This window comes from Bombina bombina, chromosome 4, assembly GCF_027579735.1.
Source record: "Bombina bombina isolate aBomBom1 chromosome 4, aBomBom1.pri, whole genome shotgun sequence".
Classification (NCBI taxonomy): domain Eukaryota; kingdom Metazoa; phylum Chordata; class Amphibia; order Anura; family Bombinatoridae; genus Bombina; species Bombina bombina.
Genome location: NC_069502.1, coordinates 1,228,204,025 through 1,228,348,203, shown reverse-complemented (window position 1 = coordinate 1,228,348,203; position 144,179 = coordinate 1,228,204,025). Strand labels below are relative to the sequence as shown.

At 41.0% G+C, this 144,179-nt stretch overlaps 1 protein-coding gene across 1 annotated transcript; it reads right to left on the bottom strand.

Moving 5' to 3' along the window:
• Window positions 1–44,566: 44,566 nt before the first annotated feature.
• Window positions 44,567–111,825, bottom strand: ZNF318 (zinc finger protein 318). Its single transcript, XM_053712770.1, has 10 exons — window positions 111,310–111,825; window positions 109,568–109,644; window positions 78,123–78,255; window positions 55,195–56,571; window positions 50,610–50,709; window positions 50,111–50,382; window positions 49,110–49,523; window positions 48,858–48,948; window positions 48,571–48,689; window positions 44,567–48,142 (listed from the first exon to the last, which is right to left on the bottom strand). Exons 1-10 carry the CDS (start codon window positions 111,751–111,753, stop codon window positions 45,935–45,937), a joined length of 5,235 nt encoding a protein of 1,744 aa, XP_053568745.1. The 5' UTR covers window positions 111,754–111,825; the 3' UTR covers window positions 44,567–45,934.
• Between the last annotated feature and the right edge of the window lie 32,354 nt (window positions 111,826–144,179).

The following is a 144,179-nucleotide window of genomic DNA, read 5'->3' as shown; positions in this document are numbered from 1 at the left end:
ATGTTTGGTGTGAGATACCAGCGAAATGCAATTTTGAGGGTATTTTCACGTAAATCTGCACTGATCAACCCTTTTCCAATGGAGCTAAATATATTCTCCCATGTATGTTTGTCATAAGTGATGTTAATGTCATCTTCCCATCTACGCATCAGGGTTGTTTTAGGGGCATTGTCTCTCTGTATGGCTATATATAGTATAGAGATTGTATGTTTAGGTCTAGATGTTTGTGAGTACATGTTTTCCAGTGCCGTAGGGGAAGAGGTCCTAGCGTTACCCAAATATTTTCGAATGGAGGAGGACATCTTTAAGTACTGAAACCACCTTATGTCCATCGGAGTCAGTTTGTCTTGGATCTGAGTGTAGGTCATAATTGTGTTGTTGAGTAAAGCGTCTGCCACTCTATACAGCCCTTTATTGGCCCATTTGTCTATAGTGGTGTGAAGCTCTTGGGGCATAATTTTCCTAAGTGGAATCATCATCGATCTGGGGGGTAGAATAGTGTGGTGATCTGTTATCCATTTTTTACTTGTCTGGTAGATGCATAGATTGGAGATCTATAAAACATAATTTATGCTTACCTGATAAATTCCTTTCTTCTGTAGTGTGATCAGTCCACGGGTCATCATTACTTCTGGGATATTACTCCTCCCCAACAGGAAGTGCAAGAGGATTCACCCAGCAGAGCTGCATATAGCTCCTCCCCTCTACGTCACTCCCAGTCATTCGACCAAGGACCAACGAGAAAGGAAAAGCCAAGGGTGAAGTGGTGACTGGAGTATAAATTAAAAAATATTTACCTGCCTTAAAAACAGGGCGGGCCGTGGACTGATCACACTACAGAAGAAAGGAATTTATCAGGTAAGCATAAATTATGTTTTCTTCTGTTAAGTGTGATCAGTCCACGGGTCATCATTACTTCTGGGATACCAATACCAAAGCAAAAGTACACGGATGACGGGAGGGATAGGCAGGCTCTTTATACAGAAGGAACCACTGCCTGAAGAACCTTTCTCCCAAAAATAGCCTCCGATGAAGCAAAAGTGTCAAATTTGTAAAATTTGGAAAAAGTATGAAGCGAAGACCAAGTTGCAGCCTTGCAAATCTGTTCAACAGAGGCCTCATTCTTGAAGGCCCAAGTGGAAGCCACAGCTCTAGTAGAATGAGCTGTAATTCTTTCAGGAGGCTGCTGTCCAGCAGTCTCATAAGCTAAACGAATTATGCTACGAAGCCAAAAAGAAAGAGAGGTAGCGGAAGCTTTTTGACCTCTCCTCTGCCCAGAGTAAATGACAAACAGAGAAGACGTTTGTCGAAATTCCTTAGTTGCCTGTAAGTAAAATTTTAGAGCACGGACTACATCCAGGTTGTGCAGTAGACGTTCCTTCTTTGAAGAAGGATTTGGGCATAAAGAAGGAACAACAATCTCTTGATTGATATTCCTGTTAGTAACTACCTTAGGTAAGAACCCAGGTTTAGTACGCAGGACTACCTTATCTGAATGAAAAATCAAATAAGGAGAATCACAATGTAAGGCTGATAATTCAGAGACTCTTCGAGCCGAGGAAATAGCCATTAAAAATAGAACTTTCCAAGATAACAACTTTATATCAATGGAATGAAGGGGTTCAAACGGAACGCCCTGTAAAACATTAAGAACAAGGTTTAAACTCCATGGTGGAGCAACAGTTTTAAACACAGGCTTAATTCTGGCCAAAGCCTGACAAAAAGCCTGGACGTCAGGAACTTCTGACAGACGTTTGTGTAACAGAATGGACAGAGCTGAGATCTGTCCCTTTAATGAACTAGCAGATAAACCCTTTTCTAAACCTTCTTGTAGAAAAGACAATATCCTAGGAATCCTAACCTTACTCCAAGAGTAACCTTTGGATTCACACCAATATAGGTATTTACGCCATATCTTATGGTAAATCTTTCTGGTAACAGGTTTCCTAGCCTGTATTAAGGTATCAATAACTGACTCAGAAAATCCACGTCTTGATAAAATCAAGCATTCAATTTCCAAGCAGTCAGCTTCAGAGAAGTTAGATTTTGATGTTTGAAGGGACCCTGTATCAGAAGGTCCTGTTTCAGAGGTAGAGACCAAGGTGGACAGGATGACATGTCCACCAGGTCTGCATACCAAGTCCTGCGTGGCCACGCAGGTGCTATTAGAATCACTGATGCTCTCTCTTGTTTGATTCTGGCAATCAATCGAGGAAGCAACGGGAAGGGTGGAAACACGTAAGCCATCCTGAAGTCCCAAGGTGCTGTCAGAGCATCTATCAGGACTGCTCCTGGATCCCTGGATCTGGACCCGTAACGAGGAAGCTTGGCGTTCTGTCGAGACGCCATGAGATCTATCTCTGGTTTGCCCCAACGTCGAAGTATTTGGGCAAAGACCTCCGGATGAAGTTCCCACTCCCCCGGATGAAAAGTCTGACGACTTAAGAAATCCGCCTCCCAGTTCTCCACTCCCGGGATGTGGATTGCTGACAGGTGGCAAGAGTGAGACTCTGCCCAGCAAATTATCTTTGATACTTCCATCATAGCTAGGGAGCTTCTTGTCCCTCCCTGATGGTTGATGTAAGCTACAGTCGTGATGTTGTCCGACTGAAACCTGATGAACCCCCGAGTTGTCAACTGGGGCCAAGCCAGGAGGGCATTGAGAACTGCTCTCAATTCCAGAATGTTTATTGGCAGGAGACTCTCCTCCTGACTCCATTGTCCCTGAGCCTTCAGAGAATTCCAGACGGCACCCCAACCTAGAAGGCTGGCGTCTGTTGTTACAATTGTCCAGTCTGGTCTGCTGAATGGCATCCCCCTGGACAGATGTGGCCGAGAAAGCCACCATAGAAGAGAATTTCTGGTCTCTTGATCCAGATTCAGAGAAGGGGATAAGTCTGAGTAATCCCCATTCCACTGACTTAGCATGCACAGTTGCAGTGGTCTGAGGTGTAAGCGTGCAAAGGGTACTATGTCCATTGCCGCTACCATTAAGCCGATTACCTCCATGCATTGAGCCACTGACGGGTGTTGAATGGAATGAAGGGTGCGGCAAGCACTTTGAAGTCTTGTTAGCCTGTCCTCTGTCAGGTAAATCTTCATTTCTACAGAATCTATAAGAGTCCCCAGGAAGGGAACTCTTGTGAGTGGAACGAGTGAACTTTTCTTTTCGTTCACCTTCCATCCATGTGACCTTAGAAATGCCAGCACTAACTCTGTATGAGACTTGGCAGTTTGAAAGCTTGAAGCTTGTATCAGAATGTCGTCTAGGTATGGAGCTACCGAGATTCCCCGCGGTCTTAGTACCGCCAGAAGAGCACCCAGAACCTTTGTGAAGATTCTTGGAGCTGTAGCCAATCCGAATGGAAGAGCCACAAACTGGTAATGCCTGTCTAGGAAGGCAAACCTTAGGTACCGATAATGATCTTTGTGAATCGGTATGTGAAGGTAAGCATCTTTTAAATCTACAGTGGTCATGTATTGACCCTCTTGGATCATAGGTAAAATTGTCCGAATAGTCTCCATCTTGAACGATGGAACTCTTAGGAATTTGTTTAGGATCTTTAAGTCCAGGATTGGTCTGAAAGTTCCCTCTTTTTTGGGAACCACAAACAGATTTGAGTAAAACCCCTGTCCCTGTTCCGATCGTGGAACTGGATGGATTACTCCCATTAACAAGAGCTCTTGTACGCAGCGTAGAAACGCCTCTTTCTTTGTCTGGATTGTTGACAATCTTGACAGATGAAATCTCTCTCTTGGAGGAGAGTATTTGAAGTCCAGAAGGTATCCCTGAGATATTATCTCTAGCGCCCAGGGATCCTGAACATCTCTTGCCCAAGCCTGGGCGAAGAGAGAAAGTCTGCCCCCCACTAGATCCGATCCCGGATCGGGGGCCCTCAATTCATGCTGTTTTAGGGGCAGCAGCAGGTTTCCTAGTCTGCTTGCCCTTGTTCCAGGACTGGTTAGGTTTCCAGCCTTGTCTGTAGCGAGCAACAGCTCCTTCCTGTTTTGGTGCAGAGGAAGTTGATGCTGCTCCTGCTTTGAAATTACGAAAGGAACGAAAATTAGACTGTCTAGTCTTGGCTTTGGCTTTGTCCTGAGGCAGGGCATGGCCTTTACCTCCTGTAATGTCAGCGATAATCTCTTTCAACCCGGGCCCGAATAAGGTCTGCCCTTTGAAAGGTATATTAAGCAATTTAGACTTAGAAGTAACATCAGCTGACCAGGATTTTAGCCACAGCGCCCTGCGTGCCTGAATGGCGAATCCTGAATTCTTCGCCGTAAGTTTAGTAAGATGTACTACGGCCTCCGAAATGAATGAATTAGCTAGTTTAAGGACTCTAAGCCTGTCCGTAATGTCGTCCAGAGTAGCTGAACCAATGTTCTCTTCCAGAGACTCAATCCAGAATGCCGCTGCAGCCGTGATCGGCGCAATGCATGCAAGGGGTTGCAATATAAAACCTTGTTGAACAAACATTTTCTTAAGGTAACCCTCTAACTTTTTATCCATTGGATCTGAAAAAGTACAGCTATCCTCCACCGGGATAGTGGTACGCTTAGCTAAGGTAGAAACTGCTCCCTCCACCTTAGGGACCGTTTGCCATAAGTCCCTTGTGGTGGCGTCTATTGGAAACATTTTTCTAAATATCGGAGGGGGTGAGAACGGCACACCGGGTCTATCCCACTCCTTAGTAACAATTTCAGTAAGTCTCTTAGGTATAGGAAAAACCTCAGTACTCGTCGGTACCGCAAAATATTTATCCAACCTACACATTTTCTCTGGTATTGCAACTGTGTTACAATCATTCAGAGCCGCTAACACCTCCCCTAGTAATACACGGAGGTTTTCCAGTTTAAATTTAAAATTTGAAATATCTGAATCCAGTCTGTTTGGATCAGAACCGTCACCCACAGAATGAAGTTCTCCGTCCTCATGTTCTGCCACCTGTGACGCAGTGTCTGACATGGCCCTAATATTATCAGCGCACTCTGTTCTCACCCCAGAGTGATCACGCTTACCTCTTAGTTCTGGTAATTTAGCCAAAACCTCAGTCATAACAGTAGCCATATCCTGTAATGTGATTTGTAATGGCCGCCCAGATGTACTCGGCGCTACAATATCACGCACCTCCCTCTGAGCGGGAGATGTAGGTACTGACACGTGAGGCGAGTTAGTCGGCATAACTCTCCCCTCGTTGTTTGGTGAAATTTGTTCAATTTGTACAGATTGACTTTTATTTAAAGTAGCATCAATACAGTTAGTACATAAATTTCTATTGGGCTCCACTTTGGCATTGCAACAAATGACACAGGTATCATCCTCTGAATCAGACATGTTTAACACACTAGCAAATAAACTTGCAACTTGGAAATACAATTCAATTAGAATAATATTAAAATGTACTGTGCCTTTAAGAAGCACAGAAGATCTATGACAGTTGAAAATTAATAAATTGAAACAGTTATAGCCTCAATCCTTGTAAACAACACAACTTTAGCAAAGGTTTAATCCCATTAGCAAAGATAACAAATTCTGAAAGCAGGAAACAAATTACAGAATAAACGTTTTTTATCTCAGTCAAACTATAATTCTCACAGCTCTGCTGAGAGAAATTACCTCCCTCAAAATAAGTTTTGAAGACCCCTGAGCTCTGTAGAGATGAACCGGATCATGCAGGGAATACAATGAGTTGCTGACTGAAATATTTGATGCATAGAAAAAGCGCCAAAAAACGGCCCCTCCCCCTCACACACAGCAGTGAGGGAGAACAGAAACTGTCAGAAAAACAGATTAAGCAACTGCCAAGTGGAAAAATAGTGCCCAAACATTTATTCACACAGTACCTCAGCAAATGAAAACGATTTTACATTCCAGCAAAAATGTTAAACATAATCTCTAGTTATTAAACAGCTTTATGTATTTCTTACAGTGTAATTCTAGTGAAGTACCATTCCCCAGAATACTGAAGTGTAAAGTATACATACATGACATTATATCGGTATGGCAGGATTTTCTCATCAATTCCATTGTCAGAAAATAAAAACTGCTACATACCTCTATGCAGATTCATCTGCCCGCTGTCCCCTGATCTGAAGTTTACCTCACTCCTCAGATGGCCGAGAACAGCAATATGATCTTAACTACTCCGGCTAAAATCATAGCAAAACTCTGGTAGATTCTTCTTCAAACTCTGCCAGAGAGGTAATAACACACTCCGGTGCTATTTTAAAATAACAAACTTTTGATTGAAGATATAAAACTAAGTATAATCACCATAGTCCTCTCACACATCCTATCTAGTCGTTGGGTGCAAGAGAATGACTGGGAGTGACGTAGAGGGGAGGAGCTATATGCAGCTCTGCTGGGTGAATCCTCTTGCACTTCCTGTTGGGGAGGAGTAATATCCCAGAAGTAATGATGACCCGTGGACTGATCACACTTAACAGAAGAAATAGGTGTATTACCTGTTTGGTCATTCCATAGCATGTCGTCTGCATGTGGTAGTCCCTCTATCCCCGCCTCTAATCTGGGCCAGACAATATCTCTCTGTCTTCTCCCCATTAGTATTGTTTGTGACATTCTGGCTGCCTTATAGTAGTCAATCAAGTTTGGGACACCCACCCCTCCCAGACTTTTATGTTGTGTCAGAACCAGTGAAGGGATTCTTGCTTTTTTGCTACCTCTAACATAAGCTATTAGTTCCTTTTGTAATGTAGACAGTTCTAGGGTTAGGATTGGTATAGGTAGTGTGCGAAATAGATAGAGCAAACGCAGGAAAACATTCATTTTGATTGCGGAAAGTCGGCCATACCAAGAAAAAGTGTATCTCCTCCAACTCTGGAGGTCCTTTCTTATAGTTTTATATAACGGTGTGTAGTTATATTTATATAGTTGGTGATACTGAGCTGTCAGCTGGATCCCCAGATATCTAAGAGAATATTTCACCCATTTAAAATCAAAGTTAAGCTCTATGGTTTTCTTCGTGGGGGGGGGGGGGGGTAAAGCTATTGGTAGCGCCTCACATTTCCCGAGATTGATTTTATATCCCGATATCTATGAAAACCAATCAAGAAGGTTGTATATATTCGGGAGAGACAGCAGGGGCTTTGTAACGGTAACCAAAATATCATCCGCAAAGAGGGTGAGTTTGTATTCATGGTTAGCTATTGTGGCGCCAGTAATGTCTGGAGACAGTCTTATTCTAGCTGCTAGGGGCTCTATGCAGATTGCAAATATAAGGGGAGAAAGAGGGCATCCTTGTCTTGTCCCATTCCTAATAGGGAATGGTTTAGACCTATAGCCTGCAGATACCACCTGTGCAGTGGGGTTAGAATAGATTGCCTGGATTGCTTTAATAAAGGCACCATCAAAACCTATGTGTCGCAGTACCATCATCATGTAACCCCAATCTACTCTATCAAACGCCTTCTCTGCATCCAGAGATAGGAGCAGAGAAGGTGTTTCCTCTCTTCCAAGATGATCTATGATATTTATCATTCTTCTTATGTTATCCGGGGCCTCCCTGTTTGCCACAAAGCCCACCTGGTCCGGGTGGATAAGTGAGGGTAGTATTGTTTTTAAGCGGTTGGCCAATATCTTGGTAAAGATCTTTAGATCTTGATTGATAAGCGATATAGGGCGATAGCTGGCGCATAGTTTAAGATTTTTCCCTGCCTTAGGAATGACCACAATTTTAGCTCCCAGTAATTCCTCCGGTATTTCCCGGCCCTCTAAGAAGTGATTACAAAATTTTGTGAGATGGGCCAATAGTGTTGTACGGAATAGTTTATAATAATCCCCCGGGAATCCATCTGGCCCTGCTGCCTTTCCCACTTTCAGCTCTTTTATAACCTGTATGACCTCTATTGGAGATATAGGGGAATTTAAGGTATTTTTGTCCTTGTCCGAGATGACTGGGAGATGTGCATCATTTAGGAAGTTATGTGTGTCTTTTTTAGTAGTTTATGAGTGTATGGTCTTATTTCCGTCATAAAGTTGGCCGTAGTACCTTGCAAATTCGTCAACTATTTCCTGAGGAGATGCTGTCACATCTCCATTGGCTTGTTGTATAATAGGAATAGCCATAGTTCTATTTCTCTCCTGTATTTTATGCGCCAGATACCTGTCCGGTTTATTGGCGAATATAAAGTATTGTACTTTTAATTTATGTAGTGTTTTAGTTGCATTAGCAGTCAGTAAGTTAGCCAATGTGGTTCTCTTTGACTGCAAGGTTCTCAAGGTAGTCTCATTGTGTGTAAGTCTTGGTAGAGTGTAGATATCTGTCTTCGAAGTTGTTTAGTATGTGCCGCTTTCCCTTGCATTAGTATTCCTCTTAGATATGCTTTATGTGCTGCCCATGTATATAAAGGATTGGAGGTAGTATCTATATTTATGTCCCAGTACTCTTTAAGATATAGTCCTGTGCAAGGGGCTGCTTAAAGTATTATCATAGGACCACGATTTTTCTCGTTTATTATCTTGTACCCCGTCTAATGATAACGACAATATGGAGTGGTTGGACCAAACGCAGGGGTGAATCTCAGATGAGAGTAAGAGTGGGTGAAAGATCTGGCTGGTATAAATGTAATCAATTCTTGTGTAAGATTTATGTGCAGCAGAGTAGTAGGTGGTGTCATTTGTAGTACCATATAAGGCCTGCTAGGTATCTATAAGAGTGTGGAATGCAAGGTGTTCCTGAATGTGTTTAATATCCCGATTGTGTTGTTGTTTCTTATGTGATAAGGTCTCCCGGTTGGATGTCAGGATCGGAGATAGGTTAATATTAAAATCTCCAGCTACTGTGATCCTATTCTGGGACCACTGAGTTAGAAGATACAATATATGGGCAAAGAATTCCGTCTGTTTTGTATTGGGTGTGTATATATTGCAGAGTACTATGTCTGTGTTGTCAATTTGGCCCTTAACTATTAAATATCTCCCTTTCTCATCTGTGGTTATGGATTCAAGTACAAAATTAAGGGCAGAGTGAATCAAGATGGAGACTCCTCTTTTTATGGTAGAGGCTGTGGCATGATAGTGTTGTTGAAAGTATCTGGACCAATATTTAGGGACCTGATTATTATGAAAATGAGTCTCCTGTAGGAAAAGAATATTGGCTTTGATATTTATGTATTGGTTCATTGCCACTCGCCTCTTTACATCCGTATTCAAACCTCTCACATTGTGAGAAACTAATTTAATTTTTGGGGCCATCTAAGTGGGTGATAGGATGAATCATAAATATACTAGGACACCATGTAGGAAAGTACGTGCACCTGATATCTCTCTGACCGGAGATAACATCTATCCATTCTGCAACGGTTTCAGTAGGGCGTGTGTGGTGTGCTACAACAATATGTGGCTCTAAAAGAAGGGCATGGTTGGTAGTGTGGGTACAATAACAGATTAGTAAATTAACCATAAAAAATAAACATGATAATTCCCTCGCAAGAGGGCAAGGCAATAAGACAAATAACAGTAACATTTTAAATTTAACTAGCTGTGCAAGTGCTATATCTATGCAATAGAGAACAAGAAGAACAAGTATGGGCTCTGTCCCTTTTACAGGCATATGGTGTCTGCAGTCCATCTTCCTTTCAGCTCTCTGCTCTACACCATTACCTGCAGATATCTTCATTAATAACCTGAAGGTCTACAAAGGGAGTCCCGTATCATAACTACTGAACTTACAGTACCTTTATAGCAGGTCTCACAGCGACCACCCACTCAGTAGAGAGTCATATAAAAGGATCCTTCATTTTAGAAAGCTATGCTCCTCCGGCTCTTGTGACCCTCTGCCTTTCATTTCTCTTTCTCCCAGAAAAATTCCCAGAAAGGAGGCTGTTTCATTTATTCTTAGGACGTCTTTTGCTGACGGTTTTCCATCTAGGAATGGTGTTTGATTTCAGAGGTGCCTGGGGTTCCAATTGTAGGGCTGAGACCGGCAACTCAGGCATTTTGGGTGTTTCTAGTCCCAGCAGGTCTGGAATGTCGGCTGCTTCCCTGATAATCACAGTCAAGTTGTCCTTCAATATATATAGAGCGAAAGGAAACCCCCACTTGTATTGAATCTGTTGTTTTCTCAATAGCTGAGTTAGAGGGCGTAGAGAGTTCCGTCTTTGAAGAGTCCTAAAGGACAGGTCTTGATAAAATTGAACAACTGACCCCTGGAATTTGAAAGTAGGAGCATTTCTAGCTGCCAAGAGTATTAGTTCTTTATCTTGGAAAAGTAGCATCTTCACTATAACATCTCGCGGCAGAGCCTCCCCCTTAGGTTTAGCCCTCAGAGCTCTGTGGGCACTTTCCATAGTAAAATCATTATCTCCTTTATTTCCCGTTATGCTTCTGAAAAGTTGCTGTAGATAAGTAGGTAGATCTTTACCCACAACTGTCTCCAGGATACCTTTTAGCCTTAGGTTACTTCTTCTACTCCTGTTCTCCAGATCTTCTATCTTGTCTTGCATCTCTATGAACAGTTGGTGATGCAAGGCTATGGTTTGTGAAAATCCATTCATATACTCTGTGAGTGCTACGGTATGTTCTTCGATTGCGTCCATTCTGCCTCCTAGTTCTGCGATGTCGGACCTGATCTCTGTTAGACTGGCAGTAACTGCCGTGTGCATGGAATCAATTTTAGTCCATAATTTATCGAAGCTGGTTGAGATGTCTTGCTTTGAAACTAAAGATTGCAGATCCGCCTTAGTCACCAGGGTCTGATCTGTGTTTGATAGTGCAGTCTCTGAATCTGAGTCCATGCCTTCTGGGATCTCAGTATCTGGTTGGTCTAACGGTTTTATTGATTTGGATGATTTGAAGTATGTGTTCAAAGATATTATCATGAACTACTGTTCCTTTAATAAGTAAATTTGTTTTGTAGCTGATTCCCTTATGTTCAGTTCATATAGCTTTAATGAGTGAAGCAGCAGGAATAGCAAAATTATATTAGTAATAGAATAAATGTGAGAGTCTCTTAAAATCCAATATAGAATTTAGAGAGAGAGACAATAAAGGAAACTCCTCTAGTTTTACAGAGTAAACACTTCTGGATATGTAAAGTACAATTTAGCAGAGCAGATAATAAATGTACTGCAGAGGTTAATATAGGGTTAAATTGGAGAATGATCACTCTTAAATTAGATTTAGGTTAGAGTTGGTAGAAAGAGAGATCCTACTCCACTGAGAGTATTAGAGAACAAAAGTAATATGCGGTTGTTAAATTGCACTTAGTAGATTGAGAGACAAATATGTATCAGTTTGATTTTATCACAGCAAGATTCCACGTTAACTGGTTGAGAAAACAGTTTGTGCAGTGAGTTAATGTAAACAACGATTAGTTGTAGCACTTACTCTGGGAGGAAGTCCGGTGTACTATATTCAGCTTTGATGTGCGCTGGGTTAGTCTGAGCTTGTCGGCAGGGAAGCGTGAGCGGTATTGAAACCGGAACAGCGTCTGGCTGTTTGGCAGAGACTCAGCTGAGAGTCGGCAGGGAAGTGTGAGCGGTGTTGAAACCGGAACGGCGTCTGGCTGTTTGGCAAAGACTCAGCTGAGAGTCGGATGAAGATGACGTCAGGAGTTCCAGCGTATGGGTAAAGCAGTGCTGACAATCCGGCAGAGTAATTCTGAAGGAGATGATTACTGGAAGTTCAGTTAAGAGTTTAGGTAATGAATAATGTATAAATTCAGATTAGACTGATTGAGGCTTGAGGAGGATAAGAACGTATAGTGAAGAAATCCCTTCTAGTACACGATTTCAATAATTAAGCAACTAACAGGTGTTGCTGATAGCTATTTATAGGGTAAGGAATTAAGGTGGATACAAGAGATTTAAGGTGGAATCGTGACAGATCCCCCTTATCAAGGTGACCCTCCCGGGTTCACATACCCCGGTTTAGAAGGGTAACGAAGATGGAACTCACGTAGCAGATCAGGAATCCTCTTCGGGACCATATCCATTCCAACAAACAAGATATTCCAACCTTTTCCAACGGATGCGGGAATCCAAGATCTCTTCAACCTCATACTCAGGTTGGTCAGCGCATAAAGATGCATCGGAGACGTCGTCCCCTGGCTGTGAATCCAATCGTCCATAGTAGGGTTTTAGGAGTGACACATGAAACGATGGATGAATCCTTAGATTCGATGGTAAATGTAGAACAACTGCGTTAGGATTGAGGATTTTTTTATCCTGAATGGACCAATAAACTGGTTAGCCAATTTTTTACAAGGAACTTTTAGTTTCAGATTCGTTTTAGACAACCATACTTGATCACCAGGTTTGTACAGAGGGGGGAGTGCATGTTTCTTGTCAAAGTAAAGTTTTTGTTTGTCCTTAGCAGTTTCTAGATGTTTTTCAATAGAGTTAGTGAATTTTTTAATTCAGTAAAGTATTCAACAGCCTAAGGTGAAGAAGAGGTGTTTAAAGTGGTTGGTATTGTTTTCGGATGATAACCATAGGAGGCATAAAATGGTGACATTTTAGTTGAGGTGTTGATTGAATTGTGTTACAGTTGCCTCCAGGCTGGCTGGAAGTTGGACCGTAGAAAAGGATGCTCCTAGCGCTCACCAAAGGAGCAGCAGCACCGTAGACACTCTAACTGCTGCGTAGCCACCATCAGTAATGCAGACTCTATGAACCACCGCTGCTGGGCTGGTATCTTGCCGTCTGCTCTGCGCCCTGGACCTACTCCTAAGGAAGTATATAGAGCATAGCAATCCCTGTAGTGATTATAGCTGAAGCTGTCCCCTACAAACATGAGTCAAAGCTGCAAGTTAGAGGGACAGAAATAGGTCTCATGCGCTGGAGCACACAGCCTGCTTTTTATTGAGGTTACATGCAAACAGGACACTCAGGGGGAGGCATAAAATCCCCCATCACACATTTGATATTAGATAGAGAGACACTCCCTTTGACAGGCCACAACATTACTTCAGCAGATAACATTTTACACACAATAAAACAATGCAGTCCACCTTATCACTACTAGAAGTCTGATTAGACAATGGGAAAGTTTATCACTAAACTTAATTAGAGCTGATCCCAGCAAACTTGTATTTAGAATGCTTCTTGAAGCTGAACAAAGTTATCTCTGTAGTTCTGACCGAAGGGTCTGTCACATAGCACTTAATGGCACACAATGAAACTGAACCAAGTGGGAGAAAGCCAGGGACAAGTCATTTCACAGGTCTGGGGACATAGTCTTAAAGGGGCATTGTTCACCAAAGTCACAATATGTCCCCAGACGGTTCTTAAAGGGCCACACACACCCAACAAAAGTCAATATGTCCTCAGGGGCACAATCTTCCAGGGGCCATAGTCATGTGGAAGGAGGCTGGCAAATAGGCTTCTCCAAAATCCAGGGAAGCAGGGCAATTTTCCATTTAAAGGGCCAGTTACAAACAGCAGTTTGTAACATATTGTTATAGGCGAATTCCGCCATCGGAAGCCAGTCAGACCAATCATCCTGGACCTGTGAAATGTAGCACCTGAGGTACTGTTCTAGTGTTTGGTTAAGACGTTCCGTTAAACCATTTGATTGTGGGTGAAAGGCTGTTGTGAATCTAGGGGAGATCTTCAATAGATGACATAATTCCCTCCAGAATCTGGAGGTGAATTGTGTTCCCCTATCTGTTACAATTGAGAGAGGAAGCCCATGTAATTTAACAATATGAGAGATGAATACGTTAGCTGTGGTTGTAGCAGTAGGTATCTTCTTCAGTGGGATGAAATGTCCCATATGTGTGAGATGATCAACAACCACTAAGATACAGGTGAAATTCTTTGATGGAGGTAACTCTACAATGAAGTCCATTGCTATCATTTGCCATGGTGTGTCAGGAATGGGTAGAGGAGCTAACAACCCGAAAGGTTTATGAGGTATTCTTTTGTTTTGAGAGCAGATATGGCAGTCTGCGATATGGTTATAGACATCTTGTTTCATCTTTGGCCACCAGTATTCTCTGTTCAACAATTCAAGGGTTTTGGTAATACCCGGGTGTCCTGATAAAGGATTATCATGGTAGTGATGGAGTAACTCTTTTCTAAGTGTTGGTGGAACATAGATTAGCTTTTTGTAGTGAAACAAACCGAACATCAATTCTTTGTTACAGATTGAGGGAATGTTAGAATCATTGTTTTGGGCAGTTAATAGATCGGAATGGAATGACGTAATGGAAGCTAGGAATTTGTGAGAGGGTATGATATTTTGTGCTTCTTCCCGTTCAGGAACGCTATGGATAGAGAATCTGCCTGAGTGTTTTTGGATCCCGGTCTACAGTGTATCAGAAAGTTAAACCGATCCAAAAAGAGCGACCAGCGGACCTGTCATGAAGATAACGTTTTGTTTTTCTTTAGATATTGCAAATTCTTGTGGTTGGTCAAAACCAGAAATGGTTTGAGTGTTCCTTCTAGTATATGCCTCCAGTGTTCCATAGCGACCTTTATAGCCAGAAGTTCAAGGTCACTGACTGAGTAATTCCTTTCTGCAGGTGTCAGAAGACGTGAGTAGAAAGCAATGGGGTGGCGATCTTGTGACCCTAAGTGTTGTTGAGATAAAATAGCACCTACACCAATATTTGAGGCGTCAACTTCAAGAGTGAAATCAGCATCTGGATCTGGAAGTTGTAAAATTGGAGCTGAAGTAAAACATTGTTTAAGGTGTTCGAAAGCTTCTTGTGCTTCGTTTGTCCAACAAAATCTGCTTTTTCCTGTTAATTTAGTTAGGGGTTGAGCAATGGATGAATAACCCTGTATGAATCTCCTGTAAAAGTTGGAGAAACCCAGAAACTTTTGAAGAGATTTTAGACTGGTAGGCGTGGGCCACTGCAAAACAGCTTTTACTTTGTCAGGATCCATTTCTATGCCATTTGGGGAGATGATATAACCCAGGAATTTGATTGTCTTTACATGGAATTGACACTTCTCTGACTTGGCATATAGTTGATGCTCTCTTAACCTCGTTAGGACCCAACGTACGTGTTTGATATGGACTTTGAATAAATTAAAATATCACCTAAATATATTACTACGCAGATGTCTAATAGATCCTTGAATATCTCATTAATAAAAAATTGAAATGTCGCTGGAGCATTTGTCAAACCAAATGGCATAACATTATACTGAAATAAGCCATATCGTGTCTTAAATGCTGTCTTCCACTCATCTCCCTTTCTCATGCGTATCAGATTGTATGCCCCCTTCAAATCTAGTTTAGTAAAGATACAGGCATCTGTCAATCTTTCTAGGAGTTCGGGGATGAGTGGAAGTGGGTATCTGTTTTTCACTGTGATAGAGTTTAGACCCCTATAGTCTATAATAGAGCGCAAAGTGCCATCCTTGTTGGTGACAAAAAACATTCCAGCGGCTGCTGGGGATGTGGATATAAAACCTTTTTCTGAGATTTTCGTCGAGGTATTCTCTAAGAGATTGCAACACTTTTTTAGACATAGGGTATATCCTCCCAAAAGGGATGGTAGTGTTAGGCTTAGTATCTATAGGGCAATCAAATGGCCTATGAGGTGGTAGATTTTCTGTCTCTTTAAGGTTAAACACATCTAAGAATTCAGTGTATTCTGTGGGTATTTGAGTTTGTATGTGGTTTAAAGAGATACAAGGGTAACAAGTGGAGGTACAGTACTCAGATGAGTACTGTATAGTGTTTGTAATCCAATCTATACTAGGGCTATGTTTCTGTTACCAGGGGAAACCCAATATAATGGAATGTATAGAGTTAGGTAGTATGTCGAAAGTAATGTATTCGGTATGCCCATTACCTGATGTGATGAGTATCGGTATGGTGTGGTGTGTTATTGGTCCTTTTAAATGAGTGGATCCATCAATAACTTTTACATGCACAGGAAATTGCTTTAACACACTAGGTATTTTATTTACAGTTACATAAGTTTGATCCATAAACATGCCGAATGCCCCTGAATAGACCATTGCCTCATTCCTGAGAAGATGTTGATCCCACTGCAAAGACAATGAAATGGTTAGGTGTGACTTCACTTTGGAATTAATTTGTGGGTTAACAATTAATATCTTACCCCTCTTTTGGCGCATCAAAATTGGACATGTGGACACCGTGAGGTCCTTGTTTCCACAATACATGCAAAGTTTTAAGTTTCTTCTACGTTGTTTTTCCTCGTATGTTAGTGGACCTATTATTGTTCCGATCTCCATGGGTACAGGACTTGAAGTGGTTTTCTCTGTTTGAGGTGTATGATACTTTTTTGGATAGATTTCAGATGGTAGTTTTTCTGCTCAACGTTCCCTGTATCTTCTATCCATTGAGATGGAGATCTTTATGAGAGACTCCAGAGTGTCAGGAAACTCAATACGGGAAAGTTCATCTTTTAAATGTTCAGACAGTCCCAGGCGGAACTGATTACGTAGAGAGACTGAATTCCACTGAGACTTCGTTGCCCATAACTGGAACTCCGCGATGTAGTCTTCGACGGGTCTTTTACCCTGCTTCAGGGTTCTCAGGTTATTTTCTGCAGTGATTTGGGTGTTGCGATCTTCATACAACAGGGCATTGCTTTAAAGAAATCCTCTAAAGATCCTAGAATGGGATCATTAACTTCAAAGAATTTATCAGCCCACAACCTGGGTTCACCACTTAGATAGGATATAACAGTACATAGTTTTACCCTGTCAGAGTAATATGTTTTAGGTTTCATGGAAAACATCAGTAAACAGGCGTTGCGAAACTCGCGAAAACGAGTGCGTACTCCTGAAAAAACACATGGAGGGTTAATTTTGGGTTCAGGGTGTTCAGCAGCCTTTTGTGTGAAAAAATCATTCATAATTTGCTTCAGCGTGTTATTTTCATTTTTCAACTCTGCTAACCCCTGGGCTAATATCTCTACCTTCTGGTTTAAACTGGTGATTTCGCCATAGCTGCAGGATCCATATCTCAGATTTGAATTTTTTGTTTTTTAGGGCTTGAGTATTCTATCATGAACTACTGTTCCTTTAATAAGTAAATTTGTTTTGTAGCTGATTCCCTTATGTTCAGTTCAGATAGCTTTAATGAGTGAAGCAGCAGGAATAGCAAAATTATATTAGTAATAGAATAAATGTGAGAGTCTCTTAAAATCCAATATAGAATTTAGAGAGACAATAAAGGAAACTCCTCTAGTTTTAAAGAGTAAACACTTCTGGATATCTAAAGTACAATTTAGCAGAGCAGATAATAAATGTACTGCAGAGGTTAATATAGGGTTGAATTGGAGAATGATCACTCTTAGATTAGATTTAGGTTAGAGTTGGTAGAAAGAGAGATCTTACTCCACTGAGAGTATTAGAGAACAAAAGTAATATGCGGTTGTTAAATTGCACTTAGGAGATTGAGAGACAAATATGTATCAGTTTGATTTTATCACAGCAAGATTCCACGTTAACTGGTTGAGAAAACAGTTTGTGCAGTGAGTTAATTTAAACAACGATTAGTTGTAGCACTTACTCTGAGATTCAGATTAGACTGATTGAGGCTTGAGGAGGATAAGAACGTATAGTGAAGAAATCCATTCTAGTACACGATTTCAATAATTAAGCAACTAACAGGTGTTGCTGATAGCTATTTATAGGGTAAGGAATTAAGGTGGATACAAGAGATTTAAGGTGGAATCGTGACACATCCCCCTTATCAAGGTGACCCTCCCGGGTTCACGTACCCCGGTTTAGAAGGGTAACGAAGATGGAACTCACGTAGCAGATCAGGAGCTCGGATATCTCGTAGAGGTATCCAGGAATCCTCTTCGGGACCATATCCATTCCAACAAACAAGATATTCCAACCTTTTCCAACGGATGCGGGAATCCAAGATCTCTTCAACCTCATACTCAGGTTGGTCAGTGCATAAAGATGCATCGGAGACGTCGTCCCCTGGCTGTGAATCCAATCGTCCATAGTAGGGTTTTAGGAGTGACACATGAAACGATGGATGAATCCTTAGATTTGATGGTACATGTAGAACAACTGCGTTAGGATTGAGGATTTTTTTTATCCTGAATGGACCATTAAACTGGTTAGCCAATTTTTTACAAGGAACTTTTAGTTTCAGATTCGTTGTAGACAACCATACTTGATCACCAGGTTTGTACAGAGGGGGGAGTGCATGTTTCTTGTCAAAGTAAAGTTTTTGTTTGTCCTTAGCAGTTTCTAGATGTTTTTCAATAGAGTTAGTGAATTTTTTAATTCAGTAAAGTATTCAACAGCCTAAGGTGAAGAAGAGGTGTTTAAAGTGGTTGGTATTGTTTTCGGATGATAACCATAGGAGGCATAAAATGGTGACATTTTAGTTGAGGTGTTGATTGAATTGTTATAGGCGAATTCCGCCATCGGAAGCCAGTCAGACCAATCATCCTGGACCTGTGAAATGTAGCACCTGAGGTACTGTTCTAGTGTTTGGTTAAGACGTTCCGTTAAACCATTTGATTGTGGGTGAAAGGCTGTTGTGAATCTAGGGGAGATCTTCAATAGACGACATAATTCCCTCCAGAATCTGGAGGTGAATTGTGTTCCCCTATCTGTTACAATTGAGAGAGGAAGCCCATGTAATTTAACAATATGAGAGATGAATACGTTAGCTGTGGTTGTAGCAGTAGGTATCTTCTTCAGTGGGATGAAATGTCCCATACGTGTGAGATGATCAACAACCACTAAGATACAGGTGAAATTCTTTGATGGAGGTAACTCTACAATGAAGTCCATTGCTATCATTTGCCATGGTGTGTCGGGAATGGATAGAGGAGCTAACAACCCGAAAGGTTTATGAGGTATTCTTTTGTTTTGAGAGCAGATATGGCAGTCTGCGATATGGTTATAGACATCTTGTTTCATCTTTGGCCACCAGTATTCTCTGTTCAACAATTCAAGGGTTTTGGTAATACCCGGGTGTCCTGATAAAGGTTTATCATGGTAGTGATGGAGTAACTCTTTTCTAAGTGTTGGTGGAACATAGATTAGCTTTTTGTAGTGAAACAAACCGGACGTCAATTCTTTGTTACAGATTGAGGGAATGTTAGAATCATTGTTTTTGGGCAGTTAATAGATCGGAATGGAATGACGTAATGGAAGCTAGGAATTTGTGAGAGGGTATGATATTTTGTGCTTCTTCCCGTTCAGGAACGCTATGAAAGGTTCTGGATAGAGAATCTGCCTGAGTGTTTTTGGATCCCGGTCTATAGTGTATCAGAAAGTTAAACCGATCCAAAAAGAGCGACCAGCGGACCTGTCATGAAGATAACGTTTTGTTTTTCTTTAGATATTGCAAATTCTTGTGGTCGGTCAAAATCAGAAATGGTTTGAGTGTTCCTTCTCGTATATGCCTCCAGTGTTCCAGAGCGACCTTTATAGCCAGAAGTTCAAGGTCGCCGACTGAGTAATTCCTTTCTGCAGGTGTCAGAAGACGTGAGTAGAAAGCAATGGGGTGGCGATCTTGTGACCCTAAGTGTTGTTGAGATAAAATAGCACCTACACCAATATTTGAGGCGTCAACTTCAAGAGTGAAATCAGCATCTGGATCTGGAAGTTGTAAAATTGGAGCTGAAGTAAAACATCGTTTAAGGTGTTCGAAAGCTTCTTGTGCTTCGTTTGTCCAACAAAATCTGCTTTTTAAAAAAATTGTCAACATAGAAGTTGGGCAAAAGTATGCATCTATATAGCACTTCAGTCTCCCTTAATTAATTGAGAAACATCAAAATCGCAGGATGTAATGAGGTGATGTGTTTAAAATTTAACCTTTATTAGCTTATGTTAAAATTGCAATACAAACACAACAAAACATATAAAATTACAATAAGATTAGACCAGTAAAGAATACTCAGCTACCCCACTAATACTAGTGGGAGGAGAAATGTACTCGTCCTGGGATAGATGGAATAGAAATTTGGGTATAATATTGGCACTAATTCCACCCTTATATATGATCTGTTATGTATCTTAGGTATAATGAACCATCTGTATCAATCTTGTAAGGTTCAACAACCAGTGATAGTGCAGGAGATATAACTGTATCTGCTCCTAGTATGAAATACTTAAACACCCATCTATAATGTGGTGTAAATGTACTTGAGAGTGGTGGAGATAAAATTTATTTATCAATATTGTAGATAGATCTAAAATATTATTTGGGTCTCACACTCTCAATTTACAGGGCAATAATTATTTGGGTCCTGTGTTTCTTGTCACAGGCTCATATTGTTGTTGCTGGATACCTATCTAGGCACTAAGAGTGATAATGGAAATAATAAGAGTTGCAAACTGGTGAAGTGTTTGTCTCAACTTCTGTATATGCAATACTTTGGGTCCTGTGTTTCTTGTCACAGGCTCATATTGTTAGATGCAGAGTGCCTGTCTAGGTACTTAGGGTGATAATACCTATGATATGAGTTGGGGAGTGTTGAAATATTTATTTAATATGATACAATATATCCCACTGGTACTTTTATAACAATTGTTATTATCTGTTCTGCCAATTTGGCAGCCACGAATGCAGAATAATCTAAGTTTCTTATTTTGGCCAAATCCTTCCATCTACTTATAGACATTATTTACTTTACCTGTGATAATATGAGCCACTGACAAAAGACGCGGTGGTCAATCAAGGTGTGAGTTGGGGAGTGTATGATATGAGTTGGGGAGTGTTGAAATATTTATTTAATATGATACAATATATCCCACTGGTACTTTTATAACAATTGTTATTATCTGTTCTGCCAATTTGGCAGCCACGAATGCAGAATAATCTAAGTTTCTTATTTTGGCCAAATCCTTCCATCTACTTATAGACATTATTTACTTTACCTGTGATAATATGAGCCACTGACAAAAGACGCGGTGGTCAATCAAGGTGTGGGACTTCACACTCCGTATTATATTAACTCTCTATAACCAATGTGCAACTCATATCATAGGTATTATCACCCTAAGTACCTAGACAGGCACTCTGCATCTAACAATATGAGCCTGTGACAAGAAACACAGGACCCAAAGTATTGCATATACAGAAGTTGAGACAAACACTTCACCAGTTTGCAACTCTTATTATTTCCATTATCACTCTTAGTGCCTAGATAGGTATCCAGCAACAACAATATGAGCCTGTGACAAGAAACACAGGACCCAAATAATTATTGCCCTGTAAATTGAGAGTGTGAGACCCAAATAATATTTTAGATCTATCTACAATATTGATAAATACATTTTATCTCCACCACTCTCAAGTACATTTACACCACATTATAGATGGGTGTTTAAGTATTTCATACTAGGAGCAGATACAGTTATATCTCCTGCACTATCACTGGTTGTTGAACCTTACAAGATTGATACAGATGGTTCATTATACCTAAGATACATAACAGATCATATATAAGGGTGGAATTAGTGCCAATATTATACCCAAATTTCTATTCCATCTATCCCAGGACGAGTACATTTCTCCTCCCACTAGTATTAGTGGGGTAGCTGAGTATTCTTTACTGGTCTAATCTTATTGTAATTTTATATGTTTTGTTGTGTTTGTTTTGCAATTTTAACATAAGCTAATAAAGGTTAAATTTTAAACACATCACCTCATTACATCCTGCGATTTTGATGTTTCTCAATTAATTAAGGGAGACTGAAGTGCTATATAGATGCATACTTTTGCCCAACTTCTATGTTGACAATTTTTTCCAAGTTAATTTATGCATAAGCACTCAAGCTTAGGACAATTTATTTCTCCTGATAATTAAGCAACTCCCTAACCCTAGTGTAGTGCTGTTGCAAGTTCTTCTTCCTTTAAAATCTGCTTTTTCCTGTTAATTTAGTTAGGGGTTGAGCAATAGATGAATAACCCTGTATGAATCTCCTGTAAAAGTTGGAGAAACCCAGAAACTTTTGAAGAGATTTTAGACTGGTAGGCGTGGGCCACTGCAAAACAGCTTTTACTTTGTCAGGATCCATTTCTATGCCATTTGGGGAGATGATATAACCCAGGAATTTGATTGTCTTTACATGGAATTGACACTTCTCTGACTTGGCATATAGTTGATGCTCTCTTAACCTCGTTAGGACCCAACGTACGTGTTTGATATGGTCAGTCATGGACTTTGAAGAAATTAAAATATCATCTAAATATATTACTACGCAGATGTCTAATAGATCCTTGAATATCTCATTAATAAAAAATTTAAATGTCGCTGGAGCATTTGTCAAACCAAATGGCATAACATTATACTGAAATAAGCCATATCGTGTCTTAAATGCTGTCTTCCACTCATCTCCCGTTCTCATGCGTATCAGATTGTATGCCCCCTTCAAATCTAGTTTAGTAAAGATACAGGCATCTGTCAATCTTTCTAGGAGTTCGGGGATGAGTGGAAGTGGGTATCTGTTTTTCACTGTGATAGAGTTTAGACCCCTATAGTCTATAATAGAGCGCAAAGTGCCATCCTTGTTGGTGACAAAAAACATTCCAGCGGCTGCTGGGGATGTGGATATAAAACCTTTTCTGAGATTTTCGTCGAGGTATTCTCTAAGAGATTGCAACACTTTTTTAGACATAGGGTATATCCTCCCAAAAGGGATGGTAGTGTTAGGCTTAGTATCTATAGGGCAATCAAATGGCCTATGAGGTGGTAGATTTTCTGCCTCTTTAAGATTAAACACATCTAAGAATTCAGTGTATTCTGTGGGTATTTGAGTTTGTATGTGGTTTAAAGAGATACAAGGGTAACAAGTGGAGGTACAGTATTCAGATGAGTACTGTATAGTGTTTGTAATCCAATCTATACTAGGGCTATGTTTCTGTTACCAGGGGAAACCCAATATAATGGAATGTATAGAGTTAGGTAGTATGTCGAAAGTAATGTATTCGGTATGCCCATTACCTGATGTGATGAGTATCGGTATGGTGTGGTGTGTTATTGGTCCTTTTAAATGAGTGGATCCATCAATAACTTTTACATGCACAGGAAATTGCTTTAACACACTAGGTATTTTATTTACAGTTACATAAGTTTGATCCATAAACATGCCGAATGCCCCTGAATAGACCATTGCCTCATTCCTGAGAAGATGTTGATCCCACTGCAAAGACAATGAAATGGTTAGGTGTGACTTCACTTTGGAATTAATTTGTGGGTTAACAATTAATATCTTACCCCTCTTTTGGCGCATCAAAATTGGACATGTGGACACCGTGTGGTCCTTGTTTCCACAATACACGCAAAGCTTTAAGTTTCTTCTACGTTGTTTTTCCTCGTATGTTAGTGGACCTTTTATTGTTCCGATCTCCATGGGTACAGGACTTGAAGTGGTTTTCTTTGTTTGAGGTGTATGATACTTCTTTGGATAGATTTCAGATGGTAGTTTTTCTGCTCAACGTTCCCTGTATCTTCTATCCATTGAGATGGAGATCTTTATGAGAGACTCCAGAGTGTCAGGAAACTCAATACGGGAAAGTTCATCTTTTAAATGTTCAGACAGTCCCAGGCGGAACTGATTACATAGAGAGACTGAATTCCACTGAGACTACGTTGCCCATAACTGGAACTCCGCGATGTAGTCTTCGACGGGTCTTTTACCCTGCTTCAGGGTTCTCAGGTTATTTTCTGCAGTGATTTGGGTGTTGCGATCTTCATACAACAGGGCATTGCTTTAAAGAAATCCTCTAAAAATCCTAGAATGGGATCATTAACTTCAAAGAATTTATCAGCCCACAACCTGGGTTCACCACTTAGATAGGATATAACAGTACATAGTTTTACCCTGTCAGAGTAATATGTTTTAGGTTTCATGGAAAACATCAGTAAACAGGCGTTGCGAAACTCGTGAAAACGAGTGCGTACTCCTGAAAAAACACATGGAGGGTTAATTTTGGGTTCAGGGTGTTCAGCAGCCTTTTGTGTGAAAAAATCATTCACAATTTGCTTCAGCGTGTTATTTTCATTTTTCAACTCTGCTAACCCCTGGGGTAATATCTCTACCTTCTAGTTTAAACTGGTGATTTCGTTAGCCATAGCTGCAGGATCCATATCTCAGATTTGAATCCTTTATTTTTTAGGGCTTGAGTATTCTATCATGAACTACTGTTCCTTTAATAAGTAAATTTGTTTTGTAGCTGATTCCCTTATGTTCAGTTCAGATAGCTTTAATGAGTGAAGTAGCAGGAATAGCAAAATTATATTAGTAATAGAATAAATGTGAGAGTCTCTTAAAATCCAATATAGAATTTAGAGAGACAATAAAGGAAACTCCTCTAGTTTTACAGAGTAAACACTTCTGGATATCTAAAGTACAATTTAGCAGAGCAGATAATAAATGTACTGCAGAGGTTAATATAGGGTTAAATTGGAGAATGATCACTCTTAGATTAGATTTAGGTTAGAGTTGGTAGAAAGAGAGATCTTACTCCACTGAGAGTATTAGAGAACAAAAGTAATATGCGGTTGTTAAATTGCACTTAGGAGATTGAGAGACAAATATGTATCAGTTTGATTTTATCACAGCAAGATTCCACGTTAACTGGTTGAGAAAACAGCTTGTGCAGTGAGTTAATGTAAACAACGATTAGTTGTAGCACTTACTCTGAGAGGAAGTCCGGTGTACTATATTCAGCTTTGATGTGCGCTGGGTTAGTCTGAGCTTGTCGGCAGGGAAGCGTGAGCGGTATTGAAACCGGAACGGCGTCTGGCTGTTTGACAGAGACTCAGCTGAGAGTCGGCAGGGAAGTGTGAGCGGTGTTGAAACCGGAACGGCGTCTGGCTGTTTGGCAGAGAGTCGGATGCAGATGACGTCAGGAGTTCCAGCGTATGGGTAAAGCAGTGCTGACAATCCGGTAGAGTAATTCTGAAGGAGATGATTACTGGAAGTTCAGTTAAGAGTTTAGGTAATGAATAATGTATAAATTCAGATTAGACTGATTGAGGCTTGAGGAGGATAAGAACGTATAGTGAAGAAATCCCTTCTAGTACACAATTTCAATAATCAAGCAACTAACAGGTGTTGCTGATAGCCATTTATAGGGTAAGGAATTAAGGTGGATACAAGAGATTTAAGGTGGAATCGTAACAGATATAGACTTACTATGTTTGTCTGCCCGGATTTCCTGGAAGACATCTCTGGAGACCTGTCAAAACCCCCAGGTCCCCTCTGTGAAGTAGTGTCATGGATCAAGAAGTAGATGTCGATGGGAATATGAACCGCTCAGTGCAGAAAAGGAAACTTTTGGAGTTCTTAAAGGTTGGAGGGGGAGACTAACACCACGCCGTCTCTATTTATATATGCATGTGTATTGTCGAGGTGGACCTGGTATAATGTTGGTGCTCTTCTGTCTGTTATGGGTAATATACTTCGGGATACAGTTCCCCAGAGACCCCCATGTGACTCATTGTAACTGCCCAGCAATATATCAGCCCGCACCTGCACAGCATAGGATCAGCAGCTAAAAGTTCAGTATATTCTTAGGTTTCAGTTACACTGCTTTTGTGGGAATTCACTGCTGCAGGCCTATCTCTACTCCCCAGGGACAGTGTCCTCACAGGACGATCACGGAAAAAGGGCTTCAGGATATGACCCACAACCTCAAAGGATGGCAGGAAAAGGGAGGGGAGAGAGTGGTACTGTAGTATTATTAAGTTGTTGCAGCTCAGAGGAAATTCCTAGGGCTCTGGATGCTTTATATTAGATTCAATGGGTAAAACAGTGCTGGGGATCAGCAATCCTTATATCATACAGCACTATGATTCAATAACTGCAGGGTATTTGGGGGGAAAAAACAGTGTAGGCTCTCAGTTCACTGTAGTGTATTTGTGGGCCAATGGAGCTGTCTTGTATCAGAAGCTGCAAGGAAAGATGGCCACTTTTCCCGCCACTGGCAGTCCTGTGTAAGTATAATGTTGATCCTGCAATTTATATTTTAAGCCCCAAAAGGGTGATAATTCAGCTGCAAAGTGTCCCAAAGTATAGAGTCAGCTATCTTAATGTGTGCAGCTAATCTTCTTCTGCTACATTTTGGGGGATAACTCCTGGGGTGTTTATAACTGATTGCAGTCAGTAAATGCATCAAATCTCACCCTTAGTAGTCTCATGGGGTCTCTCTCTGCTGTGCATCTGTTGTCGGGTGGGTCACTGGCTTTTGTTCCCTTTTCTAGGGCCGGGGGTTCCGGAGTAGGCCGCAGCTGCGGTCTTTCCTAGAAATCTGCTGGTTCTCGTTTTCGGGTATACCGGAAATTAGCAGGAAGCCACTCCAAAACAACACCGGATGATCACTGCTTGTATATCCAACACCCAGAGGGTTTTTTGAGATAAAATTCCCCTGCTGAGTGTATAAAATAAATGTTATTTGTCATTTTCTATGTGGAGCTAGATAAAAGTGCTGCTACTCCATTTGCCGGCAACGCCATTTTAAAGGGACAATTAACACTAAAACTGTTATTGTTAAAAAGATAGATAATGCCTTTACTACACATTCCCCAGCTTTGCACAACTAACATTATTATATTAATATACTTTTACATTTCTGCCTGTTCCTAAGCCACTACAGACAGCCTCTTATCACATGCTTTTTATTAGCTTTTCACAAGAGACTGCTAATCCATGTGAGCCATATAGATAACATTGTTCCCATGCTCGTGGAATTATTTAAGGGTCAGCACAATACAGCACTAATTGGCTAAAATGCAAGTCAATAAATAAAGTCATGTGTCAGAAAAGGCTTAGATACAAGGTAATCACAGAGGTAAAAAGAATATTAATATAACTGAGATGGTTATGCAAAACTGGGGAAATAGTAATAAAGGGATTATCTATCTTTTTAAACAATAACAATTCTATTGTAGACTGTCCCTTTAAAGGGGCACTAAAGTCAAAAATATCTTTCATGATTCCAACAGAGCACACATTTTAAAACAACTTCTCAATTCACTTCCATTATCTAAATATGTACAATCTTTTTATATACACAGGTTCTGACTTCTGAGGCACCGGTTCCAACTGAGCATGTGCAAGATTCACAGAATATACGTAAATTCATTTTTTGATTGGCTGATGGCTGTCACATGATTCATTAGGTAACTAGATGACATTTGTCATTTGAAATTCAATCTAAGTGCTTTGGCATTATCTCTTTCTGTGTATTCTACTGTGTTTAGTGGTTCATTAAATAATTCTGGGTGACGTCTCACTGGGATACCAGCGTTCTCCCCAGGACCTGCTGATTATAAAAAATGACTGATGCTGGGGGTCCAATCAATGGGAGAAGGCAGGTCATTCACAGGCTACGATACAGAAAGTTGCCACTTTGTTGGCTGATGTGCATGAAACTGAAAAAAAAAAAGGATACACAAACAATTGGGGATAGAACAGGCAAATGTGAAAGGCGTGGGATTTATTTGTATATTTAATTGCAGTACACAAAAGAATCACCCTTCTCTTCTTCTAAGTTTATTTTGAGAGTGCAATTACGAGGGGAGGGGGCACTATACCTCTGGGAGTGAAATCTAACCAGGAAGGTTTTCTCAGTTTAGAAATAGTGACATAATATGTTTTACTATTAATATGGTTTGTAAAAACATTTCAGCTTGAAGCTGGGTTAAAAGGAATCATATTATTACAGGTATAGAAAACCACATTTTCTTTAATGATTTGGATAGAACATACAATTTTAAACAAATTTCCAATTTACTTTTATTACCATATTTACTTTATTACCAAATTCGCTTCATTCTCGTTATCTTTTGCTGAAGAAACAGCGGTACATTCAGCTAGACAAACGCATCTATTTAGAAAATCACAAGAGACAAATGTGTGCAGGCACCAATCAGCAGCTAGCTCCCACTAGTGTAGGATATGTGCATATTCTTCTTCAACAAGGGATACTAAGAGAACAAAGCACATTTGAAACTAGCTGTGAATTTCAAAGTGTCTTAAAATGACATGCTCTATGTGAGTCGTGCAAGTTTAATTTTGACGTTCCTATCCCTTTATTGCAATGTTTATTCAACAAATGTCAGATTGTAGCACTGTGACCACTGGATGTCTGATTGATGTGTTATTGCCTCAAGTAGCTATTATAAATAGAGGGGGGAGGGAGTATATTGTAAAGTGGTCTTACTATAAACATTAACAAAACAAAACATAATTGTGTTTATTTGTCCCATTAAGTTAAAACGAACCAGTTTCTCTATTTATTCAATGCAATTACACACCCTTTTTTATTTTTTAATCTGAGTTATTTTTTACTGAGTTATATTTTGACTAAATAGCTCAAATAATAAATAATGAGTACATGCTCTAACAATTATCTGGAAAACACCTAAACACTAGGATAAAAAGGAAACAAGTGTGTGTGTGTATTATGTGATTAAACATCATTAAATTTATAAAATTGTTGCCCAACACATACATTTGTGTACAATCCTGAATTGATGCATTGGTGTCGAAATTCTGTAATTACATTAGTAATTAATGGGATCCCTCAACGATCAGTACTGGGCCCTGTTGGAGGAAGAATTTAACAGCAACATCTCTATTTTTGTAGATATAAAACTGTGTAAGGTGATTAAAGCAGTGCCGGATGTAATTGCTTTACAAGATGATTTACAAAAATTAAAGGAATGGGCTGGAAAATGGTAAATGAGATTCAGTACTGGTAAATTAAGATTCTACGTTTTGGAAGTCACAATATGCAGGCTATCAATTAATGGGACTAAAATTAGCATAACAGAGGAAGAAAGGATTTATGGTAAACTTACAGATAACAAGAACAAGTGTGCGATGCAAGGCTGCAGCTTTTAAAGGGACCTGAAACCCGTTTTGTTTCTTTCATGATTCTGATAGAGAATACAATTTTAACCCCTTAACCGATTCTGATGTATATTTACACTGTGCAGTACTTTTCTTATCTCATTGCACAACGTATATATACACGTCTTAGCTGCAGGAAGTATCAGCACTGTGAGCTGTTAAGTTACAGCAAAGAGCTGGAGTTCCTGAGCTCCAGGCATCTACCCGCATGGAACCAGAGCATAAAAGGGAAAGGAAGTGATGGGAGCTGCCAGTACCTAAGATGGAAGCACTAGTAAGAGGGGGAGGGAGGTTGAAAGATAAGGGTGGGATACTACACGGCATAACATTAAAAAAAACCCATAAAATTATGTTAACCAGATAATTTCCTTTCCATCTGTATGAGGAGAGTCCACAACTTCATTCCTTATTTGTGGGAAATACACAACCTGGCCACCAGAAGGAGGCAGACACCCCAGCCAAAGGCTTAAATACCTCCCCCACTCCCCAGTCATTCTGCCGAGGGAACAAGAAACAGTAGGAGAAATATCAGGGTATAAAAGGTGTCAGAAGAACAAACAAAATTTAGGTCCGTCCAACAGCAAAAACGGGCAGGGGCCATGGTCTCTCCGCATACAGATGGAAAGGAATTTATCTGGCAAGCATAATTTATGTTTTCCATCATAATATGGGGAGAGTCCATGGCTTCATTCCTTACTTGTGGGAAACATATTCCCAAGCTCTAGAGGACACTGAATGAAAACGGAAGGGTAAAAAGAGAGGCGGACCCTATTGTGAGGGCACCACAGCCTGCAAAACCTTTCTCCCAAAAGCTGCTTCAGCTGAAGCAAACACGTCAAACTTGTAAAATATTTTGTAAATGTATGTAAGGAGGACAAGGTAGCCTCCCTACAAATCTGCTCCATAGAGGCCTCATTCTTGAAGGCCTAAGAAGAAGCAACAGCTCTAGTTGAGCGAGTCGTAATCCTACTGAGGAGGCTTATGTCCCACTGTTTAATATGCTAAACGGATAATGCTCCTAAACCAAAAAGATAGGGGTGGTGGGGGGGGGGGGGTGCTCTCTTCTCTTCCCAGAATAGACAGCAAACAATGCCAAAGTCTGTCTAAAATCCTTCGTAGCTTGAAGATAAAATTTCAAAGCCACATCCAAATTATGAAGTAACCGTTCCTTCGAAGGAGGATTAGGACACAAGGAAGGAACCACGTTCTTCTGACTTGACGTTGCGATCAGACACAAACTTAGAGAAAAAATACAACCCAGTACGAAGAACAGCCTTAATAGCGTGAAAAACTAGGTAAGGAGGCTCACATTGCAAGGCCGCCATCTCAGAGACTGCGTGCCGAACCAATAGCCAGTAGAAATAGAACCTTCCAAGACAGTAATTTAATGTCAACCGAATGCATGAAGCTCAGATGGAGCCCTCTGCAAAACCTTAAGAACCAAATTTAAACTCCAAGGAGGAGCGGAATCTCTAAACACAGGCCTGATTCTAGACAGAGCCTGAACAAGACTGTATATCAGGAAGCTCAGCAAGCCTCTTGTGTAGCAATAGCGATAGAGCCGAAATCTGTCCCCTTAAGGAACTAGCAGCAAGTCCCTTCTCCAAACCATCTTGGAGAAAGGAAAGAATCATGGATACCCTGACCTTAGGCCAGAGAAATCCCCCGTTGTTCACAACAGAAAAAGTAGGTCCTTCACACCTTATGACCGATGCAACGGGTGACCGGCTTTCTAGATTTAATGAGAGTATCAATCACACTCTCAGAAAAACCTCTCTTGGCTAGGACTAAGCGTTCAATCTCCATGCAGTCAACCTCAGAGAATCTAGATTTTGATGAACAAAAGGACCCTGCTCCAGCAGATCCCTGCGACAAGGTAACCTCCATGGAGGAGATGATGACATCCCCACCAGGTCTGCAAACCACATCCTTCACGGCCACGATGGAGCAACTAGAATAGTCGAAGCTTGCTCCTGCTTGATGAGGGCCACTACCCGAGGTAGAAGTGGCAACGGTGAAAAGATATAAACTAGGTTGAACCCCCAGGGCACTGCTAAGGCATCTATCAGCTCTGCCTAGGGATCCCTGGACCGCGACCTGTATCTGGGTAGATTGGTATTGAGTCTGGACGCCATGAGATCTATCTCCGGCATCCCCGATCTGTTGCAAAACTCTGCAAACGCCTTGGAATGGAGAGACCATTACCCCGTATGAAACAATTGTCTGCTGAGAAAGTCCGCTTCCCAGTTGTCCACACCCAGAATGTGGATCGCTGACAGTGAGCAGTTGCGGGCCTCAGCCCATTCCAGAATCCAAGATACTTCCTTCATGGCAAGGGAGCTTCTCGTCCCCCCTGATGGTTGATGTAAGTCACCAAAGTAATGTTGTCCGATTGGAATCTGAAACTGGGACAAAACAAGAAGAGGCCAAGCCTTCAGAGTGTTGAAGATTGCTCGAAGTTCCAGAATATTGATCAGGAGAAGAGATTCCTCTCGAGTCCACCGGCACTGTGCCTCCCTGGCACCCCAAACAGCTCCCCATCCTGATAGACTTGCGACCGTAGTCACAATCTGGGACAGGCGATCTGGACAGAACCACCAAGAGAGCGATTCTCTCGTTCAGTTGTCCAGAGAAATCTGTTGGGATAGATCCGCGTGATCGCCGTTCCATTGCCTCAGCATGCACAACTGCAGAGGTCTGAGATGGAAAGTGGCATGTAAGAAATATCTTCATATTATCGTGCCTAGGAATTCCACTCTGGTACTGGGCACCAGAGAATTCTTTCCTAAGTTTAACTTCCATCAATGAGATTGAAGAAGAGCTCTCGAATGGTCTGCCAGCCGTCAGGACGGAGCTTGGACCCGAATGTTGTCCAAATAAGAAGCTACTGCAATACCTCAGGATCTCGCCACCGCGAGCAGAGCCACCAGAACCTTCGTAAAGCCTCTTGGAGCAGTAGCCAGACCAAAGGGAAGAGCTACAAACTGGAAGTGCTGATCCAGAAAAGCAAATCTTAAGAACTTGACGTGAACCTTGTGTATTGGCACATGAAGGTAAGCATCCTTCAAGTCTATCATGGTCATGAACTGTCCCTCTTGAACTAAGGGCAGAATAGATCTTATCGTCTCCATCTTGAATGATGGCACCGACAGAAACTTGTTTAAGCAATTTATGTCCAGAATTGGGTGAAACGTACCCTCCTTCTTTGGGACCACAAAAAGGTTTGAGTAGTATCCCAGACCTCTCTCTGTTAAGAGGTACTGGTACAATGACTCCTAGGGAGGAGAGATCTCTCACGCACCCAAGAAAGGCGTCTCATTTTTCTGGTCTTGAAGACAGGTTTGATAAGAGGAATCTGCCCCTGGGTGAATGAGATTTGAAACCTATCCTGTAACCCTGGGCAATTACCTCCAGAACCCAAGGGTCTTGCCCGTCTCCCAGCCAAGCCTCCACAAAGAGAAAGTCTGTCCCAAACAGGATCCAGTGATGGATCGGGGGCCTCCCCTTTATGGCAATTTTGTCATGGCGGGCTTCTTGTTCTGCTTGGATTTGGTCCAAGATTGAGATGGTTTCCAAGTTCCCTTGGACTGATCAGGTTTCACGGAAGGCTGCTGTCTTTGGGACTAATCCGAACAAAAGGGACAAATATTAGGACCCTGTCCTTTAGCTTTATTCTTATCCTGCGGTAAAAAGGCGCTCTTGCCCCCAGTGACCATGGATATGATAGAGTCCAGTCCTGTACCAAAAAGAACCTTCCCCTTAAATAGAAGGGAAAGTAATCTAGATTTAAAAGTCATGTCAGCAGACCAAGACTTTAACCATAGAGCCCTACGGGCTAGAACATAAAAGCCTGATGTCTTGGCATTCAAGCAGATAATCTGCATATTTGCATCACAAATAAACAAACCCTCAAAGCCTTAATTCTTGCCTGGATTTAATCGAAGGGAGTTTCAACATCGATCATCTCCGACAGAGAATCACACCAATAGGTAGCGGAACCAGCCACCGCAGCAACCATCGCTGCAGGCTGAAATAAAAATCCTGTGTGCTGAAACATCTTTCTTAACAGAGTTTCTAGCTGTATCCACAGGCTCCTTAAACGACAAACTATCCTCAAGCGGGATAGTGGTGCGTTTAGCAAGTGTCGAGATATCTTAAAAGCTGTGAGGTGCAAACTGCCAAACACCAATAGTTAATGTCAAATGTAGAAAATCACAGCAGCACCACTTGTAATATTAAAATTCTTCTTTTATTCCATAACACAAGGATAAAAAAGCATAGAAACAGAACGACGTTTCAGGTTATGCACCCTTATTCATGTTCATATAATGTGAGTATCTATACACAGACTTAAAGGGACACTGAACCCAAATTTTTTCTTTTGTGATTCAGATAGAGCATGCAATTTTAAGCAACTTTCTAATTTACTCCTATTAATTTTTCTTCATTCTCTTATCTTAATTTGAAAAAGGCATCTAAGCTCTTTTTTATGTTCAGGATTCTGGACAGCACTTTTATTGGTGGATGAATTTATCCACCAATCAGCAAGAACAACCCAGGTTGTTCACCAAAAATGGGCCGGCTTCTGAACTTACATTCTTGCATTTCAAATAAAGATACCAAGAGAATAAATACAATTTGATAATAGGAGTAAATTAGAAAGTTGCTTAAAATTGTATGCTCTGTCTAAATCGCGAAAGAAAAGAATTGGGTTCAGTGTCCCTTTAAGTACCTATAGCCAGGTGTGGCCCCAACTCCTTGATTAACACCTTCAGGTGTATCCTACTACTCTTTATTTCTAAACACTGACACCTAGTGGCCCACACTTGTAAAAATTACAAACATAATTTTTTTTAAAACTTTTTTTCTCAAAGAGAATTTTTTTACAATTTAAAACTCAATAATACAGAGTTGGAGAAGGCAATTCTAATATGCAGATTACATCAAAGACAATGTGTAACTGATCACTTTATTTGCTCTTACAGTTTAACCTTAAAAACAGCCTCATAAAAATACACACAAATCAATTTCCCTATTCATCCCTTTGGGAATAAGTGACTCCAATTTATTCATCCAAAGTGCTTCTCTCCTTTTAAGAAGACGTTCCCTATTACCCCCTCTTCTCAGGAAAGGTACATAGTCAACAATCTGAAATCTTAACTGTGAGACTGTGTGGCCCTTATCAACAAAATGATGTGCTACAGGGGCATTAAGATCACCATTCCCTGATAAATATCTTTCTCTTGCGATGTAGAGTCCACGGATTCATCCAATACTTGGGATATTCTCCTTCCCAAAAGGAAGTGGCAAAGAGAGCACCCACAGCAGAGCTGTCTATATAGCTCCTCCCTTAGCTCCACCCCCCAGTCATTCGACCGAAGGTTAGGAAGAAAAAGGAGAAACTATAGGGTGCAGAGGTGACTGAAGTTTTTTAATAAAATATACTACCTGTCTTAAATAGACAGGGTGGGCTGTGGACTCGATACATCGCAAGAGAAAGAAATTTATCAGGTAAGCATAAATTCTGTTTTCTCTTGCAAGATGTATCGAGTCCACGGATTCATCCAATACTTGTGGGATACCAATACCAAAGCTTTAGGACACGGATGAAGGGAGGGACAAGACAGGTACCTAAACGGAAGGCACCACTGCTTGTAGAAACTGTCTCCCAAAAATAGCCTCCGAAGAAACAAAAGTATCAAATTTGTAAAATTTGTAAAAAAGTATGAAGCGAAGACCAAGTCGCCGCCTTACAAATCTGTTCAACAGAAGCCTCATTTTTAAAAGCCCATGTGGAAGCCACTGCTCTAGTAGAGCGAGCAGTAATCCTTTCAGGAGGCTGCTGGCCAGCAGCTTCATAAGCCAAAAAGAAAGAGAGGTAGCCGTAGCCTTTTGACCTCTCTGCTTTCCAGAATAGACAACAAACAATGAAGATGTTTGACGGAAATCTTTAGTTGCTTGTAAGTAGAACTTTAAAGCACGAACCACATCAAAATTGTGCAACAGACGTTCATTCTTGGAAGAAGGATTAGGACAAAGAGAAGGAACAACAATTTCCTGATTGATATTCCTATTAGAAACAACCTTAGGAAGGAATCCAGGTTTGGTACGCAAAACCACCTTATCTGCATGGAAAACAAGGTAAGGTGAGTCACACTGTAAAGCAGATAATTCAGAAACTCTTCGAGCCAAAGAGATAGCTACTAAAAACAGAACTTTCCAAGATAGAAACTTAATATCTATGGAATGCATAGGTTCAAACCGAACCCCTTGAAGAACTTTAAGAACTAAATTTAAAGCTCCATGGCGGAGCAACAGGTTTAAACACAGGCTTGATTCTAACTAAAGCCTGACTAAACGCCTGAACGTCTGGAACATCTGCTAGACGCTTGTGTAAAAGAATAGACAAAGCAGATATCTGTCCTTTTAAGGAGCTAGCTGATAATCCCTTCTCCAATCCTTCTTGGAGAAAAGACAATATCCTAGGAATCCTAATCTTACTCCATGAGTAACCCTTGGATTCACACCAATAAAGATATTTTCGCCATATCTTATGATAGATTTTCCTGGTGACAGGCTTTCTAGCCTGAATCAGGGTATCAATGACAGACTCAGAGAAACCACACTTTAATAAAATCAGGCGTTCAATCTCCAAGCAGTCAGACGCAGAGAAATTAGATTTGGATGCTTGAATAGACCCTGGATTAAAAGGTCCTGCCTCATTGGCAGAGTCCACGGTGGAACAGATGACATGTGCACCAGATCTGCATACCAAGTCCTGCGTAGCCACACAGGCGCTATGAAAATCACCGAAGCTCTCTCCTGCTTGATTCTGGCAACCAGACGTGGAAGAAGAGGAAACGGTGGAAGCACATAGGCCAGGTTGAAGGACCAGGGCACTGCTAGAGCATCTATCAGTACTGCCTGGGGATCCCTTGACCTGGACCCGTAACAAGGAAGCTTGGCGTTCTGACGGGACGCCATCAGATCTAATTCTGGTGTGCCCGTTAGCTGAGTCAGCTGGGCAAATACTTCCAGATGGAGCTCCCACTCCCCCAGATGAAAAGTCTGACGACTTAGGAAATCTGCCTCCCAGTTCTCTACCCCTGGGATATGGATTGCTGAAAGATGGCAAGAGTGAGTCTCTGCCCATCGGATTATTTTGGTTACCTCCATCATTGCTAGAGAACTGGGTGTTCCTCCTTAATGATTGATATAAGCTTCAGTCGTGATGTTGTACGACTGAAATCTGATGAATTTGGCCGCAGCCAGTTGAGGCCACGCCTGAAGCGCATTGAATATCGCTCTCAGTTCTAGAATGTTTATCGGGAGGAGAACTTCCTCCTGAGTCCATAAACCCTGTGCTTTCAGGGAGTTCCAGAGTGCATCCCAGCCCAGTAGGCTGGCATCTGTCGTTACTATGAGCCACTCTGGCCTGCGTAAACACATTCCCTGGGACAGGTGGTCCTGTGACAACCACCAGAGAAGAGAATCTCTGGTCTCCTGATCCAGATGTATCTGAGGAGATAAATCTGCATAATCCCCATTCCACTGTTCGAGCATGCATAGTTGCAGTGGTCTGAGGTGAAGGCGGGCAAAAGGAACTATGTCCATTGCCGCTACCATAAGTCCGATTACCTCCATAGACTGAGCCACTGATGGCCGAGGAATGGAATGAAGAGCTCGGCAGGTGGCTACGAGTTTTGATTTCCTGACCTCCATCAGAAATATTTTCATTTCTACCGAGTCTATCAGAGTCCCTAGGAAGGAAACTCTTGTGAGAGAGAAGAGAGAACTCTTTGGCTAGCTGGAAAGTCGAGGCTTGAATTAAGATGTCGTCTAGATAAGGCGCCACTGCTATGCCCCGCAGTCTTAGAACCGCCAGAAGGGACCCTAGCAGCTTTGTGAAAATTCTGGGAGCCGTGGCCAACCGAAGGGAAGGGCCACAAACTGGTAATGCCTGTCAAGAAAGGCGAACCTGAGGAATTGATGATGATCTCTGTGAATAGGGATGTGCAGATACGCATCCTTTAAGTCCACGGTGGTCATATATTGACCCTCCTGGATCAGAGGCAGAATAGTCCAAATAGTCTCTATCTTGAACGATGGAACCCTGAGGAATTTGTTTTGTCACCACACTCACTTTACCCTTCCTATTGCTTAGAGCCGGCAAAGAGAATGACTGGAGGGTGGAGCTGTGGGTGCTATCTTTGCCACTTCCTGTTGGGAAGGAGAATATCCCACAAGTATTGGATGAATCCGTGGACTCGATACATCTTGCAAGAGAAACTCTGTTTAGTCTTCTTTTTACTACCTACATCTGTCCGAATTATCTTATCTCTTAGGCTAGGAAGCCTAGTATAGGCAGGCATAGGTGGCTGTCTAAAGGCTTTTATCTCAGGATTACATTCACTTAGAATATGCCAATGTTTACGAATAATCCTTTGTATTTTAGGACTAAAGGCATTATATTCTGTGATAAACACCATTCTATCAGGGTCTTTCTTCTTTCTATTATTCTCTGTATTAACCCTACCTTTTGGTGTTAGTAATACTTTTTTGATGACCTCATCTATCATTCTCTGTGGATAGCCTCGCTCTACAAATCTAACCCCCATTTCCTTAAGTCTTGCATGTGCCAGAGTGTCATCTCTCACAATCATTCTCACTCTTAACATTTGGCTAAATGGAAGTGACTTAATCAATGCAGGGGCATGGGCACTAGTATAGTGAAGAAGACTGTTTTTATCGTTTTTTTTCCTATACAAATCAGTCTTTAGTACTCCCCCATCCTTATACACTTTAGTATCCAAAAAGTTAATAGATTCCTCACTCCAGGACAATGTGAATTTCATATTTCTTGTTGCAGAATTTCATTCTAAAACAAATCTCTGAAGGGATCCAACGTCGCCCCACCAAATGCCAAAAATATCATCTATGTAACGCCACCAGGTGGCGCCACATAGCTGAAATAATTTATTCTCATATACAAATTTATCTTCAAAGGTGTTCATAAAGATATTTGCATAGGTAGGGGCGACGTTGGACCCCATAGCTGTTCCCTGTTTCTGTACATAGTATGAATCCTCGAATAAAAAATAGTTACAATACAAAATTATTTCCAATAACTCAACTATGAACTGTTGTTGTTCCAGTGAAAATCTATTACTTTTTGCAATCACAAATTTAACTGTATCTAAGCCACTACTATGGGGTATTGAAGTATAGAGGCTTACAATATCCAAACTGAAAAGTATACATTTATCCATTGCCCCAGATAAGTTGTTAATTTTGTCCAAAAAATCATTTGTGTCTTTAATAAAAGACATAGACTGTGTTACAAATGGCCTTAACAACTTATCCAGGTATATGGAGATATTGGTAAAGATGGAATCCGTGCCTGCCACAATTGGACGCCCAGGAGGTGTCTCTAAATTCTTGTGCACTTCGGGGAGTGTATAAAAGACTGGAATGATAAATTCATCTTTAATTAGAATTTTTTTTGTATCATTGTCAATGATACCATTAAGGAATGCTCTCTGTACACATTTTTGAATATCCAACAAGATTTTTTTAGAAGGGTCATAGGAAAGAGGCATATACACCTCAGTATTGAACAACTGTGATTTAATCTCATTGACATAATATTCTTTGTCTAATATTACAGTTGCTCCACCCTTGTCCGCCTGCTTATAAATAAGCTGTTTTTCATTATTTAATGCTTTTAATACTAAATTCTCCTGCTTGGGCATATTGGGAGTAAATACATAACCCTTCTTTTCACAATGTAATCTAAGGTCATCCACATCTCTTAACAAGTTTCATAAACACATCAATGCTAGAATCGTATACTGCTGGTGAAAACACACTTTTATTTCTCAAACCCAGTGTTTTAATTGCTAGCTCATTAATATGTGAAACATTTGAAGCATTCTTTGACCACCTAACAGCGGTGGCAAAACCAACAAGCAGCAAGCCGGTGCAGGAGTACCAGAGGAGGACTCGTCGAGGGACAAGACACTGATAATTAATATTTCAGGCAAGACACTAACAGGGACACAAGTGGAGGTATTGGAAAAGGGGTTATCCTTTTGTAAAATGGAAAAATGCTATTTTTTTAAATTGGAGCAAGATCTTTTCAGGTTTAATAGAAGCTTGAAATTGAAATAGTTTTTTTTTTCCAAATGTGACTGTTAGGTGGTCAAAGAATGCTTCAAATGTTTCACATATTAATGAGCTAGCAATTAAAACACTGGGTTTGAGAAATAAGTGTGTTTACACCAGCAGTATACAATTCTAGCATTGATATGTTTATGAAACTTGTTAAAAGAGATGTGGATGACCTTAGATTACATTGTGAAAAGAAGGGTTATGTATTTACTCCCAATATGTCCAAGCAGGAGAATTTAGCATTAAAAGCATTAAATAATGAAAAACATCTTATTTATAAGCAGGCGGACAAGGGTGGAGCAACTGTAATATTAGACAAAGAATATTATGTCAATGAGATTAAATCACAGTTGTTCAATACTGAGGTGTATATGCCTCTTTCCTATGACCCTTCTAAAAAAAATCTTGTTGGATATTCAAAAATGTGTACAGAGAGCATTCCTTAATGGTATCATTGACAATGATACAAAACAATTTCTAATTAAAGATGAATTATCATTCCAGTGTTTTATACACTCCCCAAAGTGCACAAGAATTTAGAGACACCTCCTGGGCGTCCAATTGTGGCAGGCACGGATTCCATCTTTACCAATATCTCCATATATCTGGATAAGTTGTTAAGGCCATTTGTAACACAGTCTATGTCTTTTATTAAAGACACAAATGATTTTCTGGACAAAATTAACAACTTATCTGGGACAATGGATAAATGTATACTTTTCAGTTTGGATATTGTAAGCCTCTATACTTCAATACCCCATAATAGTGGCTTAGATACAGTTACATTTGTGATTGCAAAAAGTAATAGATTTTCACTGGAACAACAACAGTTCATAGTTGAGTTATTAGAAATCATTTTGTAACTATTTTTTACTTGAGGATTCATACTATGTACAGAAACAGGGAACAGCTATGGGGTCCAACGTCGCCCCTACCTATGCATATATCTTTATGAACACCTTTGAAGAGAAATTTGTATATGAGAATAAATTATTTCAGCTATGTGGCGCCACCTGGTGGCGTTATAGATATTTTTGGCATTTGGTGGGCGACGTTGGATCCCTCCAGAGATTTGTGTTAGAATTAAATTCTGCAACAAGAAATTCACATTGTCCTGGAGTGAGGAATCTATTAACTTTTTGGATACTAAAGTGTATAAGGATGGGGGAGTACTAAAGACTTATCTCTATAGGAAAAAAAACGATAAAAACAGTCTACTTCACTATATTAGTGCCCATGCCCCTGCATTGATTAAGTCACTTCCATTTAGCCAAATGCTAAGAGTGAGAATGATTGTGAGAGATGACACTCTGGCACATGCAAGACTTAAGGAAATGGGGGTTAGATTTGTAGAGCGAGGCTATCCACAGAGAATGATAGATGAGGTCATCAAAAAAGTAATTACTAACACCAAAAGGTAGGGTTAATACAGAGAATAATAGAAAGAAGAAAGACCCTGATAGAATGGTGTTTATCACAGAATATAATGCCTTTAGTCCTAAAATACAAAGGATTATTTGTAAACATTGGCATATTCTAAGTGAATGTAATCCTGAGGTAAAAGCCTTTAGACAGCCACCTATGCCTGCCTATACTAGGCTTCCTAGTCTAAGAGATAAGATAATTAGGGCAGATGTAGTTAGTAAAAAGAAGACTAAACAGAGTTTTATTACTTCTAAAAATAATGGCTGTTATCCCTGCCTTAATTGTTAAAATTACAATAATTTAATAAAAGGAGATAGTTTTACTCACCCCCTAACAGGTCAGAAATTTGGAATCAAAGGGTACTATAATTGCAATGCCACCTATGTGATATATCTGATTAAATGCCCGTGTGGCATAATTTATATTGGCGAGACGACCCATAAGGTCAGGGACAGAATCCTACAACACAAATCCAATATTAGGAATGGTGATCTTAATGCCCCTGTAGCACATCATTTTGTTTATAAGGGCCACACAGTCTCACAGTTAAGATTTCAGATTGTTGACTATGTACCTTTCCTGAGAAGAGGGGGTAATAGGGAACGTCTTCTTAAAAGGAGAGAAGCACTTTGGATGAATAAATTGGAGTCACTTATTCCCAAAGGGATGAATAGGGAAATTGATTTGAGTGTATTTTTATGAGGCTGTTTTTAAGGTTAAACTGTAAGAGCAAATAAAGTGATAAGTTACACATTGTCTTTGATGTAATCTGCATATTAGAACTGCCTTCTCCAACTCTGTATTATTAAGTTTTAAATTGTAAAAAATTCTCTTTGAGAAAAAAAGTTTAAAAAAAAATTATGTTTGTAATTTTTACAAGTGTGGGCCACTAGGTGTCAGTGTTTAGAAATAAAGAGTAGTAGGATATACCTGAAGGTGTTAATCAAGGAGGTGGGGCCACACCTGGCTATAGGTACTTAAGTCTGTTTATAGATACTCACATTATATGAACATGAATAAGGGTGCAAAACCCGAAACGTCGTTCTGTTTCTATGCTTTTTTATCCTTGTGTTATGGAATAAAATAAGAATTTGAATATTACAAGTGGTGCTGCTGTGATTTTCTACATTTGACTTTATCCATCTTAGGGACAGGTCCCCATAACTAATTAGGAGTCAGGAACAATTTCTTAAAGGAAGAAGGGGAAAGAGAGGATCCAAGTCTTTCCCATTCATTCTTAATTATATTTGCCATTTTTACAGGAACCGGGAAAGTTTGTGGCACCATCCTGTCATAAACCTTATCAAGCTTAGGAATAGAAGGTTCCTCGGGTAACTTAGGTCCCGGAACCTCTAACATAGCCAACACTTCCTTTAGCAGAAAGCGAAGTGCTCTATCCTAAATCTAAAGTCTGATTCCTCCGCAGCCAGAGGCCTAGCGGCAGCCAATTCCGACCCAGAAAGAGCCTCCTCTGAAGAATCAGAGGAGTCTTCATCAGCGGATAATCTAGTATCAGATAAATCCAACAAGTTAGTAGATGACCCCTGGGAAGGATAGCAGTATTTAACCTTTCGCTTGTGCTTAGCAGGGCGAGGTAAAGCACTAAAAGCCGCAGACAATGCTGTTTGCAACTGTTCTGAAATGTTTGGCGGTAACAGGGCCCCTCCCGAGGGAGGATTAGTAGTGCAATGGGGAGCTGCATGTGCAATAGAAGGCGATTGCAGGAAACGCACCTCGCGGGACAGAGACCCCTCAGAGGTGGGCGGGTCAGTGGTACTAAACATCTTGTTCTTTTTAGATATAACTACTTTATCAAGGCATGTGGAACATAATTGAGCAGGCGGGTATACCGTAGCCTCCTCACAATAAAAACAGGTATTAGATTTGGTTTAAGAGGGAGTACCCTCTAATGCATCACAGTCCTCCATAGCTGCGCTTTTACGATGGACTACAGAAATTAAATGGCACATTTATACCCCCAAAAACCGCTTCGTCTCCTGCAAAACGCATGGTCAGCAAAGAGGAAGTCAACGATGCCAGATCCGGTAACATGGAGTGCAGGACCGCCCCTGCTGCAGGGAGAAAAGCGTGCCAAACTGACAGGCTGCGCAGTTAACCAAAATGAAAGTAAAACCTGAATGTTCTCACATCTGCCAGAGCCACATCTCACACATGTCGAAGCATTAAACATAATAAAGTCAATCATGTATAAATCCCCCCTGTTCAATAATCCCTTCCGGAGATATTAACCCTTGATTCCATACAGATAAAGGGGTCACACTGTGACCCTGTCTACTTACGTTATATAAGATAAAACGAAGCGATGTTACCAGAATCATCACCGTGGGACACACAGCCTCTCCAGTTTGACAGTCTTGTAGCATCGCACCTGACATGGACTTGAGTGAAAGAAGCAGGCAGTGAAACTCATCAACACTGATTGCTTAGGAGTTGTTAATAAGAGTCTGGATGGTTTCGCAGAAAGACTCTCCCTACATCTCCAGACCCGTCTCATGGAGAGGCTGACAAAACTACTTAAAACTCCAGTCTCATAGCAAAGAGTACTACCCTCCATAAGAGACTACAACGAATCTTCCGACACTTCTCTGACATCCTCCTGTGACGAAAGGCAAAGAATGACTGGGGGATGAGGGGAGTGGGGGAGGTATTTAAGCATTTGGCTGGGGTGTCTTTGCCTCCTCCTGGTGGCCAGGTTCTGTATTCCCACAAGTAAGGAATGAAGCCGTGGACTCTCCTCAAATTAAGATGGAAAACTGCCTTAACTCTTCATACTGGCAGACCGTCTGCAAGTACCTAAGATGGTGGTGACCAGTGGGGAATGAGGGAGAGTAAACTCTACACTAAAGCTAAAATTAACCTTACAAGCTACCTGATTGAACCCGTCACTGCTGGGATTAATAGAAGTGTGGTACGCAGCTGCAATTACCAAAAAGCAATGGCAAAGCAATGTAAGTCTGCTATCTCTGAACAAAGGGGATCCTAGAGAAGCTTTTACAACCATTTGTGTCATGATTGCACAAGTGGTATGTAAATAATTTCAGTGAAAAACCCAATTTTTTTTTATATCATCGCATTTGGCAGTGAAATGGTGGCATGAAATATACCAAAAATGGCCCTAGATCAATACCTTGGGTTGTCTACTTAAAATATATATATATGTATAGTTTTGACGGGTAAATAAAAAAAAACTAAGGCTTGATTTCTGTTTAAATGGAGTGATAGCAAAAATGCTAAAAATAAAATAAAAATCTTTGGTATTTTGGTTAAGTTCTTCTCTTAAAGTCCCAGTAGTGAAGGGGTTAATAGTTTCCCACTTCTATTATCACATTTGTGTTGTTCTCATGTTATTCTTTGTTAAAGAGATATCTAGATAGGTAGCGTGCACGTGCCTGGAGCACAACATGACAGGAAACAGTGCTGCCATCTAGAACTCTTATTAACGTGCAACACAAAACTGCTGCCATATAAGTATAGTATTTCCTGAGAGCTGATCTGTTCTCATTGTATTCGGCGCTTTTTGTTTGTAAAGTCTGACCGTTTTATATTATAGGTTGTTAACGAATAAAGAACATTACTGTAAAATTTCCCTCCCATTAAAGGGAAATGAAACTCAAAAATTGTTCTTTTGTGATTCAGACAGAACCATTAAAAAAAGTTTCCAGTTTACTTTTATTATCAAATTTGCTTTGTTCCCATCATATTCTGTGCTGAAGAGATACCCAGGTAGCATCTGGTGCACTACATGACAGGAAATAGTGCTGCCCTCTAGTGCTCCTGCAAATGGATAACACTCTTGCAAAACTACTGCCATATAGTGCTCCAGAAATGGGGCGGCTCCTTAGTATACATGCCTGCCTTTCAACAAAAGATACCAAGAGAAATAATTAGAAAAATTGGTGAAAATCGCTGCTCTGTCTGAATCATGAAAGAATTTTTTTTTGCGTTTCATATCCATCCCTTTAACGTGTTTGTAATAACATATCAGTTGATTATTAAATTAATGGAAATGTTTTCTTTAAATTTATTTTTGCATTTTAAATGTCTGATTTTGTTAGTTGAAACCACGACAGATTGTTCTTAACATACCCATTCAAATTAGCTGACCCCTCAAGACGACACCAGAATACTGTCAAATGACCAAAACACTCCAAACATATTTGGATCACCTTATTTTTATTCAAAAGTAATATCCAACTCATGCTGCACTTAGATACAATCATAAAGCCACACAAGCAACACAAGATAGACTATGAAATGTTCGCTGGTAGCTCTTCGCTGGAGCATGTGTGAACGTACAACATTGTGTAGTAGAACCAACACAATCCATTGCACCAGCAGTTGACGCTTCTTCATGATCTTGAGTGCAATAGTAGATTTATTTAACAACTAAAATAAATGCAACTGTAGGAAAAAAAACAAGCAAATAAACATCAGCACTGACCCAAAGCACATTAAGTAACCAGTACAATTATCAAGTGTGGTCACTGGTCAAGTCTTGCCATGGCGTCTTCAGGTAATAATGCTCTTCTTACCAACATTACCATCAATGTGCTCCTTGACTTGCTGTTTGGGAATGATACAATTAAAAGAAAGTGCAATAATGTAAGAGAAAGTGAGCTAAAACATAAAATCACCTAATCACAGGTTGTACAACACACAAAAAGGTGACCACACAACATATTTACATTACAAGACCATACTGTATAGTTCCAGATCATCTGGAAAGATCAACTTCTCTGGAAGCACAAGACTCAACCTTTTATTTCTAAAATTCTCCTTGGAAAATCACAGCATGACCTAAATAAACCAAGTGAAGATGCTTGATGAGCATAAAGTTCAAACAAATCTGAAATGGTATAAAACAAACAATCAAGAACTGTTTCACTTTACAGGTAAGGGTTTAAGTTAAATATTTTAAACATTTTCATTAATTATTTACAAACCATTGGAACATTTTTTAAGAAATCGGGGTCACAGTAAACAGGTATACTGTAAGAGAAGTAAATTATCATGAAAAATAAAAACTACAGAAAAGATTAGACGTGAACATTTCAAGGCTTTCTAGCCACAACTTAAACTTTGTGCATACATTTACACCTAAAATATGTATGAGGAACAAAACAACATTACATGAGGAGCATAAGCCCACCGGGTGGATATACAAGAGCAATACATCATAACATATGTTATGACAAATCTTAAATCCACTTCTATAACCCATTCATGTCAAGAACAGGGATCATTACATCCGTGGAAGGTTGCCCTACACTTGATGGGATACTGTTAAGAGTGACATCAGGTGCTTTCTACTCAGCAGCGCCCAAAACAGCAAAAAATCATTAGTTAGATTATAAGATGCATCTAACTATCCTGAAACTTGTAAAGATAAAAAAAAGATGCTAAGGGACACAGTTTGACAGTGGCATTAGAACTGTTATATTAATATCATAAATGAAAATTACAGCAAATCTCTTAAAAAGATCTAATTTTACTATACATTTGACGCTGGTCATTTTTTTTATGCTTAATCCGAGTCACATGTGGTTAAATAAGCCAAGTCCTCCATGGAATACTGTGTTTCAGTATAATGTCCTTGTTCTTTCTTAGAAAGCCCTTGTTCTGCTACACCTTCCCCAACCTTGCTATTTGAGGTTACAGACACAGGTGACTTTTGGGTCCCATAACTAAAGTTTCCAACTACTTGAGAGGAATTAACTGGAACAGAGGAACCTGCACAGGTCAAGGCACTGGAAGCTTCAGGGGCATTTTCACAAGCCACTTCAGCATCTGGTTTAGAGGAACATATATCTTTGACTGTTACAGATGAGATCTTTGGAACACCAACTTTAATGGGTACAGACACAATGGAGATATTTTCTGTGACATCCATGTCTTGGTCCTCAGAAGTGGTTAGATCCTCAGGATCATCTTCAGTGGCTATTAACTTGTAGTACGAGTCTAACTCTTGCTGCAGGTGAGTTTTCTCAGTCGTTGTATTTGATGTATTTGATGCAGCTTTATTGTCTTTTAGTTGCACTTCTTTATTGTTGTTGGAACTCTGAACCACAGCAGAAATGTTGATATCCTTACGGCCTGCATCTGACATATGTCCAAACAAAGTGGAAGGAAGTGAAAGAGGAGCCCTTTTAAACTTTTGGTTTAATTTTACAGTATTACTGTAGCTGGAATCTTGTTTTGCAGTAGATAAAGTGCCAGCCGACGAGCCTGGTGTTTCAGTGGCTTTTTTATTAGAACCACTTATCTCTTTATTTTCAAGGCCCCTGCTTTGAATTTCAGTGCCTTTTGTATTAGAACCACTTATCTGCTTGTTTTCAAGGCCCCTGCTTTGAATTTCAGTGCCTTTTGTATTAGAACCACTTATCTGCTTGTTTTCAAAACCCCTGCTTTGAATTTCAGTGCCTTTAGTATTAGAACCACTTATTTGCTTGGTTTCAAGACCCCTGCTTTGAATTTCAGTGCCTTTAGTATTAGAACCACTTATCTGCTTGTTTTCAAGACCCCTGCTTTGAATTTCAGTGACTTTTTTATTAGAACCACTTATCTGCTTGTTTTCAAGACTTTTTTGGGCATCATTTTCCTTTGCCTTTAAATCTTGTGGCTGTTTACCTGTAGCTGACTCACTAGACATGGTAACTGAAGCTGCTGTTCTGGCTGAAATCACTTGCCGATTCTGTTCAGAAGAGGGCTTAATACCCAGTTTGTCTGTTGTAGAACTGTTGGAAAACGCAGTCACTTGGTTTTTAGAAATAGGGCTAGCTTTCTGTGCTTGTGTTAGAGATGTTGCTCTAACGTCTCTCTCTGTGGGAGTTGCCGTTTTAAGTTTATCCACACCACTAGGAGTAGAAGGACCAAATTTAGTCTCTACATTGCTGCTTTTTGGACTAAACTTGCTACTACCACTGAGAGCTGCTTGATTTTTAGATGGTCCATCTGCCTGCTGGGTACCAGGCTTGTTTTTATCTTCCATCTTCAAAACTTCATTTGTCTCTCTTACAATTATTGCTTGCCCCCCAAACGCTTTAGAAATAACTTCTCGAGATAATGCTGTCTCAGACTTTACAACTGGCAAGGGTTTTGGAATAGACTTTGATGACTTTATAGACAAGAATGTATTCAGCGGGGCAGGCTTGCTTAGTGGCGCTATACTGGACTTTCTAAGAACTGAAACAGGGATTGGCAGATTGGGTCGAACCTTAGTGTGGGAAGTAAAGGAAGTTGTGGAGGTAGTAACAGTGGGCGAGGAGGAACTTGGAGATTTAGAGCTTTCTTGAGAAACAGGGGGTTTACCCATAAGTTTAATATCAATACTCTTTGGCTTAACTGCATTTCCTTTACCACTTTCTCTGTCTCTCTCAGGGGTAGTGGCTGCACTTTCATCCTTTGAGGTGCCACCACCTGCTTTGTTATTTGAACCTTTCCACGTGAACTTTCCGAAAATTTGTGTTTTAGCCGGATCCTCTCTCTCTTTTGGTGGACTATGCATGGAGTCTGGTTTGGTTGCCACATTACTACTATGCTTTTTCTGACTATCTTCCTCTTCTCTCCTGGTCTTCTTATACTTTTGATCATTATAGGCATCAGCTATTTGACTGTCCAACTTCCTTTTCTGTTCCAACTTCTGCCTCCGCTCAGCCTCTTGAATGGCCAATAAACCAGCTTTATGGTTTTCATGTCGTCTTTGTTCATAGGAACCATTTACTTCAACATATTTCTGTGAAAGTCAAAACATTGAATATCAGCTGCAAATACAGCAAATATAATTATAAACCTAAAGCTTAATGGAATTATGGAAAAAGAGAATAAGGACAAGAAATGGTGTTTATCTAAATTTTTATATAATACGTGTATATCTAATGTGGCAAGGCACCTTTAACAACACATTTTAGTTACTTTGAACAATCAACACATTCTTAAAAAAGTTGCTTAAGATGCTTAAATCATAATAAAATATCTTTCTAGCAAAGATTACTAAGATTTGTTTGCATCTCCAGTGCATTAACTAATCTAATGATTGAAATGAGTATGTTTCAATGCAACGACGACTGCCAAGTACAGAAAAATATGTCTCACATAGGTAGAGGTACGAGGGAGTTGTGTGTAACATAATAAAGCAAACAATCCTGACAAAAGTGGACAAACCTTATATTTATCATTGTGTGCAAACGCTCTCAAATGCTCTTCTGCACACATATGATCTCCAATGATCTCATCACAAAGCTGACAGTAGAATCCATTAATAGGAATTAAAAACTCTGGACCTGTAAAGCAGTAAGGGTAGAAGTCAGAAAAGTTGCTGCAAAAGAACCTATATAGACTACTTCAGTAGTTTAAAATAAAATTTTCTAAATATTTAATACCTGACTTAACAAAAACATGTAGAAATAAATGAAGCATTCCACTCAATATATTAATATATTAATACTCACCTCTGACCGGAACAGACATTTTTGTCCTCTGTTCTGTCTTGGTATCTTTCTCCGTATTCTTGGCCCAGGGACGCTTTGATTGATTCACTGTCTATTTGCACATAAGGGAATACATGTTTAAACAAAAACAAACAAAAACACAACTTTATTTATGAGAGAACAGCTCAAAAAGTTTCACTGCCATTAACATTAAAATGGTATCGTACATCAGAAAGAGGCTAAACGACAAGCACAGCTGTGATAAGCCCATACCTGGCTGTGCTTCTTTGCATGCATATGAGTAAGGAACTCAAACAACGTCTTGCAGGTGGAGTTGCAATCTTCACACCAGTGGTCACCTGGATCAAAATAGCTGAACAACTGAGATACATCAAATGATTTCTTGGCCTCCTCTGATTTAGAAGATTTCTCACTGGGCCGTGGGCTTTTGGACCTTGACTTCTGATGAGAGGAGCTGGAACTTTTTGACTCTGAGGAATGTTTGTTTTTGGAAGTGGTTTGTGGAGGGGTGGTTCTTAACTTTGATGTCTCCTCTAACTTTTCTCTGCTAGAAGAGGAGCTTGGCAAATAAGTGTTATTACTAGATTGTAACGTGTCCTTTGACTCCGCATTAGGTTTCGAGTTGTCTTTGACATCACTACTGCTTTTTGTTTCTCTGACAGAGTCCTACATGGAAAAAAAAGTAAAAGAAAAGGCTTTGAGAACAGTCAACAAGCATAACTGGTAAAGGATATTGGAAAAATGATGTCTTTGAAAATCAGATGAGCATGTGAAACTATTTTGGATAGATTTATTAGCGCAGAAAGCCAACAATTTAAAAAGAGATTAAGGAAAATGTTGATATATGCTTTTAAAACAGAACTGACATCAAATTAATCATTTCCTGTATCTGGGACCATCGAGCTTTCTAGATGTCCATTCTCAAAGAACACCTATAAATGCTACACGTCAAGGTCTACTAGGTTTACTTTCACCATGGTGAACTAGTCAACAGCAAAACCAGAAGTGTATGCAGCAAAGTAGGAACTTAGCTTATGTTTATAGCCGCACATCCAGCCAGCACAAATTCACATGCACATCTTTTTTTTTTTTTTTTTTTTTTTAAACGTTACCATACTAAGTGTCTACTGTCCATTAAGGTGCGGACATACTTTTTATACAGACACTTAAAAAAACTGCTATGAACAGAAGCCTAAATTAAATAGTTAATAAAAACATCATAGATCTGCAGCTCTTCGGCGGAATCACCATACCTTGGAAGGTTCAGTTGGCTTAGTTAGGATTTCAGTATTTTCCTGTATTAACTTAAGATCTAGTTCTGAAGAATTGTCTGTCAGGTGTGTAGTTGAAAGGCCCAATATCTCAGCCACTACAGTGAGCTGCTGCTGCTTTTTACTAGCTTCATTAAACTCCTTGCGCATATTGTTCATCTGCTTGACTGCACTTTCCATCACTTTGTTCAGCTCCTCCAAGAGAGGGTCTTTATGCCCATCCTTCTCTCTGCGTTTTTTGCGCAAAAGGATTCCTGTGGGGATTCATGTAAGTTAACTTTGCATATATGAATCGGGAATTAAGTTCAAGGTACAATATATATATTTATATAAAATGACTATTACACACGAGTATATACATTACATGCTAACCCACAAGAATTTAAAGCCTTGTGTATTGTGCTCTCCCTTCAGTTTACATACATAAAATGTAATGTAATATTAAGTGTTTACCATTAGATGCCAATGTGACTCCGCTCACCTTGCTGGACACGCAGCTGCTCGACGTTTGAGTTTAAACTGTACAGTTTCTGCTTCCTGATTTTCTGCTCGTTCACAATATTCTGGAGGTCTTCTAAAACCTTTAAAAAATACAAGTGTCTTTTTATTTTTCCCAAGACATTAAATGCTTTTATTTTTTCTTAATGAGTACCAAGCTAAGCTCCTGGTATCACTTTAAACCGTTACCTTATCGGCTGGGGATCAACAGAAGTCGATTCTGCCCTTTTATCAAAAGCCCAGTTCAGCACTGTACGTTAGAGGCAGTATTAGGAACAGGGGGAAAGTAATTCTGACAACAACCACAATATCAAATGCCTCCATTAACTCCCTCATAAAGACTTAGTAGTTCTAGTCAATAAGGGATGTATTTCAGAAGGTATTTTATTTGGTTGTTTGAATACACATTCCCACCCCACTGACAGCCACCGTTGAGCTGGGTTTGCAGCTATTTTAAACCAAGATGGTGCAGTCTGGATAGTTTATGTCTCTTGCTCTCTACAGTACACAAGATGACAGCAAAACGATGTGTATATAATATAGTCCAGCTAAGTACTACTTAATATCTAGTGTTAAACAATGATAACTAAAGTCACATACACCAGCAATATGCACAGAAACATCATACAGGTAGGGGTCCAGAAAACTAGGACTAAAAGTGATTGGACAGATAAGGGAGATCAAAGAAAATAGCCCACCCATGGTGACTCAAAAGCAAAACATTGTGTCTATATTTGTCAGCCGTAGCAAGGCCCCTTATCCTACTGCCATAGTGCTCCTTCAGCTGTAGGTTTTCCTTTACATGCTTTATTAGTTTCCCTTGGTATAAGGCACAATTTTCAGCTATTGAAAGATTCTGGTCTTATAGATCAAAGGTTCATGGATGAGTACGCTAATTAGCGGCTGTCACTCAATGCTCAGATAAGAGGCTAAAACGCAGATGATTCTTCAGGTTATAATACAATGTTTTGTTAGCATTGTTTTACATTATGTTATCATCTCCACTGAGGCTAATTAGGGGAGAATATGTAGCAGTGCTAAGATCTGCACTTCCAGTTTTCAGTCTATGAAAACCCAACAAAATTACAGCAAACGTGTACAATATAAACAATGAAAGTGTAGCACAGTTATTTTAATAATTTATTATTTTATAAGGTAATTTATGTCCCTTTATTATAGGAGAGTATATCCCTTCCAAAACAGTACGGGTCATAAGTTCCTTAGCATCTTACAAACACTAAGGGCTAATAGACACAGGCAGCGACTACAAGACCTTGCAATACGAGTTAGGGCCGATGATCTGAACCTCTGATCTGGAGAGATTATCTAAGAGGTCTCATCAGTAATGCAAGATCCCTCAAAAATGTAAAAATGCAAAATTTCATCTTGAGAGCTGTTTATCTTGCTATACTGGGTTCTGGGTGTGAAGAAGAAACACCGAAATAACAATGTATCGCTCAATAAAACTCCTTTTTTTGTAGGATCTCTCTCCATGCCAGTAAGTTTTCGCTCATCTGGCCTTTTTGGTCATTAAAGGGACATAAATTTTTGCAAATGAAAGTATTTTTATTGTGAGGTTCACACGGCTTAACGTTCACTCCTAGAACAATCACCACAAGACGGGAAAAGCTTCCTTGGAACACATCAGTAAAATATTTTTGTTGTGGACCCGTCTATAGATTAATGGCTGAACGCAAGACCAGAGAATTGCTGAGACAATTCCATGACTAACAAGACTCTCTATATGGCCAAAACCTTCTTGAAGCCTATAAGAGTAGAGTTGTGGAGCTGAAGTGGGGTCGGAATCAGTAAAGATGTACAGACTTCATCCTCGATATAAAAAATAAATTACTACATTTTAGGGGGACATGAAACTCAAAACATTTCCAAATATTGTAAAGCGCACTATTTTAACATGTTAAAATATTTTCCTTTGTACAAGCGTGGTAAGTTAAAGATCCATAAACGATAAAGTTAATTAAATTAAACATAGGCTAATAATTTAGATCAGCGATGGCCAACTTCCCAACACATGGGGCGCAGATCAATATTTTTAAAACTTTAAGAGTCGCTACTTAGCAAACAAGGAATACATTTTGGCACTGGTATAGATTTAGGTATGGTTGCAGAGTCTGCTCTGTTCTTCCATCAACAGGGATTTTTTGAGTTCTGACCAAAGCACGCAGTTTCAGTCCTGCTTTTTCCTGGGGCCGCAAAATATATATATATATTTCAGAGGGTCGCATGCGAAACTCTGGTTGCTAGTTGGCCATCCCTGATTTAGAGAAAGGGGAAAACATGTCTGATGGTACCATCTACTAGATTAGTACGTTTACTATTATTGATAATAGCTTATGAAGGAGCCAGAGCTGGAAATATAAAAACTTGTGATCTCCACATTAAAGTGATGGTAAACCGTAACTCATCAAACGCCATATATTTAACCTTTGCCATTAAAAAAAATATATATATGTGTACCTTTTTAGTTTTTAATCCATATTGAAATGGTTAATTAGTGCATATAGTAATGCTTCTATTGAAATGGTTAATTAGTGCATATAGTAATGAGTCTATTGAAATGGTTAATTAGTGCATATAGTAATGCTTCTATTGAAATGGTTAATTAGTGCATATAGTAATGCTTCTATTGAAATGGTATGCTGTGACAATTCCAGTGAAGCACCAATTAAACGTCATTTAACGATCTTGAAGTCCAGCCCCTTTAAAGCCCATAGAAAGGATATGTAGAAAGTGGGTGTGACTGCTCTATACATCACAGCCAAAAGAGGAAATGAAGGGGGCAGAGGAACAGACAATACCAATTCTAAATCTTATTATAAAATCTGTATACAAAAATAATGATGTGGTTTTACTTGCAAACTAATATATTCTTATAGTCTGAAATTTACCATCACTTTAACACTGCAGCTCCCAGGCAACAATTCTCAATATAATTTTCTCGTTATTCAGAGGGATGGCAAGGCTCAGATTATTTAACCATTTGACAGAACCATGGTTTAATCATGAAGTTTATGTCAATCTGGATTATCTGAACTTCAGACTGTCCTGGGATATATCTCTTTCTCTGAGGCACATGTGTTATAGAGGGTGCTGTTTGTGAAACTGTCAAACTAAACGGATTAACTCATTTAATGCTGTAAGGATAAAAACCGTGTGTGTGATGTTTAAGGGTTAATGAAGGAACAATATAGTAAACAAAACTAAAACGCTAGGAGTCAGTGAGCCTAACATTAACAAAACTTATATTAGGCAATATTAAAGCTAGTGCAGGCACTTGCACAGCACTTTCACCCTAAACTTGGTGCTTACATGTTGGCACTATAAAGCCCTATGACATTGACTGCAAACACTGATGACCAAGTGGCACCCGCCGCCCAGCTGAATCTGTTGCGCCTGGCAGCCATTCTCCTGAGGATGTGGAGTTTGGTAGAAATGGGAGCAGCAGTATTGCCAACAGCACTTCACTGATGAAAAAGAAAATCTTAGATACCTGCATAAGCAGTTAAAAAAATGCTATATTGCCTGCATGTCTTTAATTTGTTATATTGCCTGTTTATTTTATAAAACTGCTATATTGCCTGCGTGTCTTTAATTTGTTATATTGCCTGTTTATTTTTATTTTATAAAACCGGTATATAGACTGAGTTTGTTAACCCCCCCAAAAAAATGTTATATTGCCTATTTGCCTGTGGTGTTTAAATAAAACAAATAGGCTATATTGCATGAGTTAATAGGGGATTTGAATATAAACAAACAAGCTATACAGCCTATGTTGTTTAAAGGGACATTATACACATTTTTTCTTTGCATACATGTTTTGTAGATGATCTATTTATAAAGCCCATAAAGATTTTTTTTTTTTTTTTAAAGTATAGTTTTGCTTATTTTTAAATACCATTGCTGTGTTTCTCAGACTCCTAACCAAGCCCCAGTTTGTGTAAAGGGTCTTTTCAAATGCAAAAGAAGGGGGGGGGGGGGGGGAGTGTCTTATTTCCCACTTGCAGTGGGCTTTCCAGCTTCCTTTTCAAGAGAGCTGAACTGAGAGCTTCTAAGTACGTTTTTAACCGTTTTATACTGGATTTTTATATCAGTATCTGTGCATCTTATTCTTTATAGTAGTGTCTATTACATGCTGTTATAAGAAAATGAGTGTATACTGTCCCTTTAAGGAAAAAAGCAAGGTTTCCCGAGTTAGTTAAAAAGCAATGTGTGTGTATTACAACTGTTAGATAAAGCCATTAAAACATCTCAAATTCTGCAAAGTTTATATTTTATTTATTGTAAAATCAATTCTCCTGTACAGTTTTTTCTTTTAGGTGTGTCGCGGTCAACCCAATAGTACTAAACACTGGAAAGTGTGCATTTTCCTTACTAGTAGTTCCCTTACTATGGTGTAAAATAACATTATCTCTGTCTTCTTTGTAATTCAATGCTTTCTCTCAAATATATACATATTCCTAAATAAATATTTCGTCAAGCACTAACTAGTGCCCTTCGGGTTATGTGCCTTGTATTTCCAGTAAGTAGCAGAGAATATACACACTCACCTTCTTTCTTTTCTCACTATCTTTATTCTTGGGATCATTTTCAGGGACGGTTGATTCTTTTGATGACTGGTTCACAGCTGGGGCACTTGAAAGAGGTGCCAAACTTTTATTCTTGACTGTTGAGTTTGCTGTAGAAACACTGTCGCTGGTGTGGATAACGCGAAGATTGCTGCGGTTTTGGTAAGTAGCAGTGGAGGTTGCGGACACAACAGGGGACTGGGTTGTCACCATGTGAGTGGGAGGAGGCAGAGACATTGGAGGGGGAGGTTGATGGATCGGGTTATACATTGGCCATCTGGCAGTTTGATATGCCGCATAAGGGTTGTAGGGATTGTAGCTAGTGGCCATTGATGGAGGCATACTGTATGTGGGCATCATCTGAGTGGGGGGGTATGGGGGATATAAAGGCATCTGTGGAGGTGCCACAACCGGAGGAGGTTGTGCTGCAGGTGCTTGACCTGGATGGGTTGCTATTTGCTGAGCTGATGTTGTTGCTACTGGTATTTCAGCCTTTGGTTTAGACACAGCAGAAATCTTCTCCTCAGCAGTTACAGAAACGGGATTAGCAGGTGGCTCAGGTGTTGCTTGGGATGTAACAGGCACTTCTTTTTTCTCAGTTAAAATTGGGGATCCAGAAGGCTGAAGTCTAGAATCAGCAGAGCTGGTTTCACTTCCACTACACCGACGTTCAGCAGCCTGTTTGGACACCAGAGGAGTGGCCTTTTTTCCATGAAGCCGCTCCTGAGTTCGGATTGCTAGTTTGCCAATTTCAGCTACACCAATATCCAACCCAATAGTCTTTAAGAGGTCATGAATCTTCTCAAACTCCTGTTTGTTAGTGGAGCCTTTTGGATGCGACGGAGAGGGAGTTTGGCTCTTGTCAATTTTTCCAGGGTTAGAATGAGCTTTCTTAACATCTTCATCACCATAAAGGAATTTTTCCTCATCCTCGATTTGAATTTGACTTGGCAGCTTGTTCTCTTGACCTTTAATAGAATCTCCTGCTTTATCCTGAGTGTCAGGCACTGTGGATACATTGCTTGGTTGCTTCTGCCCAGCAGAAACATTTATCGGAGTTTCACTTTCTTGTGGACTTACTACTTTGGAATCAAAGCTTCTGGGAGAATGGTAGGGGATACCCTGGGACTCACATGCACTCTTATTAAACATGTTTAGAAAGTTACCCATTTGGGGGGAATACTTGCTGCTGGCTAAGCCGCCTTTTAAGGGCTCCTCTTTGGAGCTGCCAAGCTTATCTTGAGGCAACAAGTTAGAGGTTCTGTTTGTTTCAGGGAGTCTTGTGTTGTTCTCAGGGGTAAGGGACTTGGAAGAGCTGTTGCCTGGCATTAGCCTGCCATTGCCCGTGTAACTGTCAACCTGCCAAAGAGGGAGAGAAAAAATAAACAGAAGATACAACTGCCAAAAGCAATAAAGACAATGCACTATGACTGTGCTACATGACTATTTACCTTACTAACTATATAAAAAATACTAACTGGTCTATGCTTAAAAACAAATTTATGCCAACCTGATAAATTAATTTCTTTCATGGTGGTGAGAGTCTACAACCCCAAACCCCAGGAAAACTATTAACTCCTCCCACCTCACTGGCAACTCAGCCTGACGTATAGCCAAGTCAAAGAGGTAGGAAAAGCAAAAATTATGCTTACCTGATAAATGTATTTCTTGTTTGACACAATGAGTCCACGGATCATCTTAATTACTAATGGGATATTCACCTCCTGGTCAGCAGGAGGCAGCAAATATCACCTCCCTTCACTCCCAACCCAGTCATTCGACCAAAGTCAAGGAGAGAAAGGAAGCAATAAAGGTACAGAGGTGTCTGAAGTTTATAAACCCAACAACCTGTCTCTTACGAAAAACAGGGCGGGCCGTGGACTCATCGTTTCAAAAAAGAAATAAATTTATTAGGTAAGCATAAATGTTTTTTCTTTTTAATGACACGATGAGTCCACGGATCATCTTAATTACTAATGGGAATCAATACCCAAGCTAGAGTACACAAATGATACGGGAGGAACAAGACAGGGAACCTAAACGGAAGGCACCACTGCTTGAAGAACCTTTCTCCCAAAAACAGCCTCAGTCGAGGCAAAAGTGTCAAACTTGTAGAATTTTGAAAAAGTGTGAAGAGCGGACCAAGTTGCAGCCTTGCAAATCTGTTCCACCGAAGCCTCATTCTTGAATGTCCATGAGGGAGCAAGCGCCCTTGTAGAATGAGTCGTAACTCTCTCTGGATGCTGCTGTCCAGCAGTCTCATACGCAAAATTTATGAAACTCTTCAGCCAAAAGGAAAGAGAAGTAGCCGTAGCTTTCTGTCCCTTACGTTTTCCTGAGAAAACCACAAACAAGGCAAAGACTGACGAAAATCCTTTGTCGCCTGTAGGTAAAACTTTAACGCACAAACCACATCCAAATTGTGTAGAAGACGTTCCTTCTGAGAAGTAGGATTGGGACACAAGGAATGATCAACAATCTCCTGCTTAATGTTCCTATCAGAAACTACCTTCAGAAGAGTTCCCAATTTAGTACGTAAAACTACATTATCAGAATGAAAAATAAGGTAAGGGGACTGATACTGCAATGCCGAGAGCTCAGACACTCTGCGAGCCGAAGAAATAGCAACAAGAAATAAAACTTTCCAAGATATCATCTTAATATCTAAGGAATGCATAGGCTCAAACAGAGCACCCAGAAGAACTTTAAGAACTAAATTCAAACTCCACGGAGGAGTAACTGACTTGAACACAGGTCTAATCCTAACCAAGGCCTGACAAAAGGATTGTACATTTGGAACATCTGCCAGACGCTTGTGTAGCAAAATAGATAAGGCAGAGATTTGACCCTTTAGGGAACTTGTGGATAATCCTTTCTCCAGACCCTCTTGGAGAAAAGATAAAATTCTAGGAATCCTAACTCTTCTCCATGAGTAGCCTTTGGACTCACACCAATAGAGATATTTATGCCATATCTTATGGTAAAATTTTCTAGTGACAGGCTTACGAGCCTGAATCATGGTCTCAATGAACGATTCAGAAAAACCCTGCTTGGATAAAATTAACCGCTCAATCAGCTTCAGAGAAAGAAGATTTGGGTGAAGGAAGGGCCCTTGAATTAGAAGGTCCTTCTTCAACGGAAGTCTCCAAGGTGGTAGAGATGACACTTCCACCAGATCTGTGCACCAATCCTGCGAGGCCAAGCTGGTGCAATGAGGATCACTGATGCCTTCTCCTGCTTGATTCGAGCAATCACCCGAGAAAGAAGAGCAAACGGTGGAAAATAGGTATACTAGACTGAAGGTCCAAGGAATCGCCAGGGCATCTATCATTCCCGCCTGGGGGTCCCTGGACCTCGATCCGTATCTCGGGAGCTTGGCATTCTGTCGAGATACCATAAGATCTAATTCCGGCTGACCACACTTGAGAATCAGGCTGGAAAATATTTCCGGATGGAGTTCACACTCCCCCCGTATGAAAACAGAATTTATGCTTACCTGATAAATTACTTTCTCCAACGGTGTGTCCGGTCCACGGCCCGCCCTGGTTTTTTTAATCAGGTCTGATGAATTATTTTCTCTAACTACAGTCACCACGGTATCATATGATTTCTCCTATGCATATTCCTCCTTTACGTCGGTCGAATGACTGATCAACATCTCACAATAATACTGGCTTATATTTGAGCTGCAAAAAACAGAATTTATGCTTACCTGATAAATTACTTTCTCCAACGGTGTGTCCGGTCCACGGCGTCATCCTTACTTGTGGGATATTCTCTTCCCCAACAGGAAATGGCAAAGAGCCCAGCAAAGCTGGTCACATGATCCCTCCTAGGCTCCGCCTTCCCCAGTCATTCGACCGACGTAAAGGAGGAATATGCATAGGAGAAATCATATGATACCGTGGTGACTGTAGTTAAGAGAAAATAATTCATCAGACCTGATTAAAAAACCAGGGCGGCCCGTGGACCGGACACACCGTTGGAGAAAGTAATTTATCAGGTAAGCATAAATTCTGTTTTCTCCAACATAGGTGTGTCCGGTCCACGGCGTCATCCTTACTTGTGGGAACCAATACCAAAGCTTTAGGACACGGATGATGGGAGGGAGCAAATCAGGTCACCTAGATGGAAGGCACCACGGCTTGCAAAACCTTTCTCCCAAAAATAGCCTCAGAAGAAGCAAAAGTATCAAATTTGTAAAATTTGGTAAAAGTGTGCAGTGAAGACCAAGTCGCTGCCTTACATATCTGATCAACAGAAGCCTCGTTCTTGAAGGCCCATGTGGAAGCCACAGCCCTAGTGGAGTGAGCTGTGATTCTTTCGGGAGGCTGCCGTCCGGCAGTCTCATAAGCCAATCGGATGATGCTTTTAAGCCAAAAAGAGAGAGAGGTAGAAGTTGCTTTTTGACCTCTCCTTTTACCAGAATAAACAACAAACAAGGAAGATGTTTGTCTGAAATCCTTTGTAGCCTCTAAATAGAATTTTAGAGCACGAACTACATCCAAATTGTGCAACAAACGTTCCTTCTTTGAAACTGGATTCGGACACAAAGAAGGTACAACTATCTCCTGGTTAATATTTTTGTTAGAAACAACTTTCGGAAGGAAACCAGGTTTAGTACGCAAAACCACCTTATCTGCATGGAACACCAGATAAGGAGAACACTGCAGAGCAGATAACTCTGAAACTCTTCTAGCAGAAGAAATTGCAACCAAAAACAAAACTTTCCAAGATAATAACTTAATATCTACGGAATGTAAGGGTTCAAACGGAACCCCTTGAAGAACTAAATTGAGACTCCAAGGAGGAGTCAAAGGTTTGTAAACAGGCTTGATTCTAACCAGAGCCTGAACAAAAGCCTGAACATCTGGCACAGCCGCCAGCTTTTTGTGAATTAAAACAGATAAAGCAGAAATCTGTCCCTTCAAAGAACTTGCAGATAATCCTTTCTCCAAACCCTCTTGTAGGAAGGATAGAATCTTAGGAATTTTTATCCTGTTCCATGGGAATCCTTTCGATTCGCACCAACAGATATATTTCTTCCATACTTTATGGTAAATTTTTCTAGTTACAGGCTTTCTAGCCTGAATAAGAGTATCAATGACAGAATCTGAGAACCCACGCTTTGATAAAATCAAGCGTTCAATCTCCAAGCAGTCAGTTGGAGTGAGGCCAGATTCGGATGTTCGAACGGACCTTGAACAAGAAGGTCCCGTCTCAAAGGTAGCTTCCATGGTGGAGCCGATGACATATTCACCAGGTCTGCATACCAAGTTCTGCGTGGCCACGCAGGAGCTATCAAGATCACCGAAGCCCTCTCCTGATTGATCCTGGCTACCAGCCTGGGAATGAGAGGAAACGGTGGGAATACATAAGCTAGGTTGAAGGTCCAGGGCGCTACTAGTGCATCTACTAGAGTCGCCTTGGGATCCCTGGATCTGGACCCGTAGCAAGGAACCTTGAAGTTCTGACGAGACGCCATCAGATCCATGTCTGGAATGCCCCATAATTGAGTTATTTGGGCAAAGATTTCCGGATGGAGTTCCCACTCCCCCGGATGAAATGTCTGACGACTCAGAAAATCCGCTTCCCAATTCTCCACTCCTGGGATGTGGATTGCAGACAAGTGGCAGGAGTGAATCTCCGCCCATTGAATTACTTTGGTCACTTCTTCCATCGCCAGGGAACTCCTTGTTCCCCCCTGATGGTTGATATATGCAACAGTCGTCATGTTGTCTGATTGAAACCTTATGAATTTGGCCTTTGCTAGTTGAGGCCAAGCCTTGAGAGCATTGAATATCGCTCTCAGTTCCAGAATGTTTATCGGGAGAAGAGATTCTTCCCGAGACCATAGACCCTGAGCTTTCAGGGATTTCCAGACCGCGCCCCAGCCCACCAGACTGGCGTCGGTCGTGACAATGACCCACTCTGGTCTGCGGAAGCTCATCCCTTGAGACAGGTTGTCCAGGGTCAGCCACCAACGGAGTGAATCTCTGGTCCTCTGATCTACTTGGATCGTCGGGGACAAGTCTGTATAATCCCCATTCCACTGTCTGAGCATGCACAGTTGTAATGGTCTTAGATGAATTCGCGCAAAAGGAACTATGTCCATTGCCGCAACCATCAAACCTATTACTTCCATGCACTGCGCTATGGAAGGAAGAAGAACAGAATGAAGTACTTGACAAGAGCTTAGAAGTTTTGATTTTCTGGCCTCTGTCAGAAAAATCTTCATTTCTAAGGAGTCTATTATTGTTCCCAAGAAGGGAACTCTTGTTGACGGGAATAGAGAACTTTTTTCTACGTTCACTTTCCACCCGTGAGATCTGAGAAAGGCTAGGACAATGTCCGTATGAGCCTTTGCTTGCGGCAGAGACGACGCTTGAATTAGTATGTCGTCCAAGTAAGGAACTACTGCAATGCCCCTTGGCCTTAGCACCGCTAGAAAGGACCCTAGTACCTTTGTGAAAATTCTTGGAGCAGTGGCTAATCCGAATGGAAGTGCCACAAACTGGTAATGCTTGTCCAGAAAGGCGAATCTTAGGAACCGATGATGTTCCTTGTGGATAGGAATATGTAGATACGCATCCTTTAAATCCACCGTGGTCATGAATTGACCTTCCTGGATGGTAGGAAGAATTGTCCGAATGGTTTCCATTTTGAACGATGGAACCCTGAGAAATTTGTTTAGGATCTTGAGATCCAAAATTGGCCTGAATGTTCCCTCTTTTTTGGGAACTATGAACAGATTGGAGTAAAACCCCATCCCTTGTTCTCCTAATGGAACAGGATGAATCACTCCCATTTTTGACAGGTCTTCTACACAATGTAAGAATGCCTGTCTTTTTATTTGGTCTGAAGACAATTGAGACCTGTGGAACCTTCCCCTTGGGGGTAGTTCCTTGAATTCCAGGAGATAACCTTGAGAAACTATTTCTAGCGCCCAAGGATCCTGAACATCTCTTGCCCAAGCCTGAGCGAAGAGAGAGAGTCTGCCCCCCACCAGATCCGGTCCCGGATCGGGGGCCAGCATCTCATGCTGTCTTGGTAGCGGTAGCAGGCTTCTTGGCCTGCTTACCTTTGTTCCAGCCTTGCATCGGTCTCCAGGCTGGCTTGGTTTGAGAAGAATTACCCTCTTGCTTAGAGGATGTAGAATTTGAGGCTGGTCCGTTTCTGCGAAAGGGACGAAAATTAGTTTTATTTTTAGCCTTAAAAGACCTATCCTGAGGAAGGGCGTGGCCCTTTCCCCCCAGTGATGTCTGAAATAATCTCTTTCAAGTCAGGGCCAAACAGCGTTTTCCCCTTGAAAGGAATGTTAAGCAATTTGTTCTTGGAGGACACATCCGCTGACCAAGACTTTAGCCAAAGCGCTCTGCGCGCCACAATAGCAAAACCTGAATTTTTCGCCGCTAATCTAGCTAATTGCAAAGTGGCGTCTAAGGTAAAAGAGTTAGCCAATTTAAGTGCTTGAACTCTGTCCATAACCTCCTCATAAGATGCTTTATTGAGCGACTTTTCTAGTTCTTCGAACCAGAAACACGCTGCTGTAGTGACAGGAACAATGCATGAAATTGGTTGTAGAAGGTAACCTTGCTGAACAAACATCTTTTTAAGCAAACCCTCTAATTTTTTATCCATAGGATCTTTGAAAGCACAACTATCTTCTATAGGGATAGTGGTGCGTTTGTTTAGAGTAGAAACCGCCCCCTCGACCTTGGGTACTGTCTGCCATAAGTCCTTCCTGGGGTCGACCATAGGAAATAATTTCTTAAATATAGGGGGAGGGACAAAAGGTATGCCGGGCCTTTCCCATTCTTTATTTACAATGTCCGCCACCCGCTTGGGTATAGGAAAAGCTTCGGGGGGCACCGGGACCTCTAGGAACTTGTCCATCTTACATAATTTCTCTGGAATGACCAAATTGTCACAATCATCCAGAGTAGATAACACCTCCTTAAGCAGAGCGCGGAGATGTTCCAATTTAAATTTGAATGTAATAACGTCAGGTTCAGCTTGTTGAGAAATTTTTCCTGAATCTGAAATTTCTCCCTCAGACAAAACCTCCCTGGCCCCTTCAGACTGGTGTAAGGGCATGTCAGAACCATTATCATCAGCGTCCTCATGCTCTTCAGTATCTAAAACAGAGCAGTCGCGCTTTCGCTGATAAGTGGGCATTTTGGCTAAAATGTTTTTAATAGAATTATCCATTACAGCCGTTAATTGTTGCATAGTAAGGAGGATTGGCGCACTAGATGCACTAGGGACCTCCTGAGTGGGCAAGACTGGTGTAGACATAGAAGGAGATGATGCAGTACCATGCTTACTCCCCTCACTTAAGGAATCATTTTGGGCAACATTATTATCAGTGGCATCATTGTCCCTACTTTGTTTGTCACATTCATCACATATATTTAAATGGAGAGGAACCTTGGCTTCCGAACATACAGAACATCATCTATCTGACAAAGCACAAAAAACGTTTTAAAATAAAACCGTTACTGTCACTTTAAATTTTAAACTGAACACACTTTATTACTGAATATGCGCAAAAGTATGAAGGAATTGTTCAAAATTCACCAAAATTTCACCACAGTGTCTTAAAGCCTTAAAAGTACTGCACACCAAATTTGAAAGCTTTAACTCTTAAAATAACGGAACCGGAGCCGTTTTTACATTTAACCCCTTATACAGTCCCTGGTATCTGCTTTGCTGAGACCCAACCAAGCCCAGAGGGGAATACGATACCAAATGACGCCTTCAATAAGCTTTTTCAGTGGATCTGAGCTCCTCACACATGCATCTGCATGCCATGCTTCTCAAAAACAACTGCGCATTAGTGGCGCGAAAATGAGGCTCTGCCTATGACTAGAAAAGGCCCCCAGTGAAAAAGGTGTCCAATACAGTGCCTGCCGTTTTTTTAACAGAATTCCCAAGATTAAAATAACTCTTCAAAGTTATAAACCATTAAATATGCTTATAAAGTAATCGTTTTAGCCCAGAAAAATGTCTACCAGTCTTTAAAGCCCTTTATTCTTATATTAAAAAATGACAGCTTCCAGCATTACCAAGTCTTGTTAGAAATGTGTCATACCTCAAGCAGCAAAAGTCTGCTCACTGTTTCCCCCAACTGAAGTTAATTCATCTCAACAGTCCTGTGTGGAAACAGCCATCGATTTTAGTAACGGTTGCTAAAATCATTTTCCTCTTACAAACAGAAATCTTCATCTCCTTTCTGTTTCAGAGTAAATAGTACATACCAGCACTATTTTAAAATAACAAACTCTTGATTGAAGAATAAAAACTACATTTAAACACCAAAAAACTCTTAGCCATCTCCGTGGAGATGTTGCCTGTGCAACGGCAAAGAGAATGACTGGGGAAGGCGGAGCCTAGGAGGGATCATGTGACCAGCTTTGCTGGGCTCTTTGCCATTTCCTGTTGGGGAAGAGAATATCCCACAAGTAAGGATGACGCCGTGGACCGGACACACCTATGTTGGAGAAAAGGTCTGCTTGCTCAGAAAGTCTGCCTCCCAGTTGTCCACCCCTGAGTGGATTTCCGCCCACTGAATTATCTTGGTTACCTCTGTCATCGCTAAAGGACTCCTCGTTCCTCCCTGATGATTGATGTTAGCCACTGAAGTTATGTTGTCTGACTGGAACCTGATGAACTGGACCATGGCCAACTGTGGCCAGGCCAAAAGAGCATTGAAGATCGGTCTCAGCTCCAGAATGTTTATAGGAAGAGCAGACCGAGTCCAAACTCCCTGAGCCTTTAGGGAGCCCCAGACTGCTCCCCATCCTAGAAGGCTGGCGTCTGTTGTCACGATCACCCAGGATGGTCTGCGGAAGCAGGTTCCCTGGGAGAGATGATTCAGAGACAACCACCATTGAAGAGAATCCCTTGTCTCCTGCTCCAGTAGTATTCGAGGAGACAAATTGGTATAATCTCCGTTCCATTGTCTGAGCATGCTTAACTGCAAAGGTCTGAGATTGAACCGAGCAAACGGGATGATGTCCATTGCCGTCCCCATCAACCCGATTACTTCCATACACTGAGCCACTGATGGCCGAGGGGTGGACTGAAGTACTAGTCAAGTATCGATAATCTTTGATTTCCTGACTTCTGTCAGAAAAATCTTCATTGAAAGGGAATCTATTATGGTTCCCAAAAAAGTTACCCTTGTATTTGGAACTAGGGAACTCTTTTCCAAATTTACCTTCCAGCTGTGAGATTGCACGAAGGATAGCACCATGTCCGTGTGGGATCATGCTTGTTGTAATGATGGCATCTGGACTAGGATTTCGTCCAGATAGGGCGCAACCGCAATGCCCCGTAACCGAAGCACCGCCAACAGTGATCCCAGAGCCTTTGTAAAAATTCTGGGAGCAGTGGCAAGACCAAAAGGAAGAGCCACAAACTGGAAGTATTTGTCCAGAAAGGCAAATCTTAGGAACTTGTGATGATTCTTTTGAATGGGAACATGCAGACACGCGTCCTTTAAATCCACTGTTGTCATAAATTGACCCTCTTGGATCAAAGGAAGAAAGGAACGAATAGTTTGAAGGACGGTACTCTGAGAAATTTGTTTAGACTCTTGAGATGTAAAATTGGTCTGAAGGTTCCCTCTTTTTTGGGGACCACGAAGAGATTGGAATAAAATCCCTGACCCTGTTCCTGTATTGGAACTGGTACTATCACTCCCAGATCTGAGAGGTCTTCTACACAGTGTAAGAACGCCTCTCTTTTTGTCGGGTCTGCAGATAATCTTGAAAGCAGAAACCTGCCTCTGAGGGAAAACTTTTGAACTCCAGTTGGTATCCCTGGGACACAATTTCTACTGCCCAGGGATCCTGAACATTTTGAACCCAAGCCTGAGCGAAAAAGGAAAGTCTGCCCGGATCGGGGGCAAGACCTTCATGCCGTCTTTGATTCAATGGCAGGCTTTTTGTATTGTTTTCCCTTATTCCAAGATTGACTTGGTCTCCATGCAGGTTTGGACTGTTCCTGCTTGGAGGTAGTAGAGGAAGAATTTCCCTTGAAATTTCGAAAAGAACAAAAATTACTCTGACATCCTTTTTGTGTTTCTTTTATCCTGAGGGAGAAGATGGCCTTTACCTCCCGTGATATCAGAGATCATTTCCGTCAGACCAGGTCCAAACAAGGTCTTCCCCTTGTAAGGGAAAGCTAGAAGTTTAGACTTAGAGGACACATCCGCAGACCAAGGTTTCAACCACAGGGCTCTGCGAGCAAGAATAGAGAAACCCGAAATCTTAGCTCCCAGCTTTATCACTTGAAGGGAAACGTCCGTAATAAAGGAATTAGCTAATTTAAGAGCTTTAATCCTATCTTGGATCTCAGCCAAAGAAGTTTCTGTCCTGATAGCATCAGACAGTGCATCAAACCAATACGCCGCCGCACTAGTAACGGTAGCAATGCACACAGCTGGCTGCCATTGTAAGCCCTGGTGTACATACATTTTTTTTGAGTAGACCCTCTAATTTCTTGTCCATAAGATCTTTAAAGGCACAACTATCCTCTATGGGAATAGTAGTTCTATTAGCTAAGGTGGAAACAGCTCCTTCCACCTTGGGAACTGTTTGCCAAGCCTCCTTAACCAAGTCGGCTATGGGAAACATCTTTTTAAATATAGGAGATGGAGAAAAAGGGATACCCGGTCTCTCCCACTCCTTAGCAATGATCTCAGAAGCTCGGTCTGGGACCGGAAATACGCCTGTCAAGGAAGGAACCTCAAAATATTTGTTCAGCTTAGTGGATTTTTTAGCAATAACAACTACCGAGGAATCACTGCCATCCAATGTAGCTAAATCCTCCTTAAGTAACAGATTGAGGTGTTCTAGCTTAAACCTGAACGACAGCACTTTAGTATCAGCCAGAAGAATTACACTGTCCGAATCTGAAATTTCACCTTCAGATGCAGCTACGGTATCCTCCTCTTCAGGCTTCTGAGAGGAGATCTCAGAAATAGCAACAACTGCGTCAGAAACCTCGCTAACCTCCCTTAAAGTAACTCCAGCGGGAGTTTGAGAGGAAACACAGGGCACTGCTTGTGAGGGCGGTAAAATTTGGGACGTTTGAGGAGAAAGCTGTGGCATATATTGAACCTCAACAGAAGACTCCTGGACAACATCCACTTTAGAAGAGGTTGGCTCAGAAAAAATCTTTCCCTATAATTTAAAGGTCCTCTCAATATATGAGGTACAGAAAGGGATTGGTGGTTCCACATTGGCATCAAAACACAAGGAGCAAGTAAAATCTTGCAAGGCCCCTTGGTCCATACTGGTTCACAATTAGTCAATTATCAAATAAATACCTCAAATTTGCAATAAAAAAAAAATTAAAAGAAAAACAAAAAACGTTACTGTCTCTTAAATTTAAATAAGAAACATACTAACTTTAACTAACAGCAACTAAACTGACACCCCTACACCTCAGCAGCTCTTCTGAGGTGCCTAACTGACTGCAAGACCGGATAAACTTCCTTCTTAGTAAAAAAAAAACACAATCCGGACTCGATATGTTAACAGCATCGCTGCTTTCCGGTCCTAGAAGCGCTTGTTTGGCTTAAAACATGCGCTTCTAGGTAGAGACTGAAATTTTCTGCCTTGTTTGTCCGTTCACTGAGGCGCAATGCAAAGTGCGCACAACTCATCGTGGGCGTCGCAAACACTAACCAAGTCTCCCGGCCGTTATTGAGAAAAAAGAACGCAATATATAACACACAAGTGTAAACCACCAGAGCCATCTGCCCCCCAGTGCCTGCTAATGCTGTCCCTCCATAATAAAGTGTATTACATTAGCCACTTATATTGTGAACTATCAATAGTGAAGTGCTCCCTCTTTCTGAGTGTTTTCCTTGTTTTAGCCCCAGAAATAATAAAAGAGCACTTACCTCAAATGACTGCCTAACAGCACGGCAGTTCACCAGGCTTGAGAGGTCCTCTCCCTCACCTGGGCCTGTGAAAGAAAGAAATTCCTGAGTAAATATCCCTCAGGTGTTCTGATTTAGGGCAGCATTCATATATGGGAGGCGCAGTGAGAATTATGTCCCACAAGTTCCCATTGCTCTAAAGCCACCAATGCTCTACTGAAGAGACTAGGCTACGGCTACACCCCAGGACAAAGCAGCACAATCTTGCACTACTTTAAAAATAATAAACTCTTGAATGAAGACTCTTTTCTAACACCTCACTTTACCACTTCCTATCACTAACGTAGGCAAACAGGATGACTGGGTTGGAAGTGAAGGGAGGTGATATTTAACAGCTTTGCTGTGGTGCTCTTTGCCACCTCCTGCTGACCAGGAGGTGAATATCCCATTAGTAATTAAGATGATCCGTGCACTCATTGTGTCATTAAAAAGAAAGAATCAAGAGCAAACAAATAGGAGCAGGAAGAAAAAAAAAAAAAAAAGATGTGCATAAGACGCACAGGGTGGGGTCTTTGTGGACTCTCACCACCATGAAAGAAATTAATTTATCAGGTAAGCATACATTGTTTTCTTTCATACAGGTGGTGAGAGTCCACGATCCTCCTGGGAGCAAATACCTAAGCTGTCTAGTCCACAAGTAAAGATCCAAAGAGTGGGATTTAAAAAAAAAACCCCAACTTATTTTCTCAAAAACTAAATCCACAACTCCAATAAAAACCCAAAAGGGCAAAAACAAAATGTATGCTTACCTGATAAATTTCTTTCTTTCTTGACACTCCACGGATCATCAGTAATTACTGTTGGGAATCAATACCCAAGCTAGAGGACACAGATGATAAAGGGAGGGACAAGACAGGCAACCTAAACAGAAGGCACCACTGCTTGAAGAACCTTTCTCCCAAAAAACGTCTCAGCCGAGGCAAAAGTATCAAATTTATAAAATTTTGAAAAAGTATGTAGAGAAGACCAAGTTGCAGTCTGGCAAATCTATTCCACAGAAGCTTCATTTTTGAAGGCCCAGGAGGAAGAAACAGACCTTGTGGAATGAGCAGCGATTCTCTCAGGAGGCTGCTGTCCAGCAGATTCATAGGCCAAACGAATTATACTCTTGAGCCAGAGAGAAAGAGAAGTAGCCTCAGCTTTCTGACCCTTGCGTTTCCCAGAGAAACAGACAAAAAAGGCAGAGTACTGGCGAAAATCCTTAGTCACTTGTAAATTGAATTTCAACGCACGCACCACATCTAGATTGTGACACAAACATTCCTTATGAGAAGAAGGATTAGGACACAAAGAAGGAACAACGATTTCCGGATTAATATTCCTATCCGAAACCACTTTAGGAAGGAAACCTAACTTAGTACGTAGAATCACCTTATCAGCATAAAAGATAAGATAAAGGGAGTCACACTGCAACACAGAGTTCAGAGACTCTCAGAGCAGAAGAAATAGCAACCAGAAACAAAACTTTCCAAGATAACATCTTAATATCTAAGGAATGCATAGGCTCAAACGGAGACTGCTGAAAAACTTTAAGAAGAAGGTTAAGACTCCAGGGAGGAGTAACCGGTTTAAACACAGGCCTGATTCTTTTCAAGGCCTGACAAAGAGACTGTAGATCTGGCACATCCGCCAGATATTTAAGTAACAGAATAGACAAGGCAGATATTTGACCCTTCAAAGTACTTGCTGACAAACCCTTCTCCAGACTTTCCTGGAGAAAAGACAAAAACCTAGGAATCCTGACTCTACTCTACCAGAAACCTTTGGATTCACACCAGTACAGATATTTACAACATATTTTATAATAAATCTTTCTAGTCACAGGCTTACAAGCCTGAATCAAGGTCTCAATGACCGACTCTGAAAACCCACGCTTAGATAAAATCAAGCGTTCAATCTCCAAGCAGTCAGCTTCAGAGAAACGAGATTTGGATGAAGGAAGGGGCCTTGAAGTAGAGGGTCCTTCCTCAGAGGAAGCGCCTCCAAGGTGGAAGAGATGACATTTCCACAAGGTCTGCATACCAGATCCTGCAAGGCCATGCCGGTGCTATGAGAATCACCAACGCCCTCTCCTGCTTGATCCGAGCAATAACTCGAGGAAGGAGAGCGAATGGAGAAACAGGTATGCTAGACTGAAATTCCACAGCACCGCCAGAAGATCTATCAGGGCAGCCTGTGAATTCCTTGACCTCTAACCGTCCCTCTGGAGCGTGGCGTTTTGCAGAGACGCCATGAGATATAGCTCCGGCTGCCCCCATTTGAGGATTAAACTGGAAAACACCTCCTGATGGAGTTCACACTCCCCCAGGTGAAAAAAAAAATCAGCTTCCCAATTGTCCACTCCTGGAATGTGAATTGCAGATAGATAGCAGTTGTGGGTCTCCGCCCACTGAATAATCCTGGCCACCTTTGTCATGGCCAAGGAACTCCGAGTTCCTCCCTGGTGGTTGATGTAAGCCACCAAAGTTATGTTGTCCGACTGGAACCTGATAAACCCAAATAAAGCTCACTGAGGCCAGGCCAATAGAGCATTGAAGATCGCCCTCAGCTCTACGATGTTTATGGGAAGAACTGACTCCTCTCGAGTCCATAGACCCTGGGCCTTCAACGACCCCCATACTGCTCCCCATCCCAGGAAGCTGGCATCCGTGGTCACAATCACCCAGGTAGGTATGCGAAAACAGGTTCCCTGGGAGAGGTGTTCCTGAGACAACCACCACTGAAGAGATTTTCTTGTCACCTGATCTAGATCTATTCGCAGAGATAGATCCACATAGTCCCTGTTCCATTGCCTGAGCATGCATAACTGCAGAGGTCTGAGATGGAACCAAGCAAATGGGATGATGTCCACGGCAGCTACCATTAGACCAATTACCTCCATACATTGAACAACCGACCGTGGAGAGGACTGAAGGGCAAGGCAAGAGTCGAAGATTCTTGACTTTCTGACCTCTGTCAGAAATAGCTTCATTGATAGGGAGTTTAATATGGTCCCCAAGAACACTACCCTTGTGGCTGGAACCAAGGAACTTTTTCCCAGATTCACCTTCCAACCGTGGGAGAAAAAAAAAAAAAAACACAACAAGATCTCTGTATGAGAGTTTACTTGTTGAAAAGATGGCGCATGAACCAGAATGTCGTCCAGATATGGCGCCACTGCAATACCCCAAGACCAGATCACCGCCAACAGAGGTCCTAGAACCTTCGAAAAAATTCTGGGCGCTGTGGCAAGGCCAAACGGAGGAGCCACAAAGTACTTGTCTAGAAAAGCGAATCTCAGAAACCTGTGATGGTCCTTGTGGAAAATGAAGGTACACATCCTTTAGGTCTATGGTTATCATGAACTGACCCTCTTGAACCAAGGGAAGAATGGAACGTATAGTTTCCATCTTAAAAAGACGGTACTCTGACAAACTTGTTTAGACATTTTAGGTCTAAAATTGGTCTGAACGTTCCCTCTTTCTTGGGAACCACAAACAGACTGGAGTAGAATCCCACATCCTGTTCCTGTATTGGAACTGGAACAATCACTACCAAGGCGGAAAGGTCCTTGACACAATTTAAGGATGCCTCTCTTTTTATCTGGTCTACAGATAATCTTGAGAGGAATCTTGAACTCTAGTTTGTACCCCTGGGATACAATGTCCACCGCCCAGGGATCCGGAACATCCCGAACCCAGGCTTGAGCGAATAAAGAAAGTCTGCCCCCTACAAGATCCGCTCCCGGATCGGGGGCAGGCCCTTCATGCAGACTTTGATTCATTTTTGGGCTTCTTAGATTGCTTCCCCTTGTTCCAGGACTGATTGGGCTTCCAGGAAGACTTGAACTGTTCCTGCTTGGAAGAGGGGGAGGCTTACCTCTAAAGTATATTTCTCTTATCCTGAGGGAGGAAATGCCCTTTTCCTCCTGTAATATCTGAAATAATTTCAGCCAAACCTGGCCTAAACAAGGTCTTACCCTTGTAAGGAATCTTCAAAAGCTTGGATTTAGATTAAACCTTCAGACCAGGATTTCAAGCTAGTACATCAAAACCAGATATTTTTACACCCATCTTAATGACTTGTAAGGAAGCATCTGTGATAAAGGAATTGGCTAACTTAAGAGCCTTAATCATGTCCTGAATCTCCTCAAGAGAAGTATCTGTCTGAATAGAATCATACAAAGTATCAAACCAGTAAGCTGCAGTGCTGGTGACAGTGGCAATACATACCGCAGTCTGCCATTGGAGACCCTGGTAAACATACATTTTCTTTAGTAAAGCCTCCAACTTCTTATCCATTGGATCTTTGAAAGAACAACTATACTCTATGGGAATAGCAGTCCTCTTAGCCAAAGTGGAGATCGCTCCTTCTATCTTAGGAACTGTCTGCCTCGACTCCTTAATGGAATCAGCTATAGGAAACATCTTCTTGATAATAGGAGATTGAGAAAAAGGAATACCAGGTCTCTCCCACTCCCATGCAATAATCTCTGTCGCACAGTCTGGAACAGGGAAAACTTCCACCGCGGAGTTAACATCAAAGTATTTGTTCAGCTACTGGACTTCTTAGGATTGACTACGACCATCATGTCGGAGTAGTAGCCAAAACCTCCTTAAGAAGCATGCAAAGGTGTTCTAGCTTGAATCTGAAGGATACCACTTCAGTATCAGAAGGAGGAATTAAACTATCTTAATCTGAGATTTCACTCTCAGACGCTACCAAAGTAACTTCACCCTCAGACTTCTGAGACAAAACACTCTGGGTAGTCACAACCAGATCAGAAACCTAACTGATTCCTTAAATTTCCTTTTACGCCTTTCTGCAACATGGGAAAAGCGGATAATGCTTCAAATACCGCAGAGGATACCTGGGTAGCAATGTCCTGCAGAGAAAATCCTACGGGATTGTGAGAGGAAACGCAAGGGCACTGCATGTGGAGACTGAAAAGTTTGGGACGCCTGAGGAGAAAGCTGCGGGATATCTGCTTCAGGAGACACCTGAACAGCATCCACCTTAGCTAATGGTGGCTCATAATCAAAAATCTTCTCCCTATAACAAAGTTCTCTCTATGCAAGAGGAACAAAAAGGGACTGGGGGTTCCACCTGGGAATCATAAAGCTGGCATACAACAATTTGCAAGGCCTCTTGTTCCATTCTCAATAAAAGTGAAAAGAGAGAAAAATAAACTATTTCTTTTACACCAAGGAAAAAGTACTGCGCCTTTATATACTCTGTAAATCAAGTTAGCCTAAAAACCGTAACAAACAGGCAATCCCAAACACCTCAGCAGTTCACTGAGGTGCCTACCTGTCCTGCAGCCTGAGCTTAATATTTCCAACGATCCGATCTCGCAACGGAAACGCTAACCTCCACATAGCAGCCGATAACTGCGTCACTATTCTGCAGCCAACAGAGCCCCAGAAAGTGCGCCAACGGAACGGGCCACCAACAAGAATCCTCCCCCTTTTGCAAGGAGCTGTCCCACAGACATAACGGAACAGTATTATGGATAAAAACAATACCCAAAGTACAGCCCGGATCTTAACCGGAGCTAAAAACACTGAGCCACCAATATTGAATAAATATCTCCCCATCACAGTCTCCAGTGCCCTGATAAACTGCCAAGATATTAACCCTTTCTTAACTGAGTAAAATTAACGTCCCTGTTAAACAGCATATAGCTGCAGAAGTGCCAAATTCTCCTTTTCCCCAAGAAAAAAATGGCACTTACCTCAAGATAGTCCGTCTGGTACAGCTCACCTGGTTTGAGAGGATTCTATACCTCACATGGACCTGTGGAAGAAGAATCCGAGTAAGCTTACTCAGGCTTTCTGATATAGGGCAGCAGAGTCTTGAAAAAGCGCAGTGAGGATTGTACCTCACAAGTTCTAAAGTGCTCAAAAGCCACCACTGCCCTACTGAAAAGACTGACGTGGACTATGGCTAGGCCCCAGTACAGATCAGAGGAAACCTACTCTGCTTTAAAATAATAAAATCTTGATTGAAAAAAACTTCCTATCAGACACCTAAACTTCACCTCTTCTTTGCACTGCAGGCAAAGAGAATGACTGGGTATTGTGGGTAGGGAAGTGATACTTAAAGTGAAAGTAAATCCTAGCGTTTTACAAACGCTAGGATTTACTATTGAAACAAAGGGAACTTTCATTCATGAAGTATAAGATCTTTCATTCATGAAGTATAAGATACTTCATGTAAAAAGCTCCTTAATTTGATTCAATCGATCGCCGCTCTTAGCTCCTACAGCAGCCCACGGCTAAAAAAATGTTTTTGCTAAGAGGTGACATTTTCGACTCTTAGCCAATAGCCGTGCGGTAAATCCGGCTTGGCGCCCATGGGAGCCGGATTTCCGCACGAATATTGGCTAAGAGTCGAAAACGTCACCTCTTAGTCAAAAATATTTTTAGCCATGCGCTGCTGTAAGAGCGGCGATCGATTGAATCAAATAAAGGAGCTTTTTACATGAAGTATCTTATACTTCATGAATGAAAGTTCCCTTTGTTACAATAGTAAATCCTAGCGTTTGTAAAACGCTAGGATTTACTTTCACTTTAACAGCTTTGCTGGGGTGCTCTTTGCCTCCTCCTGCTGGAGTGATATTCCCAACAGTAATTACGGATGATCCGTGGACTCACTGTGTCATTAGAAAGAAATGCATGCAAATAAAAAATGGACAGGCAACTAATGCTGTATACATCCTGAGGCAACTACCTGAAGGACTTCCTTACCAAAGACCACCTCAGAAGAAGCAAAAACACCAAAATAGTAGAATTTAAGAAAAAATAGCTGCCTTGCAAAGCTGGACAACAGAAGCCTCATTCCTAAAAGGAAAAGAAATGGTAACTGAATAAAATTAGCAGTGATCTGTTAAGGTTGATGCTAACCTGCCTCCAAAAAAAGCTTTATGAAATAGAAGAACCAAGAAGACAAAGAAATGGCAGAAGCTTATTCCCCCTTTTATGTAACAAGAAAAAGAACACAAACTAGACTTAAAAAGTATTATATTGATGCTACTATAGTTTTTTTCTTTAAAGGGACAGTCAACACGCAAGGCGGCAAGGCAGGAGGGTTATAGTGCAGGCGGATCTTCGGTTTTTTATTTTCAATATCAAATCATGTTAACGGAAGTGTTGACTGTCCCTTTAACAACAAATTCCTGTCTGATACAGACAAGATACAACACTAGGAAAGAAAAAAAATATAGTCCTAAGAAACTGCCATATCCTAAAACAATAAGATAAGAACACATACAAGAGCAGATAACAGAAAACTCTAGCAGAAAAAAAACAGGCAAAACAAACAAAACCTAAATGCATAGCCTACAAACCCCTCAAAACCAATACAAAACGTCAAGTAGAAAAATTAGTTTAACAATGGACTTAATGCTAGCCAAAGCTATGAATATCTAAAATATAAGCAATTTTCCAAAGGGAAAGAACTGAAATCTGACTCTTAATAAAAACAAAAAAAAAAATGCAGATAAACCCTTATCCAAGCCACCCTGGCAAAAAAAACGTAGTCATTCTGGAAAAAATGCCAGAAAAAACCCATGATCCTTACATCAAGAAATAAAGCACCGCTAACCCTTATAATAAAATTTTCCTGAATTCAGGCTCAAAAACACCTGTATCATAAACTCAATAACAGAATCAGAGAACCCTCTCCGCTTAAGAAAAATTCACTCAATCTCAATGCCATCAGGTTTAGAGATTTGAAACCAAAAATGTGAAATGCAAAGGAATAGACCCAAAAGGGGCAACTGGACATCTGAACTAGATCTGCAAGACCAAATCCTAGCAAGTAGAATCACAGACGCTCCCTCTAGATTGATTAGGCAACAACCCTGGAATAAAGGAATTGGCTAGTTTGAGAGCCTAAAGCCTATCTTGCATCTCCTCCAATGGAGTCTCTACTAAAATTGATTCAGACAAGGGGGTCGCACCAATAAGATGCCACACTTGCTACTGTGGCAATGAAAACTGTAGGTTGCCATTGAAGAACATGATGAACATACATCGTCAAATAAGCTTCCAGTTTTTTGTCCATGGGATCCTTAAAGGAGCAGCTATCCTAGTCTATAGGGATCGTAGTTCTCTTAGCCAGAGTAGAAATAGCCCCTTCTACTTTAGGCACCAAGCTCCAAGAATCTTTAATGGAGTCAGCAACAGGAAACATCTTTTTAAATACAAGAGACGGGGAGAAAGGAATCCCTTGCTTCTCCCATTCCTGTGAAATAATCTCTGTCACATAATCTGAAACTGGAAAAAACTTCCACAGAGGAAGGAACATCATAGTATTTATTAAGTTTACTAGACTTCTTAGGGTTGACAACGACAGAAGTATCGGAGTTGTCCAAAGTAGCCAATACCTTCTTAAACAGTACACAAAGGTGTTCAAGCTTAAATCTGAAGTTTACTTCTTCAGTATCCGATGAAGGAATAATACCGTCCGAATCTGAGATTTAACCATCAGAGGCAATCGCTATATTCTCTTCATCAGACTTATTAGGGAGGGCAACCTGCGTAGCAGTAGGTGGAACAGAAACCTTACTATCTGAATGTCTAATTTTCGTCTTGCGTTTTCCCAGCATAGGAAAAGCAGATACCGCAGAAGACAGCTGTGCAGCTAAATTTGCAGTCAAATAAACTCCTCCAGGAGACTAAGAGGAACTGCAGGACACTGTATGTGACGCCATAGAGGCTTGGGATGTTTGAGGAGAAAGCTGTGGCATTGCCTGAACAGCATCATCCTGAGAGACATTGTGCTCAGAGGGCAAAAATGTATCTTTGAATTGAAGTGTTCTAGCTAAGCAACGTTATGCAAAAATTATTTAAAATAATAAACCAATCAGGCCCCCTACCGTGCCTTACCGTAAAACTTATACACAATTTGTCTGCCAGAAGTCTCTAAAACGATCATATAGTAGATCGACACTGAAGAGACTAAAATTCAATGACGTTACTCTGCTCCGAGAATATCCGACAGCAGAGAGAAGTCACATGACTGGCAGAGAGAGGGAACTACGCAGCAAATAAAAGGCGCACGTTTCCCTCTGCCTACAACATAAGATGCAAGTAGCTGCAGCTGGTTTCAAACTCAAGCAGTTTGTCAGTTAGCCTGTTCTAGCTAAGCAAGCAAAGAAAACCAACTGACAGATTGTAAATTTATACATAAATCCCTGTATAAAACATAAGTCACACACACATACTAAAAGTATTTCAACAAAATTAGTCCAAAGAGGAAAAACGTCCCAATAAAGGGAAGATTAACCCCTAGTTTCAACATACATAATGTGCCTGCCCACTGCCAAAGAAAATCCTATATAAAGGATTTTAAAAATGTCCCCATCTACTGCATATGACATATTCTTCTGAAGTGCAAGTCTCCAAGACCTAGAAAACAAAAGCACTTACCTGTAGTCTAGCTGTCCGGCAGGAAGGCAGCTCACAAGGCGTGAGAGGACACACACTCCTTACAGAGACCTGTAGAAAAAGATAGAACAAAGTAACCAACTCTGGCTTTCTGTACCATGGGCAGCAATGTGTTAGGAAACAAAGCAGGGACCACCTCACAACTTCTTAACTGCTTAAAAGCCACCACTACTCTACTAAAGAGATCGACGTGGACTCAACTAAACCCAAATCCTTGCTTGCAGGGAAATGTACCCAAAAGAGGAATTAATTAATTCAGACACCAAACTTCACCTACTCCATTGACAGAGGCAAAGAGAATGACTGGGGATTATGGGTAGGGGAGTGACAACAGCTTTGCTGTGTTGCTCTCTGCCTCCTCCTGCTGGCCAGGAGTGATATTCCCACTAGTAATTAAATGACGTTGTGGACTCTCCATATCTTAGGAAAGTAAACAATTTTACAGTATACTGTCCCTTTAAATCAAATCCACCCTGGAACAACACAAAAGAAACACCTTAGGCCAGAGCCGAATGCCGATATACCTGAGGGGAAAGACTGTGGTCTGCGTCAGGGCGCCTCTTCAAAATAGACTTAGGCATAGGTTCATCTGAAAACCTGGTCTGTTCGCTCAGGCACTCCTGGTAGCCAGAACTTGCCGGACGGAGATCAGCAAATCTGGTCACACAACACAAAGATGGGATGAGAGCGGCCATACTACAGAAAGTTCATAACACAGTTACATTTATTTTTTACAGATTAAAGGGACACTCAAGTCAAAAACATAAATCATGCTTACCTGATAATTTCATTTTCTTCTGAAGGGAAGAGTCCATAGCTACATTCATTACTTTTGGAATTTTCAGAACCTGGCCACCAGGAGGAGGCAATGACACCCCAGCCAAAGGCTTAAATACCTCCCCCACTTCCCTCATCCCCCAGTCATTCTGCCAAGGGAACAAGGAACAGTAGGAGAAATATCAGGATGAAAAAAGATGCCAGAAGTACAAAAAAATTACAGCCCCCTCATAGAGAAAAAACACGGGCGGGAGCTGTGGACTCTTGCCTTCAAAAGAAAATTAAATGATCAGGTAAGCATAATTTATGTTTTTCTTCTTAAAAGGTAAGAGTCCACAGCTGCATTCATTACTTTTGGGAAAACAATACCCAAACTAGAGGACACTGAATGCAAAAAACGGGTGGGTACAAAATGCAGCCCCTCGAAGGGCACCACAGCCTGAATTACTCAACACCCTAAAATTTAAAGTACAAACGACACGGGAGAAAACCCAAGCCCAGATAACTGCACTTAAGTTACATTGCCAACAAAGCCAAACTAAAAAAAACACTCAGACCTAGAGTCCTTCAAGCCCAAAACGACCTCTGAGGCGTCCGCCCCACGGGACACGACTCCCAAGAAGGTACTCGGCCAGAGATAAGGACCACATCCGTCCCCCAAAAGGGAAAACAGAGTCCAGGAAAAATCCAAAGGAACCTTTCCCACTCAACACCCATATAGCAACCCATGGCTGTCTTACAATAGCAACGCCCAGGGAGACGAACCCCCTAGAAACACAAGGACCGGAGAAAAAGATCCATACACAGGGGAACATGTCCCAAAAGGACTCAAGGAACACCCTCATATCCCTGATCCTGTACCCTACCCTAAGGTACACCAGGAAAAGCCATGAGTCCCCATTGCCCATAACATGTCTAGACCAGCAGGCTAGACAGAGACAGCAGAAACCGGATAACTATCCCAGCAGCTAAAAAGAGTTCTCCAAAAGAACTTCAAACCACCTGAACAGGAACTCTTAATGACCAGCTTCCAGAAGGAAGGCTGACTCCACATTGCTAACCTAAACCACAGAAAGGCGCTTCAAAGCTTGTTAGCATCCAGACAAGTGCAATTAGCTATAGCTGGTTACACTATTACAGTGCAAATAGCTGTAGATGGCTCCAACTGCAAACCTTCCAAGGGCTTGCTGCCCTCCGAATAGCGGCTCCAAGGAGCGCACCCTCCCGGCACTAGACATTTTAGCCCGCTGCTACAAACGGCATGCTACCGTGAGTCAGAATAGACATTGTGCTCGGGTACGAGACCACCTACACGCTGTCTTTCGGCAAAAAAGGCACACTTACCAAGGGAAGAAGTCCCCCAAAACCTCAGCATCCATATATCTGATGTAACCCGTAGAAGAAGCCCCCACAGGAGCAAACCCTCAGCCTCCCGCTGCAGGAACATAGGAACCAGACACTACATCACAGCTCCTCTTCCAGGATCCTGAAACGCAAGAAAGGGAAAAACCCCTGCAATGCAAGACCAAGGACCCCCAGGACTCCACAGATACTAAGGTGACTCCGATCCCGGAGAACCCAATCCCCACTCTAGAAGAGAAGGGAGTGAAAACGGAAAAACATCCTACCATAGAGGCGAGACCCCTTGGCCATTTTGCCAACCCAGTGGAAAGACACCTGGAGTCTACAGGAACAACGTAAATGCCCCAGAAGGCCAGTAGGGACCCGTCAGAAGGACCTAAAGCCTAAGCCACAGTCAGATAGGCATCTCTCAAAGAGCCCCAGCCCCTACGAGAGGGGCCCGCGGTACCAAAACATTTAGTGTGAAACCGAACCGTCCACATCCATCCATGGACCAAGGCCAGGGTCCTCGACAATGGTCGATTGAAAGTTCCAATTTCCGGAGGAAACCTAAACTGCCTCTTACAAGGAGAAGCACACCTCTAAAGTCCGTAGACTTGGCGATCTAGAAATAACCTCAAACCCAAGAGTCACAAAAGACTCCTGAACAGTCTAAGATTCAGCACCCAGTGCAAATGGATCACAAGAAAACTTGTAAGCAAGCAAGCAGCAATACGTGATACACACACAGGCAGGGTAGCATCAACATCCAAAGGCGAATGATAACCCAAGGCCCTGCTCGCCATCCCAGAGAGTTAACGTAAGGCACCGCGCCCAAGGAGCGGCCATCTGTACCCGACCTCAACTCTTTTACTGACAAGCCCCAAGGCTAGTGTTGCAAAGAGGATGCAAGACACCCGAACGTCTAAGACCGTGGTCAGACCAAGGGTATAAAATGGAATAGACACCAGTCAGAGATCCTAGAAGGATCTATCCTCCAAAAAAACTACTTGTAAGCAGGCAAAAGCTGGAGCCGTAGCACCACCCCCCACAGAAGGCAGGGAACCCCTGCACACCACCTCTTAGAGCAATACAACTGAATAGAGGAAGAAAAACATGCCCACGCATCCAGACCAGACGATCCACACCAGGCGGGAAGGAATGAGACTCCACCACCGCAAGAAAAATGCGTAATAGGCTAAAAAAAAAAAAAAATCAGCGTCCGGAAGAACTTCGAATGAAACTCTAATCGTTAATCACTCGGCACACCAGAACACAAAGGCCACATACATCTCCCAACTTCCAAGAATGGAAATAACGGTTCTGAGTCCCCAGGGACATGAAGAACCATAATGCTGTCTGCAAAAAACAGATCCCTATCCTAGGAGAGTAGCCCGAACCAAACTTAGATTGGCACTCACAACCCTCCGTCCGGAGGGGTTGCATATAAACAACATGCCTTGCACTTCGGTAGGATCCGAGCCCGGAGTCCATAGAATAGGTCAAGTGACATTCAGAATCCAACAGGATTCAATCAGCACCAAGAAGGTGACATGAACCCTGGTAACAGCCGAAAAGCATCCGACCAGTACCAGCTGGTCTAAGGACACTCCCGAACTGCTCAAGGCCCAAGAAAAGTCGTCTTGAAGGATCGATAAATGAACTAGAAAACATAATTCTAATATTCAACAAGTGTGCAACTTCCAAGGGAGTGCCCACGAGTCGCAAGTATCGGTTCCAGAGAAGAACGTTCATAAAACGAAAATCTAACAGACATGAGCTTAAGGAAAACAAATTAAACACATCCATCCAGATCAAAAAATAAAATGAAGGCAGAACCCATCGGGTGGAAACGGCCCAAGGTGAATGAAAACGACAACAGGACCAGCCGAATAGAAGCCCCATTCACCCAAGCTCAGAACTGGAACCGAAAACATAAGAAAAAAACAAAAACAGAGACGTTAAGGAGATTGCTTCATCCCCAAATGTCACATCTATTTTGCCATCCAGCTTCTAAGGGCCTCGGATCCCTCAGCCCACTAGGACTGGGATCCTTTAACATTGCCAAAACAGGTCTTAAAAGAACCCGAAGGCGAGCCAGCCTATAACGGAAGGCAAAACCATCCCTCGCCGGATCTACTGAAGACCCTGGCCCCGAGATTGGGGCCCCTGAAGCTTCAGGGGCCAACACTTCCTCAGAAGGCTGAACTGAATCGGGCGATCCCACGCTCGATGGGCCTTGGTTAACGGAAACAACGGACAGTATCGATGAAATAATTCACTTGGGAGAAATAAATTGAGTCAGCGCCATAGAAATGGCCATGGGAAACCGTGCCATAACCTCCGGCAGAAACAAGCCACTCTCTGGGGAAGGAGTAAAGGCCATAGGACAACTGCGTGTGTAGCAGGGAAAGGGTTTTGGGCACCTCGCCTCACGGGTCATGGAAACCTCAGAGACGGATGGCTTAACGCACTCTAAGCTCCCATATTCAGGAGAAGAGAGTACTCTAGAACAGCAATCTGAACATAACTGATGGGCATTGATTACCCGGGACATTTCATATTCATCACAAGACACATCCTCCATATCGGAAGCATCCGTGTCTCGCATATCAGAATCCTCCATAATTTTGGGATTACAAAAATGTCAAAAACTAACTGGCACCCCTTGACACCCCCAATGGCTGGGGCACTCACCACCTCCTGTGAACCAGGCAACCCACGAGCAAGACTCTCTAGGTTTCAGCATACAGTTTCAGCATACAGAAGTGAAAAACAACGTAACCGCACCCGTCACGAGTGCACCGAGCCAGTCACAAAAAGGGGGGCGCGCAATCTTGAGAGATTGCGTTCAATAAAAGGCTGTTAAGTTCCTTAAAGGCCGTGAGCCTAAGTATAGCTAAACATTGCAGATAGAACCATATAACAAACATGATAATGCCCCCCCCCTGTTCAATACCCCCCTCAGGAGATATTAACCCATGATTCCTCATTAAAGATAAAAGGAGTCCCACTGGGACCCTACTTTGTTTTGTCAACAATACATTCTCATATTGAAATGAAATGATCTTACTGGAATTTACACCGCGGAACAGGAACACGGTCCTTCAAGTGTGACAGATAGTAGCATCGCCTCCGCCATGGACTTGAAGTAGAGAAAGGGTAAGCAGCGAAACTCGTCAACGCTGATTACCAACGAGGTGTTAATATGAGTAGGGATTGGTTCGCAGGAAAACTCTCCCTGCATCTCCAGACTCTAACTTTCATCCATGCTCTCACTGAGAAGCTGACAGGATTACTTAAAACTCCAGTCCCATTGCGAAGACTACTACCCTCCCCCTGTGACGAAAGGCAAAGAATGACTGGGGGATGAGGGAAGTGGGGGAGGTATTTAAGCCTTTGGCTGGGGTGTCTTTGCCTCCTCCTGGTGGCCAGGTTCTGAATTCCCAAAAGTAATGAATGCAGCTTTGGGCTCTTCCCTTTTAAGAAGAAAATAAACTATTATGATTCAGACAGAGCAGCAGTTTTAAGACACTTCCCAATTTACTTTCATTATCACATTTTGCAGTCTTTTTATATTCAAATTTTCTGGGGAACAAGATCCTACTGAGCATGTGCACAAGCTCACAGGGTATACATATACTAGTCTGTGATTGGCTGATGTCTGTCACATGATACAGGGAGCCGGACAATGGGAGAGAAAAAACAATCTACTGCTCATTTGAAATTGAGTAGGTGCTATTGCATTGTCTTTTTGTTATGCACTTGTTAATGATACCATTCTACTGAATTGAGTTGTCTTAATACATCAATAGGGGCTTGGTTTTTTGGTAACTGAGCACCACACAGCTGATCTGCACTGGGAGGCACAGACACAGTGGTAATGCTGGACCTGTACATCAGTGTATATAAACCGCGGTCCTCTTGTACCCCCAAAAGGCCAGGTTTTCATTACAGCTCAGACATCCTCAAACTTGGCCCTCCAGAGGTTTTGGAACTACATTTCCCATGATGCTCAGCCAGCATATCAAAACCCCTGGAGTGCTAAGTTTGAGGATGCCTGACATATCTGAACCATTGCACAGGTTAAGTAATCATCTGATCAGTAACCATGGTTACTAACCTGCTCTCACCCATCAGCTGATTATTTCACCTGTGCAATGGTTCTGCTATAATGAAAACATGGCCTGTTGGGGTACTTGAAGAGCGCAGTTACGATACACTGATGTACATCACATGGTACTATACTAAATATGGCTACAGGGTTAGGTTTATATCTAAATTTTGTTGATATATATCAAAAAGTGCTTCTATGTGCTTAAAGTGCTAGATTACAGTAGTTAAAGGGACATGAAACCCACATTTTTTTTCATGATTTAGAAAGAGCATGCAATTTTAAACAACTTTCTAATTTACTTCTATTTAATTTGCTTCATTCTTTTGATATTCTTTGCTGGACAGCTTATCTAGATAGGCTCAGTAGCTGTTGATTGGTGGATGCACATAGATGCCTCGTGTGATTGGCTCACTTATGTGCATTGCTATTTATTCAACAAAGGATATCTAAAGAATGAAGTAAATTAGAAAAAGTAAATTTATGCTTACCTGATAAATTAATTTCTTCTACGATATGACGAGTCCACGGATTTCATCCTTACTTGTGGGGCCTAAAGTTGAGGCTGGTTTTGGGGTCATCTTCTATCTCAGGATAAGTCTGTTAAGATGAGGGGTAAACAAAATAATTTGCGTTCCTTTTGGAACTTTAAAGGAGTACCCTCTTCTTCCTCTTCCTCCACAAAACAGGAAGGGAATTTTGCTTAGGCCAAGTCTGTCTAGAGACCCAACCAGGCTTGGAACAAGGGTAAACAACCCAAGAAGTTCGCTGCTACTACCAAGAAAGCATGAAGGGGCGACCCCCGATCCGGGACCGGATCTAGTATGGGGCAGACTTTCTCTCTTTGCCCAGGCTTGGCCAAGAGATGTTCAGGACCCCTGACCCACGGGTATCAAATGGAATTCAAAAGTTTTCTCCCAAGAAGGAGATTTCTTCTTTCACAATTGTCTGTAGACCAGATAAAAAGAGAGGCGTACTTACGTTGTGTAAAAGACCTCTCTACTATGGGAGTAATTCGTCTCGTTCCAAGACTAGAACAGGGACAGGGGTTTTACTTCAAATCTTTCAAGATGGAGGCTATCCGAACAATTTTACCAATGATCCAGGAGGGTCAATATAGGACTACTGTGGACTTGAAGTATTCATACCTTCATATTCCTATCCACAAGGATCATCATCAGTACCCAAGGTTTGCTTTCCTGGACAAACATTTTCAGTTTGTGACTCTTCCCTTCGGGTTGGCCACAGCACCCAGGATCTTCACGAAGGTTCTAAGGTCCCTTCTGGCTGTTCTCAGGCCGTGGGGCATAGCAGAGGCGCCTTATCTGGACGATATTTTGACTCAGGGGTCGACTTATGTAACAAAGTCTCATACAGACACAGTGTTGTCCTTTCTGAGAACTCACGGATGGAAGGGGAATCTAGAAAAGAGTTCACTAATTCCACAGACAAAGGTTCCCTTCTTGGGAACTCTGTTAGAAAAATCTTCATGGCTATAGAATCTAACAGAGAAAGTCAAAGAATCTAAATACATGCCGAGCCCTTCAGTCCAATCCTCGGCCGTCAGTGGCTCAGTGTATGGAGGTAATTGGATTGATGGTGGTGGCAATGGACATCATTCCGTTTGCTCTGTTTCATCTCAGACCACTGCAACTGTGCATGCCCGGACAGTGGAATGGGGACTATGCAAATTTATCTCCTCTGATAAATCTGGACCAAGAGACCAGAAACTCTCTTCTTTGGTGATTGTCGCCGGATCATCTGTCCCAAGAGACGTGTTTCCGCAGACCCTCGTGGGTGATAGTGACAACGGATGCCAGTCTACTAGGCTGGGGTGCAGTCTGGAATTCCCTGAAGGCTCAGGGTGTATGGACTCAGGTGGAGTCTCTACTTCCAATCAATATTCTGGAATTGAGAGCAATATCCAATGCGCTTCAGACGTGGCCTCAGTTGGCTTCGGCCACATTCATCAGATTCCAGTCGGACGACTGTGGCTTACATTGATCAGGGAGGAACGAGGAGTTCCTTAGAGATGACAGAAGTATCCAAGATAATTCGATGGGCGGAGGCCCACTCTTGTTATCTGTCAGCAATCTACATCCCAGGAGTGGACTCCATCCGGAGGTATTTGCCTCACTGATTCTCCGATGGCGCAGACCGGAATTGGATCTGATGGTGTCTCGTCAGAATGCCAAGATACGGATCCAGGTCGAGGGATCCTTAGGCCGAACTGATGGATGCCTTGGCAGTGCCTTGGTAGTTCAACCTAGCTTATGTGTTTCCACCGTTTGCTCTCCTTCCCCGGGTGATTGCTCGGATCAAATAGGAGAAAGCTTCAGTAATTCTAATCGCGCCTGAGTGGCCACGCAGGACTTGGTATGCAGATCTAGTGAACATGTCCTCTCTGCCTCCGTGGAAACTTCCAGTGAGACAGGACCTTCTCATTCAAGGTCCTTTCCAACATCCAAAGCTAGTTTCTCTGCAGCCGACTGCTTGGAGATTGAACGCTTGATTTTATCTAAGCGGGGTTTCTCTGATTCGGTCATCGATACTTTGATTCAGGCACGTAAGCCTGTCACCAGAAAGATCTATCATAAGATATGGCGTAAATATCTTTTTTGGTGTGAATCCAAGGGCTACTCATGGAGTAAAGTTAGGATTCCCAGGATTCTGTCTTTTCTCCAAGAAGGATTGGAGAAAGGTTTATCAGAGAGTTCCTTAAAGGGACACATTTCTGCTTTGTTAATTTTGCTACACAAACGTTTGTCAGATGTTCCAGACGTTCAGTCTTTTTGTCAGACTCTAACCAGAATTAAGCCTGTATTTAGATCAATTGCTCCAACCTGGAGTTTGAATTTAGTTCTTAATGTTCTTCAAGAGGTTCCGTTTGAACCCATGCATTCCATAGATATTAAGTTGTTATCTTGGAAAGTTTTGTTTTGGTTGCCATTTCTTCTGCTCGTAGAGTTTCTGAGCTTTCAGCATTACAATGTGATTCGCCTTATCTTATCTTCCATTCTGATAAGGTGGTTTTACGTACCAAACCTTGTTTCCTTCCTAAGGTTGTTTCTAATAAGAATATTAATCAGGAAATCGTTGTTCCTTCATTATGTCCTAACCCTTCTTCTAAGAAGGAGTGTATGTGGCATAACCTGGACATGGTCCATGATCAGAAGTTTTACTTGCAGGTGACTAAGGATTTTCGTCAATCATCTTCATTATTTTTTCTGGAAAGCGTAGGGGTCAGAAAGCTACGGCTACCTCCCATTCTTTTTGGCTGAAGAGTATCATCCGTCTGACATATCAGACTGCTGGACAGCAGCCTCCTGAAAGAATTACGGCTCATTCTTCTAAGGCTGTGGCTTCCTCATGGGCATTTAAAAACCATGCTTCGGTTGAACTGATTTGCAAGGCTGCAACTTGGTCGTCTCTTCACACTTTTTCCAAATTTGATACTTTTGCTTCTTCTGAGGCTGGTTTTGGAAGAAAGGTTCTTCAAGCAGTGGTGCCTTCCGTTTAGGTCCCTGTCTTGTCCCTCCCTTTCATCCGTGTCCTGTAGCTTTGGTATTGTATCCCACAAGTAAGGATGAAATCCGTGGACTCGTCATATCTTGAAGGAGGAAAGTAAATTTATGTTTATCTGATAAATTAATTTCTTTTACGATATGACGAGTCCACGGCCCTCCCTGTCATTTTTAAGACAGATTTAAATTATATTATATTTTTTATAAACTTCAGTCACCTCTGCACCTTGGGCTTTTCCTTTCTCTTCCTAACTTCGGTCGAATGACTGGAGGTGGAGGGAAGGGAGGAGCTATATATACAGCTCTGCTGTGGTGCTCTTTGCCACTTCCTGTTAACAGGAGGCGATATCCCACAAGTAAGGATGAAATCTGTGGACTCATCGTATCTTGTAAAAGAAATAAGGCCCAGTTCAACTCAACTGTCCCTAATTGTCAGCATAATTCTTCATTCTATACATAAACAGTTGTTCCAATAGTACAAATTGTATATTGCAATATATACAATGTTATAGTGCTCCACATTAGTGGATTTATATGTTTTTGTTTTTTTTTATAAAATGTTGTGCATTACCTTAAATTATTTTGCTCCTATTTCCCCCCCCCCCCATTTAAAAAACTGTGGGGGCGGGGTTGGAGGCAGGGAGAAAGGGGGCCCCATTTTGTCATCCTGCCTTGGGCCCCGCAATGGCAAGGGCTGGCCCTGAATATAAAAAGACACAATTTGATCATGGAAATAAATTGGGAAAACTATGCTGTAACTGAATGATGATAAGAGAAATGTTGTTAATACCCAATGATTTTTTCCAGATCTCACAACTGGGTGTAGTTTCTCCTTTAAAGGGACACTAAAACTTTTCTTCCATGAATCAGATAGAGCAGTAATTTTAAACAAATTTCTAATGTACTTCTATTAGCAATTTGTCTTTGGTCTCTTGCTAGCTTTATTTTAAAAAGCAGGCATTTAAATCTTAAGAGCATGCCCATTTTTGGGTCAGAACACAGGATAGCGCTTGCTTACTCGTGGCTACATTTAGCCACCAATCAGCAAGCGCTGCCCAGTTTCTGAACCAAAAATGGGTAGGTTTCTTAATTTTACAATCCTGCTTTTCAAATAAAGATAGCTTTTCACCTAGAATCCATGTGGTCTGTAAGATTTAGTCTGCCTGCAGACCTGGATGTGCACCTCTGCTCTGTATTTTGTTTAATTGCCGGTGTCTGCCTGTCAGAGCACATGGAGATCGTAGGAAGTGAGCATGGCAGAATCTCAGGACCATTGCTCCCCCTCTTCTGTCTGCTGCTTATCTGCAGCTCGGCAAGCTCAGTCCAATGGAGGTACCACAGAGAAAGCTGCAATAGCAGAACCCTTTATAGGTGCAGCTTGTGACTGCATATAGCATGGGGAGGACACTTTGGGGGATCAGAATCTGGCTGCCAGGGGTTAAGTTGTCATAATGTTAGCTATGAGGGCAGTAGGTTATGTGGGAGGGGCTGTAGCTCTGTGTTTTCCTGTAAATCACTGAGTCTGGTATTTGTTGTATTCCTTATTAAAATGATCTGCTCTTTAAAACTAATCTTGTATCATTCACGTACACAATATTGCATTTTAATACAAAAATATATATTTTTCATTTTAATTAACAATGGTCTAGTTCAGCAATTTTCAACTAGTGTGCCGTATAAGATCGTCAGGTGTGCCGCAGTGAATTGGTCCCTTTTTGCTTAAGTGCACTCCTGAAGTGGAACAGAAGCCGGTAGAAAAAAAAGCTACCCTACGCACTCATCCGGACACACAGGGACTCAACTCCCACACAGTTCTCAGCTGTATTATAAAAGTTCCTATCAAGGAGACTACTGAGAGATCTAACAAAAAGATATACAACACTTCAGAGGGTCGATGCTCCACTGGTCAAGCAAACAGCTGCAGACCTTTTTTCTTCCCCCCCCCCCATATATATGTGTATGTGTGTGTGTGTGTGTATCTAAAATGACAATTTTGAGAGGGGCCTGGAACCTAACCCCTCACTTCCCAATGACTTACATTATAAACTGGGTTTAAATTTACAACGGTTTCGATTTACAACCATTCCTTCTGGAACCTAACCCCGGTGTAAACCGAGGGCTACACACACACACACACACATATATATTAAACGGAGGGCTACATACACACTTTTAAAAATTTGACACAACCCTAAATTATTACTAATCTGCACTGAGGTACACACAGCAGGCAGCATGGGGTTAAGCATTAAGGCACACAGAGGAATGCAGGAGATCGTATTACCAGTGCACTGCTTGTGGATTGTAGCCCAAACAATTACAGTTCTCCTGTCAGTGTGCAAAGGGCTTGTACATGTTGCATATATTTACTCTTATCTGGGGCCTTGTCTGGCAGCTTGTTGTGCAGTACTCAGGAGGAGGACATCAGCTGCAGCCCGCTCAGTTTGCTTACACATTAGTCGGTATTCTTGTCATGTCAGGTGACTTGACACCTGTAGCGCCATATAGTTACTTGTAACAGATCCTCCTGTCAGTGTGTGTGAGGCTCATACGTATATTGTCACGGTTAGACAGGGAGGCATAGCGCCATATAGTTACTTGCATAAGATCCTCCTGTCAGTGAGTGTGTGTGAGGCTCATACGTATATTGTCACGGTTAGACAGGGAGGCATAGCGCCATATAGTTACTTGTAACAGATCCTCCTGTCAGTGAGTGTGTGAGGCTCATACGTATATTGTCACGCTTAGACAGGGAGGCATAGCGCCATATAGTTACTTGTAACAGATCCTCCTGTCAGTGAGTGTGTGAGGCTCATACGTATATTGTCACGGTTAGAAAGGGAGGCATAGCGCCGTATAGTTACTTGTAACAGATCCTCCTGTCAGTGCGTGTGTGAGGCTCATACATATATTGTCACGGTTAGACAGGGAGGCATAGCGCCATATAGTTACTTGCATAAGATCCTCCTGTCAGTGAGTGTGTGTGAGGCTCATACGTATATTGTCACGGTTAGACAGGGAGGCATAGCGCCATATAGTTACTTGTAACAGATCCTCCTGTCAGTGAGTGTGTGAGGCTCATACGTATATTGTCACGCTTAGACAGGGAGGCATAGCGCCATATAGTTACTTGTAACAGATCCTCCTGTCAGTGAGTGTGTGAGGCTCATACGTATATTGTCACGCTTAGAAAGGAAGGCATAGCACCATATAGTTACTTGTAACAGATCCTCCTGTCAGTGAGTGTGTGAGAGGCTCATACGTATATTGTCACGCTTAGACAGGGAGGCATAGCGCCATATAGTTACTTGTAACAGATCCTCCTGTCAGTGAGTGTGTGAGGCTCATACGTATATTGTCACGCTTAGACAGGGAGGCATAGCGCCATATAGTTACTTGCAACAGATCCTCCTGTCAGTGAGTGTGTGAGGCTCATACGTATATTGTCACGCTTAGACAGGGAGGCATAGCGCCATATAGTTACTTGCAACAGATCCTCCTGTCAGTGAGTGTGTGAGGCTCATACGTATATTGTCACGGTTAGACAGGGAGGCATAGCGCCATATAGTTACTTGCAACAGATCCTCCTGTCAGTGAGTGTGTGTGAGGCTCATACGTATATTGTCACGCTTAGACAGGGAGGCATAGCGCCATATAGTTACTTGCAACAGATCCTCCTGTCAGTGAGTGTGTGAGGCTCATACGTATATTGTCACGCTTAGACAGGGAGGCATAGCGCCATATAGTTACTTGCAACAGATCCTCCTGTCAGCGAGTGTGTGAGGCTCATACGTATATTGTCACGCTTAGACAGGGAGGCATAGCGCCATATAGTTACTTGTAACAGATCCTCCTGTCAGTGAGTGTGTGAAAGGCTCATACGTATATTGTCACGCTTAGACAGGGAGGCATAGCGCCATATAGTTACTTGTAACAGATCCTCCTGTCAGCGAGTGTGTGAGGCTCATACGTATATTGTCACGCTTAGACAGGGAGGCATAGCGCCACATAGTTACTTGTAACAGATCCTCCTGTCAGTGAGTGTGTGAGGCTCATACATATATTGTCACGGTTAGACAGGGAGGCATAGCGCCATATAGTTACTTGCAACAGATCCTCCTGTCAGTGAGTGTGTGAGGCTCATACGTATATTGTCACGCTTAGACAGGGAGGCATAGCGCCATATAGTTACTTGCAACAGATCCTCCTGTCAGTGAGTGTGTGAGGCTCATACGTATATTGTCACGGTTAGACAGGGAGGCATAGCGCCATATAGTTACTTGCAACAGATCCTCCTGTCAGTGAGTGTGTGAGGCTCATACGTATATTTTCTAATAAAGTCACGGTTAGACAGGGAGGCGGATAAGGGTAAATATACGTATGAGCCTCACACACTCACTGACAGGAGGTACCGTTACAAGTAACTATATGGCGCTACAGGTGTCATAAAATTCACCTGACACGGCAAGTTCCCTCTCACTCTGCTTCAAGTTAGTGAAAAGCCCACAGTGCCACACCCCCTCTACCCGTGAGGCATTCTGGGGCATGTAGTTTACTTAATTATGGCCTGGAAATAACTCAGCCACACAGGGCTAAATTTAGGTGCGGCTTGTAACTGCATATAGCGGTCAGTGACGCACGCGGGAGGACACTTTGGGGGATCAAAATCTGGCTGCCAGGGGTTGATTTCTTGGTGTCTAGGGGTTAATTTAATTTCACATAGAGCATGCAATTTTCGACCGGTTTGCCCCTCTTTCGGACGAAATGGGATAGGCCCATTTTCAGCCAAATATTTTGGTGTGATAGATATATATATATATATATATATATATATATATATAAAAATCATTTCAGAACTTTTTCCACCTTTAATGTGACCTATAAACTGTACAACTCAATTGTAAAACAAACTGATACTTTGTTGAAGCAACTTTTGATTTTATTACAGCACTCAGTCTTTTTGGGTATAAGTTTTTCAGCATGGCACATTTTGACTTGGCAAGATTTGCCCACTCTTTTTTGCAAAAACAAACTAAATCTGTCAGATTGTGGGGGGCGGAGCTTGCCAGCCGAAGGAGATGGCTGACTTCTAATTGAGCTCCCGTGCCCTGTCTGAATGAGAGCGTAATTTGCAACTCGCCACTGCCTCTAATTAGCCCACAGCAAACCGGGATGAGAAGACTAACTCTCCGGTCAAGTTTGGCAAGTCTCACATCATCCTAAGCTCTGCTTCATACAAGACCTGTGCTAGAGCTAAGGATTGCGGCCTGGACCTGCGCCTGTACCCACTTAATGCCGACCGGGACCCTGATCCCACACTCACCAAGCAGTTACTCACCCAGCGGAGATCTGACAGCCCGCATCGCGGGAAGCGTTACCGCAGTGCCTAGGGGGAGATTTGACAGAGAGCTGTGTCGGATCTCACGGAGGAGATGAATGGTGCCGGGGAGGGCCGCAGCCTGCGCTTGAGTTAATTGCGCACTATACACAAAGGATCCTTGGTAGCAAGAGATTAAAGCAGGAGGGTAAGAGGCTATGCCATATTAAACCTCACACACTGAATCACTTGTGTTATTTTAAAGAAAAAAATAAAAATAAAACCAGCAAACTGCAGGCATATTAAGGGCATATGAGTTAAGGTCCCAGACAATTGCAAGAATAATGAAGTCACTAAAGCAGACTATGCCTAACTGATCTCACTTTGCATTATATCAGCCTTTCGCTCACAGCATTCTAACACTCTTTAAACCTACACATCTTGTTGGGAAAGCATAAGAATAATAAAAGCCTTTTACTAACTACTACTAAGGAGAGAGTTTACCCACGCAGCAGGGAAAGGTCACTCCACACACAGCTATTGGAATCTACGGCACAAGAGACAAGTGCACAAATTAGATCACTGAACTTTCTCATTGAAACCCTAAAAATGTCACCAAAAAAAAGGGAATAAACCTAACAAAGGCTCTAAACAGCTAAAAGCCACCTCTCACACAGTTAACAGTTTTTTCAGAGCCCTAGACACAAAGGCCACCAGCCCTGCAAGAACAGACCCCATAGAACAACTATCTGACCACAGCTCATCTGACTTAGAGAGTGATCATCAATCTGAAAGCATCACTATCCCCACAGCTTTATTCAACAACATCCCTTCAAAAAAAGACTTCTCCACATTGATAGCTCAGGTCAAACAATGTATAAAGGAGGAGATCTCCGATCTCAAAAAGGACATATCTGAGATGGGAAATCGGGTAGAGTCCTTAGAGAACACCCAAGATACACATGCAGAAGCTATCACAACTCTCCACAATACCATCCAGCAACAGGGGATCAACATCTCCGAGCTTGAAAACAAATTGGATGACGCTGAAAATCGAAGCAGGCGGCATAACATTAGATTACGGGGAGTGCCTGAGACTATTCTGCCTGCAGAGCTGAATCAGTACCTACAACATTTCTTTAGCACCCTGAAAAGGGAGGAAACACCATCAAAAATTGACATTGACAGAGCCCACAGAGCTCTGCGCCCCAAACCACTCCCTGAACAACCACCACGAGACGTCATCGTTCGAATCACTAATTACCAAGTGAAAGAAGAAATAATGAAGCTAACAAGAGAGCAACAACCCATAAGATTCGACAACGCTGAAATACAGGTATACGCAGATCTGTCTCAAAGAACACTCACACAACGCAGAGATCTCAGGCCCCTAACATCACACCTGAGGAAAATGAATGTGCCATATAGATGGGGCTTCCCCTTCCATCTGATCATACCCTGGAAGGGCAGACGCATTACATGTTCCTCCACCGCTGACATTCCGTCGGTGTGCAGAGAGCTAGACATTCCACATCCCCCAACTGAGAGCCCAACATCATCCCAAGCTACTTCATTCAAAGAAGGTGAACCCGCGCCACTACCACAGAGAAAAGAATGGAATCTGGTACGTCAGAGGAAAACCCAAAAACAGAATACTACAACCCTTCTATCATCAGCAGACAAAGGCTGACACAGCCCTCTTTTAGAAGCACTTTGAAATACTTATTATCTCCAAATCAAGAATGGACCTTCGTTGCCTGATACAGACGTATGAGTCTGTTAAGACTCTTGCACAACTACCTACCTGCCACATGATGGGTTCGTATAATCTTCTCAGAACCTCTGAGACACCCTAATGTGTGAACTATTACAGTTACTAAATATAAGATGTTGTTTATTACCTGTTATCTATAGAATGCTAATAATCATAAGTTATTTTCCTGCAGTTATCTTATTTTATTGCTCTCATTCAGCTGGGAGAGTTTCTCCTATAGTATAGAATACTGTTTGTTAACAGTCTGTTACAGGATGTATATTTTCTTGTATTTCTTTTTCTTCTACCTTCTCACTTCTTTCTCTCAAATTGCAACTGTTATTGAATGTACTCTCTCTATAATGTAAATGTAAGCATTCTACCAGAAGAAGTTCATATCTATATAGTTCATACACACCATTATGTCTAGACCAGCATTACAGAATTTAGTTATCTTTACACAGAACACAAAGGGCCTAAACTGTCCCAACAAAAGAAGGATAGCCATCTCTGACTTACACAAGAAAGGAGGTCATATCTTGATGCTTCAAGAGACTCACTTTAAATCCAAACACATCCCCAAGTATTTCTCCCCACATTATCCTCAACACTTCCACAGTACCAATCAAAACAAAAAAATCAATGGAGTTAGCATCTTAATCCACAAATCCATCCCCTTTGTTAAGACGCAAATCTGTCAAGATAAAGAAGGCAGATACTTATGCCTGAAAGGTCTTTTGTATGGCAAACCCGTAACACTGGTAAACGTATATGCACCTAACTCGCATCAGGATAAATTTATATCTTCCCTAACAGATCTCATCATTAGAGAAGTCAAAGGTTCCCTGATAGTCGCAGGCGATCTTAACACCCCCTTGAATCCCACAGTAGATTGTTCGAATCCGGACACTAGAGCAAAAACTACTAACCTAACTAACATATGGCAGAATTTCAAACTTCTAGGCCTACATGATACTTGGAGATATTTTAACCCCCAAAAAATAGATTTCACTTTTTTCTCACACCCAAATAGAAATTATTCCAGACTAGACTATATCCTTGTGGATCATATGATACTATCCCATTCTAAACACTCGCAAATAATCCATACGTCATGGTCAGATCACTCCCTAGTAACGTATACTGTAAGATGGCCCTCGGCCCCCTTCCGAACTTATCAATGGAGGCTAGACGAAACAATACTCTTAGATCCAACACAAATAAAGAAATTCTCAAAACATATAAAAACCTACTTTTCCTTAAACAACACTCCAGAGGTAGACTCCATTGCTCTATGGGAAGCGCACAAGTGCACCCTTAGAGGGGAATTTATTAAAGCTAAGGCGCAGATCAACAAGAAAAATAGGAAAGAGATAGAACTATTAGCTAGGGATTTAGCTGAGCTTGACCTCGCACACAAGATCAACCCATCTGACAACACTATTTTAAAACATCTTTCCACAAAAAGGGAGCAAATGAACACAGCTTTACAAATTGCTACACAAAAAAAATTACTTTTTTTACAACAAAACTTCTACAGGGAGGGGAATAAACCAGGGAAGTTATTAGCCAAAACACTTAAGAAACAACAGCAGCGAACTTACGTACACTCTATCAAAACATCACAGGGGTCTCATCTAGAAGATACCAGTGCAATAGCAAAAGAGTTCAAAGCCTTCTATCACAAACTATACAACCTATTCCCTAATAGAAATATCCAAACACATACCCAGATTTGTAATAGCTATTTAGAAAACATTCCCTTCCCACATATCTCCCAGGAACAAAGTGAATACTTAAACAACCCCATCCAACTTTCTGAAGTCCGAGATGCGATAAAATCCCTTAAACAAAATAAAGCCCCAGGCCCGGACGGTTTTTCTGGTCTCTATTACAAAACATTTTCCAAATATCTAGCGCCACATCTCACTACCCTATTCAACTCTATCCCAGAATCTCTTTCATTTCCAGAAAACATGTTACAAGCTAACATTGCAGTCATAGCAAAACCTGGTAAACCCCCAACGTCCCCTGCTAATTTTAGACCAATCTCATTATTAAATGTAGATCTTAAAATATACGCTAAAATTTTGGCCATGCGTCTTAATAAGATCTTACCAACAATAGTACACCAAGACCAGGTCGGCTTTGTGCCTAATAGAGAGGCAAAAGACAACACGGTCAAAGTCCTCAATCTACTAGAACATGTCACCCAACACAAGATCCCAACTATTTTTTTATCCACTGACGCCGAAAAGGCATTTGACAGACTAGACTGGACCTACCTGCACGAGACCTTACGACGCTTCGACCTCCCAGAACCCTTCATTCAAAAAATACTGGCCCTATACACTACCCCATCAGCACAAATTAAAATCAATGGTTACCTCTCGGAATCTTTTGAAATCCGGAACGGATCAAGACAGGGCTGCCCTTTGTCCCCGCTTCTATTTATCCTATCCCTAGAACCGCTAGCTATCAAGATAAGAAACAATTCCCACATCCAAGGAGTAGACATAGACAATCAATCTCATAAATTGGCCATATTTGCAGATGACATACTCCTGACGTTGACCGACCCACTAACCTCTTTGGACTTAACCATTTCTGAACTGACTCACTTTGGAACAGTGTCAAACTTTTTAGTAAATATGACAAAATCGGAATACCTACCCATTAATTTACCCCCAAGTGACCTAGAGACCTTAAAAAAGACCTGCCCCCTCAAACAGCAAACAAAATACTTAAAATACCTGGGCATCCAGATTACCCAAAATCACACAGACTTACGCAAACTTAATTATGGTAACTTAATATCAGAGTTCCAAGCCCTTGCGTCGACCTGGCTTCCCAAAAATATCTCTTGGCTGGGGAGAATAAACGCAGTAAAGATGATGTTATACCAAAAGCCCTATACATCCTCCAGACTGTCCCGATCCCAGGCACTCAGAAAGATTTGACCGTTTTACAAAAAATTATTAATGACTACATCTGGCGGCGCAGACCTCCGCGTATTAACAAAACCACACTTTTCAAGCACCCCACGGAGGGAGGTATGGGGGTTCCTCACTTACACTCTTATAAATTAGCTGTGTCACTACAGAGAATCTCTGACTGGTGTAGATCTCGAGAACCTGATGTTAAGAGATGGATTCAAGTAGAAAACGCGTTGACAGAATCCCACAACCTCAGCACTGTCTGCTGGAACCCTGCTTTCTTTAATAAACAGTCTATTTCCACATCCTCTATCACCAATGAGACTTGGTCAGACTGGAAATTTCTAAACAGACAACCGAACACACTTTCATCCAAATACTCCCCACTCACCACCCTCATAAACAACCCGGAATTTCCCCCGGGGAGGCACCAAATTTTCCCCCCTTCCCTGGACCCATTACACCTCCTCCCTGTTTACTCATTGACAGAAAACGGGAATATCAGGGATAAAAGCACACTCGACACTTTACAACACCCGTTTCTTTCCTCTTGGATGAGAATCCACCAAATACGACACTATATACTATTACATAAATTCAAGAAAGATCTGATACGCCCTCTAACGATGTTTGAACATATCTGCCTACCTAACAGCTCAACAAAAGGAGTAGTCTCCAAACTCTACAAACTCACCTTATCCAGCACCTTTCCTCTTCTCCCCTCATACACAAAACAATGGGATAGGGAACTTAAAGCAACAACCACACCGCAAACCTGGAAGCGCAGGTTTGAAAATCTTTTACACTCAGCTCACTCTGCACAGTCCAAAGAAACAAATATCAAGATTATGATGAGGTGGTATCTAACACCTACTAGGATAAGGTATATATTTAAGAAAACCTCTGGTCTATGCTGGAGAGGCTGTGCCCGGGAAGGCAACATTTCACATATTTGGTGGGATTGCGAACTCATTCAACCCTTTTGGTCTGAATTCTTCAGGAGTGTTAACATAATATTAGGAACAGACATGACACCTAATCTAGAAATAGCACTACTCAATCACACACCAAACATTACATGTAAGATTAGAAGGCAGCTCTTTCGAATCATGCTTAATGCGGCCAACCAGCTCATTCCGAGATGGTGGAAATCCACTCAAACTCCAACCTTATTGGACTGGAGAGCTTTAGTGAACAAGAACTTGATGATGGAAAGACTCCATTACCTTAAGCAGGGACAGATATCTTCATATCATGATATGCAGTTTCTGTGGGAAACCTACACCTACACTTATAATACCTAACATACACCTAACACCTAAAATACCTACAACTACAAGAACTCTCTACTTTGGTAGAACAACGCATACACTATAATTTTCATAACGGACAGAAGGCTGCGACAAATAGAGTACAAGAACATGGAAAACTTTCTTCTTTCTTCCTCTTCTTTCTCTATCTTTCTTCCTATTCTTTGATTGTTTTAGTTTTTATAAAGAACCTTATAATTGCTACAGTTGCAAGCATTAAGAACCAGCAATATTATAAACCAATCGGTTGTCAACATTTAATAAGAGACTACCTCTCAGATCCCCTCCAGAATAAGACTGGGGATTCTTCTTGCAAAACCTTTTAAATGTTTCACTACTCACGGGATACCCCAAGGACTCAGCTTATATGGAAAAGAAATGTATACCAGAGGTTCTGAGACAAATATAAAGTGACAGTATTTAGACAGCAGGCCTTTTTGCAGTTTGTAACTTGTCATGTTCTTTCATTGTTGTGACTTTTCTTTTTTTCATTTGAAAAATAATAAAAATTTGAATATAAAAAAAAAAAAAAAAAAAAAAAAAAAAAAAAAAATCTGTCAGATTGTGAGTGCATCTCCTGTGCACAGCCCTCTTCAGATCACCCCACAGATTTTCGATTGGATTCAGGTCTGGGCTCTGGCTGGGTCATCCCAAAACTTTAATCTTCTTCTGGTGAAGCCATTCCTTTGTTGATTTGGATGTATGCTTTGGGGCGTTGTCATGCTGAAAGATGAAGTTCCTCTTCATGTTCAGCTTTCTAGTAGAAGCCTGAAGGTTTTGTGCCAATATTGTCTGGTATTTGGAACTGTTCATAATTCCCTCTACCTTGAATACGGTCCCAGTTCCAGCTGAAGAAAAACAGCCCCAAAGCATGATGCTGACACCACCATGCTTCACTGTGGGTATCGTGTTCTTTTGGTGATATGCAGTGTTATTTTTGTGCCAAACATATCTTTTAGAATTATTGCCAAAAAGTTTAACCTTGGTTTCATCAGACCATAACACCTTTTCTCACATGATTTTGGGAGACTTCAGATGTGTTTTTGCTAAATTTAGCTGAGCTTGGATGTTTTTCTTCGTTAGAAAAGGCTTCTGTCTTGCCATCTACCCCAAAGCCCAAACATATGAAGAATACGGGAGATTGTTGTCACATGTACCACACAGCCAGTACATGCCAGATATTCCTGCAGCTCCTTTAATGTTGCTGTAGGCCTCTTGGTAGCCTCCCAGACCAGTTTTCTTCTCGTCTTTTCATCAGTTTTGGAGGGACATCCAGTTCTTGGTAATGTCACTGTTGCACCATATTTTCTTCACTTGATGATGACTGTCTTCACTGTGTTCCATGATATATCTAATGCCTTGGAAATTCTTTTGTACCCTTCTCCTGACCGATACCTTTTAACAATGAGATTCCTCTGATGCTTTAGAAGCTCTCTGCGAACCATGGCTTTTGTGTAAGACACGACTAAGAAAATGTCAGGAAAGACCAACTAGAACAGCTGAACTTTATTCGGGGTTAATCAGAGGCACTTTAAATGATGGCAGGTGTGTGATGACTCTTATTTAACATGGTTTTGAATGTGATTGCTTAATTCTGAACACAACTACATCCCCAGTTATACTTATGCAACCACATTATTTTCGTGTTTTTTTGTTTACTTCCCTCCACCTTAAAGATTTCAGTTTGTTTTTCAATTGAGTTGTGTAGTTTATAGGTCACATTAAAAGGTGGAAAAAGTTCTGAAATGATTTATCTTTGTCTAATTTTTTTACATCACAGAAACCTGTCATTTTAACAGGGGTGTGTAGACCTTTTATATCCACTGTATGTTGTTATAGTGTGTGTATATATGTATACCATCTTCTAACCTGACCTATTGAAAGCAAATGCAGAATTCTGAAATGTTGCCATTGTGGAGTAAATAAACACATTTTAAATGAGCTAGTGCTTCAGTGTAACGGCCTATTAAACTGTATTACATTTCAGAATGACCTGCAGAAAAAAATTTCACCCAAAAAAATCTCATTGTAGAAAGTGAAAAAAAAAGTTCTGCCTCTGGGCTTGTGGGACAACCGTAGTGAGGAAGACGGTGTCGGAAATCAGCCCATTTACTTTACTCAATTGTTTCCTATTGGTTAAAAAGCCTCCAAAGGGAAATAAAACCTAACAGTAATCGTATCATTCACAAGGGCCATGCTCATGTGACTCTGTTCCCGCCTCCAAAGGGAAATAAAACCTAACAGTAACCGTATCATTTACAAGGGCCATGCTCATGTGACTCTGTTCCCGCCTCCAAAGGGAAATAAAACCTAACAGTAACCGTATCATTTACAAGGGCCATGCTCATGTGACTCTGTTCCCGCCTCCAAAAGGGAAATAAAACCTAACAGTAACATTACAGCAGCCGTATCATTACACAAGGACCGTGCTCATGTGACTCTGTTCCCGCCTCCAAAGGGTAATAAAACCCAACAGTAACCGTATCATTATTCACAAGGGCCGTGCTCATGTGACTCTGATCCCGCCTCCAAAGGTAATAAAACCCAACAGCAACCGTATCATTATTCACAAGGACTGTTCTCATGTGACTGTTCCCGCCTACAAAGGGAAATAAAACAGTAACATTACAGCAGCCGTATCATTACACAAGGACCGTGCTCATGTGACTCTGTTCCCGCCTCCAAAGGGTAATAAAACCCAACAGTTACCGTATCATTATTCACAAGGGCTGTGCTCATGTGACTCTGATCCCGCCTCCAAAGGGAAATAAAACCTAACAGTAACATTACAGCAGCCGTATCATTACACAAGGGCAGTGTTCATGTGACTCTGTTCCCGCCTCCAAAGGGAAATAAAACCCAACAGTTACCGTATCATTATTCACAAGGGCTGTGCTCATGTGACTCTGATCCCGCCTCCAAAGGGAAATAAAACCTAACAGTAACATTACAGCAGCCGTATCATTACACAAGGGCAGTGTTCATGTGACTCCTTTTTTGCCTTACAAAGGAAAACAAAACCCAACTGCGCGTTACTGGCTAAACGAGCCAAGAAGTGTATGCTGCAGCTAACACACAGAAAACAGCCGATTACCACTGAAGGCGCGAGAAAATTCAGAGAGTGGATACAATGGAACAGGAACCACTGCAATAAACAGAATTTACTGTCCTATACTCCCTAGTGAGGCTGAAAGGCAAATTCTGAACTGGTTTGCTGCAAAAAACCTGACGACTAAAAATTACACAATGATTGAGTGAGAGCCAGATACACAAATATATTAAAGGACCCTTAAAGGGACATAAAACAAGTTGGGATAGAGACAAAATAATAATATGTACTTTAAAATTACTTTACCTGAAAATTTATACTGCAGTGCCTCGCCATTAACCCTTTCTTTTTAGTTTCTGAATTGTAAAGCTCTAACTCACCCACACATTTCCTTCTATGGCTGTTTCTATATCTATTGTTGTTTCGGTAAAATGCAGAACTGCATAGGGATTATCTGCTGGAGCTGCCTAGAAGCTGTGAACTCAGTTGAAATACAATGCCTGTGTCTCAACACTGATAGGGGGGTGGAGTTGCCTGCTACAGGCAGCTAAGCTATGTAATTCAGTTTGCTTATTTTTTTAATTTACTTTAAAATAGTTGCAAGCAATTTTTAAACAATTTATTATGCAAATTATTTTAATTAATTAGCATTTTAAGGATATGCACAGATCTCATCCTGTTTTATGTCCCTTTAAAGGGACAGTATACACTCATTTTTATATAACTGCATGTAATAGACACTACTATAAAGAATAAGATGCACAGATCCTGATATAAAAACTGACTTAGAAGCTCTCAGTTTAGCTGTGTTGAAGCCCACTGCAAGTGGGAAATAAGACCCCCTTCGTTTGCATATGAAAAGACCCTTTACACAAACAGGAGCAAGCTGGAGTAGGAAGCTGTCGGTATTCACATAAAACTTTGGGGCTTTGTTAGGAGTCTGAAAATCAGAGCAATGTTATTTAAAAATAAGCAAAACTATACATTTATTTTTTTTTTTTTTAAAAACAACAACAACAACTTTATGGGCAATATAAATAGATCATCTACAAAACATTTATGTAAAGAAAAAATGAGTGTATAATGTCCCTTTAAATATAGAATTGCAGAATTAACACGTGCATAATATAAAGACAATGCAATAACACATACTGTAGAGTTCTAACACATTTTTATACCCATTTGCCCATCGGTTGTATCATGTGACAGCCATCATCCAATTACAGACTAGTGTGAGCTTCTGCACAGAAAGAGGAGGTGTTTAATATATGTTCCTGTGTAAGAGTCGCTATCAGCCGATGTGCAGTACAAATAACCAGAGAAATGAGGGTAAGTTCCATACACCCTAATCCTTCCTAAGGTGAATAATGTACCAATAGTGCCAGAGATATATATGTAAAGCAGCACTATTGTGGCACACTTAAAGGCAATAATAGGGGTAATGTATTTAATACCATGATTAGAGCAGTAAGGGGTCAACCCAATTAAGAATTAAAACTTAACTTTTACTAATACACAATTAAAAAAAGGGTGAAAACATGTCTGCTCCTAGTGTGTATTACAGCCACTTCATTTGCTATTAATAGACCGGATTAATGCAATGATTCAGGTAAGCGCATCAGGTAGTGATTCCCATTACATGTAGTATTTAGACCCAATCTCATGTTCAGCCATATAATATCCAGCTCCACAGCCTGAAAACTATACTAATAAGCCTAGAAATATAACAGCGGCACCTGTAGAGCACTCAGCAGCAGGTCTATCACATTATAAAGGGAGGGGAAATCGCCTCTCGGGTTACATTTAATAATGTGCGGTGTATATGCAATAAGACAGATTAAAATACCACAAGGGTAATGAGTCCCAGCAGCCTGGAGAGTCGATGAGAACCAGTGAAATTAGCATATAAAATCTATTTAAATTAACCAAGTGCGACGCGGCTCTAATAGCCAGGGGACAAGCAACACCAAATATTAAACTGAAACTAGAGGAGAATTTAGGCGCATCCTTTCCGGATTCCCTTCAGCCTCTAGGTACCATGAGATATTTGACTATTTAGCCGCCGTGACCACCCTGATAATACCGGTTCTCACAAGCATACGCCTTAGCTAGCTTATTTTGTGTGAGATTTCTCCTCTAGTTTCAGTTTAATATTTGGTGTTGCTTGTCCCCTGGCTATTAGAGCCGCGTCGCACTTGGTCACTTTAATAGATTTGATATGCGAATTTCACTGGTCCTCATTGACTCTCCAGACTGCTGGGACTCATTACCTTTGTGATATTGTAATTGGTCTTATTGAATATATAGCGCACATTATTAAATGTAACCCGAGAGGCGATTTCCCCTCCCTCTATAATGTGATAGACCTGCTGCTGAGTGCTCTATAGCTGCCGCTGCTCCTCTCCTTTATATTTCTCATATTATACTTGGCATAGAGCACAACACACTTTATTGAAGATTTAATGTTGGGGTTATATCGCCCCAATTGTAATTGGACTATTTTGTGAGGTATATAGTGATATTTTTTGTTCCCTATCCACTTTCTCTATTTCTACTAATAAGAGTACTATGGGCAAAATGTATCAAGCCCCGAAAAAATGCACCTAAAAAGTCGCGATTATTTCCACAATAGTTTGCAATGTGTGAAGACAAAAAGTTTGCCAGTATTTATCAAAACTCTAGAGACATTTTTGGGGCAAATTTTTTTGGCGATGTCAAGCGAATGGCTGATTCTAATTTTCTTGCGCAAATATACATTTTCACTTTATTTATCAATCTTAAAGGGACATGAAACCTAAATTTTTTCTTTCATGATTTAGATAGAGAATACAATTTTAAAAAACTTACCAATTTACTTCTATTATTTAATTTGCTTCCTTCTCTTGTTATCCTTTGCTGAAAGATTTATCTAGGCAAGCTCAGGAGCAGCAAAGAACCTAGGTTCTAGCTGCCGATTGGTGGCTGCATATATATACTGATTGTCTTTGGCTCACCCATGTGTTCAGTTAGAAACCAGTAGTGCATTGCTGCTTTTTCAACAAATTATACCAAGAGAATGAAGCAAATTACATAATAGAAGTAAATTAGAAAGTTGTTTAGAATTTGTATTCTCCATCTGAATCATAAAAGAAACATTGTGCGTTTCATGTCTCTAACTTTAGCTAAAAACATGGCTAAAAACATGGTGTAAAAATGAGGGGTTTGACTTTTTAGAACAATGGGCTGATTTTTCACTAGGGTACAATTTGTACAGTAAGGATGGATTGCACCTGAATGACATGGGTGCAGGTGTGTTGGGGGAAAAGGATGGTAGCACGTTTAGAGAACCTTTTAAACTAGGCAAAGGGGGGGAGGGTCAATTTGAACAAAATAGAACAGAGAGATCAGTCTGTGAATATGACAATCCCTTAATATCTCAAGGAAGGGATGACTTAAGAAATGTCACATAAGAAAGTATAGAGGAAAGCACACCAAGTAGCAGCAGAAAGCACATGAAAATTAAATGTATGACAACAAATGCAAGAAGCATGACAGGTAAAATGGGGGAGCTGACGCTCTTAGTTGCAGAAGAGGACTATGATGTTATCAGTATAACTGAAACTTGGTGGGATGATTCACATGACTGGGCAGTTAACTTAGAGGGGTATACATTATTTAGGAGGGACAGGAATAATAAAAGGGGTGGAGGAATCTGCATGTATATTAAACCTGACCTTAAACCTACAATAAGGGAAGATATTTATGATACAAGTGACAATGTAGAGACCCTGTGGGTTGAAATAAAGAGTGTGGGGAAAAATCCTAAAAAAATATTACTAGGAACATGCTACAAGCCTCCCAACATTAGTGACCCGGAGGAAACTCAACTACTTATCCAAATAGGTAAGGCTGCTAATAACAGTGCTGTAATTATGGGAGATTTTAACTACCCTGATATAAACTGGGCCAATGAAACTAGTAATTCAGCTAAGGGGGATAGATTTTTAAATGTTCTCAGGGATAACTTCTTGTCACAATTAATAGAGGAGCCAACTAGGAGTAAAGCTATATTGGATTTAGTTCTATCAAATAATACAGATATAATATCAAACATAGAAGTTAAAGAACATTTGGGTAACAGTGATCATAACATGGTCACATTTGAAATCTATTTTCATAAGCAGTGTCTTAAAGGTTTAACCAAGAGTTTTAATTTTAAGAAAGCAAAATTCAACGATTTAAGGAAATCATGAAATAATATAAATTGGGACAATGTATTTTCTAATAAAAATACAGAGGATAAATGGATAATATTTAAATTTGTTAAATAAATATACATATCAATACATACCATATGGTTATAAAAATAAAAATAAAAAAACTAAGCCGTTATGGCTAAATAAAAATGTGTTAAGAGAAATTAGGAAAAAACGTAGGGCATTTAAATTATTAAAAGAAAATAGTACAGACTCAGCATACAATATTTATAAGGAATGTAACAAAGCATGCAAAAAAGCAATCAAATTAGCCAAAATTGAAAATGAAAAATTAATTGCCAAGGATTCTAAGTCTAACCCTAAAAGGTTCTTTAAGTACATAAATAGCAAAAAATCTAAGAAGGATAATATAGGTACATTAAAATGTGTGGAGGGTAGCATGATAAATAATGACAGGGAGAAGGCTGAGGTACTAAACCAGTTTTTTTCATCAGTATACACAAGAGAGGAACCATTGAATGATACTTTGGAACAGAATAGAACACGCCAGCCCATACCACTAACTGGGTTTTGTTTAGAGGATATCAGGAAAAAACTAAAAAATATTAAGGTAAATAAAACTCCAGGCCCAGATGGAATACACCCAAGGGTGTTAAGTGAACTTAGCACTGTTATAGACAAACCTTTACTCTTAATTTTTCAAGACTCATTATCCTCAGGCATGGTACCCAAGGATTGGCGTAAAGCTGATGTGGTGCCACTCTTCAAAAAGGGAAGCAGGGATGATCCAGGAAGCTATAGACCAGTTAGTCTGACATCAATAGTGGGGAAGATATTTGAAGGGATTATAAAGGATTATATTGATGAGCATATTCGTGTAAACAAGATTATGAGTTCTAATCAGCATGGCTTTAGGAGAAATAGATCATGTCAAACTAATCTAATTAGATTCTATGAGGAAGTGAGTAAAAATATAGATAAAGGGGAATCAGTTGATGTGATATACTTAGATTTTGCAAAGGCATTTGATACAGTGCCACATGAGAGATTAATGCACAAAATTAAGGGACTGGGAATAGCTGAAAATGTTAGCTCATGGATAAATAACTGGAAAAAACATAGGGAGCAACGAGTAGTAGTAAATGGATCATACTCAGATTGGACAAAGGTAATCAGTGGCGTCCCCCAGGGATCAGTACTGGGCCCTGTTCTTTTTAATATTTTTATAAATGACTTGGAGCAAGGATTAAATAGCAACATCTCTATTTTTGCAGATGATACTAAGTTAAGTAAGGTCATTAGGTCAGAGCAGGATGAACTCTCTTTGCAAAGGGATTTGCTAAAATTAGAACTATGGGCAAGTGAATGGAAAATGAGATTTAATACGGAAAAATGTAAGGTTCTACATTTTGGAAGTAAAAATAAGCAGGCTATGTATTTTTTAAATGGGACAAGACTTAGCCAAACACAGGAGGAAAGGGATTTGGGAGTAGTAATAGATAACAAGCTAAAGATGAGTGCACAATGCAGGGCAGCGGCTTCAAAGGCTAACAAGATACTAGCATGTATTAAAAGAGGCATTGATTCAAGGGAGGAAAGCATAATTCTGTCATTATATAAAGCCCTGGTAAGACCTCACCTTGAGTTTGGAGTGCAGTTCTGGGGACCGATTGCTAAAAAAGATATTGCAGAACTAGAAAAAGTTCAGAGAAGGGCCACAAAGCTAATAAGGGGATTGGAGAATTTAACCTATGAGGAGAGGCTAGCCAAACTGGGTCTGTTCTCTTTAGAAAAAAGGCGCTTGAGAAGTGACATGATTACTTTATATAAATATATTCAAGGCCCATATACAGAGATGGCAGAAGCTCTTTTTATTCAAAGAAAATTGGTTCTGACAAGAGGTCATAATTTAAGGTTGGAGGAAAGGAGATTTAATCTCCTGCAATGGAAACGTTTTTTCACTGTAAGAGCAATAAAATTGTGGAACTCATTACCAAAGGAGGTAGTGAATGCCAATACCATAGATACATTTAAAAATAGTCTGGATAAATTTCTGTATATAAACAAAATTCATGGATATGATTGCTAGTATTAAATGGGTCACATTTTAATGGGGTTATTTAAGCTTAACTGGAGCTTTTTGTAAGTATTTTAGATTTGTATAGGTTGAACTCGATGGACTTCAGTCTTTTTTCAACCTTATCTACTATGTTACTTTAGACACCGGTAAATGGTTTATTGTTTTAATCAAGTGACCATTTGTAAGAACATTATGTCTTATTAGTTATTTTTATTTTGCCCCTTCTTTGGCTCTTATTGAGGAAGGTTGCCCGTTCGTTCTTTTTATACACTTATTTCAATTGCACTGAAATTATTTTATAAATTTGTGTATAACTTTTTTGTTATTTTATTATTATAATTATTCAGGTTCTGCGCCTTGTTGTGGGCAATCTCTGACATAATACCTATTTCCCTTTTCCCTTCAGACAAACAACAATATCGCTCTTTATTTCTCACGACAAATTGGCGAGATTAAAAACAGTGAATATTGCATGCACCACTTTACATAAATATATGAGAACTGCGAATATTTACTGGCATTTATAAATGCCAATAGTGATTAATTGAAGAATTAGGCAATTCCAGACAACTTATTCGCATATATTTAAGACTTGCGAATGGTCATGAGACGATTTGTTCACACATATGCAAAGCTGCGACTTTATTGGCGCATAACCTTTCAGAAATATGGTGATATCATTTGTGAGGGTTTTTTTATTCTCACTTTAATAAATCTATGTATCCCCCAATGTTAGCGCTAGTACCAACGAGGTATTTAACCAATTAGTTAAAAAAATGGTACCGCGTACTCATTGGATAAATTAGAAGCAGTAAAGAATCACATTTCCTGTATTAAGAACCATTTAAAGGGACACTGAACCCAAATGTTTTCTTTTGTAAATTCAGATAGAGCAGCAATTTTAAGCAACTTTCTAATTTACGCCTATTATCAAATTGTATTCATTCTCTTGGTATCTTTATTTGAAAAGCAAGAATGTAAGTTTAGATGCTGGCCCATCTTTGGTGAACAACCTGGGTTGTTCTTGCTGATTGGTGGATTGATTTAACCGACCAATAAACAAATGCTGAACTCAAAAAAATAACAGATGCAAATAAAGATAGCAAGAGAACGAAGAAAAATTGATAATTGCAGTAAATTAGAAAGTTGCTTAAAATTGCTGCTATATCTGAATCACGAAAAAAAAATGTGGGTTCAGTGTCCCTTTAAGGCCGACCACACACAAGGAAGAGCACTAGTTACAGATTTCATTTTTTGCATAGAATAGAATGGTTTAGAAAAACAATTACTTTCATTTGTGGATATTGGTAATAATCAAATCATTGCTGGCATTTAAAGAGATAAAAACACGGCAGAGCAATAATAAAATGACAGTTACAAGTCAACCCCAGAGGCGTAATACACTAGTGTGAGCTAGCTGAGCACGTGCTGAGGCAATGACAAGAGGCACGTGTAAAACCACCAATCAGCAGCTAGCTCGCAGTAGTGTATTACTGCTCCTGAGAACATCTCACAAAAGCATCGGACCACAGGCTACAGGTGACATTACACACAGCGCACTGTAACACTTACCGGTCAGCCTGCTCTTTCTGCTGCGATAACACAGAGTTGTCAGCGGAGCCAGAGAGGAAGCTGGGAGAGTAATGGTGCTGAGAAGGTAAAAAAATACAGTAAGAAAAAGCACAACACTTACTGGGTTACAATTCTCCCTAAATGTAGCAGCGCAGAGATACTGCAGGTAGTGAAACAACCCTTTGGCTGCCAGAGAGCACAGCAGCACCATAAAATCATTTAAATAAGTGGTAGAGCCAAATAATCCTTTAACAACACAACTAATCATCTCTACTGCTAGGTAATGAGGCCCAGGCAACATACAGGGTTAGGCTGATCTTCCTTACAAAAAGTATACTGCAGTACTTAATTATTATACAGGGCGGCTGTTCTCCATAACCGCAGAGCAATTTAATAACCTACCCACACATCAGGAGAGGGGACAGGCTTATCCCCCCAACACAACAAATCAGGGGAGGGACCAAGCTAATCCTTCACACGGCATTGATCAAGAGAGGGGCCAGGCTAACCCCCCCCACACACACCGCATCACAGATAAAGGAATGGGCCAGATCAGGGAAGGCGTCTGTCTGGCTAACAACCCCCCCCCCCCCCCCTCCTACACAGATCAGGGAAGGGGCCTGGCTAACACCCCCTCCAACTACACAGATCATGGAAGGGTTCTGGCTAACACCCCCCAACTACACAGATCAGGGAAGGGGCCTGGCTAACACCCCCCCCCCCAACTACACAGATCATGGAAAGGGCCTGGCTAACACCCCCCAACTACACAGATCAGGGAAAGGGCCTGGCTACACAGATCAGGGGCCTGGCTAACCCCCCCTACACAGATCAGGGGCCTGGCTAACCCCCACCCCCCACCACTACACAGATCAGGGGCCTGGCTAACACCCCCCCCCCCACTACACAGATCAGGGGCCTGGCTAACACCCCCCCCCCCACTACACAGATCAGGGGCCTGGCTAACACCCCCCCCCCACTACACAGATCAGGGGCCTGGCTAACACCCCCCCCCCCCACTACACAGATCAGGGGCCTGGCTAACACCCCCCCCCCACTACACAGATCAGGGGCCTGGCTAACACCCCCCCCCCACTACACAGATCAGGGGCCTGGCTAACACCCCCCCCCCACTACACAGATCAGAGGCCTGGCTAACAACCCCCCCCCCCACAGATCAGAGGCCTGGCTAACACCCCCCCCCCACTACACAGATCAGAGGCCTGGCTAACACCCCCCCCCCACTACACAGATCAGGGGCCTGGCTAACACCCCCCCCCCCACTACACAGATCAGAGGCCTGGCTAACAACCCCCCCCCCCACAGATCAGAGGCCTGGCTAACACCCCCCCCCCCACTACACAGATCAGAGGCCTGGCTAACACCCCCCCCCCCACTACACAGATCAGAGGCCTGGCTAACACCCCCCCCCCCCCACACACACACAGATCAGGGGCCTGGCTAGCACCCCCCCCCCCACACACACACACAGATCAGGGGCCTGGCTAACACCCCCCCCACACACACACAGATCAGGGGCCTGGCTAACACCCCCCCCACACACACACAGATCAGGGGCCTGGCTAACACCCCCCCCACACACACAGATCAGGGGCCTGGCTCCCCCAACACATAACAGGAAGCTACTGGTGTATACAAAACAAAGTGGGCGCGACTATGCAAATATCTTGTCATGTGACGAGGTGAGAGAGACAGCCCCACCCCCGCGTTTCCTCACTCACCGTGACCGAGTCGAGATTGTCGTATCGGGTATCATATCGCCGTTTCTGCGAGTCTTCACTCGGAGAGCGGGACCAGTATTTGGTAGGAGAGCGGCGGTGCCGAGAGCGGGAGCGACGGGAGCGGGAGGGAGAGCGACGGGGCCGGGATTTGGAGCGGTGCGATTTCTTCGGAGAGCGGTCTCTGGAACTAGAGCGGTCTCGGGATCGAGAGCGGCGGCGCCCTCGGGAAGCAGACCGGCGGCGGCTGGGGGAGGAGCGGCCCCTAGAGGGGGACCGACGGCGGGGGGTAACGGGAGAGCGGCCCCGTGTGGGGGATTGACAGGAACGGTTCGATGGAGAGCGAGACCAGCGATTGGTAGAGTGCGCTCTGATGTCCGGCGATTGGTAACGGGTGTCCACTATCTGATCCGGAGACGGATCGCGACGCATCGGTGTACGATACATAGCTGGAGCTTCTCCCGCGACCACCGCTCTCAGCTACTGCTGTGCACGAACTTACGGTACTGAGCATGCGCGGCACCGCGTCAACTGTATCTGGTCAAACTACAAAACACGACTCCATCTTGGTGCACCCAGTTACTACGTACAGTACGCTGCGCGCCGCCATCTTGGTACACCCAGTTACTGTAAGCTTGCACGCCGCCATCTTGGTACACCCGGTCACCTCTGACAGGGGCGCCATGTTGGCCTCGGGCGATCGAGCAGCCATCTTGATATAACGGAAAACCAAGTAATAAAAAATCACCGAAGAAAACGTCCCATTCATATTAGAATATTATTATATGTAGCTCGGTCAGATTAAACTATAACGTGTATTAATATAAGATAGAATCAATAGATTAACTGATTGCACATTTATTCACATTTAGAGCAATTGTTTTCAAACCTTTCCTCGCCCCTCCCCAACGGGTCAGATTTTCAGGATTACCTTGGGTGAGAGCAGGTTAATAACAATTTAGTAATCTGATTGTTCCACCTGTGCTACAGATCAGATATTCTGAAAATATGGCCTCTTAGGGAGGTCTGAGGACAGGTTTGAAAATCAGTGACCTAGAGGGTGCTATCACATTTACACAAAAACTTATTTCAGGGTGGGCGGCTTCACCGGCTACTGCGGTGTATGATAACCCCCTTACTTTCCCTGATCCCTCGCAAAAAGCTCTCTAACCCTCCCCCTCTAACTAGTTTCCGCCATCTTAGGTACTGGCAGCTGTCTGCCAGTACCCAGTATTCTATTATTTTTCTTTTTTATTGAATAATATATAAAAAAAATAAACATTTTCTGTAGTGTAGCTGCCCCCCTCCCCCACATTTACCCCACCTCCTCATTAATCTTTTCCTCTACCCTCTATTCCCCTCATTTCCGCTCTCTGCATTTATTGCTTTCTGCCGTGTATCAGCCCCTCCGTCTCCAGCGATGGGCCGCCCACCTGCTCCCTCCTAACCCTCTCACACCACCAACGATCGGCACCACTGCTACCCGACGCAGAGTGGGACACAGCGTGTTCCTCTCTGCAAGTCTATTTCTGCACTGCCACCCTCTGTATAAACAAGGGTGCAGATCTATAGCCCCAACTGTTAGTAGACAGTGGCAGAACTTGTGCCTTAGAGCAGTGAGAGAGAGGGCGACATCAGGAATTCATGAAAGAAGCCTTATTGCATTATAGCGTTAAAATGTAAACGCCTCAACCTTATTGGCTAGCTGCGTAAGATACACTATAAAACAGTACATGGGTCTTGTATCACTCCACAGCAGCAGGTTAAATGGGACTCCCCACAGACGTGCAAGAAGTGTTCGTACCCTAATGCTTCTTGGCACATTTCATGTGGACATGTCACCTTCTGGAGACTGATTAAATACTGGTTGTCAGTTAATGTGTAAGAAGCCTATTATCTTAACACGGGCAAATATTCTACTGTTAATGGCTGGGACAGAGGTAGGCAAACCTGTTAAGCTTATTAATGCAATCTTATTGCATTCACGCATGACGCACCCCCTATTGTATGGGTGCTGAGGTGCGTACACCGTTGAGGGTAGAGCAAGCAGGTGTGATGGGTGAGGAACGCAGACAAACTATACGTTTCTGTATTAAAGGGACATTCCAGACAAAATGGGAATCCACGTGGATGCATAGAAGCATTTTTGTAATATAGATGTATTGGCAAAAATGCTTCTAACGAAATCTATAGCTGTTTCAATTGTGTATTTATGCACTGTGCACCAGCATTTTAAACAAAACACTTGCTCAGGTGTTTGTGCCATCTGGTAATGACTCAATTTGTTCATTGCTGACATGATACAAGAGCCACTGATGCTCTAAGCAGCTGCAGTATTTAAAATGCTGGGTCACTGAGAATAGTTAGCTACACTTCACATGCACGTGCAGAGAAACTTAACACTAAAACAGTGATAACTTTTACTAGAAGCATTTTTGCCAATACATTTATATTGCAAATATCTTTCTTTTCATAGATGTAATTCATCTAGGTGCATTTAAATTTTGACTGGAAAGTCCCTTTAAATGGGAAGTGTAAATCCAAACTCCATTGTACAAACAGATAGTGACTTCTCCTCCTCAGAATTTAGATTGGAAGAGCAATTGAGGGTTAGCTGATGCTTTGCTGAGATAAAGGGAGGGGAAGGAAGTCCTATACAGAGCAGGAGATACTAGCTCTATGCCTGTGTAGTCTTTAGCTTCTATACTTGTCTATATGGAATGTACAGGGTGTATATTACCTGTGTAGTCTTTAGCTTCTATACTTGTCTATATGGAATGTACAGGCTGTGTATTACCTGTGTAGTCTTTAGCTTCTATACTTGTCTATATGGAATGTACAGGCTGTGTATTGCCTGTGTAGTCTTTAGCTTCTATACTTGTCTATATGGAATGTACAGGGTGTGTATTACCTGTGTAGTCTTTAGCTTCTATACTTGTCTATATGGAATGTACAGGCTGTGTATTACCTGTGTAGTCTTTAGCTTCTATACTTGTCTATATGGAATGTACAGGCTGTGTATTGCCTGTGTAGTCTTTAGCTTCTATACTTGTCTATATGGAATGTACAGGGTGTGTATTACCTGTGTAGTCTTTAGCTTCTATACTTGTCTATATGGAATGTACAGGCTGTGTATTGCCTGTGTAGTCTTTAGCTTCTATACTTGTCTATATGGAATGTACAGGCTGTGTATTACCTGTGTAGTCTTTAGCTTCTATACTTGTCTATATGGAATGTACAGGCTGTGTATTACCTGTGTAGTCTTTAGCTTCTATACTTGTCTATATGGAATGTACAGGCTGTGTATTACCTGTGTAGTCTTTAGCTTCTATACTTGTCTATATGGAATGTACAGGCTGTGTATTGCCTGTGTAGTCTTTAGCTTCTATACTTGTCTATATGGAATGTACAGGGTGTGTATTACCTGTGTAGTCTTTAGCTTCTATACTTGTCTATATGGAATGTACAGGCTGTGTATTGCCTGTGTAGTCTTTAGCTTCTATACTTGTCTATATGGAATGTACAGGCTGTGTATTACCTGTGTAGTCTTTAGCTTCTATACTTGTCTATATGGAATGTACAGGCTGTGTATTACCTGTGTAGTCTTTAGCTTCTATACTTGTCTATATGGAATGTACAGGCTGTGTATTACCTGTGTAGTCTTTAGCTTCTATACTTGTCTATATGGAATGTACAGGCTGTGTATTACCTGTGTAGTCTTTAGCTTCTATACTTGTCTATATGGAATGTACAGGCTGTGTATTACCTGTGTAGTCTTTAGCTTCTATACTTGTCTATATGGAATGTACAGGGTGTGTATTACCTGTGTGTAGTCTTTAGCTTCTATACTTGTCTATATGGAATGTACAGGCTGTGTATTACCTGTGTAGTCTTTAGCTTCTATACTTGTCTATATGGAATGTACAGGGTGTGTATTACCTGTGTAGTCTTTAGCTTCTATACTTGTCTATATGGAATGTACAGGGTGTGTATTACCTGTGTAGTCTTTAGCTTCTATACTTGTCTATATGGAATGTACAGGCTGTGTATTACCTGTGTAGTCTTTAGCTTCTATACTTGTCTATATGGAATGTACAGGGTGTGTATTACCTGTGTAGTCTTTAGCTTCTATACTTGTCTATATGGAATGTACAGGCTGTGTATTGCCTGTGTAGTCTTTAGCTTCTATACTTGTCTATATGGAATGTACAGGGTGTGTATTACCTGTGTGTAGTCTTTAGCTTCTATACTTGTCTATATGGAATGTACAGGCTGTGTATTGCCTGTGTAGTCTTTAGCTTCTATACTTGTCTATATGGAATGTACAGGGTGTGTATTACCTGTGTAGTCTTTAGCTTCTATACTTGTCTATATGGAATGTACAGGCTGTGTATTACCTGTGTAGTCTTTAGCTTCTATACTTGTCTATATGGAATGTACAGGCTGTGTATTACCTGTGTAGTCTTTAGCTTCTATACTTGTCTATATGGAATGTACAGGCTGTGTATTACCTGTGTAGTCTTTAGCTTCTATACTTGTCTATATGGAATGTACAGGCTGTGTATTGCCTGTGTGTAGTCTTTAGCTTCTATACTTGTCTATATGGAATGTACAGGGTGTGTATTACCTGTGTAGTCTTTAGCTTCTATACTTGTCTATATGGAATGTACAGGCTGTGTATTACCTGTGTAGTCTTTAGCTTCTATACTTGTCTATATGGAATGTACAGGGTGTGTATTACCTGTGTAGTCTTTAGCTTCTATACTTGTCTATATGGAATGTACAGGCAGTGTATTGCCTGTGTGTAGTCTTTAGCTTCTATACTTGTCTATATGGAATGTACAGGGTGTGTATTACCTGTGTAGTCTTTAGCTTCTATACTTGTCTATATGGAATGTACAGGCTGTGTATTACCTGTGTGTAGTCTTTAGCTTCTATACTTGTCTATATGGAACGTACAGGCTGTGTATTGCCTGTGTGTAGTCTTTAGCTTCTATACTTGTCTATATGGAATGTACAGGCTGTGTATTACCTGTGTAGTCTTTAGCTTCTATACTTGTCTATATGGAATGTACAGGCTGTGTATTACCTGTGTAGTCTTTAGCTTCTATACTTGTCTATATGGAATGTACAGGGTGTGTATTACCTGTGTAGTCTTTAGCTTCTATACTTGTCTATATGGAATGTACAGGCTGTGTATTGCCTGTGTAGTCTTTAGCTTCTATACTTGTCTATATGGAATGTACAGGCTGTGTATTACCTGTGTGTAGTCTTTAGCTTCTATACTTGTCTATATGGAATGTACAGGCTGTGTATTACCTGTGTAGTCTTTAGCTTCTATACTTGTCTATATGGAATGTACAGGCTGTGTATTGCCTGTGTGTAGTCTTTAGCTTCTATACTTGTCTATATGGAATGTACAGGCTGTGTATTACCTGTGTAGTCTTTAGCTTCTATACTTGTCTATATGGAATGTACAGGCTGTGTATTGCCTGTGTAGTCTTTAGCTTCTATACTTGTCTATATGGAATGTACAGGGTGTGTATTGCCTGTGTAGTCTTTAGCTTCTATACTTGTCTATATGGAATGTACAGGGTGTGTATTACCTGTGTAGTCTTTAGCTTCTATACTTGTCTATATGGAATGTACAGGCTGTGTATTGCCTGTGTAGTCTTTAGCTTCTATACTTGTCTATATGGAATGTACAGGCTGTGTATTACCTGTGTAGTCTTTAGCTTCTATACTTGTCTATATGGAATGTACAGGCTGTGTATTGCCTGTGTAGTCTTTAGCTTCTATACTTGTCTATATGGAATGTACAGGCTGTGTATTACCTGTGTAGTCTTTAGCTTCTATACTTGTCTATATGGAATGTACAGGCTGTGTATTACCTGTGTAGTCTTTAGCTTCTATACTTGTCTATATGGAATGTACAGGCTGTGTATTACCTGTGTAGTCTTTAGCTTCTATACTTGTCTATATGGAATGTACAGGCTGTGTATTACCTGTGTAGTCTTTAGCTTCTATACTTGTCTATATGGAATGTACAGGCTGTGTATTGCCTGTGTAGTCTTTAGCTTCTATACTTGTCTATATGGAATGTACAGGCTGTGTATTACCTGTGTAGTCTTTAGCTTCTATACTTGTCTATATGGAATGTACAGGCTGTGTATTGCCTGTGTAGTCTTTAGCTTCTATACTTGTCTATATGGAATGTAGAGGCTGTGTATTGCCTGTGTAGTCTTTAGCTTCTATACTTGTCTATATGGAATGTACAGGCTGTGTATTGCCTGTGTAGTCTTTAGCTTCTATACTTGTCTATATGGAATGTACAGGCTGTGTATTACCTGTGTAGTCTTTAGCTTCTATACTTGTCTATATGGAATGTACAGGCTGTGTATTACCTGTGTAGTCTTTAGCTTCTATACTTGTCTATATGGAATGTACAGGCTGTGTATTACCTGTGTAGTCTTTAGCTTCTATACTTGTCTATATGGAATGTACAGGCTGTGTATTACCTGTGTAGTCTTTAGCTTCTATACTTGTCTATATGGAATGTACAGGCTGTGTATTACCTGTGTAGTCTTTAGCTTCTATACTTGTCTATATGGAATGTACAGGCTGTGTATTACCTGTGTAGTCTTTAGCTTCTATACTTGTCTATATGGAATGTACAGGCTGTGTATTGCCTGTGTGTAGTCTTTAGCTTCTATACTTGTCTATATGGAATGTACAGGCTGTGTATTGCCTGTGTGTAGTCTTTAGCTTCTATACTTGTCTATATGGAACGTTCAGGCTGTGTATTGCCTGTGTGTAGTCTTTAGCTTCTATACTTGTCTATATGGAACGTACAGGCTGTGTATTGCCTGTGTGTAGTCTTTAGCTTCTATACTTGTCTATATGGAACGTACAGGCTGTGTATTGCCTGTGTGTAATCTTTAGCTTCTATACTTGTCTATATGGAACGTACAGGCTGTGTATTGCCTGTGTGTAGTCTTTAGCTTCTATACTTGTCTATATGGAATGTACAGGCTGTGTATTACCTGTGTAGTCTTTAGCTTCTATACTTGTCTATATGGAATGTACAGGCTGTGTATTACATGTGTAGTCTTTAGCTTCTATACTTGTCTATATGGAATGTACAGGGTGTATATTACCTGTGTAGTCTTTAGCTTCTATACTTGTCTATATGGAATGTACAGGGTGTGTATTACCTGTGTAGTCTTTAGCTTCTATACTTGTCTATATGGAATGTACAGGCTGTGTATTACTTTATTTAATACACTGTTCTCACCTATCTGGGTTGTATGATTCCTGTAATTTTGCTGTATTCTCTGTGGTGACCGTTCTTTTATATTCTTCTACTTTAAGCACTTCTAAAAATAACATATTTAAAAAACACTGTTATTATCCCACGTTCCCTAGAGAAACCAGAAAGCAAATTCAGTAACCAAAGCAACAGCTGGTTGAGGCAATTTTCAGGTTACATAATTTGCTGTCTGGAGCACAGGACAAGCTCTATTTTTACACAAAGCCAAGAGGTGTTTAATGTCCTTTTTCTTTCTATACAAGGAGATGTCCAAAGCAGAGTGAATAGGGAATCAGCGGGTCCTGCCATATTAGTGCCAGGTAACTGACTGGCAGCAATGGGAGCTGTGACGTGAGTCACCAAGATCTGAGGGCTTATTATGGAACAATCTTTGGGCTGGAGGTACATGGGCTTAAGGATACCCAGAGACTGCATGGAAATGTGGAATTTTATATGCTGGACACCCCATGTACTTTCATAACTCTGTCTTATGTCCATGTCACCCTGTATCCATAAATACAGGATGGGTGACAGGGTGACTCTATAAACCAAGTGGGCATAAAGGACTTAATAGTTAATAAGAGCTGTTTTTATATTTTGTAATAAGATGTATTTTATTTACGTTTCAGATCTGATTGTGTCTCAGGAGTCTGTCTGGGTATACTGTTTGTGTTCCTGTGTGATTATGTTAACTAGACTGCCCAAAATCAGATTGTCTGAGTAAACTTTCTTTCCCAGTTAATTAACTTAATATGTTAATCTGTTTTACCTGTGAATAGACAATTGTTAGAGGTTTGATGTATTGTTCATATGTTTGCTTTACTGTTTAACCAATGCCTTCTGTAACCTGAAGCCAGGGTGTATAAATATGTGTGCTGCTTTTAAATAAAGTGTTCATTTTTGTGTTCGGAAAACTGAGTGTTGTCTCAGTTCTGTTACCCTACATAACTTTAGACTGCGGAGATACCAGGAGCTATTGCTCTGGATCAAGGGATGTCCAGGACAAGGGAAGTGTTCTGACAGTGGTACTCATTTGGGGTACCAGGCGGTCCGTCACATCTGTCACAGGAGCGTTATATAAACCAGGTCCTATAAGCGGGAGCAGACCCATCTGCATCCCACACAGCCAAATGTCAAACCAAGTGACTGAGCTGCAGTGATACGCTTGAACAAAAGGGATTAAATGCCCTATCGTCTAGCAGCTAATTTACCTTATTAAAATAAAGACAAACGGCCACAAGGATAAGTTAAAACCCCAGAGGGGTAACATTTTATTGTAACAGGCATAAGAATATAAAAGAAATATGCATCATAAGGGTAGCAAAAATACTCATAAGTGGCACAATCAGATACTAAATTAGCATAAATAAAAAGAGAGAAGCGATCAACCTGGAAACGGACAATAACACAATAGTTTGTTCTATGGCTAGTTACCACCCAAGAAGCAGCCTCTTTTTGCTCAACATGTGCCTTTCACAGAGAAGAACTTTCCTAAAGCATATCAGTCTGATCCTGACTTCACAGTACAGTCCAGCCCCGAAATACCAGGCAATCCCTTTCTGAACGAGAGAAACAGCAAAACCCCAGACGTAAGTTTCGGCTTATTGTGGGCCTCGTCAGTGAGGTGCAGCCATATCCCTCTAGGCACACTGAGCAACGTGTCCACGTCTGGATTCCCGCATCACACTTAGGGAGACTTCCCAAAATGTCATAATTTGCATAAATAAAAAGAGAGAAGCGCTCAACCTGGAAACGAACAATAGCATAATACCTTGTTCTATGGCTAGTTACCACCCAAGAAGCAGCCTCTTTTTGCTCAACATGTGCCTTTCACAGAGAATAACTTTTCTGAAGCATTTCAGTCTGATCCTGACTTCACAGTACAGTCCAGCCCCGAAATACCAAGCAATCCTTCTCTGAACGAGAGAAACAGCAAAACCCCAGACGTACGTTTCTGCCTATTGTGGGCATCATCAGTGAGGTGCAGCCATATCCCTCTAGGCACACTGAGCAACGGGTCCACATCTGGATTCCCGCATCACACTTAGGGAAACTTCCCAAAATGTCATAATTTGCATAAATAAAAAGAGAGAAGTGTCACACTCACTTAGGAACGAACGCAGCTGTAGACCTAATGGTAGGTTTTGTATCACTATCGCCACTGTATTCCCTTGGATGCTGGGTATACAGTAAAGGGCAGTAAGTGAAGTTATTTGTATGTTGTAAATAATACTGCTGTACTAAGGACTGCTGGGTAGTGCTCAGTGTGAAAGCAACCTCCCCAACGATGTGCAGTTGTGTAACCCAAGTTGTTTAGAGAGTATTCTGAAAATAGGGAGGTGTCCCTTTAAGAGATGGATAGAGCGTTGTTGTAGATGAGATCGCTGAGCTCACTGTTTGAGAGTGGTGGTAACAGAGTGAGTACAAGCGGCAGATTATAGGTGTCACAATGTTTGTTTTAACTTCGTGTCAGCTCAGGCAGTGAAGGCAGAGGACAGCGTTACTGCAGAGTCACGCTGCAAACAGTTCAGCTGTGAGTCCATCCGAGTAGCAGGACAGCTGATCGCTTCCACAGGTGTAGTGAGCGCAGGTCATGTGACACCAGTACACGTCGCTTGGGAAACTCTGGTACAGGCAAACGGAGCAGTTGAGAGGAATACTTGTACCAAGGAAGAGCCGGTACTGGTTGAAATTGAAGGTTAGTCGGGCGGTAGTCCTTAGAATCTTTGCAGTGTAAAGATACCGCCAGAGAAGTTGCAGGTTTAAAGTCCCGGTAATCAGAGTGAACGTTTGCACCTAGCAGGTACAAGATAAAACAGATCACGGAGATTAACTCTTCTTAGAAGTGGGAGTTAGGTAGGAATGAAACCCCCAAATGAGGTGGCTTAGGTCCTAAGCAGACAGGTGTTGTAGAAATACGTGTGCTAAAAGTATCAGCAAATATCTGACAGGCACAGATCACTGAAGTCTAACTGAACAAATTACTAAGCACTTGTCTGCAGCTGAGGAGAAGCTTTTAAAGGTGAAGGAGGAGGGGCCTAAAGAAAATCCTGACTAGAAGCGCTCAACCTGGCAACGAACAATAGCATAATAGCTTGTTCTATGGCTAGTTACCACCCAAAAAGCAGCCTCTTTTTGCTCAACATGTGCCTTTCACAGAGAAGAACTTTTCTGAAGCATATCGGTCTTATCCTGACTTCACAGTACAGTCCAGCCCCGAAATACCAGGCAATCCTTCTCTGAACAAGAGAAACAGCAAAACCCCATACGTACGTTTCGGCCTATTGTGGGCCTCGTCAGTGAGGTTCAGCCATATCCCTCTAGGCACACTGAGCAACGGGTCCACGTCTGGATTCCCGCATCACACTTAGGGAGGCTTCCCAAAATGTCATAATTTGCATAAATAAAAAGAGAGAAGCGCTCAACCTGGAAACGAACAATAGCATAATAGCTTGTTCTATGGCAAGTTACCACCCAAGAAGCAGCCTCTTTTTGCTCAACATGTGCCTTTCACAGAGAAGAACTTTCTTGAAGCATATCAGTCTGATCCTGACTTCACAGTACAGACCAGCCCCGAAATACCAGGCAATCCTTCTCTGAACGAGAGAAACAGCAAAACCCCAGAAGTACGTTTCGGCCTATTGTGGGCCTCGTCAGTGAGGTGCAGCGAAATCACCTCGTATATCGCTGACACAAATGATCTCATACGTAAACTGAGGGATGTTGCTGTGGAGACTGGGGACATCCTGGTGACCCTGGATGTCAACAGTCTCTACACCATCATCCCCCACGACAAGGGGCAAGCTGCAGTTAGGAAGCATCTCATTGAGGACACAGAATATGAGGGACCCCCGATTGAATACCTTATGACATTGATGAAATTTTGTCTCACTCATAACTACTTTCGTTTTGAGACTAAATATTATCTGCAGATATCTGGCACGGCGATGGGGTCTAATATGGCCCCATCGTATGCCAATATCTACATGTCTGATTTTGAGAAAACATTCCTTTGGAATAGAGACACACCATCTATAATATTCTATGTAAGATACATAGATGATGTCTTTCTTATCTGGCGGGGGGGGGACAACACGCATTATTTGAATGGTTTGAACAAATGAACCACACAGCCACACCGGTGAGGTTTAAAATCACATATAGTGAAATAGAAATACAATTTTTGGACCTTAATGTTTACATTCAAAATGGAACATTAGGCACCACGCTCTATCACAAACCCACCGATAGGAACTCCATTCTATGTGCAAATAGCTGCCACCCACCAGCCCTACTCAAAGGGATTATCAAATCACAAATGATACGAGTAATACGTAATAATTCCAGTAAACCTATAGGGGTCTCCCAACTTCAATACATGAGGGACAAGTTCATACAGCGGGGGTACAAGAAAAGGATAATAGATTAAATCCTACAAGAAGTACTTCGGTACACACAAGAGACTCTCATATATAAAGAAGACATAACCCAACCAACAAATAGGCTCATAATGGCTACTACCTTCTCACCCAACACTACTGAGGCTGGCAATATACTGAGAAGACATTGGCCAGTGGTCCAATCAGATCCCAAACTAAGGTTCGCACACAATCTTACACCAATGATTGCCTACCGAAGGGGCACCAACCTAAGAGACCTCTTAGTAAAAACGGACCCCAAAAGAAGCTACTTGAACAAAGTGAACGTCAACATTAAAGGCTCATATCGGTGTCTAGGCTGTACCACATGTAATGGTCTGATAACCACCAAAACATTCCACCACCCACACACTAATCGAGTGTACCATATCAAGCATTCCTTATCATGTAATACAACGCATGTAATCTATCTACTGTTTTGCCCATGTGCCCGGTTCTACATTGGAAAAACCAGTGGCACATTATGAGAAAGGATGGCCAATCATAGGCGGGCAATACGTTTGGCACTTGATACAGGAGAGTCTGACCAGCCTGTAGCCAGACACTGTGTGCAAAGTCTACACCAGGTATCCAGTATAAGATACATCCTAATTGATCACATCCCCCAGCTGGAAAGAGGAGGAGACCGTAACAAAGCCCTACTCAGGAGAGAGGCGGAGTGGATGTACAGATCTTGGAGGACTCAACTCGGCACCAGACTTTAAGGCTCTAATATAGGTAGGAGATACATACTAGGGTACGCCACTAAGGTACAGTGCTCCACATCACGGGCGGATAGGGATGCAGACCCCATGGGGGGTAGTATCCTCTTTCATACTCCGTTGATATGAAAGGGGGGACATGGAAGTGACTCCCACCATTCATTGGATAAGACACACACCGGGCAAGTTACCAATACAATTACCCTCCTGAACCTATGCACACAGCAGCCAACATGAAAGGAACCATATAGCAGATATGGACAATATATGACTCTGAGATAAATGGAGGGAATCACACAACAGCCTAAGGAACACAGGAATTGAGTGGAAATAAAGACCCTACACACGGGGATCCAGAGGCAAAGCCAACCCTAAGACTTGAGAATTCTCACACAAATGGCCATAAGGGTGGCAAACGTATAAGGACAATAAGAACTGTCTAGAATATATCACCCAGTTACTAGCCGGATGGCATATATTAATATAAGATCCAAGTAGCAATATCAGATTAAAATAGTTATATGCAGGTAGCATATTAGCTAAAATGTAGCATTTCGTTTAGTTTTATGTTTTGGGCGCATATATGATGTGCAATAGGCATAAGCAAAGAAACAGTAGGGGCAATAGCAATAAATGTAAGATGAATTTAGATAACCTTTAAGAAATTGATTAAGACAGTAAATATAGCACTGTGCATAATGTATTAACAGCGAGCGGAAGATGACACGCTGCAAACATATGGCAAACCGATGTTACTATAGTAACCCAGGTAAACATTGGGTATTAAGCAGCCCGCACATGATGCAATATAGAAAATACCTCCCAATGCAAATGTAAATAGTAAAGAATACCCATACAACACACTATGCACACAATAAATGGACAAGGCAATACAGATGTGTTGCAACACTATATTTGATGAAGACTGAAGTAAAAGCCTGATATGCGAGGTAACAGTCTGAGCACAGATTAAGCACTTAGAGGGACACACAGAGATAAAGCAATTGTAATAACGGATATTTGACACCTGTAAAAACTTTATGGTTTGAGTTTATTCACAATTATGATATATAATATAATATTTATGTATAACGAATAATTACATAAACCGGAAGTCATGTGATAGTTGACACTTCTGGTTCAAGTCACTGGAACGCAAGCTGCGCTCCACACACGAATGTTTGGTGGTTTTTTGGATCACTGGAGGTACACAGATATTTTGTATTGATGTAATTTACATTTTGATATATATATGAGTTGTTTTGACACCACTGTTATGCTGATGACGGGGACTTGCTCCTTGAAAACGTTACATTAAAAGAGGCTTTTTTGTTCTCCACTTCACAAAAGACCTGAGAGTGCAGTCTCTTTATTGGTGATATTTGTTATATTGCTGCACCCAGGCAGATGTCCCTAGGAAGGTATATCCTGTGCAAAGGATGGTATTATATATATATATATATATATATATATATATACATATATATATATAATCTGGTGAAAATTCTTTATTGGAGGACAAAAGACCTCAAAACAGTGTGACGTTTCGAACGTGAATGGTCCTTAATCATACATAGCTGAACAGGTGAATACACACATTTAAAAAGCTTACCTGAACCTATCAAATCACTAATTTCCTCTGACATATTTTAACCCCTGTTTTTCCAGGCATACTTGCAATAAGGTAGGGACATCTAGTGGTGACAGTAAGAAAATACAATAAAAACTTCTTTATATATACACAAATCATAAAAATAAATGCAAATCATAATCCTTATTCAGACCATTAGGATGAAGGGTATTCAGAGATTTAATCCACCATACCTAAGTTCTCTATTCCCACCTCTCCTAAATTGAGGAATATGGTCAATGACCTGGAAGTGAAGTTGACTAACTGTACAAAATGGGCAGAGTCATATTCTAATATATAATAGAAGTTTTGTGTTGGCAGAACCTATCCCTGACAGCCTGTGTGGTCTTGCCTATATAACACAGCCCACATGGGTACTTAAGTAGGTAGAAAGCATACAGCGTCTAGCAGGTATAAAGACCATTAATGGTAAGTTGGTTTCTTTTATCATTTTGGGCCAGGTATTTACCCTTAATAATGGAATTACATTGTACACAGTGAAGGCAGGGGTAACAACCCTTATTGAGAGTAGTCAAGTAGTTGATAGTTGGTTTAGTAGTTCCAACATCTGCCCTTACTAAGTTGTCTCTAAGATTCCTTACTCTACGATATGATGGCTTAGGTGGCAATTGAAATGACTTACAGGGTTACATTTAGACAAAAGATACCAGTGTTTTCTAATAATTCTGAAAATATCCCTGCTCTTGTTGCCATATTATGTTGAAAAAAAATATCCTTTTTGATATTTTCAGATTTTTGCACCACAATATCCTCTTCAGTGACTAAGTTATTAATAGTATGATCAATTCGTTTTTCTGGATATCATCTTTTTACAATTTTTTTACCCATTGTTTGTAATCTAGCAGGTAGCTTCCTCTTATCCTTAACAATTCTTTGTGTGCGTAGCAGCTGGCTTTTAGGTATAGATAGAAAAACACTATCAAGATGTAAACTATCATATTTCATGTTTGTGGGTTTTACATATAGGTCAGTAATTAATCTGTTGCCTTGTTTGCATACCTTACTATCCAAGAAGCTAATGCCTACATATGAGTAAGTGAAAGTACATTTTAAACCTGACATAGAGGAATTAATAATATCTTCCACAAATTGAAGCAATGGTGCTATCACATCCTTTCTATGGACTGTATTACCTGGAGGAAACAGATACTCCATTGTGACTGGCACACTTAAAAAGCTTGGTTTGGGTGCTGGTCTCTACCTGTGTTTTCTTCTATATACAGTATATATATATATATATATATATATATATATATATGTGTTAAAGGAAAAGAAAAATGGAGGAGAGAGCGGTAAGGGTTCTCAATGAATATATAATATATAATCTCGATGTGTATATCCATATAACTAATACATCTGGCAACTATAATCAAGTTCCTAATATAATATGGAGCTAAAGGGCCACAAATAGTCCCATCAAAGAATCAAATTGTTGAACGTTCATGGATCAATATCAGTTCATAATTCTAGCAACAGCAAACCTGTTGTATTTATAATCCAAAAGAATTTTCAAATTATTCGTTATAGTAGCAACTAGTGGCAAATCAGAACTACAGGTGAAATAATTCCATCCAACCCCAGATACACAGCAAACAGATAGAAGCAAACCAATATATTACCTTGATCGCAGTATATTTAGAAACAGCACAATATTACTTTCATACTGTCGGTTTTATTACATTAGTTTTTATACACTTAGGATCTGCTCAGTGATAGTTTCACACTTTCGGCTTCTTTCCCTTAGTTAGTGTATACTTAGGATCAGTTCGGTGTTGTTGTCACACATCCGGCTCTTTCGGTATACCTGGTTAATGCTGTGTTACCTTTCATCATGTGTTTCGATCTCCTGTTGATTGGGTTGGGTAATGACACCTTCCTTGTAACTTCGATAGTATTGATATTGCCACCAGTTTTCTTTTATGGGGAGATAAGGGCACCCACAAGACTTATTAAGAGGCTCTTCAGCGCATAAGTGCGCCTCTTTTCTTAGCTCCAAATTGTTTTGCAGCCAAACAGTAGTGTTCAGTGGCTTGCAGCTGACAAGCCCACTGAGTAGCCATTCTACTGGCAGCCATTCTCTTGGGGACACAATCCTTTTAAGCAAGAAACTGAAAACTTACCTTGATCTATGCGATAACTTTCCTTCAAATGATCTAATATTTGTAAAAAAAATAGCTACAAATTGGTGGTGTATAATTATTCTTAATTTTAATATTTGAAACAAAGTTTATTGATAAGACCATATTCAAATTATAGTTAAGAGATTTAAAGGAGCACTCAGTATTTTTAAACTGTGTTCATAATCCTGTATAGTGTCAAGTTTGTCTTTTGTATGCTAACTAATTTATCTTTGCAAAATATATATATATATGTCTTAGAATTTGTTTTAACTGTAGGTAACTAAGAACTTAATTCAGCTTAGATAAATTGACATAGAGTTTGATTGTTGGCATAAATAATATATACAATTTCTGATGTTTTAAATTTAAATTATATTAGAATAAATTGTGGTTAAATAGCTGAGTGTATTGCTTGAATGTTAGCAGCTAAATATCTTGGAATCTCATTGTGTAAATTGAATGAAATTCTATTGTTAATAAGGCTAGTTAAAAGTTACAATTTGGGTTGCTTTGTAAAGAGTATAGCATATTTTAATAATTTAAATGTCTATAGTGTTGATTCATATTCTAGTTCATACAAATATATTTCAATGTGTTTATAGATATCAACTAATAAAAAAGAATTCAGGAATTTATATTAATTTTATGGTTTCTAGTATATGCATATTTTATTGGGTTTTTAGTTTAAAGGATAATTATTAAATATATTGTGTTATAACCCTGCCATATATTGACACCCCTAACCTCTCCTCCTTTAAATGTTCCCTAAAGACCTTTCTGTTCAGGGAAGCTTATCACCCAACTTATCAACAAACTAACTTCACTTAACTAACAGTTGCCCTCTATCTCCTCACTTATATCATTCTCACCTCTGCAGTCCCCACCTCCTGTTTCCCATCCTCCCACCCGCCTAGATTGTAAATTCCCACGGGAATAGGGCCCTCAATTCCCCCTGTATTTGTCTTTAAAATTTTGTGTCTTATCCTATTGTTTCTCCACTGTACTGTTATCCTTGTACCCATGGGGAGCGCTGCAGAATCTGTCCGCGCTTTATAAATAGAGAATAATAATAATAACACTACTGTTTGTCTGCAAAACAATTTGGAGCTAAGAAAAGAGGAGCGCTTATGCGCTTAAGAGCCTCTTAATAAGTCTTGTGGGTGCCCTTATCTCCCCAAAAAGGAAAACTGTTGGCAATATCAATACTATCGAAGTTACAAGGAAGGTGTTATTACCCATGTAAAAGATCAGCCCAGGATTCAACCCAACTGCTAGCGTGAAAAGTAAAACACACGCTAGCACACTGAGAAATATCCAGAACGTGACCCACTCAGGATTGATTAAAGCATATGTCCCTTTAAGAAGATTAATAAACAAACAAAGTCAAGTATTCCTTTTAGCAGGTGTGATAAAGCAAATGTCCCTTTAAGCAGGTTAGAAAGCCAACAGAGAGGTATTCCTTTTAGCAGGTTTGGATAAAGCAAATGTCCCTTTAAGCAGGTTAGCAAACAAACAGAGAGGTATTCCTTTTAGCAGGTTTGGATAAAGCAAATGTCCCTTTAAGCAGGTTAGCAAACAAACAGAGAGGTATTCCTTTTAGCAGGTTTGGATAAAGCAAATGTCCCTTTAAGCAGGTTAGCAAACATACAGAGAGGTATTCCCTTTAGCAGGTTTGGATAAAGCAAATGTCCCTTTAAGCAGGTTAGCAAACAGAGAGGTATTCCCTTTAGCATGTTAGATAAAGCAAATGTCCCTTTAAGCAGGTTAGCAAACAAACAGAGAGGTATTCCCTTTAGCAGGTTTGGATAAAGCAAATGTCCCTTTAAGCAAGTTAGCAAACAAACAGAGAGGTATTCCCTTTAGCAGGTTTGGATAAAGCAAATGTCCCTTTAAGCAGGTTAGCAAACATACAGAGAGGTATTCCCTTTAGCAGGTTTGGATAAAGCAAATGTCCCTTTAAGCAGGTTAGCAAACATACAGAGAGGTATTCCCTTTAGCAGGTTTGGATAAAGCAAATGTCCCTTTAAGCAGGTTAGCAAACAGAGAGGTATTCCCTTTAGCATGTTAGATAAAGTAAATGTCCCTTTAAGCAGGTTAGTAAACATACAGAGAGGTATTCCCTTTAGCAGGTTTGGATAAAGCAAATGTCCCTTTAAGCAGGTTAGCAAACAAACATAGAGGTATTCCCTTTAGCATGTTTGGATAAAGCAAATGTCCCTTTAAGCAGGTTAGCAAACAGAGAGGTATTCCCTTTAGCATGTTAGATAAAGTAAATGTCCCTTTAAGCAGGTTAGCAAACAGAGAGGTATTCCCTTTAGCATGTTAGATAAAGCAAATGTCCCTTTAAGCAGGTTAGCAAACAAACAGAGAGGTATTCCCTTTAGCAGGTTTGGATAAAGCAAATGTCCATTTAAGCAGGTTAGCAAACAAACAGAGAGGTATTCCCTTTAGCAGGTTTGGATAAAGCAAATGTCCCTTTAAGCAGGTTAGCAAACATACAGAGAGGTATTCCCTTTAGCAGGTTTGGATAAAGCAAATGTCCCTTTAAGCAGGTTAGCAAACATACAGATAGGTATTCCCTTTAGCAGGTTTGGATAAAGCAAATGTCCCTTTAAGCAGGTTAGTAAACAAACAGAGAGGTATTCCCTTTAGCAGGTTTGGATAAAGCAAATGTCCCTTTAAGCAGGTTAGCAAACATACAGAGAGGTATTCCCTTTAGCAGGTTTGGATAAAGCAAATGTCCCTTTAAGCAGGTTAGCAAACAGAGAGGTATTCCCTTTAGCATGTTAGATAAAGCAAATGTCCCTTTAAGCAGGTTAGCAAACAAACAGAGAGGTATTCCCTTTAGCAGGTTTGGATAAAGCAAATGTCCCTTTAAGCAGGTTAGCAAACAAACAGAGAGGTATTCCCTTTAGCAGGTTTGGATAAAGCAAATGTCCCTTTAAGCAGGTTAGCAAACATACAGAGAGGTATTCCCTTTAGCAGGTTTGGATAAAGCAAATGTCCCTTTAAGCAGGTTAGCAAACATACAGAGAGGTATTCCCTTTAGCAGGTTTGGATAAAGCAAATGTCCCTTTAAGCAGGTTAGTAAACAAACAGAGAGGTATTCCCTTTAGCAGGTTTGGATAAAGCAAATGTCCCTTTAAGCAGGTTAGCAAACATACAGAGAGGTATTCCCTTTAGCAGGTTTGGATAAAGCAAATGTCCCTTTAAGCAGGTTAGCAAACATACAGAGAGGTATTCCCTTTAGCAGGTTTGGATAAAGCAAATGTCCCTTTAAGCAGGTTAGCAAACAGAGAGGTATTCCCTTTAGCATGTTAGATAAAGTAAATGTCCCTTTAAGCAGGTTAGTAAACATACAGAGAGGTATTCCCTTTAGCAGGTTTTGATAAAGCAAATGTCCCTTTAAGCAGGTTAGCAAACAAACAGAGAGGTATTCCCTTTAGCAGGTTTGGATAAAGCAAATGTCCCTTTAAGCAGGTTAGCAAACATACAGAGAGGTATTCCCTTTAGCAGGTTTGGAAAAAGCATATGTCCCTTTAAGCAGGTTAGCAAACAAACAGAGAGGTATTCCCTTTAGCAGGTTTGGATAAAGCAAATGTCCCTTTAAGCAGGTTAGCAAACAAACAGAGAGGTATTCCCTTTAGCAGGTTTGGATAAAGCAAATGTCCCTTTAAGCAGGTTAGCAAACAAACAGAGAGGTATTCCCTTTAGCAGGTTTGGATAAAACAAATGTCCCTTTAAGCAGGTTAGCAAACATACAGAGAGGTATTCCCTTTAGCAGGTTTGGATAAAGCAAATGTCCCTTTAAGCAGGTTAGCAAACATACAGAGAGGTATTCCCTTTAGCAGTTTTGGATAAAGCAAATGTCCCTTTAAGCAGGTTAGCAAACAAACAGAGAGGTATTCCCTTTAGCAGGTTTGGATAAAGCAAATGTCCCTTTAAGCAGGTTAGTAAACAAACAGAGAGGTATTCCCTTTAGCAGGTTTGGATAAAGCAAATGTCCCTTTAAGCAGGTTAGCAAACATACAGAGAGGTATTCCCTTTAGCAGGTTTGGATAAAGCAAATGTCCCTTTAAGCAGGTTAGCAAACAGAGAGGTATTCCCTTTAGCATGTTTGGATAAAGCAAATGTCCCTTTAAGCAGGTTAGCAAACAAACAGAGAGGTATTCCCTTTAGCAGGTTTGGATAAAGCAAATGTCCATTTAAGCAGGTTAGCAAACAAACAGAGAGCTATTCCCTTTAGCAGGTTTGGATAAAGCAAATGTCCCTTTAAGCAGGTTAGCAAACATACAGAGAGGTATTCCCTTTAGCAGGTTTGGATAAAGCAAATGTCCCTTTAAGCAGGTTAGCAAACATACAGAGAGGTATTCCCTTTAGCAGGTTTGGATAAAGCAAATGTCCCTTTAAGCAGGTTAGCAAACAAACAGAGAGGTATTCCTTTAGCAGGTTTGGATAAAGCAAATGTCCCTTTAAGCAGGTTAGTAAACAAACAGAGAGGTATTCCCTTTAGCAGGTTTGGATAAAGCAAATGTCCCTTTAAGCAGGTTAGCAAACATACAGAGAGGTATTCCCTTTAGCAGGTTTGGATAAAGCAAATGTCCCTTTAAGCAGGTTAGCAAACATACAGAGAGGTATTCCCTTTAGCAGGTTTGGATAAAGCAAATGTCCCTTTAAGCAGGTTAGCAAACATATAGAGAGGTATTCCCTTTAGCAGGTTTGGATAAAGTAAATGTCCCTTTAAGCAGGTTAGCAAACAAACAGAGAGGTATTCCCTTTAGCAGGTTTGGATAAAGCAAATGTCCCTTTAAGCAGGTTAGCAAACAAACAGAGAGGTATTCCCTTTAGCAGGTTTGGATAAAGCAAATGTCCCTTTAACCTCTTAAGGACATATGACGGAATTTTTCCGTCATAAAACAATTGAGCAAACAGAAAGCTGTGTCCTTAAAGGGTTAAGCAGGTTAGCAAACAAACAGAGAGGTATTCCCTTTAGCAGGTTTGGATAAAGCAAATGTCCCTTTAAGCAGGTTAGCAAACAAACAGAGAGGTATTCCCTTTAGCAGGTTTGGATAAAGCAAATGTCCCTTTAAGCAGGTTAGCAAACAAACAGAGAGGTATTCCCTTTAGCAGGTTTGGATAAAGCAAATGTCCCTTTAAGCAGGTTAGCAAACAAACAGAGAGGTATTCCCTTTAGCAGGTTTGGATAAAGCAAATGTCCCTTTAAGCAGGTTAGCAAACAAACAGAGAGGTATTCCCTTTAGCAGGTTTGGATAAAGCAAATGTCCCTTTAAGCAGGTTAGCAAACAAACAGAGAGGTATTCCCTTTAGCAGGTTTGGATAAAGCAAATGTCCCTTTAAGCAGGTTAGCAAACATACAGAGAGGTATTCCCTTTAGCAGGTTTGGATAAAGCAAATGTCCCTTTAAGCAGGTTAGCAAACATACAGAGAGGTATTCCCTTTAGCAGGTTTGGATAAAGCAAATGTCCCTTTAAGCAGGTTAGCAAACATACAGAGGTATTCCCTTTAGCAGGTTTGGATAAAGCAAATGTCCCTTTAAGCAGGTTAGTAAACAAACAGATAGGTATTCCCTTTAGCAGGTTTGGATAAAGCAAATGTCCCTTTAAGCAGGTTAGCAAACATACAGAGAGGTATTCCCTTTAGCAGGTTTGGATAAAGCAAATGTCCCTTTAAGCAGGTTAGCAAACATACAGAGAGGTATTCCCTTTAGCAGGTTTGGATAAAGCAAATGTCCCTTTAAGCAGGTTAGCAAACAGAGAGGTATTCCCTTTAGCATGTTAGATAAAGTAAATGTCCCTTTAAGCAGGTTAGTAAACATACAGAGAGGTATTCCCTTTAGCAGGTTTGGATAAAGCAAATGTCCCTTTAAGCAGGTTAGCAAACATACAGAGAGGTATTCCCTTTAGCAGGTTTGGATAAAGCAAATGTCCCTTTAAGCAGGTTAGCAAACAAACAGAGAGGTATTCCATTTAGCAGGTTTGGATAAAGCAAATGTCCCTTTAAGCAGGTTAGCAAACAAACAGAGAGGTATTCCCTTTAGCAGGTTTGGATAAAGCAAATGTCCCTTTAAGCAGGTTAGCAAACAAACAGAGAGGTATTCCCTTTAGCAGGTTTGGATAAAACAAATGTCCCTTTAAGCAGGTTAGCAAACATACAGAGAGGTATTCCCTTTAGCAGGTTTGGATAAAGCAAATGTCCCTTTAAGCAGGTTAGCAAACAAACAGAGAGGTATTCCCTTTAGCAGGTTTGGATAAAGCAAATGTCCCTTTAAGCAGGTTAGCAAACAAACAGAGAGGTATTCCCTTTAGCAGGTTTGGATAAAGCAAATGTCCCTTTAAGCAGGTTAGCAAACAAACAGAGAGGTATTCCCTTTAGCAGGTTTGGATAAAACAAATGTCCCTTTAAGCAGGTTGGCAAACAAACAGAGAGGTATTCCCTTTAGCAGGTTTGGATAAAGCAAATGTCCCTTTAAGCAGGTTAGCAAACAAACAGAGAGGTATTCCCTTTAGCAGGTTTGGATAAAGCAAATGTCCCTTTAAGCAGGTTAGCAAACAAACAGAGAGGTATTCCCTTTAGCAGGTTTGGATAAAGCAAATGTCCCTTTAAGCAGGTTAGCAAACATACAGAGAGGTATTCCCTTTAGCAGGTTAGATAAAGCAAATGTCCCTTTAAGCAGGTTAGCAAACAAACAGAGAGGTATTCCCTTTAGCAGGTTTGGATAAAGCAAATGTCCCTTTAAGCAGGTTAGCAAATATACAGAGAGGTATTCCCTTTAGCAGGTTTGGATAAAGCAAATGTCCCTTTAAGCAGGTTAGCAAACAAACAGAGAGGTATTCCCTTTAGCAGGTTAGATAAAGCAAATGTCCCTTTAAGCAGGTTAGCAAACAAACAGAGAGGTATTCCTTTTAGCAGATTAGATAAAGCAAATGTCCCTTTAAGCAGGTTAGCAAACATACAGAGAGGTATTCCCTTTAGCAGGTTTGGATAAAGCAAATGTCCCTTTAAGCAGGTTAGCAAACAAACAGAGAGGTATTCCCTTTAGCAGGTTTGGATAAAGCAAATGTCCCTTTAAACAGGTTAGCAAACATACAGAGAGGTATTCCCTTTAGCAGGTTTGGATAAAGTAAATGTCCCTTTAAGCAGGTTAGCAAACATACAGAGAGGTATTCCCTTTAGCAGGTTTGGATAAAGCAAATGTCCCTTTAAACAGGTTAGCAAACATACAGAGAGGTATTCCTTTTAGCAGGTTTGGATAAAGCAAATGTCCCTTTAAGCAGGTTAGCAAACAAACAGAGAGCTATTCCCTTTAGCAGGTTTGGATAAAGCAAATGTCCCTTTAAGCAGGTTAGCAAACATACAGAGAGGTATTCCCTTTAGCAGGTTAGATAAAGCAAATGTCCCTTTAAGCAGGTTAGCAAACAAACAGAGAGGTATTCCCTTTAGCAGGTTTGGATAAAGCAAATGTCCCTTTAAGCAGGTTAGCAAACATACAGAGAGGTATTCCCTTTAGCAGGTTAGATAAAGCAAATGTCCCTTTAAGCAGGTTAGCAAACAAACAGAGAGGTATTCCCTTTAGCAGGTTTGGCTAAAGCAAAAATGAGGTATTCAGGCAAAGGAAAGTCTGGCAGGGAAGGAAGAGACTTCAGCATATTACTCACTCAGGTCCGGTCCGGCATGAAGAGAGAGACAAACGGGCCCCGAGTAAGATCTCCCGCCGAGATTTGAAGGCGGGGAGACTCTGACGTCAGGAGGAGTGGCAGATACTGCGTCACGTTGCTAGGCAACGTGACGTGAGACAGAGGAGATCCGTGAGCCGCGGCGACATGGCAATGAGCGGATCAGATACATGACAACCCAACCCAATCAACAGGAGATCGAAACACAGCATTAACCAGGTATAGCGAAAGAGCCGGATGTGTGACAACAACACCGAACTGATCCTAAGTATACACTAAGGGAAAGAAGCCGAAAGTGTGAAACTATCACTGAGCAGATCCTAAGTGTATAGAAACCAAGGTAATAAAACCGACAGTATGAAAGTAATATTGTGCTGTTTCTAAATATACTGCGATCAAGGTAATATATTGGTTTGCTGCTATCTGTTGGCTGTGTATCCGGGGTTGGATGGAATTATTTCACCTGTAGTTCTGATTTGCCACTAGTTGCTACTATAACGAATAATTTGAAAATTCTTTTGGATTATAAATACAACAGGTTTGCTGTTGCTGGAATTATGAACTGATATTGATCCATGAACGTTCAACAATTTGATTCTTTGATGGGACTATTTGTGGCCCTTTAGCTCCATATTATATTAGGAAGTTGATTATAGTTGCCAGATGTATTAGTTATATGGATATAGACATCGAGAGGTTCCCTTTGCTGACCAACAGTAGATTGTTTAATGTTGGGTTTTTTGCTACATTAATAAATTGTATTATATATTCATTGGGAACCCTTACCGCTCTCTCTCTTTCTGTGTTTCTATGTGTGACATTTACAATATGAGTGCTGGACCATTGTGGTCTGCTTTTCTTTTACATTTTATTATTACCACTACCGTGCACCTAAAGCAATGGATCTCTAGTTTAGGAAGCATTTCTTTTGTAAACTACTCTCTAAGATTATATTTGTTATGCTGATTTTATATAATTGTTTATATATATACTGTATTTCTTTATATATATGAATAATTTATTTTGATATATATCTATATAAATATATACAGGCATAGGTATATATACAGATGTATATATAAATATATATGTAAATATAAATGTTACATACAGTACTTTGCAAAAGTCTTACGCCTAGGGTTGCCACCCGCCCCGCTTTTACTGGGACAGTCCCGGTCTGAAGCTCTGTGTGCCGTGTCCCAGAACTAGCCTCAAATGCCCCGGGCTGGCGCAGCAGTGACTAGAGCGCAGACTTTACAAAAAATAAGCTGGCCAGAGGAGCGCTTAACCCAGGGTTACTAACCGGGTAGGTGAAGGAGCAATATAGCAAACAGGCTGCCAACCAGTAGGTCGCTGCTTCCGTCTGGAAGGGTGAAAGGTCAGGAGTGTCACGGTGTCCTCTTGCTATACATGTGGGTCTCTCTCTGCTGCACTATGCTCTCCTCGTTATCTCGGTCCCTAATCTCTGCTGCCCGGATTGTGGTAGCCCGATCTCCAACTGTGCTCCTTGGTCCCCTGGGCCCTGCACGCTCCTTCACTAGATCTATATGGATGGTCAGGGGGGCAGGTTCTTAGCTTAAGCCAACTTTCCTTTACCCTCATCGGGGCTTCCCTGCTGTGTGTCGTATATTATATATATATTTATTTTATGTATATATATATATATATTTTATACATATATTTTATATATATATATATATTATATATATTATATATACTGTATATATATATTATATATATATATATATATATATATATATATATATATACAGTATATATATTTTATATATTTATATATATATATATATTTATATATATATATATATATATATACAAAACACGGTAGGGGACAGCACTCTCAGGCCGGACTGGGTGCACATCCCATGATCCTGTAACATGCACAGCCCTGGGTGCAAGACACAGCACTCTCAGGAAGCCTGCACTGTCCACAGAGCCACAGGCAGTTAACCCCAGACAGGTCTGGGTGCACGGCCCAAATGGGTAAATTACAAAAAATATATATACATTAATATAGTACACAGAGAAAGTCCAGCACTCACTTACAAGCTCACAACTAAGATAAAAAGTAACACTCACGAATGACGACTTCCGGTGGGGGGCGGAGCTAGCAGAGGCACGCTAGCACGATGCTCTGAGGGAAAGAGCTAACTTCCATACATCCCACAGCGCATAGATTCCTTGGCCCGATTGAAACTGGGGTCCGAATGCCTAGACAGCGCTAGGAAGTCCTTCACAGATGCCGGTTGCCCTGTCGGCTAGGGCGCAGCGGAGGCGAACAAATCTTACTGGCACCCCAAGAAGACGCAGAGCAGGCAGACGCGGCAAGCTGCAGGAGGGCAGCGCTGGTAATTCCTTTTCTGCCGGCCTCAAGGAAAGCAGAGGCGACCTGCGCATCCAGCTGCTCTGTTTACAACAGGTCAAAAGCCAGAGGAAGAACCTGCAGCTACAGCCCGCATTGGAGCACAAAGGCAGTTGCTTACGGAACTCAGCTGGGGCTGCCCGGCATATAACCTCACGATACAGGAAGCGAAGGAAAGTTGTCACAAGCTGTAATCCTGCCGCAAGAAAGCTGGCGTGGCTGTTGAAGGCGCTAGATCAAGTGGATATACGGCAAACAGCGACAACCTATACAGTCATCAGGCTTGGTCTTCGTTTCAATCTTAAGGTATATGCAAGATGCCACTCCAGATATGTGAGTAACTTTTTGATACTTTATACTGTGCCTATGTGCTATTAAGTGGACTGACAGGCTGTAAGAGACTTTAAAGGAAGCGTGGGTGCTGTGCTAGTAATTTCTCTTAACACGCTGCCTGACTGCATCTAACAAGCTCTGCATGTGCCCCTACTACTAACATAATAATGCCTCAGACTGGACTATAAGCTAATCTACTAAAGAGAGCCCTAATTTGCTTATTGAGGTCCGGAATATAATGTTAGACCAGGGGTCCGCTGGGCTATAAGTTTTCTTTGTTACTGTGTATAAGGAGCACAAGTACATTTAAAGCGCCACTGTCTGTTTTCAGGGCTAATTAGTGCGCGAAGTGCCTCCTAAAAGACTGGCGGAGGTTATATGGCTCCTGGACTTACTGCAAGTGGGTAATTAGACTCTTCGGGGCAAGAAGGGCCCTTTTTCAATCAAGTGGCCCTGTATTGAGTTCTTTACAGCCTGGCTCATTTCTACAGCAGCGCCACTGCACTATATATAAAACTGCTGTAAAGATTAGCCAATACTTGGAAGTGCCAGATTGACATTTGGACCTGGAGGCTTATGAGATATAAGAGAATGTGAAAGTCCCCAATAAAGAACTTCTATATATCTCTGGATCCTGCTTGACTTAAACCTATACTAAGAATCCAGATTCTAGCGCATAAAGGAAAACCTATAATTGGCTGGGACAGTTCTTGGTATTAAGGGACACGGGGCGACTTGGCTGATTGTCTAATCTGTGTCCTCTTTTCCTGAAGTAACCCCATTTGCTATTTCCCCCTAATTTGTTGCAGAGACTTTGTGGATACAACCATTCACTAATGCAATTGCAGTGAAGTTACAAATGTGAATGGTGTCTCCTAACTTTAACGGTTTCTTGTGCTTTTTCTTCTTTTTTCTTTCTTTTGTTATTTGTTTGCTTTTCTTTTCTCTTTAGCTTTCCTTAAGAATGTAAAAATATTTTGTGTATTTGCAACTATTATCAAACCAGAAAGTAGCCATTTTGGGGGTTCTGAACACAATTGGGCAAATATTAGTGTTAAGATTTTTTTTTTTTTTTTTTCTCAATGGCTCCATAGATTACTATATATTATACAAAGGTATATTTGCCTTAATTTTTCTAGTTGAGCCTTGAAACCGATCTGCCTGATTGTTGCTCTAATTCAATCTGTATAGTGTGTCTAACCCCCTTAGCAAGAAATAGGGAGGAAAAGGTACAGGGTTTCTACTGTCTGTGTCCCAAGGTTTTTTCAGGGGCACCTATATTATAGAAACCTGGATATTAGATCCCTGGATTTAAAATTAAGCAAGAGTACTAACCCTCTAAACTTTTGAACTGATCTTGGTAATTGTTTATATCTTAAAGCAATATCTGTTTATGGGTACAATTCTAGGAATAGTATATCCTTACACCCCTTAAAATAACCAGCTGTGGGAAGTATTTGTTTTGAGAGTTTATTTAGCCTAGAATATAGCTACAATAAAGGTGGTATCACTCATAGACCACTGCCCAGTCGGATCATTTCTGACTGGTTTGATTTAATTCCCAGCACTTTTCCCTTCTTTTTTTTTTTTTACACTACCACTAACCCCTCACTTTGCACGCTCACTACCACACACTTTTGTGGCCCTCCAGTGCCTTTGTGTTTAGCCCCTTTTCCTTCACCCAATCACGTGCACTTCACTATTTGGATAGAGCTTTTCTGCCCTATCCTCTCATGGACAAATATATGTCACAATCCAAACCCAATTCTCCAGCGATGCCACCCAAGCAGAAAGATAAAAAGGCTAAATCTACTGATTTGGAGGCCCATAATGACTCCAATTTGAGTAACATTGACACAACAGCACTCCTGCATCAAATATCCTTACTCTTTACACCTCAGTTTGAAGGGCTGAAACAAGAAATAGCTAATTTATCGACAGAGGTTAAACAGATTGCACCCAGACTTTTAGAATTAGAAACTAGAGTTTCAGACGCTGAGGATAAAATACACACGCAAGAACAGACTACCACCGAGCTAGAGAAAATCTTGCATACATTGCAGGCAAGATTAGAGGATTTGGAAGACAGATCACGCCGAAATAACCTAAGAGTTATTGGGCTACCTGAAACTGTAGAATTCTTAGACCTCCTGAAATTTGCTTCCTCTACACTCCCACAATTAGTTGGTAGCTGTATAGAGAATTTGGTAATCCCAGTGGAAAGGGCCCATAGACTAGGAACACCACGCAAACAACTAGATGGGTCCCCAAAACCCAGACCTGTAATCATAAAATTCTTAAACTTTCAAGACAAGTTCCATTTACTTAGGCTTTATCGCAAGAACAATGGAATTATGATAGGCCAAACAAGGCTTCTTTTGTTTCAAGATTTTTCAGTGGAAACACAAGCAAAACGGAAGGTGATGGCACCATACTGCTCCAGACTTATTAAAGCCAATATTAAGGCGAGGCTTCTGTATCCAGCTAAAATTTTGCTGGAGAAGGATGGTGTCACACTCACATTTACCAAACTAGAGGAAATACAAGGTTTCTGCTCAGATAATGGGATCCTATAAAGTTATAAGGTTTTTGATTAGTTTGGGATCTGCGGTTGGAGGGAAGGCTACTCCGCCGCAGTCAGGTTGTACCATTTGGCGTTATATCTTCTTTTTTTCCCCCCCTTTTTTTTTTTTTTTCTTTTCCCCTTCCCTTTCTCTCTTTCCTCTCCCCCCCCCTCCCCCCCATCACTAGCTAATTAATAAAGATGCATAAATTAAAGTTGTTATCTTGGAATATTGGGGGGATCTCCTCACCAATCAAACGAAAATTAATGATAAAACACCTTGGGTCCTATAAACCCGATATAGCTTTTATCCAAGAGACCCACCTCCCCCCGGTAGAAACACTGAAACTTAAAAGCAAATGGGTTGGTGAGGTTTTATATACACCCTACAGCCTTCCCTTTCTCTCTTTCCTCTCCCCCCCCCCTCCCCCCCCCATCACTAGCTAATTAATAAAGATGCATAAATTAAAGTTGTTATCTTGGAATATTGGGGGGATCTCCTCACCAATCAAATGAAAATTAATGATAAAACACCTTGGGTCCTATAAACCCGATATAGCTTTTATCCAAGAGACCCACCTCCCCCCGGTAGAAGCACTGAAACTTAAAAGCAAATGGGTTGGTGAGGTTTTATATACACCCTACAGCCAAAAGAAAAGAGGATTGGCCATTTTGCTAAATAAACAGTTAGAGTATCAAGTAGTCTCAGTAGAAAATGATCTAGAAGGAAGATACCAAATTGCTAAAATTCAAATTAACAAAAACCCCTACGTGTTTTGCAATTTATACGGTCCTAATAAAACAGAAAGAAGATTCTGGGATTTTTTAAGCAAAAAGCTATTTAATTTTATTGGGGAGAATATAATTATTGTTGGTGACTATAATATGACATTTTCACACACTCTAGATAGAGTGTGTGAAAAAAGGCAAAAAGGTGAGGGAAGCAAAGATACTCACTAAGTTCTGCCAGAAGCTGTCTCTCAAGGATATTTGGCGAATCCAACACCCAGATCATAGGGAATACACATGCGAATCTAAATCATTTAGATCTTTCTCGAGAATAGACTTCTTCCTAATCTCTAGTCAAATGTTGCGGTCAGATATTAAATCAGATATTAAAGAAATTAAATTATCTGACCATGCAATAATCTCGCTAGAAATTCAGTACAGAGCACCGCTCCGGGCTAGTAATGCGCGCTTGTTTTTTCCCCAATATCTCTCTCATAATATTAAATTCTCTACGTGGCTGCAACGGAGGTGGAAAGAGTTTTTTGATTTTAATAAGAGCTACCTGAGTAAACCTGAAATTCTTTGGGAAACGGCAAAGGCGGTTATGAGAGGCGAAATAAAAGCATACTTGATTAGGGATAAGGCCAAAAGAAAGCAGCGAGAGGAACAGTTAGCTAACACACTGAGGAATAAATATTCTCATTATATTCAGAATCCTTCTATAGGAAATTGGAATAAATATAAAAACGCTAAATCGGAACGGGACCTCTTCTTCAAACAATTAATGTCAGTAGATGACCTGAAGCAAAAAGCTTTCTTTTCAGGAAGTCAGGGCATATCGGCTAGAACATTAGCTAGAATGGTAAAGGCTAGACAACAAAATTTTTTTATCCCAGCTATTAAATACCAAGGTAAAAGATTGATCAAGAGTTCAGAGATAAGAGAAGCCTTCCTAGATTATTTTCAAAAAGTATACTCCTGTACACCAATAGATGTAGCCAACAAAGATCATTTCTGGGAACAGATTAAGTTACCACAGGTTACAACTCAGGATATACAAATACTTAATGAACCTATTACGATCAAAGAGATATCGGATGCGATAATCAATTTAAAAACAGGCAAAGCGCCCGGACGATCTCCCGGACGAATTCTATAAACTCTTACGCGAGCAAATTCTCCCTCTTCTCCAGTCCCTATTTAATGAATATTTTATTAATAATAAAGTACAGTCCTCCCTGTTCTCTGCTTCACATGTGGTTTGATCCTGAAAAAAGGAAAAGATCCTGAAGCACCAGCATCTTACAGACCTATTTCTCTCCTTAATCAGGATTATAAATTGCTGACAGCCATTATCTCGAACAGACTTAAAAGTTGTCTAGATTATATAATACATCCTGATCAAATGGGGTTTATGATAGGTCGTAACCCTGTCAAAATCATTCGGAAAGCACAATTAGTATTGGACTTCTTTGCAAATAAAACATTTCAGAAATCTCATGTCAGACCTGACCTAGCAATCTTAATGGTCGATGCCGAAAAGGCATTCGACTCAATCAGATGGGATCACCTTTTTAGGTCATTGGAAGGTTTTGGTCTTTCGGGCTGTTTCCACCAGTTTATACAGAGGCTCTATAGCAACCCTTTGTCAGCAATTATTATTAACGGAGAAACATCGAACAGATTTCCATTGGGGAGAGGGACTCGGCAGGGTTGCCCGCTATCCCCCCTACTATTTAATCTATCCTTAGAGCCCCTGGCAGTATATCTGAGACAGGAAGTAAAAGGAATTAGAATAGGTACCCAAAAAATTGTACTCTCGCTTTTTGCAGACGATCTTCTTTTGTTTCTTAGTAATACTGCGCAGGCTATACCTCAAGTTCTCCAGATATTTAGTTTGTTTGGATCCTTTTCTGGCTATAGGATTAATAATGAAAAATCTGAACTTTTATGGATTTATAAACCAAGAAAAGAAGTGACTCATCCTTTTCAGGAAACTACATGCCTGCGCTACCTAGGTGTGTTTCTAAGTAGTAACCCTAGGTTATGGTATGAAATGAATTTTCTTAAATGCATAACAGACATACAAGATAAACTACAAAATTGGTCCAACTTATTATTAAGTATTTCTGCAAGAATCATGCTTATTAAAACTATTATGTTTCCTAAGCTATTTTATTTTTTACAGAATTTTCCACTCTTACTATATAATAAAGATATTTCTCGAATCCAGAGGATCTTTAACAATTTTATTTGGCGCGGGAAGAAACCACGTATAGCTTTCTCGACGTTAACTCTTCCTAAAGATCATGGGGGCCTGGCATGTCCGAATATTAGACTCTTTAACTATGTAGCGGTGGGTAAGTTTGCCCTTGATTGGATCACCCAAAGAGAACAGGTTACCTGGTACGATTTGGAATCATTCCTAATAGCTCCTTTTGACTTAAAAGCGATACTTCACAATCCAGCGACAAAACTTCCATCTAACATTTCACAATTTTTCATTTTGAAAGATGTTGTGATCGCTTGGCAGAAGATTTGTAAAACACTACAGAGTAACTTCCGTAAATCACAATTTCTTCCCATAATGGGTAACCCCAGTTTCTTACCAGGTCTGAAGCCATCTGTGTTCTCAGAATGGGCCTTAAAAGGCCTGAATTCACTCTGTCAATTATGTTTAGACAATAAGTTGGTAATAAGGTCCTTTGAGGAGTTGAAAACTAAATATAATTTATCAAACTCATCCTATCAAACTACAGATAAATCATTGGATAGGGAATTTGAGACTGGAAACAGGATCAGATCTGGAGGCTGGAGAATTAGGGAGAATAATAAAGTTATATCAGGAAGGGGGTAGCAAAACTACCCATTTATACAAAACCTTCATTATTGTACAAGGGGTTCAACATATTGATACAATAACAGCGAAATGGAAGAAAGCATTGCCCTGTGTG

Excerpts from the sequence above, each read along its gene's own strand:
- ZNF318 (XM_053712770.1), bottom strand. The coding sequence starts at position 111,753 with ATGTATCGTACACCGATGCGTCGCGATCCGTCTCCGGATCAGATAGTG. Across the intron at positions 109,645-111,309 it reads ACAATCTCGACTCGGTCACG|CACCATTACTCTCCCAGCTT; the intron begins GTGAGTGAGGAA and ends TTACCTTCTCAG. Across the intron at positions 56,572-78,122 it reads ACCACAGTCTTTCCCCTCAG|GTTGACAGTTACACGGGCAA; the intron begins GTATATCGGCAT and ends CCTCTTTGGCAG.